A 140,043-nucleotide genomic window follows, 5' to 3' on the forward strand; every position below is an offset into this window, starting at 1 on the left:
GGCTGCTAGAATCCTGACTAGAACCCCAAAAATATATCATATTACTCCAGTGCTAGCCTCCCTACACTGGCTTCCTGTCAAGGCAAGGGCTGATTTCAAGGTTTTACTGCTAACCTACAAAGCATTACATGGGCTTGCTCGTACCTATCTCTCTGATTTGGTCCTGCCGTACATACCTACACGTACGCTACGGTCACAAGACGCAGGCCTCCTAATTGCTTCTTCCACATCTTTTGGTCCCTGTCTGTTTTGCTCTCAGTGAAGTGCTACTATCCCCTTGGACTACAGGTTATTGCCGTCATAAGGTGTGCGTCTGTCTGTTGGCCGGACACTTTCTACCGTTTAGGACCTTTGTGGGTAAAGGTAAAGATGGGGTATAGCAGCAGAAGTTCCTCTGAAGTCCAGTATCTGCTGGAAGGGAACCTGGTGGTACGAGAGGATGAGTGTGGGCCTGTTGTGCTTCCCCCTATCCCTCCCTCTTCTCTCTCACTGTCTGAAAAACGTAAAACGTGGATTTGGGTACAGTGTTTATTTCCCCCTAATATCTTTGAAGATTACACCTAAAATAATTAGGAATACTTCTTTCTACTGCTGATCTGAGACCATTAGGGTTAATCATTACAGATATAAATGCAATATATGGAGTAGAAAAGATTGCCTGCCCACCAACTTGATAAGAATCAACATATGTTCTACATGGTCTATTTCTATCTGAACGTAACAACTCAATCAAGCTTGTTAATTGATCGTTAAGCCATGTTTGTCAGGTAAACTAAGGTCATTAGTGGCCTATATAAGCCTCATACAGGCCATGGGAAGACATTACCTGTTGATAACACAGACTATTTTCATGATCATGGGAGGTGTGAGAGAATTGCTGCTCGTTGTGATGACTGTGGGGGTTGTCAAAGGTTGGTTCACTAATGTTTAAGGGATTTGTTTGGTAAATATGCTTAACTTTATAAGTTGGGTATTAATATTTGACTGTCTGTATCTTCCGCGTTGGTCATCTTTTATTCTTCACTGCTATTAATATATGTAGCTATTTTGTGTGAACTCAACTTCTGTCAACACTTTCTCCTCAGTTTCTTGTTACCCTGTTGGAAAGTCCCAGAAGCAAGATCAAGTCTCTCTGCAGAGGAGACTTGGAGGTAAGTGTTTCTTTCCGCAACCCTTCTAGCTATGTTCTTTGTCACTGTCTATGGTGCTGCTGTGTTTGACACTCATTCAACAGCATAGAGTAACTCAGTCTAAATAATGTTGTCAAACCTTAACCTACATTTTTCAGAGCTGTCATCAAATGACGTCTCCATTGTGCAGAGCTGTCATCAAATGACGTCTCCATTGTGCATGATCGGCCTTGCTCCGATCCATAGGGTCTGACGCTAAACAAGCCAGAGAAGGTACGGCCTGAAACATATACTTTGAAAACTGTAGGGTTCATGTTGCTCAAAATTCGATTAGCAATTTGGCCTAGACCGTGTAGAACAGATGTGTTGCTGTAGAATACCCAACTGTTCCTTTTGTTTTTTCTCAAGAGTATTTAGAGACCAATGAAGTAGAATCCCAAGCTTCTCCAAACCATGGTAGCTCTCCGGCAAATGATGCCCTGTCCTCTGAGGAGAAGCTGAGGCGCGTGTCCTCGGACGACGCCGCCACCTCTGAAGCTGCGACCGGCCCGTCTGGCGACGACGCCACCTCTGAAGCTGCGACCGGCCCGTATGGCGACGACGCCACCTCTGAAGCTGCGACCGGCCCGTCTGGCGACGACGCCACCTCTGAAGCTGCGACCGGCCCGTCTGGCGACGACGCCACCTCTGAAGCTGCGACCGGCCCGTCTGGCGACGACGCCACCTCTGAAGCTGCGACCGGCCCGTCTGGCGACGACGCCACCTCTGAAGCTGCGACCGGCCCGTCTGGCGACGACGCCACCTCTGAAGCTGCGACCGGCCCGTCTGGCGACGACGCCACCTCTGAAGCTGCGACCGGCCCGTCTGGCGACGACGCCACCTCTGAAGCTGCGACCGGCCCGTCTGGCGACGACGCCACCTCTGAAGCTGCGACCGGCCCGTCTGGCGACGACGCCACCTCTGAAGCTGCGACCGGCCCGTCTGGCGACGACGCCACCTCTGAAGCTGCGACCGGCCCGTCTGGCGACGACGCCACCTCTGAAGCTGCGACCGGCCCGTCTGGCGACGACGCCACCTCTGAAGCTGCGACCGGCCCGTCTGGCGACGACGCCACCTCTGAAGCTGCGACCGGCCCGTCTGGCGACGACGCCACCTCTGAAGCTGCGACCGGCCCGTCCGGCGACGACGCCACCTCTGAAGCTGCGACCGGCCCGTCCGGCGACGACGCCACCTCTGAAGCTGCGACCGGCCCGTCTGGCGACGACGCCACCTCTGAAGCTGCGACCGGCCCGTCTGGCGACGACGCCACCTCTGAAGCTGCGACCGGCCCGTCTGGCGACGACGCCACCTCTGAAGCTGCGACCGGCCCGTCTGGCGACGACGCCACCTCTGAAGCTGCGACCGGCCCGTCTGGCGACGACGCCACCTCTGAAGCTGCGACCGGCCCGTCTGGCGACGACGCCACCTCTGAAGCTGCGACCGGCCCGTCTGGCGACGACGCCACCTCTGAAGCTGCGACCGGCCCGTCTGGCGACGACGCCACCTCTGAAGCTGCGACCGGCCCGTCTGGCGACGACGCCACCTCTGAAGCTGCGACCGGCCCGTCTGGCGACGACGCCACCTCTGAAGCTGCGACCGGCCCGTCCGGCGACGACGCCACCTCTGAAGCTGCGACCGGCCCGTCCGGCGACGACGCCATGGATATCTGACGTGGGACATGCAAGAGTTCATGGGTACTCTAGTCCAGTGTGTAACTGCATTTGCTTGTTTTGGCTCAATTAAACATTAACTGTAATACTTGTGTCCTCTGTATTGTTTTGGTGGTTCCTACTTGGAGTTGAGGTGTATGACCTGACTTGAGTAACTGGGGTGATGGCAACATTTATTTTGCATTATATCCATGCGCCAGCAATATTACTCAGACCCCTGTGTTTTAAATTACCAATTGACTTAAGCTACATGTGCTCAGTGTTGGTCCATTTATGCTAGTAGCATCACATGATACCTCAACAGCATTTTGACGCCATTTCCGGTCACAACTTGCAGACTTGTTTACGTGTTTTGTTGCCTACTTTGCTACATGACAACTTTACGGTTTTTACTTTTTAATTACCGTTTATATTTTTGGTTTTTCCCTCAATTTTTTCACTTGTGTCAGGGTTGCGTCAATTCGAATCTGGTATCAGGATAAATATCACAATGAGGCTTTTATTAGCTAAGCAATAAGTGGTAAATGCAATTTTTGTATATATGGGCTCTGTCCCACCTCGCAGGGCAAAACAGAACTGACTTGTTCCTGACAAAGATATTTAATATACTCTGACAGTAGTTCCTGCTTCCGAGCCGGCCTGTCAGAGTAGACTGGGCGTGGTTTAGACTCACCCAGCCTATCGTTGATTGTTGGCGCAGAGGCTGGTCCCAGCCCCTTAAGCGCTTCAGCGGTCAGTCGTTGTAGCTGTGTAGAATATGCAGTTATCAGGCACCTGGCTCCTGTTATCTAACAAAAGACTGTTCTGAATGTGCCCCCCCCCAACTCATTGCACAGTTCTGTATTTTTCCATCATGAGAAAGGCCCATGGCCCTGAAACTGAACAATGGTTCAAGTCAGCTATGTTGCATAACACATACATACATACATCCACACAAGCCAACAGCAGATAATATTAAATCACATATGGTAACGGGCTATAGTGCATAACACAGAATCCTCATACTCCGGACGCTTTATCTGGACATGGTTCGTCAGGACCTCCAACAGCCGAAGCTAAGTAGTAACATTAACATGATGCCTTCTAATTGCAGTCGCTGTACTCATACAGGAGAACGATCGCCTTACGGTGAGGATAGCTGTGCTACAAGCCCAGCTTCAGACGCAATCGTTAGGCAAGGGTAATTTCAGTGTAGGAAAGGATGAAACAGCGTCTGTGCCACCAGTAAGTACAGATAGTAACGTTAGTATAAATCCCCTCGCACGGTCCCCGCAGCCGGACAACTTTCTCACGGTTTCTGGAGAGAAATGCTGTAGGAATGCTCAACCGGTGTCGCTCATTCAGCCGACAAACTTCAACCGGTTTTCCCCATTAAGCAGCGAGTCGGAGTCAAAGGCCGAGCCTTCTCTTGTCTCTACTCCTCCCGTTACGGGGTCAGAGACGCCGAAGCTTCCCACCATTAGCTCTGACAAATTGAAAACTCTAGTCATTGGCGACTCCATTACCCGCAGTATTAGACTTAAAACGAATAATCAGCCGACATGTCTCTGGACCTACTCACTGTCACAGTCATACTCTGGACCTAGTTTTGTCCCATGGAATAAATGTTGTGGATCTTAATGTTTTCCCTCATAATCCTGGACTATCGGACCACCATTTTATTACGTTTGCAATTGCAACAAATAATCTGCTCAGACCCCAACCAAGGAACATCAAAAGTCGTGCTATAAATTCACAGACAACACAAAGATTCCTTGATGTCCTTCCAGACTCCCTCTGTCTACCCAAGGACGCCAGAGGACAAAAATCAGTTAACCACCTAACTGAGGAACTCAATTTAACCTTGCGCAATACCCTAGATGCAGTTGCACCCCTAAAAACTAAAAACATTTCTCATAAGAAACTAGCTCCCTGGTATACAGAAAATACCCGAGCTCTGAAGCAAGCTTCCAGAAAATTGGAACGGAAATGGCGCCACACCAAACTGGAAGTCTTCCGACTAGCTTGGAAAGACAGTACCGTGCAGTATCGAAGAGCCCTTGCTGCTGCTCGATCATCCTATTTTTCCAACTTAATTGAGGAAAATAAGAACAATCCGAAATTCGTTTTTGATACTGTCGCAAAGCTAACTAAAAAGCAGCATTCCCCAAGAGAGGATGGCTTTCACCTCAGCAGTAATAAATTCATGAACTTCTTTGAGGAAAAGATGATTATTACAAAGTAAATTACGGACTCCTCTTTAAATCTGCGTATTCCTTCAAAGCTCAGTTGTCCTGAGTCTGCACAACTCTGCCAGGACCTAGGATCAAGAGAGACACTCAAGTGTTTTAGTACTATATCCCTTGACACAATGATGAAAATAATCATGGCCTCTAAACCTTCAAGCTCCATACTGGACCCTATTCCAACTAAACTACTGAAAGAGCTGTTTCCTGTGCTTGGCCCTCCTATGTTGAACATAATAAACGGCTCTCTATCCACCGGATGTGTACCAAACTCACTAAAAGTGGCAGTAATAAAGCCTCTCTTGAAAAAGCCAAACCTTGACCCAGAAAATATAAAAAACTATCGGCCTATATCGAATCTTCCATTCCTCTCAAAATGTTTAGAAAAGGCTGTTGCGCAGCCTCTGCCTTCCTCGTCAGAGGAGGAGATAGAAGAAAACTGTTACAGTCTCTGTGAATGGTTTGTCCTCTGACAAATCAACTGTAAATTTCGATGTTCCTCAAGGTTCCGTTTTAGGACCACTATTGATTTTCACTATATATTTTACCTCTTGGGGATGTCATTCGAAAACATAATGTTAACTTTCACTGCTATGCGGATGACACACAGCTGAACATTTCAATGAAACATGGTGAAGCCCCAAAATTGCCCTCGCTAGAAGCATGTGTTTCAGACATAAGGAAGTGGATGGCTGCAAACGTTCTACTTTTAAACTCGGACAAAACAGAGATGCTTGTTCTAGGTCCCAAGAAACAAAGAGATCTTCTGTTGAATCTGACAATTAATCTTAATGGCTGTACAGTCGTCTCAAATAAAACTGTGAAGGCCCTCGGCGTTACTCTGGACCCTGATCTCTCTTTTGAAGAACATATCAAGACTGTTTCAAGGAAAGCTTTTTTCCATCTACGTAACATTGCAAAAATCAAACTTTCTGTCCAAAAATGATGCAGAAAAATGTATCCATGCTTTTGTCACTTCTAGGTTAGACTACTGCAATGCTCTTACTTTCCGGCTACCCGGATAAAGCACTAAATAAACTTCAGTTAGTGCTAAATACGGCTGCTAGAATCCTGACTAGAACCCCAAAAATATATCATATTACTCCAGTGCTAGCCTCCCTACACTGGCTTCCTGTCAAGGCAAGGGCTGATTTCAAGGTTTTACTGCTAACCTACAAAGCATTACATGGGCTTGCTCGTACCTATCTCTCTGATTTGGTCCTGCCGTACATACCTACACGTACGCTACGGTCACAAGACGCAGGCCTCCTAATTGCTTCTTCCACATCTTTTGGTCCCTGTCTGTTTTGCTCTCAGTGAAGTGCTACTATCCCCTTGGACTACAGGTTATTGCCGTCATAAGGTGTGCGTCTGTCTGTTGGCCGGACACTTTCTACCGTTTAGGACCTTTGTGGGTAAAGGTAAAGATGGGGTATAGCAGCAGAAGTTCCTCTGAAGTCCAGTATCTGCTGGAAGGGAACCTGGTGGTACGAGAGGATGAGTGTGGGCCTGTTGTGCTTCCCCCTATCCCTCCCTCTTCTCTCTCACTGTCTGAAAAACGTAAAACGTGGATTTGGGTACAGTGTTTATTTCCCCCTAATATCTTTGAAGATTACACCTAAAATAATTAGGAATACTTCTTTCTACTGCTGATCTGAGACCATTAGGGTTAATCATTACAGATATAAATGCAATATATGGAGTAGAAAAGATTGCCTGCCCACCAACTTGATAAGAATCAACATATGTTCTACATGGTCTATTTCTATCTGAACGTAACAACTCAATCAAGCTTGTTAATTGATCGTTAAGCCATGTTTGTCAGGTAAACTAAGGTCATTAGTGGCCTATATAAGCCTCATACAGGCCATGGGAAGACATTACCTGTTGATAACACAGACTATTTTCATGATCATGGGAGGTGTGAGAGAATTGCTGCTCGTTGTGATGACTGTGGGGGTTGTCAAAGGTTGGTTCACTAATGTTTAAGGGATTTGTTTGGTAAATATGCTTAACTTTATAAGTTGGGTATTAATATTTGACTGTCTGTATCTTCCGCGTTGGTCATCTTTTATTCTTCACTGCTATTAATATATGTAGCTATTTTGTGTGAACTCAACTTCTGTCAACACTTTCTCCTCAGTTTCTTGTTACCCTGTTGGAAAGTCCCAGAAGCAAGATCAAGTCTCTCTGCAGAGGAGACTTGGAGGTAAGTGTTTCTTTCCGCAACCCTTCTAGCTATGTTCTTTGTCACTGTCTATGGTGCTGCTGTGTTTGACACTCATTCAACAGCATAGAGTAACTCAGTCTAAATAATGTTGTCAAACCTTAACCTACATTTTTCAGAGCTGTCATCAAATGACGTCTCCATTGTGCAGAGCTGTCATCAAATGACGTCTCCATTGTGCATGATCGGCCTTGCTCCGATCCATAGGGTCTGACGCTAAACAAGCCAGAGAAGGTACGGCCTGAAACATATACTTTGAAAACTGTAGGGTTCATGTTGCTCAAAATTCGATTAGCAATTTGGCCTAGACCGTGTAGAACAGATGTGTTGCTGTAGAATACCCAACTGTTCCTTTTGTTTTTTCTCAAGAGTATTTAGAGACCAATGAAGTAGAATCCCAAGCTTCTCCAAACCATGGTAGCTCTCCGGCAAATGATGCCCTGTCCTCTGAGGAGAAGCTGAGGCGCGTGTCCTCGGACGACGCCGCCACCTCTGAAGCTGCGACCGGCCCGTCTGGCGACGACGCCACCTCTGAAGCTGCGACCGGCCCGTATGGCGACGACGCCACCTCTGAAGCTGCGACCGGCCCGTCTGGCGACGACGCCACCTCTGAAGCTGCGACCGGCCCGTCTGGCGACGACGCCACCTCTGAAGCTGCGACCGGCCCGTCTGGCGACGACGCCACCTCTGAAGCTGCGACCGGCCCGTCTGGCGACGACGCCACCTCTGAAGCTGCGACCGGCCCGTCTGGCGACGACGCCACCTCTGAAGCTGCGACCGGCCCGTCTGGCGACGACGCCACCTCTGAAGCTGCGACCGGCCCGTCTGGCGACGACGCCACCTCTGAAGCTGCGACCGGCCCGTCTGGCGACGACGCCACCTCTGAAGCTGCGACCGGCCCGTCTGGCGACGACGCCACCTCTGAAGCTGCGACCGGCCCGTCTGGCGACGACGCCACCTCTGAAGCTGCGACCGGCCCGTCTGGCGACGACGCCACCTCTGAAGCTGCGACCGGCCCGTCTGGCGACGACGCCACCTCTGAAGCTGCGACCGGCCCGTCTGGCGACGACGCCACCTCTGAAGCTGCGACCGGCCCGTCTGGCGACGACGCCACCTCTGAAGCTGCGACCGGCCCGTCCGGCGACGACGCCACCTCTGAAGCTGCGACCGGCCCGTCTGGCGACGACGCCACCTCTGAAGCTGCGACCGGCCCGTCTGGCGACGACGCCACCTCTGAAGCTGCGACCGGCCCGTCTGGCGACGACGCCACCTCTGAAGCTGCGACCGGCCCGTCTGGCGACGACGCCACCTCTGAAGCTGCGACCGGCCCGTCTGGCGACGACGCCACCTCTGAAGCTGCGACCGGCCCGTCTGGCGACGACGCCACCTCTGAAGCTGCGACCGGCCCGTCTGGCGACGACGCCACCTCTGAAGCTGCGACCGGCCCGTCTGGCGACGACGCCACCTCTGAAGCTGCGACCGGCCCGTCTGGCGACGACGCCACCTCTGAAGCTGCGACCGGCCCGTCTGGCGACGACGCCACCTCTGAAGCTGCGACCGGCCCGTCTGGCGACGACGCCACCTCTGAAGCTGCGACCGGCCCGTCTGGCGACGACGCCACCTCTGAAGCTGCGACCGGCCCGTCTGGCGACGACGCCACCTCTGAAGCTGCGACCGGCCCGTCTGGCGACGACGCCACCTCTGAAGCTGCGACCGGCCCGTCTGGCGACGACGCCACCTCTGAAGCTGCGACCGGCCCGTCCGGCGACGACGCCACCTCTGAAGCTGCGACCGGCCCGTCCGGCGACGACGCCACCTCTGAAGCTGCGACCGGCCCGTCCGGCGACGACGCCACCTCTGAAGCTGCGACCGGCCCGTCTGGCGACGACGCCACCTCTGAAGCTGCGACCGGCCCGTCTGGCGACGACGCCACCTCTGAAGCTGCGACCGGCCCGTCTGGCGACGACGCCACCTCTGAAGCTGCGACCGGCCCGTCTGGCGACGACGCCACCTCTGAAGCTGCGACCGGCCCGTCTGGCGACGACGCCACCTCTGAAGCTGCGACCGGCCCGTCTGGCGACGACGCCACCTCTGAAGCTGCGACCGGCCCGTCTGGCGACGACGCCACCTCTGAAGCTGCGACCGGCCCGTCTGGCGACGACGCCACCTCTGAAGCTGCGACCGGCCCGTCTGGCGACGACGCCACCTCTGAAGCTGCGACCGGCCCGTCTGGCGACGACGCCACCTCTGAAGCTGCGACCGGCCCGTCTGGCGACGACGCCACCTCTGAAGCTGCGACCGGCCCGTCCGGCGACGACGCCACCTCTGAAGCTGCGACCGGCCCGTCCGGCGACGACGCCATGGATATCTGACGTGGGACATGCAAGAGTTCATGGGTACTCTAGTCCAGTGTGTAACTGCATTTGCTTGTTTTGGCTCAATTAAACATTAACTGTAATACTTGTGTCCTCTGTATTGTTTTGGTGGTTCCTACTTGGAGTTGAGGTGTATGACCTGACTTGAGTAACTGGGGTGATGGCAACATTTATTTTGCATTATATCCATGCGCCAGCAATATTACTCAGACCCCTGTGTTTTAAATTACCAATTGACTTAAGCTACATGTGCTCAGTGTTGGTCCATTTATGCTAGTAGCATCACATGATACCTCAACAGCATTTTGACGCCATTTCCGGTCACAACTTGCAGACTTGTTTACGTGTTTTGTTGCCTACTTTGCTACATGACAACTTTACGGTTTTTACTTTTTAATTACCGTTTATATTTTTGGTTTTTCCCTCAATTTTTTCACTTGTGTCAGGGTTGCGTCAATTCGAATCTGGTATCAGGATAAATATCACAATGAGGCTTTTATTAGCTAAGCAATAAGTGGTAAATGCAATTTTTGTATATATGGGCTCTGTCCCACCTCGCAGGGCAAAACAGAACTGACTTGTTCCTGACAAAGATATTTAATATACTCTGACAGTAGTTCCTGCTTCCGAGCCGGCCTGTCAGAGTAGACTGGGCGTGGTTTAGACTCACCCAGCCTATCGTTGATTGTTGGCGCAGAGGCTGGTCCCAGCCCCTTAAGCGCTTCAGCGGTCAGTCGTTGTAGCTGTGTAGAATATGCAGTTATCAGGCACCTGGCTCCTGTTATCTAACAAAAGACTGTTCTGAATGTGCCCCCCCCCCAACTCATTGCACAGTTCTGTATTTTTCCATCATGAGAAAGGCCCATGGCCCTGAAACTGAACAATGGTTCAAGTCAGCTATGTTGCATAACACATACATACATACATCCACACAAGCCAACAGCAGATAATATTAAATCACATATGGTAACGGGCTATAGTGCATAACACAGAATCCTCATACTCCGGACGCTTTATCTGGACATGGTTCGTCAGGACCTCCAACAGCCGAAGCTAAGTAGTAACATTAACATGATGCCTTCTAATTGCAGTCGCTGTACTCATACAGGAGAACGATCGCCTTACGGTGAGGATAGCTGTGCTACAAGCCCAGCTTCAGACGCAATCGTTAGGCAAGGGTAATTTCAGTGTAGGAAAGGATGAAACAGCGTCTGTGCCACCAGTAAGTACAGATAGTAACGTTAGTATAAATCCCCTCGCACGGTCCCCGCAGCCGGACAACTTTCTCACGGTTTCTGGAGAGAAATGCTGTAGGAATGCTCAACCGGTGTCGCTCATTCAGCCGACAAACTTCAACCGGTTTTCCCCATTAAGCAGCGAGTCGGAGTCAAAGGCCGAGCCTTCTCTTGTCTCTACTCCTCCCGTTACGGGGTCAGAGACGCCGAAGCTTCCCACCATTAGCTCTGACAAATTGAAAACTCTAGTCATTGGCGACTCCATTACCCGCAGTATTAGACTTAAAACGAATAATCAGCCGACATGTCTCTGGACCTACTCACTGTCACAGTCATACTCTGGACCTAGTTTTGTCCCATGGAATAAATGTTGTGGATCTTAATGTTTTCCCTCATAATCCTGGACTATCGGACCACCATTTTATTACGTTTGCAATTGCAACAAATAATCTGCTCAGACCCCAACCAAGGAACATCAAAAGTCGTGCTATAAATTCACAGACAACACAAAGATTCCTTGATGTCCTTCCAGACTCCCTCTGTCTACCCAAGGACGCCAGAGGACAAAAATCAGTTAACCACCTAACTGAGGAACTCAATTTAACCTTGCGCAATACCCTAGATGCAGTTGCACCCCTAAAAACTAAAAACATTTCTCATAAGAAACTAGCTCCCTGGTATACAGAAAATACCCGAGCTCTGAAGCAAGCTTCCAGAAAATTGGAACGGAAATGGCGCCACACCAAACTGGAAGTCTTCCGACTAGCTTGGAAAGACAGTACCGTGCAGTATCGAAGAGCCCTTGCTGCTGCTCGATCATCCTATTTTTCCAACTTAATTGAGGAAAATAAGAACAATCCGAAATTCGTTTTTGATACTGTCGCAAAGCTAACTAAAAAGCAGCATTCCCCAAGAGAGGATGGCTTTCACCTCAGCAGTAATAAATTCATGAACTTCTTTGAGGAAAAGATGATTATTACAAAGTAAATTACGGACTCCTCTTTAAATCTGCGTATTCCTTCAAAGCTCAGTTGTCCTGAGTCTGCACAACTCTGCCAGGACCTAGGATCAAGAGAGACACTCAAGTGTTTTAGTACTATATCCCTTGACACAATGATGAAAATAATCATGGCCTCTAAACCTTCAAGCTCCATACTGGACCCTATTCCAACTAAACTACTGAAAGAGCTGTTTCCTGTGCTTGGCCCTCCTATGTTGAACATAATAAACGGCTCTCTATCCACCGGATGTGTACCAAACTCACTAAAAGTGGCAGTAATAAAGCCTCTCTTGAAAAAGCCAAACCTTGACCCAGAAAATATAAAAAACTATCGGCCTATATCGAATCTTCCATTCCTCTCAAAATGTTTAGAAAAGGCTGTTGCGCAGCCTCTGCCTTCCTCGTCAGAGGAGGAGATAGAAGAAAACTGTTACAGTCTCTGTGAATGGTTTGTCCTCTGACAAATCAACTGTAAATTTCGATGTTCCTCAAGGTTCCGTTTTAGGACCACTATTGATTTTCACTATATATTTTACCTCTTGGGGATGTCATTCGAAAACATAATGTTAACTTTCACTGCTATGCGGATGACACACAGCTGAACATTTCAATGAAACATGGTGAAGCCCCAAAATTGCCCTCGCTAGAAGCATGTGTTTCAGACATAAGGAAGTGGATGGCTGCAAACGTTCTACTTTTAAACTCGGACAAAACAGAGATGCTTGTTCTAGGTCCCAAGAAACAAAGAGATCTTCTGTTGAATCTGACAATTAATCTTAATGGCTGTACAGTCGTCTCAAATAAAACTGTGAAGGCCCTCGGCGTTACTCTGGACCCTGATCTCTCTTTTGAAGAACATATCAAGACTGTTTCAAGGAAAGCTTTTTTCCATCTACGTAACATTGCAAAAATCAAACTTTCTGTCCAAAAATGATGCAGAAAAATGTATCCATGCTTTTGTCACTTCTAGGTTAGACTACTGCAATGCTCTTACTTTCCGGCTACCCGGATAAAGCACTAAATAAACTTCAGTTAGTGCTAAATACGGCTGCTAGAATCCTGACTAGAACCCCAAAAATATATCATATTACTCCAGTGCTAGCCTCCCTACACTGGCTTCCTGTCAAGGCAAGGGCTGATTTCAAGGTTTTACTGCTAACCTACAAAGCATTACATGGGCTTGCTCGTACCTATCTCTCTGATTTGGTCCTGCCGTACATACCTACACGTACGCTACGGTCACAAGACGCAGGCCTCCTAATTGCTTCTTCCACATCTTTTGGTCCCTGTCTGTTTTGCTCTCAGTGAAGTGCTACTATCCCCTTGGACTACAGGTTATTGCCGTCATAAGGTGTGCGTCTGTCTGTTGGCCGGACACTTTCTACCGTTTAGGACCTTTGTGGGTAAAGGTAAAGATGGGGTATAGCAGCAGAAGTTCCTCTGAAGTCCAGTATCTGCTGGAAGGGAACCTGGTGGTACGAGAGGATGAGTGTGGGCCTGTTGTGCTTCCCCCTATCCCTCCCTCTTCTCTCTCACTGTCTGAAAAACGTAAAACGTGGATTTGGGTACAGTGTTTATTTCCCCCTAATATCTTTGAAGATTACACCTAAAATAATTAGGAATACTTCTTTCTACTGCTGATCTGAGACCATTAGGGTTAATCATTACAGATATAAATGCAATATATGGAGTAGAAAAGATTGCCTGCCCACCAACTTGATAAGAATCAACATATGTTCTACATGGTCTATTTCTATCTGAACGTAACAACTCAATCAAGCTTGTTAATTGATCGTTAAGCCATGTTTGTCAGGTAAACTAAGGTCATTAGTGGCCTATATAAGCCTCATACAGGCCATGGGAAGACATTACCTGTTGATAACACAGACTATTTTCATGATCATGGGAGGTGTGAGAGAATTGCTGCTCGTTGTGATGACTGTGGGGGTTGTCAAAGGTTGGTTCACTAATGTTTAAGGGATTTGTTTGGTAAATATGCTTAACTTTATAAGTTGGGTATTAATATTTGACTGTCTGTATCTTCCGCGTTGGTCATCTTTTATTCTTCACTGCTATTAATATATGTAGCTATTTTGTGTGAACTCAACTTCTGTCAACACTTTCTCCTCAGTTTCTTGTTACCCTGTTGGAAAGTCCCAGAAGCAAGATCAAGTCTCTCTGCAGAGGAGACTTGGAGGTAAGTGTTTCTTTCCGCAACCCTTCTAGCTATGTTCTTTGTCACTGTCTATGGTGCTGCTGTGTTTGACACTCATTCAACAGCATAGAGTAACTCAGTCTAAATAATGTTGTCAAACCTTAACCTACATTTTTCAGAGCTGTCATCAAATGACGTCTCCATTGTGTAGAGCTGTCATCAAATGACGTCTCCATTGTGCATGATCGGCCTTGCTCCGATCCATAGGGTCTGACGCTAAACAAGCCAGAGAAGGTACGGCCTGAAACATATACTTTGAAAACTGTAGGGTTCATGTTGCTCAAAATTCGATTAGCAATTTGGCCTAGACCGTGTAGAACAGATGTGTTGCTGTAGAATACCCAACTGTTCCTTTTGTTTTTTCTCAAGAGTATTTAGAGACCAATGAAGTAGAATCCCAAGCTTCTCCAAACCATGGTAGCTCTCCGGCAAATGATGCCCTGTCCTCTGAGGAGAAGCTGAGGCGCATGTCCTCGGACGACGCCACCTCTGACGCTGCGACCGGCCCGTCTGGCGACGACGCCACCTCTGAAGCTGCGACCGGCCCGTCTGGCGACGACGCCACCTCTGAAGCTGCGACCGGCCCGTCTGGCGACGACGCCACCTCTGAAGCTGCGACCGGCCCGTCTGGCGACGACGCCACCTCTGAAGCTGCGACCGGCCCGTCTGGCGACGACGCCACCTCTGAAGCTGCGACCGGCCCGTCTGGCGACGACGCCACCTCTGAAGCTGCGACCGGCCCGTCTGGCGACGACGCCACCTCTGAAGCTGCGACCGGCCCGTCTGGCGACGACGCCACCTCTGAAGCTGCGACCGGCCCGTCTGGCGACGACGCCACCTCTGAAGCTGCGACCGGCCCGTCTGGCGACGACGCCACCTCTGAAGCTGCGACCGGCCCGTCTGGCGACGACGCCACCTCTGAAGCTGCGACCGGCCCGTCTGGCGACGACGCCACCTCTGAAGCTGCGACCGGCCCGTCTGGCGACGACGCCACCTCTGAAGCTGCGACCGGCCCGTCTGGCGACGACGCCACCTCTGAAGCTGCGACCGGCCCGTCTGGCGACGACGCCACCTCTGAAGCTGCGACCGGCCCGTCTGGCGACGACGCCACCTCTGAAGCTGCGACCGGCCCGTCTGGCGACGACGCCACCTCTGAAGCTGCGACCGGCCCGTCTGGCGACGACGCCACCTCTGAAGCTGCGACCGGCCCGTCTGGCGACGACGCCACCTCTGAAGCTGCGACCGGCCCGTCTGGCGACGACGCCACCTCTGAAGCTGCGACCGGCCCGTCTGGCGACGACGCCACCTCTGAAGCTGCGACCGGCCCGTCTGGCGACGACGCCACCTCTGAAGCTGCGACCGGCCCGTCTGGCGACGACGCCACCTCTGAAGCTGCGACCGGCCCGTCTGGCGACGACGCCACCTCTGAAGCTGCGACCGGCCCGTCTGGCGACGACGCCACCTCTGAAGCTGCGACCGGCCCGTCTGGCGACGACGCCACCTCTGAAGCTGCGACCGGCCCGTCTGGCGACGACGCCACCTCTGAAGCTGCGACCGGCCCGTCTGGCGACGACGCCACCTCTGAAGCTGCGACCGGCCCGTCTGGCGACGACGCCACCTCTGAAGCTGCGACCGGCCCGTCTGGCGACGACGCCACCTCTGAAGCTGCGACCGGCCCGTCTGGCGACGACGCCACCTCTGAAGCTGCGACCGGCCCGTCTGGCGACGACGCCACCTCTGAAGCTGCGACCGGCCCGTCTGGCGACGACGCCACCTCTGAAGCTGCGACCGGCCCGTCTGGCGACGACGCCACCTCTGAAGCTGCGACCGGCCCGTCTGGCGACGACGCCACCTCTGAAGCTGCGACCGGCCCGTCTGGCGACGACGCCACCTCTGAAGCTGCGACCGGCCCGTCTGGCGACGACGCCACCTCTGAAGCTGCGACCGGCCCGTCTGGCGACGACGCCACCTCTGAAGCTGCGACCGGCCCGTCTGGCGACGACGCCACCTCTGAAGCTGCGACCGGCCCGTCTGGCGACGACGCCACCTCTGAAGCTGCGACCGGCCCGTCTGGCGACGACGCCACCTCTGAAGCTGCGACCGGCCCGTCTGGCGACGACGCCACCTCTGAAGCTGCGACCGGCCCGTCTGGCGACGACGCCACCTCTGAAGCTGCGACCGGCCCGTCTGGCGACGACGCCACCTCTGAAGCTGCGACCGGCCCGTCTGGCGACGACGCCACCTCTGAAGCTGCGACCGGCCCGTCTGGCGACGACGCCACCTCTGAAGCTGCGACCGGCCCGTCTGGCGACGACGCCACCTCTGAAGCTGCGACCGGCCCGTCTGGCGACGACGCCACCTCTGAAGCTGCGACCGGCCCGTCTGGCGACGACGCCACCTCTGAAGCTGCGACCGGCCCGTCTGGCGACGACGCCACCTCTGAAGCTGCGACCGGCCCGTCTGGCGACGACGCCACCTCTGAAGCTGCGACCGGCCCGTCTGGCGACGACGCCACCTCTGAAGCTGCGACCGGCCCGTCTGGCGACGACGCCACCTCTGAAGCTGCGACCGGCCCGTCTGGCGACGACGCCACCTCTGAAGCTGCGACCGGCCCGTCTGGCGACGACGCCACCTCTGAAGCTGCGACCGGCCCGTCTGGCGACGACGCCACCTCTGAAGCTGCGACCGGCCCGTCTGGCGACGACGCCACCTCTGAAGCTGCGACCGGCCCGTCTGGCGACGACGCCACCTCTGAAGCTGCGACCGGCCCGTCTGGCGACGACGCCACCTCTGAAGCTGCGACCGGCCCGTCTGGCGACGACGCCACCTCTGAAGCTGCGACCGGCCCGTCTGGCGACGACGCCACCTCTGAAGCTGCGACCGGCCCGTCTGGCGACGACGCCACCTCTGAAGCTGCGACCGGCCCGTCTGGCGACGACGCCACCTCTGAAGCTGCGACCGGCCCGTCTGGCGACGACGCCACCTCTGAAGCTGCGACCGGCCCGTCTGGCGACGACGCCACCTCTGAAGCTGCGACCGGCCCGTCTGGCGACGACGCCACCTCTGAAGCTGCGACCGGCCCGTCTGGCGACGACGCCACCTCTGAAGCTGCGACCGGCCCGTCTGGCGACGACGCCACCTCTGAAGCTGCGACCGGCCCGTCTGGCGACGACGCCACCTCTGAAGCTGCGACCGGCCCGTCTGGCGACGACGCCACCTCTGAAGCTGCGACCGGCCCGTCTGGCGACGACGCCACCTCTGAAGCTGCGACCGGCCCGTCTGGCGACGACGCCACCTCTGAAGCTGCGACCGGCCCGTCTGGCGACGACGCCACCTCTGAAGCTGCGACCGGCCCGTCTGGCGACGACGCCACCTCTGAAGCTGCGACCGGCCCGTCCGGCGACGACGCCATGGATATCTGACGTGGGACATGCAAGAGTTCATGGGTACTCTAGTCCAGTGTGTAACTGCATTTGCTTGTTTTGGCTCAATTAAACATTAACTGTAATACTTGTGTCCTCTGTATTGTTTTGGTGGTTCCTACTTGGAGTTGAGGTGTATGACCTGACTTGAGTAACTGGGGTGATGGCAACATTTATTTTGCATTATATCCATGCGCCAGCAATATTACTCAGACCCCTGTGTTTTAAATTACCAATTGACTTAAGCTACATGTGCTCAGTGTTGGTCCATTTATGCTAGTAGCATCACATGATACCTCAACAGCATTTTGACGCCATTTCCGGTCACAACTTGCAGACTTGTTTACGTGTTTTGTTGCCTACTTTGCTACCTGACAACTTTACGGTTTTTACTTTTTAATTACCGTTTATATTTTTGGTTTTTCCCTCAATTTTTTCACTCGTGTCAGGGTTGCGTCAATTCGAATCTGGTATCAGGATAAATATCACAATGAGGCTTTTATTAGCTAAGCAATAAGTGGTAAATGCAATTTTCGTATATATGGGCTCTGTCCCACCTCGCAGGGCAAAACAGAACTGACTTGTTCCTGACAAAGATATTTAATATACTCTGACAGTAGTTCCTGCTTCCGAGCCGGCCTGTCAGAGTAGACTGGGCGTGGTTTAGACTCACCCAGCCTATCGTTGATTGTTGGCGCAGAGGCTGGTCCCAGCCCCTTAAGCGCTTCAGCGGTCAGTCGTTGTAGCTGTGTAGAATATGCAGTTATCAGGCACCTGGCTCCTGTTATCTAACAAAAGACTGTTCTGAATGTGCCCCCCCCCCCAACTCATTGCACAGTTCTGTATTTTTCCATCATGAGAAAGGCCCATGGCCCTGAAACTGAACAATGGTTCAAGTCAGCTATGTTGCATAACACATACATACATCCACACAAGCCAACAGCAGATAATATTAAATCACATATGGTAACGGGCTATAGTGCATAACACAGAATCCTCATACTCCGGACGCTTTATCTGGACATGGTTCGTCAGGACCTCCAACAGCCGAAGCTAAGTAGTAACATTAACATGATGCCTTCTAATTGCAGTCGCTGTACTCATACAGGAGAACGATCGCCTTACGGTGAGGATAGCTGTGCTACAAGCCCAGCTTCAGACGCAATCGTTAGGCAAGGGTAATTTCAGTGTAGGAAAGGATGAAACAGCGTCTGTGCCACCAGTAAGTACAGATAGTAACGTTAGTATAAATCCCCTCGCACGGTCCCCGCAGCCGGACAACTTTCTCACGGTTTCTGGAGAGAAATGCTGTAGGAATGCTCAACCGGTGTCGCTCATTCAGCCGACAAACTTCAACCGGTTTTCCCCATTAAGCAGCGAGTCGGAGTCAAAGGCCGAGCCTTCTCTTGTCTCTACTCCTCCCGTTACGGGGTCAGAGACGCCGAAGCTTCCCACCATTAGCTCTGACAAATTGAAAACTCTAGTCATTGGCGACTCCATTACCCGCAGTATTAGACTTAAAACGAATAATCAGCCGACATGTCTCTGGACCTACTCACTGTCACAGTCATACTCTGGACCTAGTTTTGTCCCATGGAATAAATGTTGTGGATCTTAATGTTTTCCCTCATAATCCTGGACTATCGGACCACCATTTTATTACGTTTGCAATTGCAACAAATAATCTGCTCAGACCCCAACCAAGGAACATCAAAAGTCGTGCTATAAATTCACAGACAACACAAAGATTCCTTGATGTCCTTCCAGACTCCCTCTGTCTACCCAAGGACGCCAGAGGACAAAAATCAGTTAACCACCTAACTGAGGAACTCAATTTAACCTTGCGCAATACCCTAGATGCAGTTGCACCCCTAAATACTAAAAACATTTCTCATAAGAAACTAGCTCCCTGGTATACAGAAAATACCCGAGCTCTGAAGCAAGCTTCCAGAAAATTGGAACGGAAATGGCGCCACACCAAACTGGAAGTCTTCCGACTAGCTTGGAAAGACAGTACCGTGCAGTATCGAAGAGCCCTTGCTGCTGCTCGATCATCCTATTTTTCCAACTTAATTGAGGAAAATAAGAACAATCCGAAATTCGTTTTTGATACTGTCGCAAAGCTAACTAAAAAGCAGCATTCCCCAAGAGAGGATGGCTTTCACCTCAGCAGTAATAAATTCATGAACTTCTTTGAGGAAAAGATGATTATTACAAAGTAAATTACGGACTCCTCTTTAAATCTGCGTATTCCTTCAAAGCTCAGTTGTCCTGAGTCTGCACAACTCTGCCAGGACCTAGGATCAAGAGAGACACTCAAGTGTTTTAGTACTATATCCCTTGACACAATGATGAAAATAATCATGGCCTCTAAACCTTCAAGCTCCATACTGGACCCTATTCCAACTAAACTACTGAAAGAGCTGTTTCCTGTGCTTGGCCCTCCTATGTTGAACATAATAAACGGCTCTCTATCCACCGGATGTGTACCAAACTCACTAAAAGTGGCAGTAATAAAGCCTCTCTTGAAAAAGCCAAACCTTGACCCAGAAAATATAAAAAACTATCGGCCTATATCGAATCTTCCATTCCTCTCAAAATGTTTAGAAAAGGCTGTTGCGCAGCCTCTGCCTTCCTCGTCAGAGGAGGAGATAGAAGAAAACTGTTACAGTCTCTGTGAATGGTTTGTCCTCTGACAAATCAACTGTAAATTTCGATGTTCCTCAAGGTTCCGTTTTAGGACCACTATTGATTTTCACTATATATTTTACCTCTTGGGGATGTCATTCGAAAACATAATGTTAACTTTCACTGCTATGCGGATGACACACAGCTGAACATTTCAATGAAACATGGTGAAGCCCCAAAATTGCCCTCGCTAGAAGCATGTGTTTCAGACATAAGGAAGTGGATGGCTGCAAACGTTCTACTTTTAAACTCGGACAAAACAGAGATGCTTGTTCTAGGTCCCAAGAAACAAAGAGATCTTCTGTTGAATCTGACAATTAATCTTAATGGCTGTACAGTCGTCTCAAATAAAACTGTGAAGGCCCTCGGCGTTACTCTGGACCCTGATCTCTCTTTTGAAGAACATATCAAGACTGTTTCAAGGACAGCTTTTTTCCATCTACGTAACATTGCAAAAATCAAACTTTCTGTCCAAAAATGATGCAGAAAAATGTATCCATGCTTTTGTCACTTCTAGGTTAGACTACTGCAATGCTCTTACTTTCCGGCTACCCGGATAAAGCACTAAATAAACTTCAGTTAGTGCTAAATACGGCTGCTAGAATCCTGACTAGAACCCCAAAAATATATCATATTACTCCAGTGCTAGCCTCCCTACACTGGCTTCCTGTCAAGGCAAGGGCTGATTTCAAGGTTTTACTGCTAACCTACAAAGCATTACATGGGCTTGCTCGTACCTATCTCTCTGATTTGGTCCTGCCGTACATACCTACACGTACGCTACGGTCACAAGACGCAGGCCTCCTAATTGCTTCTTCCACATCTTTTGGTCCCTGTCTGTTTTGCTCTCAGTGAAGTGCTACTATCCCCTTGGACTACAGGTTATTGCCGTCATAAGGTGTGCGTCTGTCTGTTGGCCGGACACTTTCTACCGTTTAGGACCTTTGTGGGTAAAGGTAAAGATGGGGTATAGCAGCAGAAGTTCCTCTGAAGTCCAGTATCTGCTGGAAGGGAACCTGGTGGTACGAGAGGATGAGTGTGGGCCTGTTGTGCTTCCCCCTATCCCTCCCTCTTCTCTCTCACTGTCTGAAAAACGTAAAACGTGGATTTGGGTACAGTGTTTATTTCCCCCTAATATCTTTGAAGATTACACCTAAAATAATTAGGAATACTTCTTTCTACTGCTGATCTGAGACCATTAGGGTTAATCATTACAGATATAAATGCAATATATGGAGTAGAAAAGATTGCCTGCCCACCAACTTGATAAGAATCAACATATGTTCTACATGGTCTATTTCTATCTGAACGTAACAACTCAATCAAGCTTGTTAATTGATCGTTAAGCCATGTTTGTCAGGTAAACTAAGGTCATTAGTGGCCTATATAAGCCTCATACAGGCCATGGGAAGACATTACCTGTTGATAACACAGACTATTTTCATGATCATGGGAGGTGTGAGAGAATTGCTGCTCGTTGTGATGACTGTGGGGGTTGTCAAAGGTTGGTTCACTAATGTTTAAGGGATTTGTTTGGTAAATATGCTTAACTTTATAAGTTGGGTATTAATATTTGACTGTCTGTATCTTCCGCGTTGGTCATCTTTTATTCTTCACTGCTATTAATATATGTAGCTATTTTGTGTGAACTCAACTTCTGTCAACACTTTCTCCTCAGTTTCTTGTTACCCTGTTGGAAAGTCCCAGAAGCAAGATCAAGTCTCTCTGCAGAGGAGACTTGGAGGTAAGTGTTTCTTTCCGCAACCCTTCTAGCTATGTTCTTTGTCACTGTCTATGGTGCTGCTGTGTTTGACACTCATTCAACAGCATAGAGTAACTCAGTCTAAATAATGTTGTCAAACCTTAACCTACATTTTTCAGAGCTGTCATCAAATGACGTCTCCATTGTGCATGCCCTGGCCTTGCTCCGATCCATAGGGTCTGACGCTAAACAAGCCAGAGAAGGTACGGCCTGAAACATATACTTTGAAAACTGTAGGGTTCATGTTGCTCAAAATTCGATTAGCAATTTGGCCTAGACCGTGTAGAACAGATGTGTTGCTGTAGAATACCCAACTGTTCCTTTTGTTTTTTCTCAAGAGTATTTAGAGACCAATGAAGTAGAATCCCAAGCTTCTCCAAACCATGGTAGCTCTCCGGCAAATGATGCCCTGTCCTCTGAGGAGAAGCTGAGGCGCATGTCCTCGGACGACGCCGCCACCTCTGAAGCTGCGACCGGCCCGTCTGGCGACGCCGCCACCTCTGAAGCTGCGACCGGCCCGTCTGGCGACGCCGCCACCTCTGAAGCTGCGACCGGCCCGTCTGGCGACGCCGCCACCTCTGAAGCTGCGACCGGCCCGTCTGGCGACGCCGCCACCTCTGAAGCTGCGACCGGCCCGTCTGGCGACGCCGCCACCTCTGAAGCTGCGACCGGCCCGTCTGGCGACGCCGCCACCTCTGAAGCTGCGACCGGCCCGTCTGGCGACGACGCCACCTCTGAAGCTGATTGCAGTCGCTGTACTCATACAGGAGAACGATCGCCTTACGGTGAGGATAGCTGTGCTACAAGCCCAGCTTCAGACGCAATCGTTAGGCAAGGGTAATTTCAGTGTAGGAAAGGATGAAACAGCGTCTGTGCCACCAGTAAGTACAGATAGTAACGTTAGTATAAATCCCCTCGCACGGTCCCCGCAGCCGGACAACTTTCTCACGGTTTCTGGAGAGAAATGCTGTAGGAATGCTCAACCGGTGTCGCTCATTCAGCCGACAAACTTCAACCGGTTTTCCCCATTAAGCAGCGAGTCGGAGTCAAAGGCCGAGCCTTCTCTTGTCTCTACTCCTCCCGTTACGGGGTCAGAGACGCCGAAGCTTCCCACCATTAGCTCTGACAAATTGAAAACTCTAGTCATTGGCGACTCCATTACCCGCAGTATTAGACTTAAAACGAATAATCAGCCGACATGTCTCTGGACCTACTCACTGTCACAGTCATACTCTGGACCTAGTTTTGTCCCATGGAATAAATGTTGTGGATCTTAATGTTTTCCCTCATAATCCTGGACTATCGGACCACCATTTTATTACGTTTGCAATTGCAACAAATAATCTGCTCAGACCCCAACCAAGGAACATCAAAAGTCGTGCTATAAATTCACAGACAACACAAAGATTCCTTGATGTCCTTCCAGACTCCCTCTGTCTACCCAAGGACGCCAGAGGACAAAAATCAGTTAACCACCTAACTGAGGAACTCAATTTAACCTTGCGCAATACCCTAGATGCAGTTGCACCCCTAAATACTAAAAACATTTCTCATAAGAAACTAGCTCCCTGGTATACAGAAAATACCCGAGCTCTGAAGCAAGCTTCCAGAAAATTGGAACGGAAATGGCGCCACACCAAACTGGAAGTCTTCCGACTAGCTTGGAAAGACAGTACCGTGCAGTATCGAAGAGCCCTTGCTGCTGCTCGATCATCCTATTTTTCCAACTTAATTGAGGAAAATAAGAACAATCCGAAATTCGTTTTTGATACTGTCGCAAAGCTAACTAAAAAGCAGCATTCCCCAAGAGAGGATGGCTTTCACCTCAGCAGTAATAAATTCATGAACTTCTTTGAGGAAAAGATGATTATTACAAAGTAAATTACGGACTCCTCTTTAAATCTGCGTATTCCTTCAAAGCTCAGTTGTCCTGAGTCTGCACAACTCTGCCAGGACCTAGGATCAAGAGAGACACTCAAGTGTTTTAGTACTATATCCCTTGACACAATGATGAAAATAATCATGGCCTCTAAACCTTCAAGCTCCATACTGGACCCTATTCCAACTAAACTACTGAAAGAGCTGTTTCCTGTGCTTGGCCCTCCTATGTTGAACATAATAAACGGCTCTCTATCCACCGGATGTGTACCAAACTCACTAAAAGTGGCAGTAATAAAGCCTCTCTTGAAAAAGCCAAACCTTGACCCAGAAAATATAAAAAACTATCGGCCTATATCGAATCTTCCATTCCTCTCAAAATGTTTAGAAAAGGCTGTTGCGCAGCCTCTGCCTTCCTCGTCAGAGGAGGAGATAGAAGAAAACTGTTACAGTCTCTGTGAATGGTTTGTCCTCTGACAAATCAACTGTAAATTTCGATGTTCCTCAAGGTTCCGTTTTAGGACCACTATTGATTTTCACTATATATTTTACCTCTTGGGGATGTCATTCGAAAACATAATGTTAACTTTCACTGCTATGCGGATGACACACAGCTGAACATTTCAATGAAACATGGTGAAGCCCCAAAATTGCCCTCGCTAGAAGCATGTGTTTCAGACATAAGGAAGTGGATGGCTGCAAACGTTCTACTTTTAAACTCGGACAAAACAGAGATGCTTGTTCTAGGTCCCAAGAAACAAAGAGATCTTCTGTTGAATCTGACAATTAATCTTAATGGCTGTACAGTCGTCTCAAATAAAACTGTGAAGGCCCTCGGCGTTACTCTGGACCCTGATCTCTCTTTTGAAGAACATATCAAGACTGTTTCAAGGACAGCTTTTTTCCATCTACGTAACATTGCAAAAATCAAACTTTCTGTCCAAAAATGATGCAGAAAAATGTATCCATGCTTTTGTCACTTCTAGGTTAGACTACTGCAATGCTCTTACTTTCCGGCTACCCGGATAAAGCACTAAATAAACTTCAGTTAGTGCTAAATACGGCTGCTAGAATCCTGACTAGAACCCCAAAAATATATCATATTACTCCAGTGCTAGCCTCCCTACACTGGCTTCCTGTCAAGGCAAGGGCTGATTTCAAGGTTTTACTGCTAACCTACAAAGCATTACATGGGCTTGCTCGTACCTATCTCTCTGATTTGGTCCTGCCGTACATACCTACACGTACGCTACGGTCACAAGACGCAGGCCTCCTAATTGCTTCTTCCACATCTTTTGGTCCCTGTCTGTTTTGCTCTCAGTGAAGTGCTACTATCCCCTTGGACTACAGGTTATTGCCGTCATAAGGTGTGCGTCTGTCTGTTGGCCGGACACTTTCTACCGTTTAGGACCTTTGTGGGTAAAGGTAAAGATGGGGTATAGCAGCAGAAGTTCCTCTGAAGTCCAGTATCTGCTGGAAGGAAACCTGGTGGTACGAGAGGATGAGTGTGGGCCTGTTGTGCTTCCCCCTATCCCTCCCTCTTCTCTCTCACTGTCTGAAAAACGTAAAACGTGGATTTGGGTACAGTGTTTATTTCCCCCTAATATCTTTGAAGATTACACCTAAAATAATTAGGAAAACTTCTTTCTACTGCTGATCTGAGACCATTAGGGTTAATCATTACAGATATAAATGCAATATATGGAGTAGAAAAGATTGCCTGCCCACCAACTTGATAAGAATCAACATATGTTCTACATGGTCTATTTCTATCTGAACGTAACAACTCAATCAAGCTTGTTAATTGATCGTTAAGCCATGTTTGTCAGGTAAACTAAGGTCATTAGTGGCCTATATAAGCCTCATACAGGCCATGGGAAGACATTACCTGTTGATAACACAGACTATTTTCATGATCATGGGAGGTGTGAGAGAATTGCTGCTCGTTGTGATGACTGTGGGGGTTGTCAAAGGTTGGTTCACTAATGTTTAAGGGATTTGTTTGGTAAATATGCTTAACTTTATAAGTTGGGTATTAATATTTGACTGTCTGTATCTTCCGCGTTGGTCATCTTTTATTCTTCACTGCTATTAATATATGTAGCTATTTTGTGTGAACTCAACTTCTGTCAACACTTTCTCCTCAGTTTCTTGTTACCCTGTTGGAAAGTCCCAGAAGCAAGATCAAGTCTCTCTGCAGAGGAGACTTGGAGGTAAGTGTTTCTTTCCGCAACCCTTCTAGCTATGTTCTTTGTCACTGTCTATGGTGCTGCTGTGTTTGACACTCATTCAACAGCATAGAGTAACTCAGTCTAAATAATGTTGTCAAACCTTAACCTACATTTTTCAGAGCTGTCATCAAATGACGTCTCCATTGTGCATGCCCTGGCCTTGCTCCGATCCATAGGGTCTGACGCTAAACAAGCCAGAGAAGGTACGGCCTGAAACATATACTTTGAAAACTGTAGGGTTCATGTTGCTCAAAATTCGATTAGCAATTTGGCCTAGACCGTGTAGAACAGATGTGTTGCTGTAGAATACCCAACTGTTCCTTTTGTTTTTTCTCAAGAGTATTTAGAGACCAATGAAGTAGAATCCCAAGCTTCTCCAAACCATGGTAGCTCTCCGGCAAATGATGCCCTGTCCTCTGAGGAGAAGCTGAGGCGCATGTCCTCGGACGACGCCGCCACCTCTGAAGCTGCGACCGGCCCGTCTGGCGACGCCGCCACCTCTGAAGCTGCGACCGGCCCGTCTGGCGACGCCGCCACCTCTGAAGCTGCGACCGGCCCGTCTGGCGACGCCGCCACCTCTGAAGCTGCGACCGGCCCGTCTGGCGACGCCGCCACCTCTGAAGCTGCGACCGGCCCGTCTGGCGACGCCGCCACCTCTGAAGCTGCGACCGGCCCGTCTGGCGACGACGCCACCTCTGAAGCTGATTGCAGTCGCTGTACTCATACAGGAGAACGATCGCCTTACGGTGAGGATAGCTGTGCTACAAGCCCAGCTTCAGACGCAATCGTTAGGCAAGGGTAATTTCAGTGTAGGAAAGGATGAAACAGCGTCTGTGCCACCAGTAAGTACAGATAGTAACGTTAGTATAAATCCCCTCGCACGGTCCCCGCAGCCGGACAACTTTCTCACGGTTTCTGGAGAGAAATGCTGTAGGAATGCTCAACCGGTGTCGCTCATTCAGCCGACAAACTTCAACCGGTTTTCCCCATTAAGCAGCGAGTCGGAGTCAAAGGCCGAGCCTTCTCTTGTCTCTACTCCTCCCGTTACGGGGTCAGAGACGCCGAAGCTTCCCACCATTAGCTCTGACAAATTGAAAACTCTAGTCATTGGCGACTCCATTACCCGCAGTATTAGACTTAAAACGAATAATCAGCCGACATGTCTCTGGACCTACTCACTGTCACAGTCATACTCTGGACCTAGTTTTGTCCCATGGAATAAATGTTGTGGATCTTAATGTTTTCCCTCATAATCCTGGACTATCGGACCACCATTTTATTACGTTTGCAATTGCAACAAATAATCTGCTCAGACCCCAACCAAGGAACATCAAAAGTCGTGCTATAAATTCACAGACAACACAAAGATTCCTTGATGTCCTTCCAGACTCCCTCTGTCTACCCAAGGACGCCAGAGGACAAAAATCAGTTAACCACCTAACTGAGGAACTCAATTTAACCTTGCGCAATACCCTAGATGCAGTTGCACCCCTAAAAACTAAAAACATTTCTCATAAGAAACTAGCTCCCTGGTATACAGAAAATACCCGAGCTCTGAAGCAAGCTTCCAGAAAATTGGAACGGAAATGGCGCCACACCAAACTGGAAGTCTTCCGACTAGCTTGGAAAGACAGTACCGTGCAGTATCGAAGAGCCCTTGCTGCTGCTCGATCATCCTATTTTTCCAACTTAATTGAGGAAAATAAGAACAATCCGAAATTCGTTTTTGATACTGTCGCAAAGCTAACTAAAAAGCAGCATTCCCCAAGAGAGGATGGCTTTCACCTCAGCAGTAATAAATTCATGAACTTCTTTGAGGAAAAGATGATTATTACAAAGTAAATTACGGACTCCTCTTTAAATCTGCGTATTCCTTCAAAGCTCAGTTGTCCTGAGTCTGCACAACTCTGCCAGGACCTAGGATCAAGAGAGACACTCAAGTGTTTTAGTACTATATCCCTTGACACAATGATGAAAATAATCATGGCCTCTAAACCTTCAAGCTCCATACTGGACCCTATTCCAACTAAACTACTGAAAGAGCTGTTTCCTGTGCTTGGCCCTCCTATGTTGAACATAATAAACGGCTCTCTATCCACCGGATGTGTACCAAACTCACTAAAAGTGGCAGTAATAAAGCCTCTCTTGAAAAAGCCAAACCTTGACCCAGAAAATATAAAAAACTATCGGCCTATATCGAATCTTCCATTCCTCTCAAAATGTTTAGAAAAGGCTGTTGCGCAGCCTCTGCCTTCCTCGTCAGAGGAGGAGATAGAAGAAAACTGTTACAGTCTCTGTGAATGGTTTGTCCTCTGACAAATCAACTGTAAATTTCGATGTTCCTCAAGGTTCCGTTTTAGGACCACTATTGATTTTCACTATATATTTTACCTCTTGGGGATGTCATTCGAAAACATAATGTTAACTTTCACTGCTATGCGGATGACACACAGCTGAACATTTCAATGAAACATGGTGAAGCCCCAAAATTGCCCTCGCTAGAAGCATGTGTTTCAGACATAAGGAAGTGGATGGCTGCAAACGTTCTACTTTTAAACTCGGACAAAACAGAGATGCTTGTTCTAGGTCCCAAGAAACAAAGAGATCTTCTGTTGAATCTGACAATTAATCTTAATGGCTGTACAGTCGTCTCAAATAAAACTGTGAAGGCCCTCGGCGTTACTCTGGACCCTGATCTCTCTTTTGAAGAACATATCAAGACTGTTTCAAGGACAGCTTTTTTCCATCTACGTAACATTGCAAAAATCAAACTTTCTGTCCAAAAATGATGCAGAAAAATGTATCCATGCTTTTGTCACTTCTAGGTTAGACTACTGCAATGCTCTTACTTTCCGGCTACCCGGATAAAGCACTAAATAAACTTCAGTTAGTGCTAAATACGGCTGCTAGAATCCTGACTAGAACCCCAAAAATATATCATATTACTCCAGTGCTAGCCTCCCTACACTGGCTTCCTGTCAAGGCAAGGGCTGATTTCAAGGTTTTACTGCTAACCTACAAAGCATTACATGGGCTTGCTCGTACCTATCTCTCTGATTTGGTCCTGCCGTACATACCTACACGTACGCTACGGTCACAAGACGCAGGCCTCCTAATTGCTTCTTCCACATCTTTTGGTCCCTGTCTGTTTTGCTCTCAGTGAAGTGCTACTATCCCCTTGGACTACAGGTTATTGCCGTCATAAGGTGTGCGTCTGTCTGTTGGCCGGACACTTTCTACCGTTTAGGACCTTTGTGGGTAAAGGTAAAGATGGGGTATAGCAGCAGAAGTTCCTCTGAAGTCCAGTATCTGCTGGAAGGGAACCTGGTGGTACGAGAGGATGAGTGTGGGCCTGTTGTGCTTCCCCCTATCCCTCCCTCTTCTCTCTCACTGTCTGAAAAACGTAAAACGTGGATTTGGGTACAGTGTTTATTTCCCCCTAATATCTTTGAAGATTACACCTAAAATAATTAGGAATACTTCTTTCTACTGCTGATCTGAGACCATTAGGGTTAATCATTACAGATATAAATGCAATATATGGAGTAGAAAAGATTGCCTGCCCACCAACTTGATAAGAATCAACATATGTTCTACATGGTCTATTTCTATCTGAACGTAACAACTCAATCAAGCTTGTTAATTGATCGTTAAGCCATGTTTGTCATATATAAGCCTCATACAGGCCATGGGAAGACATTACCTGTTGATAACACAGACTACTTTCATCATCATGGGAGGTGTGAGAGAATTGCTGCTCGTTGTGATGACTGTGGGGGTTGTCAAAGGTTGGTTCACTAATGTTTAAGGGATTAGTTTGGTAAATATGCTTAACTTTATAAATTGGGTATTAATATTTGACTGTCTGTATCTTCCGCGTTGGTCATCTTTTATTCTTCACTGCTATTAATATATGTAGCTATTTTGTGTGAACTCAACTTCTGTCAACACTTTCTCCTCAGTTTCTTGTTACCCTGTTGGAAAGTCCCAGAAGCAAGATCAAGTCTCTCTGCAGAGGAGACTTGGAGGTAAGTGTTTCTTTCCGCAACCCTTCTAGCTATGTTCTTTGTCACTGTCTATGGTGCTGCTGTGTTTGACACTCATTCAACAGCATAGAGTAACTCAGTCTAAATAATGTTGTCAAACCTTAACCTACATTTTTCAGAGCTGTCATCAAATGACGTCTCCATTGTGCATGCCCTGGCCTTGCTCCGATCCATAGGGTCTGACGCTAAACATGCCAGAGACGATAAGGCCTGAAACATACTTTTAGAACTGCATGGCGTGCATGTTGGTCAACATAAATGGCAATTTGGCCTAGACCGTGTAGAACAGACAGGTATTCTACAGCAACACATCTGTCCCTTTTAGTTTTTTCTCGAGAGTATTTGGAGACTAATGATGTAGAATCCCACGCCTCTCCAAATCATGGTAGCACTCCTGCAAATGATGACCTGTAATCTGAGGCGCATGTCGTCTGACTATGAGTACTCTACTGATGCTGCAACTGGGTCGTCTGATGACGTTGCTGCTGAAGCTACATGTTAGTACAATTGTAAACCTACATCTTATCAACATACTTTGTCCATCATTCTGACATAATAAAACACTAGTGGTGGACCATACAGCTGAGCTGTGAGGCTAACACACAGCCCATTCACTCACTGGGATAAGGACATTCAGAATGTAAATGTGGTCAACTCATTACCCATGTAAGCAGCCCAGTGGATTGCTTGGCGGTCCTTGTCAAAAGCATTAATGTTGGCTTCTCTGGAGAGAAGCCGCCTCACCATCTAACAGGAAAAGGAGAGAGAAACAAAACACAGGCTGAGGAAAACTAAAGCAAAATCTGGCGTTGACGCCGCTCTTGAACAAATTCAAGCCTACAACTAGAGCTGTGACGGTCATGGGACTTCCGGTGTCGGTGATTGGCGTGCTGTATGTACACAGTCATCGACATAACTGACAGCCGACGGGCGTAACATTAGCGTGTTTACGCTTAGCTTACTGGCCCCTAAGCAAGACCGTTAAGGGGAAGCAATTTTTTTTTTTAAAGCATTCCATGAATCACATTTACGGACTTATGTAAGATAGCTGACTATTACTAATTTGAGTAGTCATCATTTAGACTAACTCTCACTATTCAATGCAGCGTGTGGTGGAGTTAGGCTATGTCAGATGTTTCTCTTTTTTGGGGGGGGGGGGCTTTTTTTTCATTATCATGCAATTCTACTATACTGTATGACTACAGAGATTAGCAGAATATTTTTCAAGTGGCACTGACCCAGGGATAGACAGTGAATATGCACTTTTTTTTTTTTTTTGTTGCAATGAGAGCCGACTTTTCCACCTCACTCCTCCGACCTACTGGAACAATGAAAAAGGTCCGCGGTGAAGGGCAGAGGCTAACCACCCACCCCCAGCCTGTAGGCTATAGATACTATAGTTACCCCCCAGTCCCCACATTTCACCTCACCCTCTCCCCAATGAACTGACCTTCATAGATTCTCTCCTATCAGCACATACAGTTGAAGTCGGAAGTTTACACCTTAGCCAAATACATTTAAACTCAGTTTCACAATTCCTGACATTTAATCCTAATAAAAATTCCTTGACGTAGGTCAGTTAGGATCACTTTATTTTAAGAATAAAACAAAAAAATAGTTTTTTCTTTCACCACATTCCCAGCAGGTCAAAAGTTTACATACTCTTAATTAGTATTTTGGGTAGCCTTCCACAAGCTTCCCACAATAAGTAGAGTGAATTTTGGCCCATTCCTTCCTGACAGAGCTGCTGTAACTGAGTCAGACCTCCTTGCTTGCAAATGCTTTTTCAGTTCTGCCCACATTTTCTATGGGATTGAGGTCAGGGCTTTGTGATGGCCACTCCAATACCTTGACTTTGTTGTCCTTAAGCCATTTTGCCACAACTTTGTTAGTATGCTTGGGGGGTCATTGTCCATTTGGAAGACCCATTTGCGACCAAGCTTTAACTTCCTGACTTTTGATGTTGCTTCAATACATCCACATAATTTTCCTTTCTCATGATGCCATCTATTTATGAAGTGCACCAGTCCCTCCTGCAGCAAAGCACCCCACAACATGATGCTGCCACCCCCGTGCTTCACGGTTGGGATGGTGTTCTTTAGCTTGCAAGCCTCCCCCTTTTTCCTCCAAACATAACGATGGTCATTATGGCCAAAAACAGTTCTGTTTTTGTTTCATCAAACCAGAGGACATTTCTCAAAAGTACAATCTTTGTCCCCATGTGCAGTTGCAAACCGTAGTCTGGCTTTTTATGGCGGTTTTGGAGCAGTGGCTTCTTCCTTGCTGAGCGGCCTTTCAGGTTATGTCTATATAGAACTCGTTTTACTGTGGATATAGATACTTTTGTACCTGTTCCCTCCACCTTCACAAGGTACTTTGCTGATTTTCTGGGATTGATTTGCACTTTTCGCACCAAGTATGTTCATCTCTAAGAGACAGAATGCGTCTCCTTTCTGAGCGGTATGACGGCTGCATGGTCCCATGGTGTTTATACTTGCGTACTATTGTTTGTACAGATGAACGTGGTAACTTCAGGCATTTGGAAATTGCTCCCAAGGATGAACCAGACTTGTGGAGGTCTACATTTTTTTCCGCCTGAGATCTTGGCTGATTTCTTTTGATTTTCCCACTGAGTTTGAAGGTAGGTCATGAAATACATCCACAGGTACACCTCTAATTGACTCAAATTATGTAAATTAGCCTGTCAGAAGCTTCTAAAGCCATGACATCATTTTCTGGAATTTTCCAAGCTGTTTAAAGGCACAGTCAACTTAGTGAATGTAACCTTCTGACCCACTGGAATTGTAATACAGTGAAATAATCTGTAAACAATTGTTGGAAAAATTACTTGTCATGCACAAAGTAAATGTCCTAAATGACTTGCCAAAACTATAGTTAACAAGAAATTTGTGGAATGGTTGCACAACGAGTTTTAATGACTCCAACCTATAAACTTCTGATTTCAACTGTATAGCAGATCTGCTGATTGTGGCGCATCAAAATATAATTGGAGAAGAGATGTATACAGTTTAATAGATGGACTAAGTCAGCAAAACAATAATAAATAGTTACCACTGCTGCTATGGGTAAAGTATATCTCCATCAAAATAAAGTTAATTAAAAGTGTTTTTTTGTTGGTTTTGACAGTTTATTTTCATGGCAGTCTTCATCCAAAACAGTCACAGCCCTACATACAACCAATGTAGGTAATCGGATGCATCGTGAACTCAACCTTGGGATAGGACAGGTATAAAGTGTAATCTACAGTGTGTAATCATGTCCCTGCTAATTGCTAACCTCTTGGTGTCCGCTGCATGGTGCAGCGTCGTGAACATGTCGGACCGGGCGCACATTGCTGAGGGACCAGCGCCTCGGCACAGCGGACCGCCTTATTGGCCGCAGCGATGTGGAGCGGCGTTTGCCAGTTCTTGTCCCTGGCGTTCACATCGGCAGAGTGTTTCAATAGCACCTGGACTGCCTCCTACAGGAGCACAGTTCAAATCATGTTCAACTTTGTTTAAAGTGTCTTTAAAAATCACAACACACTTAATAGTAAAACGCATATGCACAGGTGTGTCTATCAGTACACGTACCTCACTGCAGGAAGCCACAGCCCGGTGCAGAGTATTGAGACACTTGTCTTTGGCATTTACTCTGACTCCTGGGACACAAAGACGGGGGGACACAGACTCTGGGGTTGACAAGGCAACATCTTAAATGGCTGGAGTACAGAAAAAATGTGTCAAACAACCTAATACCTTTTATAGTGCACTACTTCTGACCAGGGCACATAGGGATTTCCTTAGGGTTCAGGTCAAAAGTAGTGCACTATATAGGGAGCTATTTAGAAAGCAACCAAAACCTCTTGTAGAGAGCTATTCTGGGAATTGGACTTTCATTACACAGCAACACTGAAGAAAATGTCATGTCACAGAGTAGTAGAAGGAGCTCCGCCAAAAGAGACGAGGTGCAACCCAAAATCATGAGGACATTTGGGAGGAACCGGTGCGACTCCCTCACAATTAATATCTTCATGCTTCACTAATCAAGTTAAAATCGGGACGTTTCAGCTGTCAATGACCTTCATTAGAATGATTTTTATTTTTTAAATACATTGGGTGCACATAAGATCTTAATGGTAAGTATGAGGGAAACGGTCACATGCAAACACAACAAGCACCAAAACAGAAGTCAAAGTCCGATGGACATGAGTCAGAGCGTAATCCTTCTCTTCAATGATAACCGTACCTGATAGTATGAGTAGCTCTAGAATTTCTTCATCTCCTAGATCAGTGGTTCTTAACCTTGTTGGAGGTACTGAACCCCACCAGTTTCATATGCGCATTCACCGAACCCTTCTTAAATTGGAAAAATAAAATATGATTTTTTTCAAATTCAAAACATAGGTATATATTTTACTGGTGCACAAAATGAACCGTGCATCAACATCACTGTGTTCAAAGAACAAAATCATCAAAACATGATTTTCACACAACATAATAATGAATATTTACTGCAAATCAGTGTGACTTCTGCTGTTGCCTTTCAGAGACCAGTTCAGAAATGCGCGGCTTCACCTTGGCAAGTGCCACTCATGTCATTTTCGTAACAAAGTCTGTTCCTTTTCTTCGCTTTTATGTCCAGCATCCTCAAAGGATTGCTCGCAAAGATATGTTGTAACAAACGGTATGAAAATCTCCAGAGCTTTCTTAGCAATAACAGGGTACGTTACCATTTGTTGACACCAAAATGTTGAAAGCGTTGTTGTTCTGAAGAGTTGCTGTTGAACCTGGCTCTGCTGAATTTCAATGATTTCATCGAGGTATTCATCATTGACATCTGTTGTCTCAACACTAAACGTGAACGGCTGTCTCACCCATGCTGGATATGACTCTCTTGTAGGGAAGTATCCGTCGAGACTTTGCAAGCTCATCTGTGTGGCAATTGCTTGCTTCAGTTCCGCAGGTACAGAAATGTCTCCGATTCCAGATACATCTTCGATCTTACTTACACAGTCGTCCACACAGCTCACTGAAGATGCGGTGCCTCAGAGCACTAGTTGGCACATAGTTCACACATTCCACTACAATATTTAATACTTCTGCCAGTTTTGGAGGCAAGGTTTTTGTTGCCAACGCATGCCTGTGCAGAATACAATGCGTAACAATGATGTGTGGTGCATCGGCTTTCACTAGCGCAACAAAACCAGTCTTTCTTCCCAGCAATACTGGAGCTCCGTCCGAACAAACTGCAGAAACCATATCCCACGAAAGATTGTTGTCTTTGGAGAAGTCATCCACAAGTTTCTTCACATCGGCTGCCTTAGTTGTTGTTGTAAGAGGCTTACAAAATAAAAATCTTCCTTTATCACGTCGTCTTTCACATAGTGCCCAAATACAGCAAGCTGGCTTAGATTGGAAACGTCTGTGGTCTCGTCGAGTTGAAGGCTGAATTTTGCCGGGCTTGAAATCAGATCTGCAACTACTTGAGCCAAGATGTCTTTGCTCATGTCCTCTATTCTGTCGCTGATGGTGTCATTTGAAAGATGAATTTGGGATAACTTAACTTCAGCCTCTTTTCCCAGCATGATATTCGCCATCTTCAACACAGCTGGTTTTATGAGTGTTTCACCAATGGTGTGTGGTTTGCCCTGCTTTGTGATCAGGTAAGCAACTTCGTACGATGCTGTGAGGATCAGTTTGTTGATGGGTACAAAGCCGAGAACAGGCAGAGTAGCCTTTTCATCGAATCTGGCTCTCTTCACCTTGAATTCAGCGAGCGTTGTCTTCTTGTATTTTCCATCTCCATGCAGCTTAAGGAAGTGTTCTTAGTTTTGCTGGTGCTAGACTAGAATTACTCAATTTGGCATTGCAAATCATGCAGTTAGGACGCTGACTCCCATCACGTTCCGTTATGCATGTGAATCCATATTGTACATATTCGTCCGACCACTTTCTGATTTTGCTCGACATAGTAAGTATGAAGGGATTAAAATATTAAGAAAGAAATCACAAGACATACCATCACGACAGTCACAAGTCGACTACTGGGCGCACCAAATTCCCTGCAGCACAGATAGGCCAAGCGATGTAGCGTGATCACCTGCAGCCAATGATGGCCAAGCGGGGCGTGTCATCACGAATCATATGAGTCGGATGTGTGTCTTGACCTCCGCCGAACCCCTGAGACTGACTCACCGAACCCAGGTTAAGAACCACTGTCCTAGATAGGCAGCGGCATGCAACGTTGACCGCTTCTCATTGTCCTGTAGGGAAGAGCCAAGAAGCGTTATAGCTGTTTCATATTCAGCTAGTATTGATACAGGGAAACATTTGATTTTAATCGTACTCATTTATACATTGTCATGGCTTGCATACTTCAGATGACCGCTGGATATTTATGGCTCCAACTAGGCTACACACTGTAACTAGCCTACACACTAAAGTTATTCAATTGTTTCCTTTGAAAGGGTGCAGATGGACTCCGCTTGGAACAAGCTATTTAGAATCCACTGTCATCTTCGTGATGTTAATGCTTTATATTGTTGAGTTTTTCTTTAGTTATTGTAAAAACAACCTGCTTCCCTTAACCAGGGATGCAACAGATTGGCGATGAGGTATCGGAGTTTTTGTCCGAAGGGGAACAGAGCGAGAAAGAAAGTGCTACCTCCATCGAGACAGTCTGTAGAAAAGCTAGCACGGAAGAGGTCGCTGGGCGAGGCCGAAAATTTCCACTTCGAGGAATGTTTTGAAGCTAACGTTAATGGGCTCAAGTACGAGGATATGTCTAAAACATTTTTTTCTGACGATTGTTGGCAGAAAGACTTACAATGTGTTAATGGACTGTAGCGACCCGCACAGACAGCTGTGTGTTATGTGTTAGGCTAGTAGGGGGTTGTGTTGTACTTACCCAGTGTTCGCGGGGTCCGACATGCCAATCCACCTGCTATCTGCCAATCACAGTAATGCCTGGAATGTTCTGATTCCGGGCCTCCTGGCGGTTGGCGGAGTGGCGTGGAGGGGGGTTGGGCAGGGGGATGGGCATTGGAAGTTAAGTCCAGGTTTAGGCTTTCTTCACTCTCTTACGTCTGGCTTTCACAAGAGAAGGTCACGGTCGGCTTGTGGGTTATCTTTAATTTATTTGGTGTGGGCTACGGCCAAACAGTAGTCTGCGTAAAGTTGGGTTAATACACCGTCAATTCGTAAACTCAAGCCTCTGTCTGGACAATTGTTCCTTTATGATCTAGTCAGGTCATTACAGGACTTCAATGCGCCACAGAAACCAAGTGAAACAACGTTGACAGTTGGTTGCGCTGTTGAAAGGTCACTACATACCGATGACAAATTGTATTGCTGAAAGATGTAAGTATCATGCAAGGAGTCAACTCGAGGGAGAGTCGATTGAGTATTTCGCTAGTTTAAGAAAATTCAGTCTGTCAGTACGTGATATTTGTGTGTGGCGTTAAAAGACCGCTGAGAGACCGTTTACTGAATGTAGCTCACACAAGATTTAACATTAGCACTGGCTGTGGATATGGGATTTTCTTTTGAAGTAACAAGGAAAAGCACACTGCAGTCTTCACAAAATACTTTCAAAGCAAATGCAGTTGAGAAGAAAAGCGTTGCCAAGAAAACGGAGGCAACCTGTAAACCATGTTACCGTTGTGTGGGAAAAGGGCACAAGCCAGATGAGTGGCGCTACGTGGATTTTGAGCTTCTGGAGTGCAAGAAGAAAGGACACGTAGCCATGACTTGCCGCTCGCGTCATGTGGGAAACAATTAAACGAGGCAAAAGACGAGTGGAGCAACGATGATCAGGGCAACGCACACCAGCGAGAGAGAGGACAAGAACGTCATTTCAACACAGGAGCATTGCATCGCACTCAAGTGCCAGAGTTTGGAACATTACATCTCAAATGAGAGTGAGAACTCTGATAAAGGGACCTCAGCCGTTTTCACCACTGACTATGAGTTGGGTAACGTAAAAGGAACTGAACTGTTTGCAGTAGACGTAAAGACTTTGTATGTAAGGATAGATGATGTGAGACTCAACATGAAAGTTGATACAGGTGCAGCAGTTTGCTATCAGAGAGGTTGTACACCCGCAAGTTCAAAAGGGTAAAATTGAGCCCTGCAAACTGGGTGTTAAAAACATACAGTAATTAGTTCTAAGTGGGAAAATCTCAGTCAAGTGTAATGGGAGTACAACTTTTTGAAACTTGATGGTGGTAGAAGGAAATGGTCCTGCCCTGCTGGGTAGAGACTGGATCAGTCAGTTGAAGCTAGACTGGTCACATGTACACAGTAACAGCTGTAGAGACAGTAGATGGTTTGTGTGAAAAATATTTGTTTCAGCCAGAGCTAGGGATGCTAAAAGGTATCACAGCCAAGCTACATGTAACTAATAGGGCTGCACATAAGTTCTGCAGTCCTTGCCCAGTACGTATGCACTTAGAGAAGCGGTTGAAAAACAGCTAGTTACGTTGGAGTTAGAAGGGGTCCTTCCTCCAACTACAGTCAATGGGCTGCTCCAATTGTGTGTATCCTGAAAACAGACAGTACTGTAAGAATATGTGGAGATTACAAGGTAACTATCAATCCGTGGCTGGAAGTAGATCAGTATCCCTTACCAAAAACACAGGACTTGTTCAAAAAGCTGACCGGGGGTGAGACGTTAACAAAGCTGGATTTGTCACAGGCATACGAGCAAGTACAGTTAGAGGAGCGGTCTAAGCACTATCTCACCATGAATACACATAAGGGGTTGTTTTAAGGTCAACAGGCTTCCTTATGGTGTTGCCTGTGCGTCATATTTTTCAGAAAATGATGGTTCAGATCCTACAAGGGGTAAGAAGGGGTAATCTGTTATATTGATGATATGCGTGACACATGCGAAATCTTGAAGAAGTCCCAAAAAGACAAAGTCTGCAATCTGAAAGTTAAAAGAGAGATGTTCTTTCTTCCAGAACAGCATAGCCTATTTAGGTCATGTGATAGATGCAGAGGGGATACACCCCATGAAACAGAAAACTGAAGCTATTGAGAAGGCTCCCATTCCTAGAAACACCACTGAGTTCAGGTCTTACCTTTCCTTCCTTAACTATTATGGCAAATTCATTCCAAATCTAACTACCATAGTTAAGCCTATAGTTAAGGACATTCGAATGGATATATCACACACCTTTTGAAATGCTCCACTGCAGAAAGATGTCAAATGGGAATGGTCCCAGAAAAGCCTATGTGCCTTGGCTTCCTGAAAAGCACATCTACTTAGTAGCCAGGTGTTAGTTCACAACAACCCAGAGCTAACGCTCATATTAGCCTGTGGTGCTTCACTGGTAGGTGTGGGGATGCAACAACCCTGACTATGAGAGGGCGTTTACGGGACTGGGACTCCTGGGGAGCAGGGGCCAGTGTGGTTGTCAGGGCCTCCTTGGGTGGGGAAGTGGATGGAACCTCACACTCAGCATCTGTGATAAGAGTATTTCATAATCAGAAAATTAATGTGTGTATCTGTCTGTCCGCCTGTATCTGTAGTCACCGTTTTAACAAGCTGGCCATAGGATGATACATCAATATGACATTATCGATGCTTATCACTTACCCTGTGAAATACGAGTCTCTCTGAGACGTTTGGTAGGCAGAGTATCCTGTTCAGGGTGGCTCTTCGGTTCCCCTTTTGTCTTGTACAGCTGTTGACAAAACACATCAGGACAACTGAGCCTGTGTAAAATAACTGTCGTGCACCCAAAAAGACAGGCTACGTAAGGCACTACTTTTGACAAGGGTCCATAGAGCTCTGGTCAAAAGTAGTGCACTATATAGGGAATAGGGTGCAATTTGGGACACATCCATTGTCTCTCTCTCTCTCCCATGTGTATTAGGATTGTATTACAGCGGCCTCACTCAACCTCCTAAAGACAATGACAACAGCATTGTTCTAATGCAGAGACAATAGGGGTTTAGTGAATCTGTAGGGTACATTTCAGCCCTGCCTTACAGAGGTAATCTAAAGACACTGAGCCCTCTACCTTAATCCTGATCTTTGGAATCTTGACAATTTTGGGTAGGAAATGCCACTTCCTGTTCTTCTTAGTCTCTTCCCCCCTGGCAGAGGGAAGGTGGGCCATGCCGTCAGCCTTTACATCAGCTGGGCTAAGGCCACTGGCAGGGAATTCCTCAGTAGCATTAAGGTCAGCCACAATACCATGAGTGATGTCACTTGCGGCATTGCTGGTGTCTGAGTAAGAAGAGCAAGCTGGTGTGACCGAGCTGGGTACAATAACTGGGAGAAGAGAACGCAACCACGGAAGTCAGTCACTGCGTCCCAAAAGCCATTCTCTTCCATTTATAGTGCACTACTTTTGAACAGGGCCCATAGGGTCAAAAGTAGTGCACTAAACATGGAAGGTGCCATTTTGGACACAACCAGTGAAGTTTACATCATAAAACGCAATGTAATGAGCATCATGTTACAATGAAGTCCTATGCAGATGAAGAGGTACTTTCACTTACCATCCTCCATTGCAGACTTGGACAGATCAGTCAGGCTGTCCATCACCATGTCTGTCATCAACTTGATGACCTGATCCAAAACCCTGTCAGCGGTGGGTGGCATAGGCCTAACCAAACACTGCCCCAGGAGTCTGCTAACAGAAGTCTGGGCAAAGCTGTAAACGAGCTCTGACGCATCGTCCTTTGACAGCTTCCTCAGTGCTGGCTTTGGCAGCGCTGGTTGAGAGAGGCTTCTGTGGCCAGTCGTGGATTGAAGCTGGCGGCTTATGGTTATCTCCTGAATGAGACCATGGACCTTTGCGATCAGGTTGCCAGACGCATCTTGAAGGGCTTCAATTGACAGGAGTCTATCCAGATTTTCTTCTGCTGAAGTCATCTCTGGGTCGTCTGTCTTCAATGTGTCCATTATAGTTTTCACTATGAGACTGGTGTCAGATATGTTTATTTCTTGTTGACTCACAAGCGCTGACTGTGAACCTGTCTTGTCCATTGCGTTAGAGGTATGGCATTCTGTCCTTGTGATCTCATTGGCAGCACTCATGTCAGGCAACAGGTCAAGGCTCTCCAGTAGAGAGTCTAACATGTTAGTGGCTATCAAACACTCCTCACTTGCATTCTGCCCAACAGATGAACTCTCAGTTGGCCAATCCTTTGCAGTTTTGCTAAAGCCTTCTTGGCTGACTGCCACTGTTCTGTCTTGTAGAGCCACAAGAGGTTCACAACTTGCACTCAATCCACTACCATGGAGAGGAGAGGTTCTCTTCAAACTGGTGTCGCTCACAACCGACATACTCCTGGGGGGCAGAGTGACATCCTCACTGCATGTGTCAATTACATGGTGGTCTGTGGAGGAGCCACTCGAAGACACAAGGGCTTTAGACCTTTTAGTCAAACTGACTTTTGAAAATGGCTTCTCACTTCTCACAGACGGAGGGCGGTTCCTGTCCTTAACAAGAGCAGTGTCAGGGGACTTTGAGCATCTGAGTGTCTCCACAGGGGTGGAGTCCAGCACATCTTTGGCTATGGTGACTGACATGGTCTAACCTTTACTCTGTGGTACAAGGTTTGAGCAGCATCCAATAAGGTGTCAAAGACAACTCTGGGACTGCAGCTTTTTCTCTCCTAGTGGGAAGGAGTCTGCGTCATCCTCTATGTACTGGGATAGACTTTCAAGGTCTTGCATGATCATATTCACTATATCTTTAGTTGTAGAAACCACATGGTGTGAGAAGGTGCTGCTAGGCATGCACTGTGGCAAAGAACAGTTGGCTTCGCTAGCAGCTCTGATAATGGCCTCACGCACAATCTGTTTGGCCGTAGCTTGGAACTCAGCACTGTGAAAGCTCTGGATGGAAATGTTAGAGGTTCTGCTGGCTGCACTACGAGATCGCGTGAGCTTGGCAATCTCGGCTGAGGCTCTCCAATTTCGAAATTGAGTCCATCTTCTGGTTGAAGTCTCCACCCTCCGCACGAGAATACCTTTTTGATGATCCCTTTAGTGCAGGTGTCGAGGGTGAGCTGGTGGGCTGAGGACATTTTAAGAGGTATTACTGTCCGTCTTCTGTACAGGAGATACCTCCACAGTGGTCTCAGTTACAAGTAGTCTAATGTCATAGAGCTCGATTTGGATAATTTTTGCCTCAGAAGGTGAGGGGCGAAAAGCTTCCTCAGTTTGTCCAGGGTTTTGGTATAAATCTTCTGGGAACCTGAACTCACTTCCACCCAGAACATTTTGCGACCGGATTTTGTACGCATGGAGGCCTTATTGACCTGAGATACCTTATGCAGGTCGGAAATAATTCCACCAAATAGATCAGAAGATGCCTCCTCAATATTCTCAGCGGAAACACAGACAGAACTTCCGACAGTTTCCCACAAGTGTCAGTTTCATCCAGCACGCCAGTATATGTCACAGCTGCATCCTGAATGACCTGAGTGATGCATTGCTCAGCTTTGACGATATACCCCTCCACTGGTTGACCATGGAGGATGTCAACTTTATCAACAGGGAGCACATTCTGAATACTCACATTCTCCTCTGATGGGGGTGGGCTGTTGAAGATAATGCTCTCAGTGACCATGTTAGAGGAGGCGAGAGATGAGTCGAGAAGCAGAGACCTGTAATGTTGAGGTGGAGATCTCTGGGTGCTTTATCATAGCAGCCTCCTCCAAAATGGCTATCCATGTCCTCAAAGGTCTCTACCAGAGACGATAGTAGGTCTCTGGCTGACAGGTCGGTTGGTCTCTGGTTCTCAAGCTCCATTTTGATTGATTGGCAGACAGTTGCAACAGCAGCGCCACAACACAACTGCTTCAAGGTGGAGTCAGAAATAGATGATGACAGATCTGTCATGGACATGGTGGAGAGTTGACTCTCAGAGACAAAGGGTCTGAGTTTGACAGACACCTGTCTGACCAAGTCCCTAGCAAGAGCTCTCATATCTATTGCTCCACTAGCTGAGTTGTAGGAGCAGGCACTCTGGCCTTGACGGGCTCCTGCTATCCAAAAATCCTGTTATCCCAAAAACCTCAAGTACAAGATCCACAACTCTGTTGTCGGACAGAAATTTACTTGGATGAGACTTTTGGCCGTGCGCAATATGCTCTGTGGCATGGGAATACATCTTAGCAGACACCATGCTTAGCATTTATTGGGCAAACTGCTGACTTGCTGAGATACTACCAGACAGCGGACCTAGAGTTCCCTGACAAACTTTGCATTAGCTCAGCCAATCTGGAGTTGAGAAGGTTCATTACCAACTCTACAATACCCATCATAAACCTGGTGTCCGTTGGTATTTTGACAGGTCTGTATTTCTCCCGTCTACTCCAACTGGATGACAGTACGATGTCACTCTGCGACTGGCCTCTCTGGACCATGTTGAAGACAGAATCCTCAGAGATTCCAAACACAGAACTCAGTGGTGCCGAGTGGGGTCTGTGTCTCATCTCTCTATCACCACCCTCAGTTGAGGAGACATATCGCTCTTCGTCATCACTCAGCAAAGAGGTCATGGACCTGCAGAATGCACAACAGAAATGAAATAGTACATGGTAACAAAATAAAAAACATGATCCAAGAATTTGGGACACACACTCAACCTTGTTATTGTTATTCAAAGGAAGCATTGTGAACCATCTCAAATGACACTCACGACCAAATATTAACATTTAGAGTAAACCTTTTAGAGTGGTTGTGTAGTATTTCTCACTAAGTGGATCTGGAATGGATATTTGTACTAATAAAAAGGGACATGGGAATAATGTTTTTAGAAAGACCTACAGGAGGGGATAGGGGTAGGTACCCGTGAGAGGAGGGGATAGGGGTAGGTACCTGTGAGAGGAGGGGAAAGGCGTGGGAGTTTGTGTGCTGCAAGTAGTTCTTGAACTGATGCGTCTACTGGGTCCACCACGAAAGCTGAATCTGACGCTGCGGCCAAGAGAGCTCACTTCTCTAGCCTCATTACTTCCTGATCCAGAAGAGCTTGACCTGCATGGTGAGGTCAAGGGCGGGAACGACCACAGTGGATGTAGACTCCATCACCCAATTTGTAATATCCATGCACCTAGCACTAAACTCATCTCTGCTCATCTGAAATGTTAAAAGACCGTACAGAGTTAGTTTGTTAATAACGGGGCTGCACTGCTGCACCATGTGTTTACTCAAGCTAGTCAATTAAAGCAGTGGTTTATTTACTTTTCTGCTCTTTTGCACACCAGTATCTCTACTTGCACATCATCATCTGCTCATTTATCACTCCAGTGTTAATCTGCTAAATTGTAATTCTTTGCTACTATGGCCTATTTTTTTTGCCTACCTCCTCATGCCGTTTGCACACACTGTATATAGACTTTCTTTTTTTCCTACTCTGTCATTGACTTGTTTATTGTGTTATTGGCATGTTTATTGTTTATTCCATGTGTAACTGTGTTGTTGTCTGTGTCACACTGCTTTGCTCTATCTTGGCCAGGTCGCAGTTGTAAATGAGAACTTGTTCTCAACTAGCCCACCTGGTTAAATAAAAGTGAAATAAATAAAAAATGCATGGGGAAGCCAAAGAGCAACTAACTCATCCTTCATGTCCTGCACAAAGGTGTGTAGGTCTGGGTAGCTTCTCTTTCCCCTGCTGAGGGTGAGGCTGGTCTGGGAGGCTGCAGCCTTGCGGGTCATGGTAGTGAAGGTCACCACTGCAGCCTGATGGGGAAGACAGAAAGCAGAGTTAGGCTGGAATTGAATCAAATTCGCCATGCAGTGTTAACGCAATGTCTGTTTACGAACTACTGTCTGCGTGCACAAACAGACATGTACACACACACACACACACTGTTATCTGGAAGCATTTACCTTTGCCACTCGTTCAGTCTCCTGGTATTGAGATGGCCCGGCTGTTTCTACATCATCACTCTCCTGCATCACACTCTCTCCTTCGACCTCCAGTGTCAGTTGATGTGGCTGTCTTCAGATCAACCTGATTTAACTCACTCTCTCCTTTGGCCTCCTAGATTAGAAGATCTTTATAAGCTAAAGCTTGGGAAATTCATTTGGCATTTTAATCTTCACTGCGTAATTAAAACGCAATGCATCATACCTCCTGTGACTGGGATGGGATGACAATGGCCTCGTCCAACTCACTCTCTCCTTCAACCTTCTATGACTGAGACGTGCCATCTGTCTTCAGATCAGCCTCCTGCATCTCAATCTCTCCATCAGCTTCTAGTGACAGAGTTGGGATATGTCTCTAGAACAGCCTCTTCCAACTTGGTCTGTCTCTCAGCCTCTCTGATCTGTGTCTAGATACAGAAAAAGGAATCTATCTAAGGTCACATGTTATAACATGCTATAATGTGAGTGTGAGGATGTGTTCCAATTATAGAATTCGAATCATAGAAGTAAAATGAATCATTCTAGAATTTGAATAGATTCACTCAAATTCTATGGTTCCAATACTCTGAGATGACTCGGCCTATCCAGAGTCATATATTTAGAGAATTCTGCCAACTTTTAGGCAGGACTCCATGTTAGCGCCTTTGAGCCTTTCATTTAACATTTTTAAATATGTCAATTATTAAATAATGTTCAGTTACATAGCATTGTTAAAAATGTCAATATTGCCCATGGGGAGCCAGCTCTCATATGGATATGTTTGATTATACTGTGTCGTGTAATGTATACATATTGATGTAAATGCAACATAATGCAGATATTTGAATGTCCCAACTTTCCAAATACATGGCTCTGGGCCTACCTCTCCATAGGTGGTGATCTTTGACCTACTACAGAATCTGTATTTGTAGGCCTATGTGATCCTGTAACCAGTCATTAAGGTACATCACTTACCTGACTTCCTTAACAACATCACTGTCATTGATGGGGTTATCCAGGTCCATGAGGGTGAGGTTATTCCCACTGATTCCTGAAAGACAGCACTTATTTTGGCCAGATAGAGTACCACAGTATGAGTCATAATACCCATAAAACCTAGCGGTCAAACAGTGAAATGGTTCCAATTGTTTTTCCACCATTCCATTTTCACATAGGGGATTTTTAGAAACACTTAAAATAAGGGCTGTGGTTCAGGTAGGCTTACCCTGGTGTGACAGTTTGATATCTGTGTAAATCTCTAGGTCAAGGTGACTTTTATCAATATATTTGCCTGTATTTACCAAAACATGAAATGCTAATTAGCTGCTAATGTGGTTATAAAGAACTACAAATGTCATTACAATCATGCTGATGGAGGCAAAAGTAAGAATCTCTTAACTATGTTAGCTAAATGTAATGAATAAATTGGCTGCATTTCTTTAAAAATGGACAACTCTGGACTGTTAAGTGCAAGTTTTAAATAGATACAAAACCTGTTAGCAAAGGTGTCAGCTAGAGATGAAGTTTAGGAGCTTGCAGGGATTTGTAGTTTTGCATGTCTACTTTGATGCTAATTAGCATTTTCTAATCTGAGAGGAAATGGAGCCGAAATATATTGATAAAAGTCACCTTGTCCGTGAGAGATTTACATGGTTATAAAAACGTAAAAAATGACTCCACCATTTCCCGGTTTGACCGCTAGGTTTTATGGGTATTATGACAACTTTACTGTGGGGCTCTTTTCACTGGTTGGTCGTTTTGTCTCGATGTTTATTGCAAACAAATACATTTGCACAATGAGCCCTTGTCTGAAATACATTGTTTCAGATGCTGTTGGTTAGCTAGGTAGTGACTTTTAACCATTGTGTAGCAGTGTGATGTTGTTCCCCTAGATTATGCACCAAGTTGCACACAAGGACCAATTCAAATAGGTCAGGTCAAGAGGGGATGTTAATAATTTGATAATAATTCAGTGTATTTCTTTATTTAATTACAGCTGCATAGCTAATGTTTTTCTTTAGTGTACAAACACTTTCACGTCTATTGTACATGTGATTGTAAAAGTTTTGTATATTTTGGTTTGGCCATCGTGGGTTATATGTATTTCCTTACCCCCTTATTGTTATTTTGCCTGAGAGCTAGGACTGAGCCATAATGTGTGTTGTCTCTTCGTGTGCAGGGCAAATAAAAATAATTCAACTAGCAGACCTTCAGTTGTGGCAGCGTCCTTTTAATAAGTAGTGCACTAGCCTACATAGGGAATAGCGTGCTATTTACGACGTAAATATGAGGGTGGTGTTATAACCCTTGACCCACAGCAGATTCTAACGTACCTTTAACCAACTGTCAAGACTCCCCGGCCATAGACTTTGTAGTTTGATATTAAACATTTAATCCACAGTAATATAATTGAGAATTAAAAAATAACATGCCTACCTTGAACACTTTCTTCTCCATGTCGTTGCAAAAAATGAACGCTCCTACAGCACGAGACTAACAATGCTGTACAGATTTGGGTTGAAAGCTCACCCATGGAAATCCTGCCAGTTTTAAATAAATGTAGGCTATTATTGCAATGTTGAGGATGCAATGCAAAATAAAATACATAACCCACACCGTTAGGCCAATTTATCACTTTGCCAATAAGAGACCATTCTTGTTCCTTGTAGCCTTTCTTTTGGGTTATTGGCACCAGTCATTGCCTGATACCTAGAAATGGACTTATACTGCGGTTGTCACATAAAACAGAAACCATAGTTCATTATTAAATAACATAACTCATTTCTTTTATTACTCATAAAATATACAGCAATCTTCAGATAGTGAAATAATTCATGGAAGTTTCAAATTGTCACTATTTCATATGTACATGCTAGTTTCATCCTTTTAGAAGATAGATAAGGAAACAACAACCTGTGAACCTCCTGTTCCTGATTTGATGAACATAGCAAATGTATTGTACATATTTCCAGTTAAAATGATCTTCAAAAAGAGACAAACGGGGATTTGAACAAGCAATCACATAAAAGGATTGAGTGGTTTCATTTTTTGAAGTTAAAGCAAGCAAAACCTGTCAAAAACATTGATTATAAGATCAAAGACAAATAAGATATTTATTTTCCAACAGAAGAAAATCTAAATGCTGCTGTCCTACCATTGGTGTACAGTGTTTCTCCTCTCCAAGGGAGACATGTTTTCCACCTCACATGCCTCGGAATAGTATCAGTGCTTTTCACGAACGTTGTAGTACTTAGTGTGCATCATTGTTTTCGCTCATACAGCTGCCCTTACTCTCCTAACCTCCCCTCAGTAACTAACGAAGGCACAAAATGACATATCACAAGAAAGAATACATGAATGAATAATTTACTTTCTAGAGGGCAAAGGACAGGTAGGTTTAATAACACATGTAATATTTCTCAATTTAAAAAAGTCCTGTTGCTCACATACCGGTATGCAAAACTACATCCCAAATGGCACCCTATTTCCTTTAGAGTGCACTGCTTTTGACCAGAACCCTATGGGCCCTGTTCAACAGTAGTGTACTATTCAGTATAGGGAATAGGGTTCCATTTAATCTTTGAAATTACTCATGAGAGCAAATACTACAATTTGTTGTTTCCCACAGAGCTTAAGACATAAATGATTTTATTAAAATGTGTTCATATAAAATGTATGATTTCCCCTCCTCCCACATGGATTACAGACAAGAGGCTAGTGGCGTTCTGACTGTCTTAGTGTGCGGATAAACATGACAATCACTCTCATGAAACATCACTCCTTATGTTTTTTCTCAGCCCAATTTCTAGTAAAAACAAGTTTTAAAAAGGCTTCTTCCACATCTTTTGGTCCCTGTCTGTTTTGCTCTCAGTGAAGTGCTACTATCCCCTTGGACTACAGGTTATTGCCATCATAAGGTTTGCCAGACAGTTTCTACCGTTTAGGACCTTTGTGGGTAAAGGTAAAGATGGGGTATAGCAGCAGCAGTTCCTCTGAAGTCCAGTATCTGCTGGAAGGGAACCTGGTGGTACGAGAGAATGAGTGTGGGCCAGCCAGCCTGTTGCACCTCCTACTTTTCTCTATTTGCGGGACTCTTAAGGCTCCTGTGCGGACTGTCTTGGCTCGTGCCCTCCCAAAGCTGGCTATGGTGATTTAAGACACGGTGTGTGTATTTGTTTGTGGCCTCTGCCCCACTTCGCTGTCCATCCGCCTGCACTTGCCTCCCTTCTTCCTGGGCAGCGACCACCACCACTCTCAGTACGTCTCCGAGTCTGAGTCGTTGAGTTCCTCATCCTTGTAGAAGCCTTCGTCGTGGCCGCGGTGTCCGATGTTGTTGAAGCTGCAGTAGGAGCTGTGTTCGCTGCGCAGCACAGGCAGGCTGTCGAAGGTAACACTCTTGGAGGGGCTGGTGGTGTAGTGGTTAATGGCACTGAAGGTCAGGCTGGGTGCCGGGGTGCAGGGGGACACGGGCATCATGGTGGCCAGGATCAGCGCCAGGCAGTCCGCCACGTCTTTGTTGGGTGCGCAGGCCAAGGCAGGCGTGTAACCTGAGGGGTACAAACAACCACAGAGGATAACTTCAGGAGCATCACTGTTTACTACAACAGTTTTGGTGAAAAACATGAAATAACTTGGCATCTCCTAGCCTGGTGTTAAGACAAGTGGGAAGCTGGGAGGTGCTCTTATTCTCCATGGACTTTAGTGTCCCAGAACTTTCCAAGCAGTGGATTAGAGAGAAACATTTGTGGACACATTGAGAAGAAAAGTCCCAAAGAAAATGGTGTTAGCCTTACAGATCTTACCATTCTCATCGACTGCGAGCACGCTAGCACCCTTCGCTAGCAGCTCTTGCACCACCACGGTCAGACCATTTCTGGCTGCAACGTGTAACGGCCTGAGGGGAAAGTACCATCAGATTAGCCAGCAGAAAATGAGGATACCTCCCAAATGCCAGACTATTCCCTATATAGTGCACTTCTTCTGACCAAGGACCCTATGGCCCAATTAATGCAGCTGAACCATACGTACGTCTGTAAGGCTGCGTTAGTCGAGTTGATGAGGTTCCTGTCTGTAATCTTCTCCAATATCAACAAGGCACTGGTTTCATGCCCCTTTAAAAACAGAGTCAAACATGTCAGACAAAATTCAAACCAGAGAGAACATCCTCTTCATGTGGGGTTGCTCACCTTACTGCAGGCCAGATGAAGAGCAGTGTTCTTGACTGCATCCTGCAGGGTGAGCTCTGCTTTGGCACTGCTCACCAACAGCTCTGAGACAGAGAAACATAAAAGGAATTACATTAGGAAATTAAGCTACTTATTCAAATTGTTGAACTTAAGCCGTCTGGCGAGGCAAAGCGGAGGAGAGGGGACTGCATACCGACAGCGTTGGTTTGTCCGTTCTCAGCAGCCATCATGAGGGAGGTCTTCCCGGAGGCGTCGGGGGAGTTGACCTGGGCATTGTGACCTAGCAGCAGCTGAAGACACTCCACGTGGTCCGTGAAGGCTGCCGCATGCAGGGGGGTCCTGGAGAGAGGAAACTGTTTTCATTGATATGGAGTAGGAGTGTTATTATCAAGTATTAGTTTCTACAATCCCTCATCCAACCCCAGAGGTCGTTTTCACAACATTATTCTCCAGAAGAAAAGAACGTTGTCGTGTGCTGTAGTTACCGGTTCTTGGTGTCAGTGGCGTTGACAATGGCCGGCCCCAGAGTGTCAATCAACATCTCTGCAGCCCCCTCGTTGTCGTTGATCACAGCACAGTGGAGGGGGCTGAAGGAGTTGCCCTCGGTCTTGTGGAAAACCTCCTGTTCCAGCAGCACCTCGACACACGTGTCATGGCCTAGTGGAAGATTACTTTTAATTCTAAATTAAATGAATCAATACGTTGCTCTAGCGGGAAACATTACATACAGCAGAAAGATGACGTCACTGTAGACCACAACAATACCCTCAGAAAGCCAAGGATCTGACAATGGTGAAGTCACAACAAAAACGTTTTAGCTACAACATATACTATGTCAATCCCTGACAAAGTCCTTTCAATGTAAGCTCCACCACTGAGAGTCATAACCCTACTTCTCACACAGTGTTGTAGTCTTGTTCATTGCCCCACATTGCTCCATCAAGACCAATCTAATGCTTTTCAATCCACAAGAGGGAGTGAATGAGTGCACACTTCTTGGAGAAGAGAATAGAGCTCCAGTCCAGTTAGTATCGTTGTAAGGCCTGCCTAATTCAGGGACATGTTTACAGTGTTGGAGAGGGAATCAGAATAGAGCTTCAGTCCAGTTAGTACCGTTGTAGCAGGCCCAGTGTAGTGGCGTGTAGCCTTGGTTGTCTGTGATGACGGGAAGGGTCTCCACTGACTGGGCTGCATGTAGGAGCCCCCCCAGCACCCCGATGTGTCCAGACGCCGCCGCCAGGTGAACAGGGGTCCGCCCCTTACAGTCCCGAACTAGGAAGCTGGCGCTGTGCTGCAGCAGGGCCTCCACACACTCCTCATGACCAGTCACCGCCTGGTAGGGTGGCGAGACAAGAATGGAATTGATTAAATCATAATCAATTATATAATAAGGAATCATAGCAATCCCTAGTAGTTCAATGGCCCCATCCCAAGATCAGAACAAGCCTCCCCCTCTCTTTCTGTGTGAGTGTGTACAACTCTCCTCCTCACCCCTCTGTGTAGAGCTGTTCTGCCCCACTTGTCTTTGGCTTCTACGCTGGCTCCCTTGTTGAGCAGCGAGTACACACAGTCTGTGTGTCCGCTCAGCACCGACAGCATCAGAGGGGTTCTGATACACAAGACAACAGGTCATATTACAAACTGGTAATAACCAGGCTGAGTCCCAAATGGCAACCTATTCCCTATATGGTACACTACTCTTGACCTGAGCCCATAGGACTTTGGTTTAAAGTACTGTACCAAGTAGGGTATAGGTTGTCATTTGGGATGCAAACCCAGTTTCAAAATCTATTTTTTTCAGGAATTGTATCCAAAACCCAATTGACTTACTGTCCATTCCCATCTTGAACATCCACTGCACTCTGGAGGTCAGCATTTCCAATCAATAAACGCAAACACTCCGAATGACCGTTGGTTGCTAGAGGAAGATAAACAGAGAGGATATAAGAATGTCAGATGATTGACCATTGGTAGCTAGAGGAGGATCAACAAGAGGATATAAGAATGAGATGATTGACCGTTGGTAGCTAAAGGATGAACAGAGAGGATATGAGCAGATTGCTGGACGACTATAACCTTCACATGAACAGACAGATTTCTAGAACAGTGGTGTTGGTAGATGACATCCTCATGATGTTAACACAGCATATAATAAAGAATTTTGGTGCGTAGGCCATCGAAGCCTGTCACCTGTTAGCGGTGTGCCTGGCTCTGGATAGAAGTCTGCCCTGTGCACTGATCTAGGATCAGCTTACCCTCCCTAGATCCTCAATAATTAGTGGAGAGCATGACAAAAAAATGACCTTAGATCAGTGTCTAGTGGGCATTTTCACACTATACCATGTAACGTCGTCCTAGCAACATGACCAAACAAATGGCCATCTTGGTCAGGAAAACTTTTTAATTACAGAAGCTCTATGTGATATCCTTATGTCTACCTGCAGCGTGGATGGGGGTCCTCTTCAGAGTGAAGTCTTTAACCAGGATGGAGGCTCCCTGGTTGATGAGGACGTCAACACACTCCACATGGCCTTTAAAGGCAGCCAGGTCCAGAGGGGTGCGCCCCTGGCTGTCCCTCACGTCTAGATCCAGCAGAGACTGAACCAGGACCTCCATAGCATGGTGGTGACCGTGGTACGCCTGAATAGAAACACAAACACAGTCGCAAGCAAAGTCCAGGGGTACGCCTGAATAGATATTCACTCTTAATATAATCAATGTCCTAGAGTAGACCCGTGGTACGCCTGAACAGAAATACAGTGCTAGACCTCTAAAGTAGACCAGAGTCTTTCAATCGGGAGCCCATTTTTGCTCCCGCCCAGCATCAACATCGGAGGTTCCTGCCAAGCGTGGGATTGAGAAACAAAAACTCTACTTCTCTTCTGAGGTTGATTAACTCAAATGGCAAAATAAGGAAATCATCCTCATCATCACTGTGTAGAATATGCATGTATTTTACACTAATCAGGAATAGATCGGAATATGGTGTGTGAGTCTGTCTGGACAGTCAACTTCCTGTGGAAAATCTACACCATGCTTGCATCCTAGATAGCCTACATAATAGATAGCACCCTATTCCCTATGTAGTGAACTACTTTTGATCAGGGCCTATAAGGATCTGGTCAAACGTAGTGTACTAAATAGGGAATAGGGTGCCATTTGTCATATGGAGACCACTACAGGAGCAGGTAGGCTTTACTCACAGCGAGGTGTAGAGGGCTGATGGGAGCTCTGACATCAGAGTCGTTCAGGATGTCTGTCCCTGAGGTTTCCATTAGCTGAGGAAAGACATGAACGGCCAGTTCAGACTTGTAACATATTTACTTGGAAGGTTAGTCTAGTAGCATGTGTAACATGGTAAATCTCAGTGACCAGCCTCTGCAGACATACTGGGGTGTTGCATCCATACCTTAAACAAGCAAGTGTGAGGAAAAGTTACCAACTGGCACTTACCACATCTAAAGGTGTTTCACTTGCAATCTGGAAAAAGAACATCAAGAGTGACGACAAACATGCAACCACACCTTAAAACCTACTGAATATCAATGATTGTGTCCCAAATGGCAGCCTATTCCCTATATAGTGCACTACTTTTGACCAGAGCCCTATGGGCCCCACAGCCATTTGGGACGCAGTGAAAATGGTGTGGATGCAGGGCATCTAGTATCCTGTGGTTCTGACTCACCAGCTCCAGACAGAGGCGGTGTCCGTATGCAGACGCGTAATGCACTGCATTGTAGCCCTGATTGTCCCGGATCCCTGGGTTAGCATCGTTTCGCAGCAAATACTCCAGACACCTAGAGGTCAAGAGTTCACTAATCATTACACCAACATCAAGACAGACAGATAATCAAGCAGAGACACTTTTCCAAAGGAGACGTGGCCAAGCTTTCACACTGCCGATTGAACACTAGCGTGCATTCAAACACTCAACATACTCTCCAGACTACAGTGAAATGTGAAAGGTCACGGCACCACAACAGTAAGAGGAGTGTGAGACGTACTTTCCGTCTGTATCGGAGGCAGCAGCGTAGTGGAGCGGGGTGCAGCCCCTCTTATCCAGGTCGTTCACACTGGCCCCAGACCCCACCAAGGCAAACAGACACTGGTAGTTACAGTTGGCTGCTGCATAATGCAGAGGACTCCTAGAAGAACACAAACAGTCAACAGAAACAGCTGATTGGAGATGCAAAACAATATATCCCAATATTCCCCATTATCATAAAGAACAAATATGAAAGTTATTTGATGCCACAGACAGACCTTCCGAAGCTGTCCTTTCTGTTGAAGTCTGCCCCTGTGTTGAGCAGCAGATTCAGACAGTCCAGGTTCCTGGTAACAAGATATCAAGTTTAGAAAGGCCCTCTGAGCTATCAGGTGCATGTTAACAATGAGAGAACCTGAAAGAAAAGAGAAACCTGTACACTGCTCTTGCTAGCATCACTGTTTTTATTAAGGCTAATAAAAGCTAGGATAAAAACAGTGATACTAGCAAGAGCAGTGTGCAGGTTTCTCTTCTCTTTCAGGAAGATGAAGACATTTTAGTCAATACCACCATAACATGGAGCCACATTATACAGAAATGATACTGCAGGAGGAGATGGTTTTCCAGGTCATGAACTACATATTCCTTGGTGTAAAGCCTAGACCAGTCCACTCACCCTCCAGCTGCTGCAGCATGTAAACAGGTTCTTCCAAAGTCGTCAGGGGTGTCTATATCAAAGCCTGATGAGAGGAGCTTTCGACAGCAGTCAGAGAAACCACTGAGAGCAGCCAGGTGGAGGGGGAACATCCCATGGACGCCTCGTCTGCAACAACATTTTATACTTTGAGCACTCTTATTCAGAGCGACTTCCAGTTAATTCAGCTGAGTTTAGAAAAAGCAGCACATCACAGTCCTCATTAAACCCTACTGCATACTGCAATGCCCAGTCTATCAACCACCCACACACCACAATGGAGGCGATTTCATGTGTTGAGCAGAGAGTCTCCAAGTGGGAATTCGGTCGATGACAGAATTGCAGATGCATGTTGCAGTATTGCTGGAAACTGTGTGTTCTCTTACTTGGCTGTGTCAGCACCGTTCGTGATGAGTGTATTGATGAGTAACTCGTGGCCGTAGCGAGCAGAGATGTGCAGGGGTGTGTTTCCATTCTTATCTTCACAGTCGATCTCAGCACCTAATACACACACACAATCAACCACTTGACCCTAGAGGCATCACGTAGCTAAATGTTCAACCACGTTGCAGTAACATTGCTCTGTGCCAGTGTATCATGGTTTGAAGACAAAAGACAAGATGCTGAAGAGCCTACTGGTTCATATATACACTGCTCAAAAAAAACAAAGGGAACACTTAAACACCACAATGTAACTCCAAGTCAATCACACTTCTGTGAAATCAAACTGTCCACTTAGGAAGCAACACTGATTGACAATACATTTCACATGCTGTTGTGCAAATGGAATAGATAACAGGTGGAAATTATAGGCAATTAGGAAGACACCCCCAATAAAGGAGTGGTTCTGCAGGTGGTGACCAGACCACTTCTCAGTTCCTATGCTTCCTGGCTGATGTTTTGGTCACTTTTGAATGCTGGTGGTGCTTTCACTCTAGTGGTAGCATGAGAGTCTACAACCCACACAAGTGGCTCAGGTAGTGCAGCTCATCCAGGATGGCACGTTCGAGCTGTGGCAAGAAGGTTTGCTGTGTCTGTCAGCGTAGTGTCCAGAGCATGGAGGCGCTACCAGGAGACAGGCCAGTACATCCGGAGACGTGGAGGAGGCCGTAGGAGGGCAACAACCCAGCAGCAGGACCGCTACCTTCGCCTTTGTGCAAGGAGGAGCAGGAGGAGCACTGCCAGAGCCCTGCAAAATGACCTCTAGCAGGCCACAAATGTGCATGTGTCTGCTCAAACGGTCAGAAACAGACTCCATGAGGGTGGTATGAGGGCCTGACGTCCACAGGTGGGGGTTGTGCTTACAGCCCAACACCGTGCAGGACGTTTGGCATTTGCCAGAGAACACCAAGATTGGCAAATTCGCCACTGGCGCCCTGTGCTCTTCACAGATGAAAGCAGGTTCACACTGAGCACATGTGACAGACGTGACAGTCTGGAGACGCCATGGAGAACGTTCTGCTGCCTGCAACATCCTCCAGCATGACCGGTTTGGCGGTGGGTCAGTCATGGTGTGGGGTGGCATTTCTTGGGGGACCCCTTGTGAGACCATATGCTGGTGCGGTTGGCCCTGGGTTTCTCCTAATGCAAGACAATGCTAGACCTCATGTGGCTGGAGTGTGTCAGCAGTTCCTGCAAGAGGAAGGCATTGATGCTATGGACTGGCCCGCCCGTTCCCCAGACCTGAATCCAATTGAGCACATCTGGGACATCATGTCTCGCTCCATCCACCATTGCACCAGATTGTCCAGGAGTTGGCGGATGCTTTAGTCCAAGTCTGGGAGGAGATCCCTCAGGAGACCATCCGCCACCTCATCAGGAGCATGCCCAAGCGTTGTAGGGAGGTCATACAGGCACGTGGAGGCCACACACACTACCGAGCCTCATTTTGACTTGTTTTAAGGACATTACATCAAAGTTGGATCAGCCTGTAGTGTGGTTTTCCACTTTAATTTTGAGTGTGACTCCAAATCCAGACCTCCATGGGTTGATAAATTTGATTTCCATTGATCATTTGTGTGATTTTGTTGTCAGCACATTCAACTATGTAAAGAAGTATTTAATAAGAATATTTCATTCATTCAGATCTAGGATGTGTTATTTTAGTGTTCCCTTTATTTTTTTGAGCAGTGTATATTCTGTTGAGAGCATTCAGAGACTCACCATTCTGGATGATGGCTTGAGATCTGGAGAAGCGTCCGTGGATGGCCGTCATGTGGAGGGGGGTCTTTCCATCTTTACTCTGCAGAGAGCGAGAGACAGATGGTTCACACTGCAGTCTGTGCTGCTGACCACAGGTGGAGGTGTGCTTTATTGCATTTAGTTTGTATTGTTAAGATTAATCCATTGGTATCTGAATGTATTTGGTCCAAGTCTACTAAGCCGTGTGCTGCATCAGTGACCCAAAGTAGTGCACTATAAAAGGAATAGGGTGCCATTTGGGATGCAGTGGTGTCATCACAGCTTCTTACTCTGTGGGCCCTGGTCAAAAGTAGTGCACTATAAAGGAAATAGGGTGCCATTTGGGATGCAGTGGTGTCATCACAGCTTCTTACTCTGTGGGCCCTGGTCAATGGTAGTGCACTACATAGGGAACAGAGTGTCATTTGGTACAGACAGTTGATCATCCTGTCTCGTCACCTTGATGTTGACGTGGGCCCCGTTGCCCACCAGCAGCTCCAGGCAGAGCGCCCCGTGGCGCGAGGCGGCCGTGAAGTGGAGCGGGGCGAAACCCTTCTCGTTCACCTGGTTCACGTTGGCGCCGCACTCGATCAGCTCATTTACCACCACGTCCTGGCCGTTGTAGCACGCCACGTGGAGGGGAGTGTTACCGTACCCATTGGGCTCATTTATCTGGAGGGAGAAGAGGGAGGAGAGTGGGTAGAGAGAAGGGGGGATAGAACAAAACATTTCTGATCAGGTCACTTGGTTAGGAAAAACCCCTGACCCGACACACTGGGTCCAAAGGAAATCATTCTACAACACACTAGAGCTCTGTCTTTTCGTGGAGTTGTAATTGAACAGTGACTACACAGTTGAATGCGGGCATTGACTCACATCCACCCCAAGGTCCAGGAGGTACTTGACCACACTGATCATGCCGCTGGAGGCTGCAGAGTGGAGAGGGGTGTAGGCCTTCTTGTCTTTACAGGACACCTCTGATCCATGAGAGGCCAGCAGTTTCACCACCTCAATGTGCCCTATGGGGGGGAAGAGAGAGTGTGAGACAGAGCGAGAGAGAAAAGAGAGAAACAGAGGCGTTTACAGTGGTACACAGCACCACATGTTAGTTTAACTGAAACCATCTTATCAACATACTTAATCCATCATTCTGACATAACACACTAGAGGTGGACCATACATCTGAGCGGTGAGGCTATCACACAGCCAATTCATTCACTCACTGGGATAAGGACATTTGTATTTATTATGGATCCCCATTAGCTGCTGCCAAAGTTTATACAATTTTCAAACATTTGATTCTCAGATGTCACAACACATTGTGTGCTCTCAGGCCCCTACTCCACCACTACTACACATCTACAGTACTAAATCCATGTGTATGTACAGTCGTGGCCAAAAGTTTTGAAAATGACACAAATATTAATTTTCACCAAGTCTGCTGCCTCAGTTTGTGTGATGGCAATTTGCACATACTCCAGAATGGTATGAAGAGTGATCAGATGAATTGCAATTAATTGCAAAGTCCCTCTTTGCTATGCAAATGAACTGAATCCCCCAAAAACATTTCCACAGCATTTCAGCCCTGCCACAAAAGGACCAGCTGACATCATGTCAGTGATTCTCTCGTTAACACAGGTGTGAGTGTTGACGAGGACAAGGCTGGAGATTAGTCTGTCATACTGATTGAGTTCGAATAACAGACTGGAAGCTTCAAAAGGAGGCTGGTGCTTGGAATCATTGTTCTTCCGCTGTCAACCATGGTTACCTGCAAGGAAACACGTGCCGTCATCATTGCATTGCACAAAAAGGGCTTCACAGGCAAGGATATTGCTGCCAGTAGGATTGCACCTAAATCAACAATTTTTTGGATCATCAAGAACTTCAAGGAGAGCGGTTCAATTGTTGTAACAAAAAGGCTTCAGGGCGCCCAAGAAAGTCCAGCAAGCGCCAGGACAATCTCCTAAAGTTGATTCAGCTGCGGGATCGGGGCACCACCAGTACAGAGCTTGCTCAGGAATGGCAGCAGGCAGGTGTGAGTGCGTCTGCATGCACAGTGAGGCGAAGATTTTCAGAGGATGGCCTGGTGCCAAGAAGGGCAGCAAAGAAGACACTTCTCTCCTGGAAAAGCATCAGGTATATACTATATATACACTGATATTCTTCAAAAGGTACAGGGATTGGACTGCTGAGGACTGGGGTAAAGTCATTTTCTCTGATGAATCCCCTTTCCAATTGTTTGGGGCATCCGGAAAAAAGCTTGTCCGGAGAAGACAAGGTGAGCGCTACCACCAGTCCTGTGTCATGCCAACAGTAAAGCATCCTGAGACCATTCATGTGTGGGGTTGCTTCTCAGCAAAGGGAGTGGGCTCACTCACAATTTTGCCTAAGAACACAGCCATGAATAAAGAATGCTACCAACACATCCTCCAAGAGCAACTTCTCCCAACCATCCAGGAATAGTTTGGTAACGAACAATGCCTTTTCCAGGATGATGGGGCACCTTGCCATAAGTCAAAAGTGATAACTAAGTGGCTCAGGGAACAAAACATTGATATTTTGGGTCCATGGCCAGGAAACCCCCCAGACCTTAATCCCATTGAGAACTTGTGGTCAATCCTCAAGAGGCAGGTGGACAAACAAAAACCCACAAATTCTGACAAACTCCAAGCATTGATTATGCAAGAATGGGCTGCCATCAGTCAGGATGTGGCCCAGAAGTTAATTGACAGCATGCCAGGGCGGATTGCAGTGGTCTTGAAAAAGAAGGGTCAACACTGCAAATATTGACTCTTTGCATCAACTTCATGTAATTGTCAATAGAAGCCATTGACACTTATGAAATGCTTGTAATTATACTTCAGTATTCCATAGTAACATCTGACAAAAATATCTAAAGACACTGAAGCACCAAACTTTGTGGAAATTAATATTTGTGTCATTCTCAAAACTTTTGGCCACAACTGTATAGTGCCATATGTATGTGTGTGCGCATGCATCAGTGCCAATGTTTGTGTTGCTTCACAGTCACCGCTGTTCCATAAGGTGTTTTTTTAATCAGTTTTTTTTCAATCAAATTTTACTGCTTATGTCAGTTACTTGATGTGGAATAGAGTTCCATGTAGTCATGGCACTATGCAGTACTGTGTGCCTCCCATAGTCTGTTCTGGACTTGGGGACTGTGAAGAGACCGCTTGTGGCATGTCTTGTGGGGTATGCATAGGTGTCCGAGCTGTGTGCCAGCAGTTTAGACAAGACAGCTCAGTGCATTCAACATGTCAATACCTCTCATAACTAAAAGTAGTGATGAAGTCACTCCTCCACTTTCAGCCAGGAGAGATTGAAATGCATATTATTCATATTAGCACTCTGTGTACCTCCAAGAGCCAGCTGTGCTGCCCTGTTCTGAACCAATTGCAATTTTCCTAAGTCCTTTTTTGTGGCACCTGACCACACGACTGAATAGTAGTCAAGGTGCGACAAAACTAGGGCCTGTAGGTCCTGCCTTGTTGATAGTGTTGCTAAGGCAGAGCATCGCTTTATTAGAGACAGACTTCTCCCCATCTTAGCTACTACTGCATCAATATGTTTTGACCATGACAGTTTACAATCTAGTGTTACTCCAAGCAGTTTAGTCATCTCAACTTGCTCAATTTCCACATTATTTATTACAAGATTCAGTTTAGTTTTTTTGTTTTGTTCCAAATAAAATACTTTTAGTTAGAAATATTTAGGGCTAACTTATTCCTAGCCAACCACTGAAACTGCAGCTCTTTGTTGAGTGTTGCAGTCATTTCAGTCGCTGTAGTAGCTGACGTGTGTAGTGTTGAGTAATCCGCATATAGACACTCTGGCTTTACTCAGTCAGTGGCATGTCGTTAGTAAAAAATAAAAATAAAAATAAAAACAGCAAGGGGCCTAAACAGCTACCCTGGGGAATTCCTGATTCTAACTGGATTATATTTGATAGGCTTCCATTAAAGAACACCCTGTGTTCTGTTAAACAAGTAACTCCTTATCCACATTATAGCAGGGGGTATAAAGCCATAACACATCCGTTTCTACAGCAGCAGAATATGATCAATAATGTCAAAAGCTGAACTGAAGTCTAACAAGACAGCCCCCACAATCAACAAATTTTATTTGTCACATACACATGGTTAGTAGATGTTAATGCGAGTGGAGCGAAATGCTTGTGCATCTAGTTCCGACAATGCAGTAATAACCAACAAGTAATCTAACCTAACAATTTCACAACAACTACCTTATACACACAAGTGTAAAGGGATAAAGAATATGTACATAAAAATGTATGAATGAGTGATGGTACAGAACGGCATAGGCAAGATGCAGTAGATGGTATAGAATACAGTATATACATATGAGATGAGTAATGTAGGGTATGTAAACATTATATTAAGTGGCATTGTTTAAAGTGGCTTGTGATACATTGTTTCCATTATTAAAGTGGCTGGAGTTGATGCAGTATGTTGGTAGCAGCCACTCAATGTTCGTGGTGGCTGTTTAACAGTCTGATGTCCTTGAGATAGAAGCTGTTTTTCGGTCTCTCGGTCCCTGCTTTGATGCACAGGTCAGGTAGGGTGGAGGTGATATGGTCCTTGACTAGTCTCTCAAAGCACTTCATGATGACGGAAATCAGGTAACCTTTTGGTTACTAGTCCAACGCTCTAACCACTAGGCTACCTGTCGCCCCAAGCTTGATGATAGCCAGTCAATATTTAAATCACCCAGAAAATATACTTCTCTGTTGATATCACATACATTATCCAGATACTGACTGTTAGCACTTGGTGGTCTATAGCAGCTTCCCACAAGAATGGGCTTTAGGTGAGGCAGATTAACCTGTAGCCATATTACTTCAACAGTATTTAACATTAGATCGTCTCTAAGATTTACAGGAATATGGTTCTGAATATAGACTGCAACACCACCTCTGTTGGCATTTCTGTCTTTTCGGTAAATGTTATAACCATGTATTGCTACTACTGTATCATCAAAGGTATTATCGAAGTGAGTTCCAGAGAGTCAGAACATGAATGTCATCTATTACAAGCAAGTTATTGACTCCATGGACCTTGTTTCTTAGGCTACATATGTTAATGTGGGCTATTTATAATTTTTATTTTTTGCTTGATTGTTTTTAATGCTTATCAGAGGTAGACTTACTCATGCTATTTACATTGGAGCTGATAGTGCAGGGTGAGCTGCATAAATTGGGCTTCCTACTATTGCACACTATCTCAGTGCTAACAGTGAAACTCTGGTTTATAGGGGCTCATGATTACTGCATACAATAGCTGTAGGATAAACAGATGTAGTCGGGTGCAATTAGGGGTACATCAATTAATTTACTTACATCGTGTTTGCCAATGCCCCTAAGATCACGTACATTTGATGCAGAATTATGACGACTCATTGTCACAACGGTGGGGACTAACTGAGCTGGTCTTGGATCATTTACCAGTCATTGTTTCAACGCAGCCTTGAAATGCCTGGACAGAGTCCAGGAGCCAAGATGATTTGGATGGACTCCGTCACATTAGTCAGAATGTAAATGATGTGGTCAACTCATTACCCATGTAAGCAGCCCAGTGGATTGCTCGGCGGTCCTTCTTGTCAAAAGCATTAATGTTGGCTCCTCTGGAGAGAAGCAGCCTCACCATCTAACAGGAAAAGGAGAGAAACAAAACACAGGCTGAGGATAACTAAAGCAAAATCTACTCAAATCTGGCGTCAAAGCCTCTCTTGAACAAACTCAAGCATACAACTAGGGCTGTGACGGTCATGGGACTTCCGGTGTCGGTGATTGGTGTGCTGTATGTACACAGTCATCGATATAACTGACAGCAGACGGACGGAGGAAACATTAGCAAAAGAAAACATTAGTGTTTAGGCCTAACTGCATTGCTCATAGGCGCGCGAGTCTCAAGTTAAGGGGAAGCTAATTTTCACCATGAATATATAAAGCATTCTATGCATCATGACATTGTTGTTAATGTGATTAGTAAATTGGATAGTCATCATTTAGGCTAATAATATAACTCAATCACTGTTCGCAAAAAAAACGTCTGTTCAATGCAACGTGTGGTGGAGTAAGGCTAGGCTTTATCAGATATGTTTCTTTTCATGGGAAAAGTCATTTTTTATCATGCAATTCTACTACACTTTATACAACTAAAGAGATTAGCAGAATCTTGTTCAATATGACTTTCAAGTGGCACTGACCCAGGGATAAAGAAAGTGAATAAGCACACTCACCGGGGATATAGCCGACGCCAAAAATACTGTTTGCTCAATTAAAGTTCAGAATCTTGATAACTAAAAGACAGATTAGTCTTTTCTTTGAAGCAATAGCCAATTGCTTTCCAAACTATGTTAGCCTATGGGTTTTGCGCATATTCTGCAAACAGGCTGGTCCAAGTCATCTGGGTCTCCATCGTCATTAGGTTTGAAACTGAAATGTGCCCAAAAAGGTGATGGTATGCTTTTTTGTTGTTGCAATGAGAGCCATCTTTTTCACCTTACTCCTCCAACCTACTGTAACAATGAGAAAGGTCAGAGGTGAAGGGCAGAGGCTACCCACCCACTCCCAGCCTGTAGGTGATAGATCTATAGTTAGCCCCCGGTCCTCACGTTTCCCCATCACCACCCCCCCCAATGAACTGAATTGACCTTCAAAATATTCTCTCCTATCAGCACATAGAGCAGATCTGCTGATTGTGGCGCATCAAAATATAATTGGAGAAGAGATGTATACAGTTTAATAGATGGACTAAGTCAGCAAAACAATAATAAATAGTTACCACTGCTGCTATGGGTAAAGTACATCTCCATCAAAATAAAGTTGATAAAAACATGTTGCCGTTTTTGACGGTGATTTTATTTTCATGGTGGTCTTCATCCAAAACTGTCACGGTTATCCAATTACTGTCACAGCCCTACATACAACCAACGTAGCTAATCGGATGCACCATAAACCTGGGGATAGGACAGGTATAAAGTGTAGACTACAGTGTGTAATCATGTCCATGCTAATTGCTAACCTCCAGGTGTCCGCTGAAGGCTGCATGGTGCAGCGCCGTGCGCCCGGCCCGGTCCGACACGTTCACATTGCTGAGGAGAGGGACCAGGGCCTCGGCACAGCGGACCGCCTTATTGGCCGCAGCGATGTGGAGCGGCGTTTGCCAGTTCTTGTCCCTGGCGTTCACATCAGCAGAGTGTTTCAATAGCACCTGGACTGCCTCCTACAAGAGCACAGTTCAAATCATGTTCAACTTTGTTTAAAGTGCCTTTTAAAATCACAACACTTAACAGTAAAACACATATGCACAGGTGTGTCTATCAGTACACGTACCTCACTGCAGGAAGCCACGGCCCGGTGCAGAGGAGTGAGCCACTTGTTGTCTTTGGCATTTACTCTGGCTCCTGGGACACAGACAGAAAGACAGGTGACAGGCCGACGGGGGACACAGACCGACAAAGGGGGACGGGGGAGACGGGGACGTGGGTTAGTTAGGCCACTGGGGTTAATAAAGGCAACATCTTAAATAGCTGGAGCACAGAAAGGATGTGTCCACAACAACACCCTAATGCCTTTATAGTGCACTACTTCTGACCAGGTCCCATAGGCCTACCCATAGGGCGCAGGTCAAAAGTAGTGCACTATATAGGGAATAGTGTGCCATTTAGAACGCACACAAAGCCTCTTGTAGAGAGCTATTCTGGGAATTGGACTTTCATTACACAGTAACAGTCTGAAGAAAATGTCATGTCACTGAGTGGAGAGGAGTAGAAGGAGCTCAGCCAACGTGAGACGAGGTGCAACCAAAATCACGAGGACATTTGGGAGGAACAGGTGCGACAAATACAAATCTTGATACTTCACTAATCAAGTTAAAATTGGGACATTTCAGCTTTCAATGTCCTTCAATATAATGCCTTGATTTTTGTAAATACATCGACTGCACATAAGATCTTAATGGTAAGTATGAGGGAAACGGTCACATTCAAACACAAGCATCAAAACAGAAGTCAGCGTAATCCTTCTCTTCAATGATAACCGTACCTGATAGTATGAGTAGCTCTAGAATTTCTGCATCTCCTAGATAGGCAGCGGCATGCAACGGTGTCCGCTTCTCATTGTCCTGTAGGGAAGAGCCAAGAAGCGTTATAGCTGTTTCATACTCAGCTAGTATGGATACATTTGATTTTAATTGTACTCTTTTATACATTGTTATGGCTTGGATACTTCAGATGACAGCTGGATATTTATAACTCTAACTATTCTACACTAACTGGGCTACATACCGTAACTAGCCTACACTAACTGGGCTACATACCGTAACTAGCCTACACTAACTGGGCTACATACCGTAACTAGCCTACACTAACTGGGCTACATACCGTAACTAGCCTACACTAACTTCAACAGTGAAAAAAAGTATGCTATTGTACAAAGTACACTACCGTTCAAAAGTTTGGGGTCACTCAGAAATGTCCTTGTTTTTCGAAAGAAAAGCTACATTTTCATCCATTAAAATATCAAATTGATTTTAAAAAATACAGCGTAGATATTGTTAATGTTGGAAATGACTATTGTAGCTGGAAACGGCTGATTTTCAATGGAATATCTACATAGGCGTACAGATGCCCATTATCAGCAACCATCACTCCTGTGTTCCAATGGCACGTTGTATTAGCTAATCCAAGTTTATAATTTTAAAAAAGGCTAATTGATCATTAGAAAACCCTTTTGCAATTATGTTAGCACAGATGAAAACTATTGTCCTGATGAACTTTTTTAGGATATGGGGCAGCATTCGGAATTTTGGATGAAAAGCATGCCCAAAGTAAACTGCCTGCTACTCAGGCCCAGAAGCTAGGATATGCATATAATTGGTAAATTTGGATAGAAAACCCTCTAAAGTTTCCAAAACTGTTAAAATGTCTGAGTATAACAGAACTGAAATGGCGGGCGAAAACCTGAGGAAAATCCATCCAGGAAGTGCTATTATTTTGAAATGGCTGTTCCATTTAAAGCCTATCCAATGGTTATGACCCAGATTGCATTCCCTATGGCTTCCACTAGCTGTGAACAGTCTTTAGACATTGTTTCAGGCCTTTATTCTGAAAAATTAGGGAGAATGAGCAGTTTCAATGAGAGGCCAGTGGAAAGTCCCCAACCGGTTTGGGTGCGCAATCCCGAGAGCGCGCCTTGTTTTTTTATATTGACGACGCTATTGTTCGGTTGAAATATTATCAATTAATTTAGGCTAAAAACAACCTGAGGATTGATTATAAACATTGTTTGACATGTTTCTACGAACTTTACGGATACTATTATTTCAATTAAAAATCATAAAAAATATATATAAATAACCTTGTCAACGTCTTGACTATATTTCCTATTCATTTTGCAACTCATTTCATGTATGTCTTAATGAAAAAACAAAGGTTACGTATGTAACCACGGTTATGTGAGCTACATGGATCCCTCCGCGGCGCAGTGATACATCCGAGGTGAGGATTTACTCCCGTATACGCCTGTGTCACGGCTGGGGTCAGTCCCTATATATAGACCCCATGGCCGCCACACACATTCTCTACATAATTTGAGGTCCCTCTAGCACCGTAGAGGATTGGAGTTATCCATATAGCTCACATAACCTTGGTTATATAAGTAACCTTCGTTATATTTTACTATATTGGATCACTCCAATATATTGGTATACCCGCACCAGATTTAGTCGGTGCTAGAGGGACCTGGTCAGCCAGCGGTGAAGTCCCAGAGCGGGACCGAGACATAGGGGCCGTCAATGTGGAAGGGGGTCTCGGCACAGTCCCCGGAAGGGGAGGCGACACCAAGGACCCCTGAACCAACCGCAGAGGAAAGAGCCACATTTAACTGATAGTACAACAGGAAGCCCAGCTGGACGCAGCACAGATATCAGCGAGGGGCACTCCTCTCAGTAGAGCCCAGGACGCAACCACACCTTGTGTTAAATATGCCACCACAGATGCCAGCACTAGCCTGCCAGCCCGCTGGTATGCTGTCGTAATCGTACCCACAATCCAGTGAGAGAGCCGCTGCTTTGATAGCCTGGCCCAGAGGACTCTCTCACCATAGCAGAAAAAGAGCTGCTCTGTTGTTCTCACTGACTGTGTCCGCTCCACATAGGCAGCCAGTGCCCTGACAGGGCACAGCATACCAGAGGGAGTCCCAGACTCCCCCCGCCACTGCCAGGGGGTCGTAAGCATTCAGGATAAAAGGGATGTTCACATGCCTGTCTGACATAACCTTCAGGAGGAATGAATGGTTGGGGCGGAGAGATATACTCAACCCCGGGGGGTCCATCCAGTAGCACTCAGAACTTATTGAAAGAGCATGGAGCTCACCCACCCTCTTCTTGGAAGTAATCGCTACCAAGAAAGCCACCTTTATAGAGGAGGTGTTGCAGGGAAGCAGACGCCAACGGTTCGAAAGGCAGCTTTGCCAAACGTGCCAAGACCACATCACGATCCCAGCTCGCCATTGAGCAGGTCCTAGTTGGACGCAGGCAAACCACCTGGAGACCAAGGGATGTCACCCCACTGGCTTGTCCATCCACCCCACATGGCAGGCAGATGTAGCTGCCAAATACCCTCAGTGTAGATGCTGCTAAGCCCTCATCCAAGCGAGACTGCAGGTATTGGAGGACATACTGCACCCCCTTGACTCGGGCACCACTGGTGATCAGAACAACCGCCAGCACAACTAGTATTCTGCGGTTGTAGCCGGTGCTGTTGCGCTCTGCATGGTGTTCATTACACCCTCCTGTAGTCCTAACAGTGACCATTGGTGCCGTTCAGTGGCCAAGCCCACAGACTGAGGCGGTGCGGCCTCGGATGCCACAGAGTTCCCCTGGCCTGAGACAGCAGGTCCGGTCTCAGGGAAAGTTGCCAAGGTGTCCCAGACAACATGGACAGGAGAAGGCTGAACCAGGGTCATCTGGGCCAGTATGGGGCCACCAAAAGCAGACGATGCTCTGCCAGCCACTGCCGACCTGCCCTTGGTCACAACCGCCCCAGACGATCTGGGAGGCGTCTGTGCTGACCAGCTCCTGGTGGCACATCAACATCTCCACCCCACCTGAGAGAAAGGAGTGACAGCGCCACCTCAACAATGCCCTGAGGCACTGTGTGGTCACCCGCAGCTGGTGGTGACGCTTCGGGTGCAGCCGGTGGGAGTTTAACCACTGTTGAAGAGGCCGGAGATGGAGCAAGCACAGCGGAATCAACAACGAGGCCGGCGTTGGCAGGTTTGGGTGGATACCACCCGCCCCTGCCGAAAGTGGTCGAGGCAAGATAAGATAGCCTGAACCCTTCTGGTGGGCAGGAGTGCTCTCATGGCCAACGAAGACCACCCTCTGAGTGGGTGTCAGATGACTCTTGTCATTTACAGTAATGCCCAGCCCACCGATATGGGTAAGGAGCACATCTGTCTGACAGGACCTGGGTCCTGATCTGGGCACAAATCAGCCAATCGTCCAGGTAATGGAGGATTAACAATGCTCGGGACGCGAGAGGTGCCAGGACAGCGTCCATGCACTTTGTGAAAGTGTGGGGTGCCAAGGAGAGGCCGAAAGGAAGAACCATGAATTCGTAAGCCCTCCCTTCGAAAGCGAATCGAAGGGACTGCCAATTAGCTGGGTGAACAGGAACATGGAAGTAAGCATTACTCAGGTCCAGCATCAAAACCCACTGGTCCCTGGACAAGGCATGCAACACATGGGCTGGGGACAGCATGTGGAAACTCAGTACCTTCAAGTACCCATTGAGGTTGCAGAGGTCCAGGATCAGTCGAAACCCTCCATCTCTTTTGGGGACCACAAAATAAGTGGAGTAGAACCCCACCTAGCCGTTCTGATGTCTTGCTCCTGCGGATGGCACCTTTGTCCAGGAATGAGCTGATCTCCAGCCACGGTTTTCTTCAGGGGGTCGGCCACCGTGGTGACATGAAGGATGGGGACTGGCACTGGATTTGGAGTCAGTACTCCTCAAGCATTGTGGAAAACATCTATGGGGACTCCACAGACACCTTACACTTTCCCCTTTGAGACCAGGAGAAGAGGCAGAGGCCAGGGAAGGGTGTGTCAGGGATCCTGCCTGGGCCCGCCTCTTCTCTGGCGACCCGAGTGCCTGGGTTGCCCAGGCACATCCCTATGGCGGTGAAAGGGTGACAGGTTGTTGCTCCACCGCACGCTGTGCTCCTCCCCGCTGTCGTTCCTCAGCACGAGGCGATGGGGCAAGAGAGGGACCCCACCGTCACCGTTGTTCAGGTGCAGGTGGGTGGCAACGGTCCGTCTGCTTTGAACCGGGGGCCTGAGGAGGCGGCATGAACCGTCTGGGGGTCTCCGGTCCCTATGAACCTCATCGGTCTGCTCTAGAATTTCATTAACCCCTGGGCCAAACGTCAGCCCTGGGGTGATGGGGAGAGTAGCAAATGTGTTCTGGAGAGCAGCTGGCAGACGGGATTGGGCCAGCCAGAGATGGTGCTGGGAGGTAATCACCTGCGCCATGGCCCGTCCGTTGGAGCAGGCCACATCCCTCTGGAGCAGGGAAAGCAGGCGAGACTCCTCCATCGCGTCCCGGAGGAGCTCCTCTGTGCCCCCCTGCAGCATGGCCGCGTTAGTAAGGCGGCCAAGAGAGCAGAGGGACCCATGTGGCTTTCAAGTCCGCATCAAAGACTGAGGGGGTCCCGGCTTCAGCCGCGGGTTCCGCACTATAATCTCCCGGTCCGGGAGGACAATTGCAGCTATCATGGTGTCCATGCTTGGGTACTCCCGGAGGCAGAGTGACTCTGCACCCTGCAACATAACTCCCTGGTCCAGTCTCTGTTGTGAGTCGGGAAGCACCCCCTGGCAGAGGCCCAGCTCTCCTGCAAGGCCTCACGGAACTCAGCAGAGATGGGGACAAATGGAGAGTCATAAATGTCCACTAGTTTGATGTCCAGTGCAGAGGCTACCTGAGTGAGTAGGCCCCTCAAAGCCTCTCGAGGCGATGAAGCCTCACTGCCGGCTTCTGATGGCCCGTCAGCCTGGTAGCCCCGCTCACAGAGGTAAACAGTCCCAGCATCGTTCCACAGGAACAGCCCATCACTGGCCAACAGGGAACAGCTGTTGTTGCCATCGAAGCTATCAACCTCCTGACGCAGGGCATGCGCCCTCCGTTCAAGTTTGTCCCAGTGGTCCGACTCCTGCCCCCATCCAGGACTGGCAGCAGAAGAGCTCTGCCTGCAGTGGCTCCAGCCACGCTACTGGACTCAGTAGCGGGACTAACAGCTCGCTGGCGCACCACTCCTGAGGGAGGGAGTTCATCCTCAGCCTGTGCCTGGCCGACCCACTCGCACATGGCCTCCAATCACACCAGGTGCTCTGAGACCACCACACAAAACAGGCATCCAGTAAGGCACTCCACTGCCCTCTCCGTGTGGCTCAAACCCAGGCAATGCATTCACAAGGAATGCGGATCTCCAGGGGGATGCCACCATCACACCTATCAAAGGGAAGCCATAAGCTCAGCCAAGCCAGCAAGGCCACGGAGCAGGGGTCTGACACCCTGGGAGAGCTTATATCGTGACCCGCTTCGAGGAATAGGAACCCGGTTAGGGACGAGACAACAGTGGTAGGCCTGATAACCGACAATGACAAGACAGCCTATAGGGAGGAGGTCAGAGACCTGGCCGGGTGGTGCCAGAATAACAACCTATCCCTCAACGTAACCAAGGCTAAGGAGATGATTGTGGACTGCAGGAAAATGAGAACCGAGCACGCCCCTATTCTCATCGACGGGGCTGTAGTGGAGCAGGTTGAGAGCTTCAAGTTCCTTGGTGTCCACATGAACAACAAACTAGAATGGTCCAAACACACCAAGACAGTCGTGAAGAGGGCACGACAAAGCCTATTCCCCCTCAGGAAACTAAAAAGATTTGGCCTGGGTCCTGAGATCCTCAAAAAGGTTCTACAGTAGCAACATCGAGAGCATGCTGACTGGTTGCATCACTTCCTGCTACGGCAATCGCTTGGCCTTTGACGGCAAGGCACTACAGAGGGTAGTGCGTCCGGCCCAGTACATCACTGGGGCCAAACTGCCTGCCATCCAGGACCTCTACACCAGGCTGTGTCAGAGGAAGGCCCACAAAATTGTCAAAGACTCCAGCCATAGTCTGTTCTCTCTACTACCGCATGGCAAGCGGTACCGGAGCTAGGACAAAAAGGCTTCTCAACAGTTTTTCCCCACAAGCCATAAGACTCCTGAACAGGTAATCAAATAGCTACCTGGACTATTTGCATTGTGTACCCCCCCTCCAACCCCTCTTTTTACGCTGCTGCTACTCTCCGTTTATCATATATGCAGTCACTAACTATACATTCATGTACATACTACCTCAATTGGGCCGACCAACCAGTGCTCCCGCACATTGGCTAACCGGGCTATCTGCATTGTGTCCCACCCACCAACCCCTCTTTTACGCTACTGCTACTCTGTTCATCATATATGCATAGTAACCATATGTACATACTACCTCAAATTAGTCTGACTAACCGGTGTCTGTATGTAGCCTCGCTACTGTTATAGCCTCGCTACTGTATATAGCCAGTCTTTTTACTGTTGTTTTATTTCTTTACCTACCCATTGTTCACCTAATACCTTTTTTGCACTATTGGTTAGAGCTTGTAAATAAGCATTTCAATGTTGTATTCAGCGCACGTGACAAATAAACTTTGACTTGATAAATTACCCAGTACCTCTGCAAAAAACAGGGAAGACCCGTATGGGAAAAACAGGCTGACACAAAAACATCAACCAGGTAATAGATTTGATTTATGGGTTGTTTTGTTTTTTTACGCCAACTGCGATATTACCTAGCTGGTTTAATATCCAAGCAGAAAACAAAACAGCACCATATGGAGTAACTCTGTTAAGGAACTCCAAAGTTAATGTATCAAAGTGGAAGCCCACCACGATACTCTTACATTCTGCAGGGGAAAGAACAAGAAAAAAAACCCTGTAGGGTAATTAGCAGAGAACGGCATGTTAACCTTTTTGGGATAGGGGGCAGCATTTTCACTTTTGGATAAACAGCGTGCCCAGAGTGAACTGCCTCCTACTCTGCCCCAGATGCTAATATATGCATATTATTATTAGTATTTGATAGAAAACACTCTGAAGTTTTTAAAACTGTTTGGATGATGTCTGTAAGTATAACAGAACTCATATGGCAGGCGAAAACCTGAGAAAAATCCAACCAGGAAGTGGGACATTGAAGTTTGTAGTTTTTCAAAGCTTGGCCGACCGAATACACATTGAGATATGGATGAGGTTGCACTTCCTAGGGCTTCCACTAGATGTCAGCCGTCTTTAGAAACTGGTTTGAGGATTCTACTATAAAGGAGGGGCTCATGAGACCTCTGAGTCAGTGGTCTGGCAGAGAGCCTTGGTCTCATGACGCGCACTCCCGACAGAGAAGTCTCTTTAATTCTGTGAATAACACTTGTATATTTTATCAATGTTTATTATGAGTATTTCTGCAAAATCACCGGATGTTTTGGTATCAAAACATTACTGCACGTAATGCGCCAATGTAAACTGAGATTTTTGGATATAAATATGCACATTATCGAACAAAACATACATGTATTGTGTAACATGATGTCCTATGAGTGTCATCTGATGAAGATCATCAAAGGTTAGTGATTCATTTTATCTATATTTCTGCTTTTTGTGATTCCTATCTCTGGCTGGAAAAAAGGCTGTGTGTTTTAGTGACTTGGCTCTGACGTAGCATGTTGTTTTGTTTTTTTACGCCAACTGCGATATTACCTAGCTGGTTTAATATCCAAGCAGAAAACAAAACAGCACCATATGGAGTAACTCTGTTAAGGAACTCCAAAGTTAATGTATCAAAGTGGAAGCCCACCACGATATATGTTGTGCTTTAGCTGTAAAGCATTTTTGAAATCGGACACGATGGGTAGATTAACAAGATGTATTGGACTTCTTAATGTGTGAAAGTTACATATTTCTAAAAAATATTTTTGGAATTTCGCACGCTGCGTTTTCAGCGGAATGTTGTCGAGGGGTTCCGCTAGCGCTAGAAAGGTTAAAGCAATTCACAACACACACAGAACAAGCCAGTCAGCAAGTTGTGTAAGTAAAATACTGTTTGTGGCAGCAAGAGCAACCAATATATTAAATTGATGCACACAGTTGTAGTGTAACGCTAACAAAACACAAGCAAGACAAACCACGGGCGGAAGATACAGATCAACCACACGCAGCGAGTAGAGCACTGAAGAGGGTTCTGGCCACGTGGCCAGCTGCAAACAGCCAGTCAGTATACTTACCAGTGACTTACTAAGCGAAATTCAGAAAGTTTGTACCTCAAACCATACGGATGTCCGCCGAGAAAATGTGTATCGCGGCCATGGGGTCTATATATAGGGGCGGACCCCAGCCGTGACAAGTGTACACGGGAGTAAATCTGTAAATCCTCACCTCGGATGTATCCCTCTGCCGCGAAGTGATACCAATATATTGAAACATGACAAGGACATTTCTAAGTGACCCCAAACTTTTGAACGGTAGTGTATGTACTTGAACACAGGGTTTCCCAAACTTGGTCCTGACTCAAATAATCAAAGCTTGATGCTGAGTTGGTTATTTGAATCAGCTGCATAGTGCCTGGGCAAAAAACGACATGTGCACCCAAGGAGGGCCCCTAGACCAAGTTTAGGAAACCCTGCTAAAAGGCTACAGCCCTTTAAAAAGGTCTTATTTTGAGACAAACCAAGTCTGCTCCAGCCTATAAGAACGAGGAAGAATGTCATAAACTAAGTAGAACCAGATCATGAACTACAGTACTGTAAAGTGACAGATACTGAACAAGGTGCCTACGGCTGATGAAAGGAGTTAACCGTTCTGATCAGGCTAAAACATTCAGTAGGGTTGCAAAATTCCAGTAACTTTCCTAACATTCACAGGTTTTTCCAGAAATCCTGGTTAGACAGAGGGTTCCGGAATTCCTACTTATTCCATTCTGATTCAGGAAGTCTTCATATCGAGATTTCTGGGAAAACCTGGGCATTTAAGTTATCAGAATTTTGCAACCCTAGATTTTGGCAACAAATGACTTCAGTTATAAATGTGGGGGGGGGGGGGGGGAAAGAGTGTTACTATCCAGAGGACAGACAGGAGGGTGGGAATAATGGTAGGAAACAGCTGGGATGATTACCTGAACATTCACATCCTCTTTCTGAAATATGAGGGAGCGCACTTCATCTGGGTCCACATTGAAGATGGCTTTCAGTAGGCCAGGCTGGAAGAGACAGGGGGACAGAGAGAGACAGGGGGACAGAGAGAGACAGGGGGACAGAGAGAGACAGGGGGACAGAGAGAGACAGGGGGACAGTGTCATTCATTAATTTGAACACTCAGTGCCTCTCAAAGACCTGTTACTATTCAATCAGCTTAGCTAAAACCAACACAAAGGAACAATCCAAGAATAAAAACCAAGTAGGTTAAAATCTCAGCTCTATAGTGAGACATGGAGCCTATACAGTCACTACTAGAACCATGGCGACAACCTCATTGTGGCTGTGCAAAGGCAGCTAACCTGGAGTTCTTTGGCCCAATACCTCACTATGGTATCGAGAGAACAAGAGCTCTCATCCTCCTCAACACACACACGACTCATTCACTCACAAAAGTGTCTGGGCTCCTCTCTAAATCACAAAGGCCCAAGGCTGAGGGGGAATTGATTGACACATCAACACGCAGTGAGATATTGTACAGCTCATCCATTATGGTAAATCCTCTGATAATATAATATCCCATTGACCTCCAAGGCAGCAGCGTCACTCAATCTGCAACACAGTGTAACATAACACAGAGCCGTGTGACTGCTGGTGACCATTGGGGCTGTTTTGTTTTTCCATTGCAAACCTGGAGGGAGGGGGTACTGACTAGAGGTCGACCGATTATGTTTTTTCAACGCCGATACCGATTATTGGAGGACCAAAAAAGCTGATTAAATCGGCCAATTTTTTATTTATTTATTTGTAATAATGACAATTACAACAATACTGAATGAAAACGTATTTTAACTTAATATAATACATCAATAAAATCAATTTAGCCTCAAGTAAATAATGAAGCATGTTCAATTGTTTAAATATTGCAACAAAAAAAAGTGTTGAGAAGAAAGTAAAAGAGCACATATTGCAATGTAAGAAAGTGAACGTTTCAGTTCCTTGCTCAGAACATGAGAACATATGAAAGCTGGTGGTTCCTTTTAACATGAGTCTTCAATATTCCCAGTTAAGAAGTTTTAGGTTGTAGTTATTATAGGAATATTTCCCTCTATTCCATTTGTATTTAATTAACCTTTGACTATTGGATGTTCTTATAGGCACTTTAGTATTGCCAGTGTAAAAGTATAGCTTCCATCCCTCTCCTCGCCCCTACCTGGGCTCGAACCAGCAACACAATGACAATTAGCACGCACTAAATAGCTAGCCATTTCACTTCAGTTACACAAGCCTCATCTCGGGAGTTGATAGGCTTGAAGTCATAAACAGAGCAATGCTTGACGCACAACGAAGAGCTGCTGGCAAAACGCTTGAAAGTGCTGTTTGAATGTTTACGCTCCTGCTTCTGCCTACCACCAATCAGTCAGATACTTAGATACTTGAATGCGCAGTCAGATTATATGTAACGCAGGACACGCTACATAAACTAGTAATATCATCAACCATGTGTAGTTAACTAGTGATTATGATTGATTGTTTTTTTTATAAGATAAGTTTAATGCTAGCTAGCAACTTACTGTATTCGCGTAACACTCCTTGTGGAGTGCAACGAGAGAGAGGCAGGTCATTATTGCGTTGGACTAGTTAACTGTAAGGTTGCAAGATTGGATCCCCCGAGCTGACAAGGTGAAAATCTGTCTTTCTTTCTGCCCCTGAACGAGACAGTTAACCCACTGTTCCTAGGCCGTCATTGAAAATAAGAATGTGTTCTTAACTGACTTGCCTAGTTAAATAAAGATTAAATAAAAGGTGTAAAAAAAATTAAAAAAAATGGGTAAAATCGGCGCCCCAAAATACAGTTTTCCGATTGTTACGGAAACGTGAAATCGGCACTAATTAATCGGCCATTCCGATTAATCGGTCGACCTCTAGTACTGACTGACCTGGAGGGAGGGGGTACTGACTGACCTGGAGGATAGGGAGCACTCTGAGGGCAGGGGAGCACTTCCAGGAGATGCATCCCAAACTATGTAGTAGTGTACGTGCACTACTTTTGACCAGTGCACGACAAAAGTAGTGCCATTTGGGACGCAGAGGCTCTGAGGGCCTGATTGCCCATGAGAGCCAGAAGGTACATTCCCTGGCTTGCCACAAACCCTTTAACTCTGACTTCATCCACGCTGCCAACAAGTAAACAGACAACTCACTGGGTGAAATTAGCCTACTCAGACTGTTGTTTACTTTCCATTAAGTTTTGCTTGGATAATACTGACAAGCACTTCCCACCTCTCTGGGGACGGTTGCTAAGACAAAGGCATGGACGGTAACTGATGATATTAATAGAAAGGATATGACCAGTAGGCTCACCATTGTTTTCTAGTGTATTCTGAGTAGGACAGACAGCTAGCTTTGTGCTCCAGCCTGCATGTGTACATTCAGCACCGTTCATCTTTATTCAGATCCCCATTAGCTGACGCCATGAATTCCTGTTCCTGGGGTCAATACCTCACATCCACATCCTTTACCGCCATTAATCAGCATACCATAAAGTACCATTCATTACTATACCATAAAGTTGAAGTACCATTGTAATGGATGCAGCCTATTTGGGGCCCTTGTTTTTCTTCTTGCAGAGAGGAGGAGACGGGGCCTAAATGATGAGTAAACCACTCAGGACATCTGATGTGTTCCAGTGGCCCAGCTAATTAGCTAATGCACTTCCTCCTCCTCCATCAGCACAGCAGCCCTCTAGCGCTGCCCTGCACAGCCTTCTGAGACAGATGGCATCCCAAATGGCACCCTATTCCCTATACAGTGCACTTCTTTTGACCAAAACCCTATGGGTCCTCGTCAAAAGTAGTGCACTGTATAGGGAATAGGGTGCAATTTGGGACCGAACCCTGGGCCTACCTACACCCTGATGGACTGCTCCATCCATTCTCCCCTGTCAATACATACTTACAATGATTCAGGAACTGACATATGACAAAATACAGTAGAGCAGACCTATGGCCTTCAGATTTACATCCCTCTCATTCCAATGCCCTTGCAACGCACGTTTGTTTGAATAGGCCTACTGACTGTTGGTCTCAGTCTTTGCTTAGTCAGCGATGTTACAAATCAGATCTGAGACAAAACACCAGTCCGTCTCATTCATTCCTACATGGCAGAAAACACTGTAGGATCACATTTCTTAATCTGGTAATTGTTTGACTTGACTCACATCATTGTCCATGTTGGTGGTGGCTACTAGTGGGGCTACGTACCAATCACATCATGACAATAACGCTCTCTGTTTTCACACAAAAAGGTTGTCAACTGACTAGATCAGGGGTTCTTAAATCTTTTAGTCTGGGACCCAAATGAGACCCAAGGATCCAGCCTGGGACCCATGCTCATGAACACGTGTCCATTTTGGGGCCCCCAAGCAAGATTTGGTTGGGTTAAATTCTCTGCCCTTTTGACGGCAGAGAATTTTAAAAAAACATTTTTTTTAAAGTTAATTTCCTGCAGTTCTACACATTTTGAATGACTTATGCTATATTAGTATGATATCAGAGTGAGAGTGACTAACAAAATCAATGGGGGCCCCCTGGAGGTCAGGGCCCCTGGGCACGTGCCCTGCATGCCTGGTCGGGATTTGACCATGAATACTACAAGTTTAGATAGATATGTTAGCTGGCAAGACTAAAATAAAATGGTAGTGGACATGGGCTAATTGAGTGACTGTAAATGATTGACATAAGAGAAAGCTGCTGGTGCACAACCGCATTTAGAATTTGCACCTTAAGTATTCTACTATTCAAACACTAAACAGCAAGTTGAAACCACGACTGAGGCCCCCCCAGATTCGAAGGTTAAAAGGAACCACCAACTTTCATATGTTCTCATGTTCTGAGCTCAAACGCTCAAATGGGGAACTCAAACGTTAGCTTTTTTTACATGGCACATATTGCACTTTTACTTCTAACACTTTGTTTTTGCATTATTTAAACCAAATAGAACACGTTTCATTATTTATTTGAGGCTAAATAGATTTGTATTGATGTATTATATTAAGTTAAAATAAGTGTTCATTCAGTATTGTTGTAATTGTCATTATTACAATTTTGTAATTTAAAAAAAAAAAAATTGTCCGATTAGTCGGTATCGCCTTTTTTTGGTCCTCCAATAAATCGGTATTGGTATCGGCGTTGAAAAATCATAAAATCGGTCGACCTCTAATTTCTAGGCTTCTGAATGAGCAAGATCACAGAGCCAAGTCCTAGTTCTGGTACATTATTCTGTTGTCCTATAGCTTGGGCCTTTATCAACATGTTAATGTATCACCGTAGAGAGAATTGGAAAGACCTCTCAAAACAATACTACAGAATACACTAATTCAATGTCAACCATGTGATCAGGGGAGTTCCTGATGTATCAGGGCAGTTCCTGATGTCTATTGAAAAGAAGCGTTGAATATAATTTGCTTCAGGCACTCCCCCTCATTCTGCTATTAAAAATGCAGGCTACAATTGAGGTTAGAAGATCCACTGGATACAACCAGTGTAACAAGTAAGCACTTGTGCTACAATAAATGTTTTGTTTAAAAAGATGCCCCGTTGTCTTTCTCTCCGAAGGGCGACGGACAACTAGCCCTGATCCAGTGTAATAGGTTTTCTAAGCCTCTCCAGCAGCACAACCGACCCTGCAGTGCACCACCACCTCCTACAATCCAATCTAGTTAATACCGTCACCATGGAGACAGCTCTTTGGCAACTCCTGAGCCTCTCTCATTGGAGTCTGGTCACATGATCATCTATGACAAACACAATGAGGGGATACATGTGCATATATATATGTCGCAAGTATAGCATGTGTGCACACATAACTCAGACAGACTCTGGAACAGTCTTGAAAGCGTCAAAGACTAGCACGCAGGACCCATGTGCAAACACAAAGCCTAGCTACTAGCATTCATGCAGCATATACTGCCGGTGTGATAAAGACGGTCCAGTAATGATAAGAGCAAGCTATTCAGGCTATGATAAGTACAAGTGTGGCACAGTAGAGCCTTTCGTTATTCATTCTCCAACTGTCAATAAATCACACATCCACTTTTACCACCCCTCCACCATACCCTTTATAAAACTATTCAATAACCCATCAATGGACAAAATGACATGCCAATATTTTAGTGACCATGGTCTTCTATTCAAAACAACATGATCTAGTCTATGTAAGGCCTTGTATTATCAACAGCAATGGATGCAGTACAGCACAGTGACACTACTTTTCACATTCATTTAAAAACATTCCATATATTATACCATCTCAATGAGAGAATATTGAGATGTGTAGAGCAACAACTCAGAAAAGTTATTGTGCATGAATTAGGCCTAGATCTATAAATGAGATGAGGCTGGATAGGAGCAGGCCCAGGGCATACACTGATATAGGAGAAGAAGACTAGAGAGCTATGTCTGGATCTTTTAGGGTGCAAGTACCAGTTAACCAAAGGCTGCTTAGCCTCAACATGTCAGAGTGTGGAGTGGCCACTCTCGTCTCGACCTTTGACAATAAAAAACTAACGAATAGTCCCTTTTTACAAGTCAGAATATTGAATAAACTTCATTTGAACTTACTCTGCCTGTTGTCTGCTGGTGAATTATTCTTATTATTTTTTTAGACAGAATATCCACAGGAAAAGTATTAGTAAACCGACTACCAATCGCAGGTCTCTGTGTGGCCGTCACAATTTGTATGCTCATGACCTAAGGCACGGGTACAACATTTACGTCATTTAGCAGACGCTCTTACCCAGAACAATTAGGGCAAAGTGCCCTGCTCAAGGGCACATCAGCAGATTACATTTTACCTAGTCGGCTCAGGGGTTTGAACCAGTGATCAAACCACTAGGGTACCTGCTGCCACAAGATGGAAGTACATGCATGCAATGCATCCATACTAAGCAAACTTGGGCCAGGTGATGTAAATCTCAAAGGCAGTCCCGGCGCTCTACAGAGTCAGGGAAATAATACATTCCTGGGGATATTTTGTCTCAGGACCAACAGCAAAAAGTAGAGTAGGTTCAAATGTAATTTTATTCAACATTCTAGCTTGTAAGGAAACTTTCCAAGTTTTTCCCAGTGCTTTATTTCAGAATGTATACCAGAAAGCTGGTATCAGTCTGATTTATTAGGCAAAATGCTGCTGTGAATTCAGGATACAAAATTGGGCTATGTAAGTAACAACAATTTCGGAGAAAGTGCAGTAGGGAATGTGGGCCTTGCATGATAAGGTTGCTCACTAAGGTCTATAGCCAGCCATTTCCTGATAACGAACCATAGTCGCAAGTAACACAATGTAAGGAAACATTGTTCCAAAAAGGCCTATTTGTTTAGTGATGTTGAGGTAGGTGAAACAATACACCATACACAGTGACACTGAAAACCAGCTCCACTACCCAGCTCAACATGCTTGCATTCCTTGGCTTCAGTTCAATAGTTGTTGAAAAGTGATGGTGATGCGTGTCGTCACAGTAGTACTGTAGGCAGTTAGGTCCCTAGCTAGCTCTAGCTCTCCTTCAACACTAGTGGCAATTGGATTATTTAGCTGGTAGCTATAACTAACTAACACTAGCTATAATACATTGCCTGGGATAGCTAATATTCGCTAACCAAACTGGAACTCTGGCACACTATTAATCGTGGTTTAGCTTGGTAGCTAACCTACCAGTTTAAACCTGTGTGAAGCTAGCCATAATAGGGATTAGCCACAATAGGGGAATTTGCAGTTTGCCTTCAAAATAAAAGTCTTCCATTGAAAGTGATTCAAACAGAAATAGTTTAATCATGCCATATTTGGACCTATGGATGTTGCACGCATGAAATTGGGTATCAGCCTAATCAGTGACACTTACAGAACACAACTACGTAGAGTTTACATAAATATTAGCGTCTTAGCTCTTATTGTGGGACTCAACACCAGTGCAAAATTAGCCAAATTAAGCATTCAGCCTATTAAACGAACTGAACATTGTTACAGGCTTTGGTTTATCCATTTGTTTTGAGGTTGGACTTTAGCACGTGCATCTCCTTAGCACGTAGGGTGCACCGATTGAATAACGAGGTGACATCAGTACATGTTACACCTGTGCTGGTTTCCATCTCGTTAGTGGGAAGGTGTTTCACTTGTGCTGGCCCAGGTGCTATTTAAGAGCTGCTGGCCCAGCGCTCCAGTTGTTTTGATAAGGGTTATAAAATTGGGGGAATCATTTGGAAAGTTGCATAAACACACATTTGTGGAAAACCCTACATGGGAGATGCTAGATAAATGTATAAAGACTCATCTCCTCGTCATTTCAAAGCATTGTGGAATTCCGAGAGCAGTGGTCGAAGAGTTGATGAGTACTGCTTCGGTGTAGGAGATCCTTCCGGAGGGGAGAGGCTGATGAGGTGTGTGTGTGTGGGGGGGTAGAGTACATCCCATAGATGTGCAACTAAGGGAGTTAGAACTAAAGGTGAAGTTGGAGCAACAACAATTAGAGCTTGAACAGCAGAGACTGGAGATAGAGCACCGGAGAGACGGGATGGGCGTGCAGCCAGACTAGCACAAGGAAAGGAGAGTGAGCAGGCCATTAGATTAAGAGAGCGATCTGGAAGCACTCCGAATCCCGTCAGGCCATCCTGCTCCCTCAGCAGAGTTTGATCTTGGTCAGAACAGCTGACTTGGGCCACCTTTCAAGCAGTTAAAGATGTGCCTTCTCGAAAGGGTTGCTACCTACATGAGCGCAAGCAACGTTTGAAATGTGTTCTACCCTCGTGCTTTGAGTCTCTAGTGACTTGTCAAGGAGTGAAATGTACCTTCAAACAAAGAACCAAGTAGTTATTCCTACGCAAAAAAGAAATCCAGAGAAGTCACCTCCTACTGCAAGATTTCAGTCTTTTCTACAGTGCTCAAAGATAAAGATCGGCAGAAAACTGGTTTTTCGTATCCCCCATTGAAGGTTGTGCAATGTAACAGCAACATTTAGACTTAGGGTTGCCACCCGTTCGATAAAATACAGAACGGTTCCATATTTCACTGAAAGAATAAACGTTGTTTTCGAAATGACAGGTCATTAATATGGTAAAATCCAGGAACTAAGGCCCGTATTTCTTTTACTTCTCCAACACTTTGTTTTTGCATTATTTAAACCAAATTGAACATGTTTCATTATTTATTTGAGTCTAAAATGATTATGTATTACATTAAGTTAAAATATGTTTTCATTGTTCATTCAGTATTGTTGTAATTGTCATTATTACAATTATACATATATTAAAAATTTTAAAAAATGGCTGATTAATCGGTATCGGATTTGTTGGTCCTCCAATAATCGGTATCGAAAAATCATAATCGGGTGACCTCTACTCACAATTGTTGTATGGCAGGCCATCTTGGGGTCAACAAGACATATGACCGTATTTTGCATAACTTCTTCTGGCCTGGTCTGAAACAGGAATACTTTACACATTATACTTACATTTGGCTCCTTTCACGCCAGGTTCAAAGTCCCGCAATACGTGTAACTATGCATTTCCAATAGGTTGAAAGATTGTGGCAAATTTTGCACAGTTTTATAATCCCACAATAAGGGTTAAGACACTAATACTTGAGTTCTGTGAGTGTCACAGAGTAGACTGATAACCTATTTCATGGGTGCAACACCCATACATTAGGCTGTACAGTACATATACAGTAGGTATGCCCCCAATGCTATTCTAAACTCGAATACATCAACAGTACAATTAACATATTTTTACTTTGCTCAAATTGTCTTTTGTTGAACTTATATAACATTCCGACCTTATTTAGCATTATCCAAATATGGCATGATTCAGTTATTTGTATACATTTGCATCACTTTCAATGGGGGACATTTATTTTGAAGGCGAACAGCAAATTCCACTATTGTGGCTAGCTTCACGCAGATCCAGTTTAGCTAGCTAGCTAGTAAATTGCGTTTCCAGCTAGTTTACCATAGGCATAGCTAGCTACCATATGGCTAAGCTAGCTAAATGGGTACAGTGCGCTAATTGGCCAACGTTAGATAAGCTTGTTTACTGATTTACACGAAAACCTATGACCTCGAGTACGCACTTATAGAGTTTAGTTGAACGTTACATCTCACAAATCCCATCATTTAGCTAGTTAGTTATCCACCATTACATCAGTGTGGCCCTGCCTGCACATTCTGCTGTTGAGAACGTGCTAGCAATTTCACTAGCTTGCTAGCTAATATTAGCTACCTTCGTTTTGACAAGACGGATCACTTACCTGGTCTCGGATTTTGAGAACCACCATCTTGCTATAGTTTTACTTGTTCTCATGCAGAAGTATTAAAGGACGTTGTTCGTTATCTGAATGTTTGGCCCAACACTCCAGCTTCTTAGTTGTCAATTACTATGAGGCCTATGTTTTTCAACCTGATAGACTTGAAGGGAAAAACTCCATAACATTACCGCCACCGTGTGTGACCTCCCTAAAAGAAGCAATTTCATTGGCCAAAGAACGACTGGAACAGAGTAACAAGGTTTGTGGTTGGTCACACGATGCTCAGTTGTCGCTTAACACCAGCAGACCACTGATACAGCGAACAGTCCTAGAATAACCCGCAAATGACAGGTGGAATTAAATTAGTTGGATTGGGATTAGTAAAGCCGTGTTTACATTGGCAGTTTGAAGTGACTCAAATCCTATTTCATATCCGATTTGAATCTGTTCCTTTCCCTGCAGTTTGAACGACTAAAAAGCACATGGAATCGGATATTTCAAGTGGTTTGATGTCAGATACAAATCTGATTCCTGGCCATGTGATTTGTGTCGAATGTAATCGAATGTATTTAACCTCAAGTGGTTTTTAGACTTGGAATATATTGGTGCTTCCTAGCTACTCTGTTGACAGTTTGAAAAGAGCATGTGGGGTAGCTGGTTTGATAAATGTTTACAAACAAATGAGTGAATGTGCTAGAAAGCTAAACAACTAGCTAGTTGACTGCTGTGGCTAGCCATAATTACTCGCTTTGAAAGGCTTTAAGTGTTCTTACCCTATGATTTTGAACATTCGAAGTAAATGGGAAACGTCTATGGCAGGCATTGTTGTCACCTTAACTTCTGAGTGATAGGGAGCACAAGCACTACCACCAATCAGCCTACACCACTGCACACACACCCGTCGAAACTACAACAACTAGCGTAGCCATGTCAGCACATGAGGGTACCAAAAAGATTGCAGTTTTGAAATTGCTGTAACTGTGCAATGTTGGACGCAGTAATTGCCGAAAACACTGCTAATTACTGCCGTAAAAAAGCCGGTGTTATTTTGGACGCAGTATTTGCGGCAGTTAAACTAATCTTTTTTGAGGGTATTAGTGGCAGGCTTTTGGTAGCTGCGAAGAATATACTCCTACCTCTTACTGCTTCTAGGACCGTTTTAAATTCAGACAGTATTTTATCACCAATCATGTTTTAGCCTTCTGGTATTACTTTCATCCAAATACTGCACAATTTCCCCCCCATGTTGTGCAATATTTTGACCAGTCACCTCAAAAGCAGTGTACCACATGAGCTGGAGTGTCATTTGAGACATCATAATTGATCAATAAAATGAAATTAAATGGGGCGTTCATCGAAAAACAAAACTACATTTAGCCACTAGATGTCGATAAAGTTAAAGATTTACTCCCCAGAACTAACAGTAATTGGTGTAAAGCAGGGGTTCTCAAAGTGGGGGTCTACGGAGGTACTGCAGGTACCCCCAGGTCTTTAAAAAATATGTCATTATTTATTTTTTATGAATATTTCTATCAACAACAGATTAATCGAATTTAGGCCATGCAACCCGTTGAATAAGCGTAGACGGTGTAATAAAATACAATACAATGTAATATTTTGAATCTAAAATGTCTGTTTTTAACCCTGGGCAACATGGGCCTGGGAGGCTCACAGGGATATTGATATCCACAGTGCTCCACCAATTATACATTTTTATATGTAACACTTCTTGTATTCCCCACAAATTATTATAATTTGTTTATAAAAATACACTGTAATTTAAAGCTAGAATCCTTAATTAATACATACAAACATGTATCCAGTGATTCTTGAAGAATCTAACTTATAAATGCCTCAGGAGCTTAGTTCAACTGTAGTACCCCATCATAACCTAAAATGTAACCTTGTTTTACTCCAATGTTTGTAAACAATATAAATTATAAACAGTGTATAGCCTCAAAACATGGATTAAACTATCATTTTGATATCATGGATGGTAAGTCCTTGCATCCATAGCTCTGTCTATGAATTTGAGATTGGTTAAATTTCTCCAGGCCCATCCCTCAGCTTTTTACCAAAACAGAGGCGTGAGGAATTGCAGGAAATTAGCTTGAAACCTGCACCTTGTGAAGATGCTGGAGGAAACAGGTACAAAAGTATCTATATCCACGGTAAAACGAGTCCTATATCAACATAACCTGAAAGGCCGCTCAGCAAGGAAGTAGCCACTGCTCCAAAACCGCCATAAAAAAGGCAGACTATGTTTGCAACTGCACATGGGGACAAATATTTTAACTTTTTGGAGAAATGTCCTCTGGTCTGATGAAACAAAAATAGAATTGTTTGCCATAATGGCCATCGTTATGTTTGAAGGAAAAAGGGGGAGGCTTGTAAGCCGAAGAACACCATCCCAACAGTGAAGCACAGGGTTGGTAGCATCATGTTGTCGGGGTGCTTTGCTGCAGGAGGGCCTGGTGCACTTCACAAAATAGATGGCATCAGGAGGCAGGAAAATTATGTGGATATATTGAAACAACATCTCAAGACATCAGTCAGGAAGTCAAAGCTTGTTCGCAAATGGGTCTTCCAAATGGACAATGACCCCAAGCGTACTTCCAAAGTATGCTTGGGGACAACAACGTCAAGGTATTGGAGTGGCCATCACAAAGCCCTGACCTCAATCCTGTAGAAAATGTGTGGGCAGAACTGAAAAGGCGTGTGCGAGCAAGGAGGTCTACAAACCTGACTCATTTACACCAGCTTTGTCAGGAGGAATGGGCCAAAATTCAGCAAACTTATTGTGGGGAGCTTGTGGAAGGCCCAAAACGTTTGACCCAAGTTAAATAATTTAAAGGCAATGCTACCAAATACTAATTGAGTGTATGTAAACTTCTGACCCAGTGGGAATGTGTTGAAAGAAATTAAAGATGAAATAAATCATTCTCTCTACTATTATTCTGACATTTCACATTCTTAAAATAAAGTGGTGATCCTAACTGACCTAAGACAATAAATATTGACTAGGACTAAATGTCAGAAATTGTGAAAGACTGAGTTTAAATGTACTTGGCTAAGGTGTATGTCAACTTCCGACTTCAACTGTAGGTCTGAATAAAGTGACTAGGCAACAGGATAGACAATAAACAGTAACAGCAGCACATCTCACTCGAGTTAAGAGGGGGTACCTGATACATTTGCTCTCACAAAAAGGGTCCCCTGCCCCCAAAGGTTTGAGAAACCCTGGTGTAAAGTACTGTAAAGTGGTCCCCCCTTCTCTCCTACTCAGCTCAACTTGTTTGGAAGTGCAAGGTACAGTATGTCAGTGAAAGGTACAGTATGTCAGTGAAAGGTACAGTATGTCAGTGCAAGGTACAGTATGTCAGTGAAAGGTACAGTATGTCAGTGCAAGGTACAGTATGTCAGTGAAAGGTACAGTATGTCAGTGCAAGGTACAGTATGTCAGTGAAAGGTACAGTATGTCAGTGCAAGGTACAGTATGTCAGTGAAAGGTACAGTATGTCAGTGCAAGGTACAGTATGTCAGTGAAAGGTACAGTATGTCAGTGCAAGGTACAGTATGTCAATGAAAGGTACAGTATGTCAGTGAAAGGTACAGTATGTCAGTGCAAGGTACAGTATGTCAGTGCAAGGTACAGTATGTCAGTGAAAGGTACAGTATGTCAGTGAAAGGTACAGTATGTCAGTGAAAGGTACAGTATGTCAGTGAAAGCCATACTGAAAATGTAAGAATTTTCTTTCACCTAAATGTAGCTTTTTAATCAGCTGAAAGACACGTTGTCACTGTTTGAAAGGCAGAAGTAATAAACAGTGAGTCTCATATCCAGTGTTCAATTATTTACATTTAGATATCCAGCCCCATCCATGCTAATTATCTACACCACACAAAAATAGAAATGCAACATGCAAACAACTTCAAACATTTTACTGAATTACAGTTCATAGAACTGTTTTTACCAACACCCACAATAACATCTGCTAAACACGTGTTTCTGACCAATAACATTTGAATTGATTATAATGAAATCTGCCAATTGAAACACATTTATTAGGCCATAATCTATGGATTTCACATGACTGGAAATAGAGGTATGCATCAGTTGGTCACAGATACCTTAAAAAAAGGTAGGGGTGTGGATCAGAGAACCAGTCAGTCAGTATCTGGTGTGACCACCATTTGTCTCATGCAGCGCGACACAACTCCTTTTCATAGAGTTAATCAAGCTGTTGATTGTGGCCTGTGGAATGTTGTCCCACTCCTCTTCAATGGCTGTGCGAAGTTGTTGGATATATGAGGTGATGGCGGCGGAAGAATGGCACGACAATGGTACCTTGTCACGGTATCTCTGTGCATTCAAATTTTCATCGATAAAATACAATTGTGTTTATTGTCCATAGCTTATGCCTGTCCATACCATAAAACCCACCATCACCATGGGGCACTCTATTCACAACGAGGACATCAGCAAACCGCTCGCCCACACGACGCCATACACGCTGTTTGCCATCTGCCCGGTACAGTTGAAACCGGGATTCATCCGTGAAGCGCACACTTCTCCAGCGTCCCAGTGGCCATCGAAGGTGAGAATTTGCTCACCGAAGTCAGTTACAAAGCCAAACTGCAGTCAGGTTAAGACCCTGGTGAGGATGACGAGAACGCAGAGGAAATTCCCTGAGACGGTTTCTGACCTTTTGTGCAGAAATTCTTTGGTTGTACAAAACCACAGTTTCATCAGCTATGTGGATGGCTGGTCTCAGACCATCCCGCAGGTGAAGAAGCCGGATGTGGAGGTCCCGGGCTGGCGTGGTTACACCGTGGTCTGCTGTTGTGATACCGGTTGGTTTTACTGCCAAATTCTCTAAAATGACGTTGGAGGTGGCTTATGGTAGAGAAATGTAATATCAATGATCTGGCAACAGCTCAAGTGGACATTCCTGCAGTCAGCATGCCAATTACACGCTCCCTCAAAACTTGAGACATCTGTGGCATTTTGTGTGTGAAAAAAAGGCTAATTTTAGAATGGCCTTTTATTGTCCCCCAATGATCATGCTGTTTAGTCAGCTTCTTGATATAACACATCTGTCAGGTGGACGGATTATCTTGGCACAGAAGAAATGCTCACTAACAGGGATGTAAACAAATTTGTGCCCACATTTTTCAGTATACTTTCTCTGCCTTTGCATATTGAAAATGTCAATGACTGTAAGAGGGATGTGTCTAAAAGGAAGAACCCATAGAAGTGGAATCCATTGATTCTATTTCTATGTAAGAACCACTTGCAGATGCAGAGAGAAGCCATGAGTGTCCTCGGTAATGTTGTTTGATAATGTTTTGAGGAACATGTCTGAGTGTCCTCTGTAATGTTGTTTGATAATGTTTTGAGGAACATGTCTGAGTGTCCTCAGTAATGTTGTTTGCTCTGAAAGTGTTCTCAGTAATGGTGTTAAATCACGTTAAAGGGATATTTAAATATTTTGGCAATGAGGCTCTGAGAGTGTCCTCAGTGATGGTGTTTGTTATTGTTTGTTTGATAATGGTTGCTCTGAGAGTGTCCTCAGTGATGGTGTTTGTTATTGTTTGTTTGATAATGGTTGCTCTGAGAGTGTCCTCAGTGATGGTTTGTTCATGTTTGCTCTGAGAGTGTCCTCAGTGATGTTGTTTAATAATGTTTACTCTGAGAGCACACATCCCATCAGTCATCATGCACCTCTGGCTTCAAGACATTGAATTACATTTTCATTCAGAGAAAGAGAGGGAGAGAGAAGAGAGAGGGAGAGAGAGAGAAAGAGACACTAACACACCATAGAATCTCATACACTCACACACACACAGAGCGAGAGAAAGAGAGAGAGAAAGATAAAGAAAGAAAGAGAGCTTTCTCTCATACATGATGCTATTTATTTGTTTTTATCAATAGTACATTTGCTGTAATTTCTTGTTCATTTCCCACGCTAGACTCAGGGGGAAACAGTAGATCTGTTTAAACACGCCCCCATCACCCATCAGTAACACAACAGTTTGCTTGCTCACTGTCACATCTAAGTGAACAATTGGCTGTCCCATCCAACCCTGAGACTGATCCCAGCACAGCAGGGCTGCATAACAAGCTTATAGACAAGTTCCTTGCTCACTGTCACATCTAAGTGAACAATTGGCTGTCCCGTCCAACCCTGAGACTGATCCCAGAGGAAGACACCATGCTGCACAGCAGGGCTGCATAACAGACTTATAGACAAGTTCCCTTCTCACTGATAACATAGCAAGTGTAGACCTACAATACGTTGAAATAAATACCATCTACAGTCTACCATCTAACATAATAAGCTCTGTTGTAGATGAAATAACCACTTTTATTAAGCTCCATCTCAAAGACAATATTGTTTGGTATGTCAGTGTCATACCCAACAACGGTCCAACATACACAACCGTAAACATATAGTAGTACTGTAATGCTTAGCTCGGGGTCAAGAAGGAAGTTGACTTACTTCAGAGAGAGGTCATGACATCAAAACCGATGTCAATGTCTCGTTTACTCTGTCAATTTAAAGCATGTCCACAGCTATTTGTATATTCAAGGATATAGCCCACATGTGTTTATTTTTATGTGGCTTGACCCACTTGCTTTTAGCGTCCCAAATCCTATTGTAAACATAAGGGGATTTAGGTTTTAGCGATAGTGAATGTAGCCCCCTAAAATCCCCTCAAAATCCCCATAAAACCCCCTCACTCAATGAATACAAATACATTCACTGAATGATCTGCTGTATAGTCTTGATTCATTACATTTCTCCACTGGAAATTAATGCCACTTGATTAAATATGTTTTGCATGTTGATCAATGTAATAGACAAGCAGAATATTTTTTGTTTGTAAATTCGTGCATTCAAAAACATTAGTAATTTTCAAAGGCCAAAAGAATAGCCAATTCAAAACATGACTATAGGGACAGACAAGCCTAGGATGAGTACAGTACAGTGTCTTTGCCACAGGAGTAGATCATATAATGAATTCATTGCAGATACCATGAAACCCTATGTTTGTAAACGAATGGAGATTTGCCTAGTAGTAAACCTATTACATATCTAAATATTTTGATGTTTATTCGCTCTGACAAACACATTCAGTATGTCAACTGTCAGATTATCAAATTCCCCCAAAGCAGTCTAAAAGCCTGAAATAAACAGCATTTTACGGATTATCCTCCCAAGCTTTGACTCGGATATTCATGGGATCTGAATGTGGTGTACTGTAGTGGCCATGCTTTCCCAATATGGAATGTGGTGTACTGTATTGACCATGCTTTCCTAATATGGAATGGGGTGTCAATTATACTGTACATTGACATAGAATACTGAATACAAATTGACTTGGGGGTTGGGTCAATTCCTCCAAAAATGACTTCACAATTGTGTTAGGTAGTTGGGTAAATGTATAATGTAGTTGGGTCAAAGTCATGGGATCTTGGTGCACACATACAATATTCTGTCGATTCTCAAATCTGTAGTCTGATCTAATCCTGTCAAATATGACATTTCAGCGCGTTGTGGAGTCCAACGTAGATTTCTCGGTGTCAGAAAGAGTTCATGGCTGTCCATCCTGTCAGGCTTGGATGCCATTTACATTCCAAATGTTGACATTTCGGGAGGCACACATCACTTTATGATGAATCTGAGATGGAAAAATCCCTCATCCCTTTGATTCAAAGCAAATGTAAAATGTAAACGGCATTCCAAGTAATGTGTCAGATTAGGAGATAAAGAGCTTTGCTATCAGAGCCTGAAATAACAAGTCACTTGAATACAGTAATTCCCAAGTAATTTACCCTGAATTAGAGATCACCATTCTCCACCAAGACTGCTTCTGTATACACACTTCTTCCTAATAATGCTCTTCATTTAACTGGTGAGGTCTGCAGTATGTTCACAAACTAGGACCTATTTTGCTTTGCTGACCCAAAAATACAGTAGGCTGTTTTTAAAATCTAAGAGTTGCTATAAGGATAAATACATTTACATAATTTAGCAGAAGCTCTTATGCAAAGAAATGTACAGTAGTGAGTGCATGGGACTCGAACCCACAACCCTGGGGTTGCAAACACCATGCTCTACCAATTGACCCACACGGGACCTCATGCAAAGCATTATATTAAATCTACCTGAATTATTGAACCCTGCCTCTCCCATGTGTTCTACAATTGCAGTAGCTACAGTAATGAACTTTCAATTGGTTTTTAAGACTTCCCATCCATCTCGTCTAGACCGAAGGGTGTAAACAACGCAATGGTAGTCACTTTGCGATTGGCTGGGATAAGCGTGTGCGTACCCGGTGGGTGGAGCTAAAGGGGGTGTGAAAGAAATGACCACAAATGTCCAATTTCGGCAGTTTGCATGACGTTTGTTGTAGCTATGAAATTCTCGCGTGGCTAATGTTCGGGGAATATATTCCGATTTGATTTATAGTCCATCCGCGTTTGGCAAGGAAGCTCGCAACGGCTCAGTGTTGGCAATTTATCATCTTTCTCTTCTTTGAACTTTTCCACTTTCTCTAGCTAAATTAGGTTGTTAATATATGTAGCAAACATCTCTTTCTTTTCGCTTAATAATGCAGGTATGCATTTAACTGGCTATATCGTTTTGTAGTATGCATGAAAATGCATCTTACTGACCATGTTTTGGTTTGATTGTCAGCTAGCTAACATGATGCATGTTATTTAGCTAGCCTAGCAGAAGCAGGGATTTGACTGCGTACCCTGTCCTGTCAGCTAGCTAGTTGTCTTTCTAGTGCGCTTGGCATTCCATAGTACACATTGGAAAAAATAGCACCAACATGTATGCAAGTCGCAAGAGGAAAAAGCCCCAGAGAAGGTACAGTCACGTTAGCTAACTGATCGCCGCTACAACAGCATAGCCAGCTAGTTAGGGGTTGTAGACAACGTTTATGTCACTACTAGTCTAGTGCATGTTAAGTATACCACATCAGTGTACAGAATTAGGATGTCTTGTGAGTGACAGTTCAATTGTAGTACTGTTATTATGTTCATGGAATAGGGTTGACTGACACTCCCTAGTCTGATTTGTATGAGGTCTGAATGAGGTACAGAAAGAAGCATGTTTCAACCTTGGACAATGATACTTCTTTATGATATTTCTTTCTGTGGACTCCATGAGTTGCATTCATTCACACTTTCGTAAACATACAGTATCTACCATTTAGGCTACATAACAAGACCGAGGAATATCATCATATGAGACATTGATGGCAGACATTCTCCTCCTCGTAGTGTGAAGCCACCTCCAGAAGGAGCCAAATCAAACCCTTCCAAGAGGCACCGGGAACGCCTGAATGGGGAGTTGGACAGGCTGGCCAGTCTGCTTCCTTACCCCCAGGATGTCATCTCCAAGCTGGACAAACTGACCATCCTCAGGCTTTGTGTCAGCTACCTGCGTGCCAAGAGCTTCTTCAATGGTAAGGCATGATCATAACACACCCTATTGTCCATATTTAGGGTTGGATTATGTAAAGATATTATCGCTATGGATCTGACTGTCTGATTTATTTTAATTTTTAAAACTTTTATTTAACTAGGCAAGTCAGTTAAGAACAAATTCTTATTTATGATGACGGCCTAGGAACAGTGGGTTAACTGCCTTTTTCAGGGGCAGAACCACATATTTTTACCTTGTCAGCTCAGGGATTCGATCTAGCAGCTGGCCCAACGCTCTAACCACTAGGCTACCTGCTGCCCTGATCAACTATATCAGTCACTATCAACTACTGAGGTGTCTGGAAGGCAGTGGCTAGATCTCTCGCTCTCTCTCGCTTGTCGCTCTCTCTCTCAAGAAAGGGAGGACTCTCTGAAATAACAGGATGCCATCAGGGTGTGTGAAATCCTGTGGAAAGTAACATATAAATGTGTAATCTTGTGATCTGTCTTAGCGGAAGTGCTGCAACAATAGATAGTTTTCTAGCATTAACCACATACATTATTAAAGGGTTCTGAGGGATCTGCCAAGGGAAACCTGTGACCACATCCTCCCCCTTGCAAGACATTATGTTTGCATCTCAAATGGCACCCTATTCGGGTCAAAAGTAGTGAACTATATAGGGTAAAAGGTGCTGTTTGGGATGCAGACTAGGCTGTTTGGACTCTAAGAAAGTAGGACTGTGACGATACCCGTATTGCAGTATTTTTTTCCATGGCAAAAATGAAAACTCGAAGTAAACTCTTTGGTCCTTTTAAAACCTGCTGTATGTAAAGTATTGTGGCTATAGCTTGGAAAATAGATACATGTCACTCTGGATGACAACATAATGATGTTTGTTTCCAACATTAAGGCTTTGTTTTGTTTCCTTGCCATGATACTAACGAATATTGCGATACTGGTATCGTCCCGGTTCGAGTATCCATCCTCGGGACCCGCACTCGGCTGTTTGGCCCCCCAGTCGGCTGTTTGGACCCCCACTCGGCTGTTTGGACCCCCACTCGGCTGTTTGGACCCCCACTCGGCTGTTTGGACCTCCACTCGGCTGTTTGGACCTCCACTCGGCTGTTTGGACCTCCACTCGGCTGTTAAAAACAAACTGAAATATCACATTTACATAATTATTCAGACCTTTGTACTTTGTTGAAGCAACTTTGGCAGCCTCTAGTCTTCTTGACACTACAAGATTGGCACACTGATATTTGGGGAGTTTCACCCATTCTTCTCTATAGATTCTCTCAAGCTCTGTCAGGTTGGATGGGTAGCGTCGCTGCACAGCTATTTTCAAGTCTTTTCAGAGATGTTTGATCGTGTTCAAGTCCGGACTCTGGCTGTGCCACTCAAGGACATTCAGAGACGTGTCCCAAAGCCACTCCTGCGTTGTCTTGACTGTGTGCTTAGGGTCATTGTCCTGTTGGAAGGTACAGCTTCGCCCCAGTCTGAGATCCTGAGTGCTCTGGAGCAGGTTTTCATCAAGGATCTCTCTATACTTTGCTCCGTTCATCTTTCCCTCGATCCTGACTAGTCTGCCACTGAAAAACATCCCCACAGCATGATGCTGCCACCACCATGTTTCACCGTAGGGATGGTGCCAGGTTTCCTCCAGACGTGACGCTTGGCATTCAGGCCAGAGATTTCAATCTTGGTTTCATCAGACCAGAGAATCTTGTTTCCCATGGTCTGAGAGTCTTTAGGTGCTGTATACGGGGTATTTGGAAATAGCCACGGGATGCTTTTTCTATACCGACAATACAGATTAAACTATTTATTTGAAGTGTTTCAATACATTTTAATATTTGTAGCAAATGTTTTTTATGAAATGCCTGCAGTCAACGTGTGCAATACCTTAGGAGATGAAGCAGATTGTGTTCTTCATTTCACCTGTCACATTATTGTACATTATGATGCTTACCGTAGTTCCCCAGAACAGTTGAGACTGTCACATTATGAAGCTCACCGTAGTTCCCCAGAACAGTTGAGACAGTCACATTATGAAGCTCACCGTAGTTCCCCAGAACAGTTGAGCCTGTCACATTATGAAGCTCACCGTAGTTCCCCAGAACAGTTGAGACTGTCACATTATGAAGCTCACCGTAGTTCCCCAGAACAGTTGAGCCTGTCACATTATGAAGCTCACCGTAGTTCCCCAGAACAGTTGAGACAGTCACATTATGAAGCTCACCGTAGTTCCCCAGAACAGTTGAGCCTGTCACATTATGAAGCTCACCGTAGTTCCCCAGAACAGTTGAGACAGTCACATTATGAAGCTCACCGTAGTTCCCCAGAACAGTTGAGCCTGTCACATTATTGTACATTATGAAGCTCACTGTAGTTCCCCAGAACAGTTGAGTCAGTCACATTATGAAGCTCACCGTAGTTCCCCAGAACAGTTGAGCCTTTCACATTATGAAGCTCACCGTAGTTCCCCAGAACAGTTGAGCCTGTCACATTATGAAGCTCACCGTAGTTCCCCAGAACAGTTGAGACAGTCACATTATGAAGCTCACCGTAGTTCCCCAGAACAGTTGAGACAGTCACGTGTTTGTTTGTAAATGGCACAACAGGAGAAAACGGGAGCAGGTGAGTCCAGCTGTGTGTTGACATGAACCTGTTTTATATTGAAAGTCAATAGAGTGATCAGGGACGTGCAACTATAGCTTTCCTTCACAGGAAAAACATTAATGCAACACATTCGGCAGAAAATAGCTTCATTTTCATCAGATGGCAGCAGAAATGCCACCAAGTACATGAGCTTACAATGAAAAAGCAAGGTATTTTTTGCAAAAACTATGCATAGCCATCATATTTCTAATATTTATCATATAAAGAATGTAGCCAGCTACATTTCCTAATGTTTTGTTTAAAGTTAATCTGGCATTTTTAAGGTGGAAAATGGCTGGCTACATTGAGAAAAGTACCGGAGAACAGTAGCAACACATCAGTCCGAGTGCTGTCTGCTGATAGAATGATGGAGAACAGTAGCTACACATCAGTCAGTGCTGTCTGCTGATAGAATGCCCATTCCTGAATTCTCATCTGAGTGGAGAAGTGCAACTGAAGCACGAAATGAGTCTAATGCAGAGCAGAAATTACAATAAGATCCATTTTACATCTGCATTTACAGAACGTGGGAAGATCTTTCTAAAGACTTTTCAAAATTCTGTGTAAACGTGACCCCGAAGTTTAACTTGCTACTTAATCTAAGTGGCTGAATTAATAAGGTGAATTTTTCATCATATTGTTTTAGCTTTCTGCCATGTTTGAGAAGTCAAAGTCCTTTGAATGAGTTATCTGTACAGCTGGCACTGCTATCTTTTCATTTCCTTGCGTTTTTTTTTCTCCTCCGTTCTCAGCCTTCTTCTCCTACCCCCTATTCTCCGAGCAGAGCAGGCAGGTCCGTTGCCCTAGCGACTCCAGACTCCACACAGACACAGCATGTAGCCTACACATGCTGCTCCAGAGCCTGTACCGTTCTTCCTTCAGACAAGCATGTGTCAAAACTTTGTTCATTTGCACAATGTCTCTCGTTCACAATCACTTGGAAATGTCAAAATTCCATTCGGTAGTTCCTACCTATGTATGTGTAACTTTATGAGATGGATTGCCTGTCTTTGCAACTTTGAGTTCCCTATCCACGTTCTACTGGCACAACTCTCCTACTGTAGCTAGGCTATAGGGCCCGACCAGCACAGTTAGGGTCTGTTCTCTTAATCACACTGAAACATAAGGCATCTCACTGCACCATCTATCTGAAGATGATTTGCCGTTGCCTAGCCTATATGGCTACCACAGTACACACAAATAGAATACAATTTTTGGTTGATTTAAAATGCCCATCAAATTCTCTTCCACAGGAACAACTAGTACCATTAGCGGTGTGCACATTAGGTCTATCTCACATTATTGTGAATGGGTCTGTAGTGATGCACTGTAACTGGCTCCTCTGCATTCCTTCAGTGTGTGATGGAAATCCTCTATGGGACAGCAACCTTAATCTTGATTTTATTGTATTGTGTTGCAGTGACCCTACAATCCACAGCCTCCCAGCGCCCAGAGAGTAATGTTCTGAAGAAGAAAGAACTTCACGTTCCAGAGGGAGAGCTCTTACTACAGGTTAGTGGGGTCTATTCAGTAGCCACCCTGTCTGTTACTACAGGTTAGTGGGCTCTATTCAGTAGTTACCCTGTCTGTTACTACAGGTTAGTGGGGTCTATTCAGTAGCCACCCTGTCTGTTACTACAGGTTAGCGGGGTCTATTCAGTAGCCACCCTGTCTGTTACTACAGGTTAGTGGGGTCTATTCAGTAGTTACCCTGTCTGTTACTACAGGTTAGTGGGGTCTATTCAGTAGCCACCCTGTCTGTTACTACAGGTTAGTGGGGTCTATTCAGTAGCCACCCTGTCTGTTACTACAGGTTAGTGGGGTCTATTCAGTAGTTACCCTGTCTGTTACTACAGGTTAGTGGGGTCTATTCAGTAGTTACCCTGTCTGTTACTACAGGTTAGTGGGGTCTATTCAGTGGCCACCCTGTCTGTTACTACAGGTTAGTGGGGTCTATTCAGTAGCCACTCTGTCTGTTACTACAGGTTAGTGGGGTCTATTCAGTAGCCACCCTGTGTTACTACAGGTTAGTGGGGTATATTCAGTAGCCACCCTGTGTTACTACAGGTTAGTGGGGGTCTATTCAGTAGCCACCCTGTCTGTTACTACAGGTTAGTGGGGTCTATTCAGTAGTTACCCTGTCTGTTACTACAGGTTAGTGGGGTCTATTCAGTAGTTACCCTGTCTGTTACTACAGGTTAGTGGGGTCTATTCAGTAGCCACCCTGTCTGTTACTACAGGTTAGTGGGGTCTATTCAGTAGCCACCCTGTCTGTTACTACAGGTTAGTGGGGTCTATTCAGTAGCCACCCTGTCTGTTACTACAGGTTAGTGGGGTCTATTCAGTAGCCACCCTGTCTGTTACTACAGGTTAGTGGGGTCTATTCAGTAGCCACCCTGTCTGTTACTACAGGTTAGTGGGGTCTATTCAGTAGTTACCCTGTCTGTTACTACAGGTTAGTGGGGTCTATTCAGTAGTTACCCTGTCTGTTACTACAGGTTAGTGGGGTCTATTCAGTGGCCACCCTGTCTGTTACTACAGGTTAGTGGGGTCTATTCAGTAGCCACTCTGTCTGTTACTACAGGTTAGTGGGGTCTATTCAGTAGCCACCCTGTGTTACTACAGGTTAGTGGGGTATATTCAGTAGCCACCCTGTGTTACTACAGGTTAGTGGGGGTCTATTCAGTAGCCACCCTGTCTGTTACTACAGGTTAGTGGGGTCTATTCAGTAGTTACCCTGTCTGTTACTACAGGTTAGTGGGGTCTATTCAGTAGCCACCCTGTCTGTTACTACAGGTTAGTGGGGTCTATTCAGTAGCCACCCTGTCTGTTACTACAGGTTAGTGGGGTCTATTCAGTAGCCACCCTGTCTGTTACTACAGGTTAGTGGGGTCTATTCAGTAGCCACCCTGTCTGTTACTACAGGTTAGTGGGGTCTATTCAGTAGCCACCCTGTCTGTTACTACAGGTTAGTGGGGTCTATTCAGTAGCCACCCTGTCTGTTACTACAGGTTAGTGGGGTCTATTCAGTAGTTACCCTGTCTGTTACTACAGGTTAGTGGGGGTCTATTCAGTAGCCACCCTGTCTGTTACTACAGGTTAGTGGGGTCTATTCAGTAGCCACCCTGTCTGTTACTACAGGTTAGTGGGGTCTATTCAGTAGCCACCCTGTCTGTTACTACAGGTTAGTGGGGTCTATTCAGTAGCCACCCTGTCTGTTACTACAGGTTAGTGGGGTCTATTCAGTAGTTACCCTGTCTGTTACTACAGGTTAGTGGGGTCTATTCAGTAGCCACCCTGTCTGTTACTACAGGTTAGTGGGGTCTATTCAGTAGCCACCCTGTCTGTTACTACAGGTTAGTGGGGTCTATTCAGTAGCCACCCTGTCTGTTACTACAGGTTAGTGGGGTCTATTCAGTAGCCACCCTGTCTGTTACTACAGGTTAGTGGGGTCTATTCAGTAGTTACCCTGTCTGTTACTACAGGTTAGTGGGGTCTATTCAGTAGTTACCCTGTCTGTTACTACAGGTTAGTGGGGTCTATTCAGTAGCCACCCTGTCTGTTACTACAGGTTAGTGGGGTCTATTCAGTAGCCACCCTGTCTGTTACTACAGGTTAGTGGGGGTCTATTCAGTAGCCACCCTGTCTGTTACTACAGGTTAATGGGGGTCTATTCAGTAGCCACCCTGTCTGTTACTACAGGTTAGTGGGGTCTATTCAGTAGCCACTCTGTCTGTTTCTACAGGTTAGTGGGGTCTATTCAGTAGCCACCCTGTGTTACTACAGGTTAGTGGGGTCTATTCAGTAGTTACCCTGTCTGTTACTACAGGTTAGTGGGGTCTATTCAGTAGCCACTCTGTCTGTTACTACAGGTTAGTGGGGTCTATTCAGTAGCCACCCTGTGTTACTACAGGTTAGTGGGGTCTATTCAGTAGCCACCCTGTCTGTTACTACAGGTTAGTGGGGTCTATTCAGTAGCCACCCTGTCTGTTACTACAGGTTAGTGGGGTCTGTTCAGGATCCACCCTGTCTGTTACTACAGGTTAGTGGGGTCTATTCAGTAGCCACCCTGTCTGTTACTACAGGTTAGTGGGGTCTATTCAGTAGCCACCCTGTCTGTTACTACAGGTTAGTGGGGTCTATTCAGTAGCCACCCTGTCTGTTACTACAGGTTAGTGGGGTCTATTCAGTAGCCACCCTGTCTGTTACTACAGGTTAGTGGGGTCTATTCAGTAGCCACCCTGTCTGTTACTACTGGTTAGTGGGGTCTATTCAGTAGCCACCCTGTCTGTTACTACAGGTTAGTGGGGTCTATTCAGTAGCCACCCTGTCTGTTACTACAGGTTAGTGGGGTCTATTCAGTAGCCACCCTGTCTGTTACTACAGGTTAGTGGGGTCTATTCAGTAGCCACCCTGTCTGTTACTACAGGTTAGTGGGGTCTATTCAGTAGCCACCCTGTCTGTTACTACTGGTTAGTGGGGTCTATTCAGTAGCCACCCTGTCTGTTACTACTGGTTAGTGGGGTCTATTCAGTAGCCACCCTGTCTGTTACTACAGGTTAGTGGGGTCTATTCAGTAGCCACCCTGTCTGTTACTACAGGTTAGTGGGGTCTATTCAGTAGCCACCCTGTCTGTTACTACAGGTTAGTGGGGTCTATTCAGTAGCCACCCTGTCTGTTACTACAGGTTAGTGGGGTCTATTCAGTAGCCACCCTGTCTGTTACTACAGGTTAGTGGGGGTCTATTCAGTAGCCACCCTGTCTGTTACTACAGGTTAGTGGGGGTCTATTCAGTAGCCACCCTGTCTGTTACTACAGGTTAGTGGGGGTCTATTCAGTAGCCACCCTGTCTGTTACTACAGGTTAGTGGGGGTCTATTCAGTAGCCACCCTGTCTGTTACTACAGGTTAGTGGGGGTCTATTCAGTAGCCACCCTGTCTGTTACTACAGGTTAGTGGGGGTCTATTCAGTAGCCACCCTGTCTGTTACTACAGGTTAGTGGGGTCTATTCAGTAGCCACCCTGTCTGTTACTACAGGTTGGTGGGGGTCTATTCAGTAGCCACCCTGTCTGTTACCATAGCACTCCAGGGCCTGTATTCATAAGGTAAGTACTTTATTAATCCCACACAGGGTACATTTGATTGCACCAGCCAATACATACCCTAATAAAACACAACAAAGGACAAACCGATATTAAAAGCAGCTCATATTTTTGTCGTCTCAGAGTAGGAGTGCTGATCTAGGATCAGTTTGTCCTTTTTTTTTTTAGATCTTAATGAGTAAGCTTACATTAACAGTTCGGACCTGATCCTTTACATTGGAAAGTTATTGGTTTAAGTTGAGATGAACTGCAGTTGAACCACACCATGCAGGGCCATGTGGCATGTTAGCTTTTTCTGTCCAAATAATTCCAGAGTTAATCATATACTGTTGCGTGTCTGATCCTTGAACTGTCTGATCTTTGAACTGACTCTACATGGAATAGGGTAGATACAAACACAATGCCTGCTTCCCAAATGGAACCTGTATAGTGCACTACTTTTGACCAAATGCACCCTATTCCTTAAAACAATATTTTTAAATGTTGATTTTATTTTTTCAAACAATACAAAACATACCCATACAAACGACAACATCACACAAACATGGACTATAACACACCTGCCGAGACAGACCCACACACCCCCATCTCCAGCGCCCGCATCACTATCCGCCACGTGGCCTCAAACTGCACCATTTTGTTTCTCTGAGTCGCCCACACACTTTCAACATTTAGATAATAAATAATTTGACCTTTCCATTGTGTTAACAACAGAGGATTGGTTGATTTTCCTGCTTTTAAGCATGTTTTTTTCCAGATGAATGGTGAGGGTGCAGTGTGAGAACCCATGGGTTCTCACTGCACCCTCATATGCCATGACAGACAGGCATATTAAAATACATTTACATTGTTATTCTTCTGACAGACAACATTCTAACTCCGCCCATAACTTTAGTCTTTAGAACATTCCCAGAAAGCAGGGATTATTGAGTCATACTTTTTGACCAAATGTATTGCAATACATAGGGAATAGGGTGCCATTTGGGACACATACAAAACTCTATAGGCCTTTCAGTTCCTTTGACATTTTGCTGTTTGCTGTTTATAGCTGTAGGCCTACTTCATATGACCACATGTAGTCTAGATGTGTGTAAACATGTATACTAAACACATATATAAAGGCAACAATTTCAAAGATTTTACTGAGTTACAGTTCATATAAGGAAATCGGTCAACGGAAATAAATTCATTAGGCCCTAATCTATGGATTTCACATGACTGGACAGGGGTGGAGCTGTGGGTGGGCCTGGGATCGTCCAAGTGGGTGGGACTTACTGCCAAATTCTCTAAAACGACGTTGCAGGCAGCTTATGGTAGAGAAATGAACATTCAATGATCTGGCAACAGCTCAAGTGGACATTCCTGCAGTCAGCATGCCAATTACACGCTCCCTCAACTTGATACATCTGTGGCATTGTGTTGTGTGACAAAACTGCACCTTTTTAAAGTGGACTTTTATTGTCCCCAGCAGAAGGTGCACCTGTGTAATGATGCTGTTTAATCTGCTTCTTGATATGCCACACTTGTCAGGTGGATGGATTATCTTGGCACAGGAGAAATGCTCACTAACAGGGATGATTTTATTTCAGCTCATGAAACATAGGATCATCACTTTACATGTTGCGTTTATATTTTTGTTCAGTGTATAACGATATACTAATCCGTTCTATTCCACTCTCCTCTCAGGTGTTGAATGGCTTTGTTCTGGTTATCACGGCTGGTGGCACAATCTTCTATGCATCCTCCACCATCCAGGACTACCTGGGCTTTCACCAGGTAAAGGCTCTTTAACCTCTCTACAACTGGGCTTTCACCAGGTAAAGGCTCTCTTAACCTCTCTACAACTGGGCTTTCACCAGGTAAAGGCTCTTTAACCTCTCTACAACTGGGCTTTCACCAGGTAAAGGGCCTCTTTTTAGTCTGGTTGACACCAGCTCTGAGTCTTCCTGAGACTGGAATGGCTGCTTTGATGTGTCGGCACGAAGGATCAATAGTGAAGGGTTGGATATCCCCATTTCAAATTGAATGAATCATGATCTGTTATTTTTTACATAGGACCACCTTCAGCTTCCAGCCAGCCCTTCCGGGATAAGCAAAAACACACTGTAGCTAGCACAAACCTTCGTAGTTTGGACATCGTTTGCCGCTAACATGATGAATAGGGTGCATAAAACATCACACACATTTTCCAAACGTTATTAAAACCCTTCTACACTAAAATGAGTGACATATAGAGAACTGCAACTTGTTAAACGTTACGATCTTGTAGCTAGCAAGCAGCAACTAACGTTAGCTAGCATTGTTCAGCCCATAGAAACACAGACAGCTAATAAGTTTAGCTTGCTGGCTATCAAATCAAAATCTGCCAGCTAATCAAATGTATGTTTTATTTCAAATGTAACTAATTCGCTAATTATAGGCTGAACATTTCCTTAACCCACTAAAGTTATTAATTTTCCTTCTTGGATGTCTTCGATTTACTTAGAATGCATGTAAGATTCACATTGCCCTACTATCTAGCTAGCTAACTACTACTGTACTACCCATGTTCAGTTCTGGCAAGTTTCCTCCCTGCCTCCTAATTTTGCATGAACATGAACTACCCTAAACATTAATAGATTACCAAGATCAGACTACAGCAAGTATGACCAGGAAAACCAAAAGAGAGATTAATCCTCTTTCATCAAGTCAGCCTAGAATGTCTAATGTAACAATTACTACTGTAAAGATAAAACAGAGAGCATGTACAACATTTACTACTGTAAAATGAATGCATGTGCAACATTTACTACTGTAAAAACGATTGCATGTGCAACATTTACTACTGTAAAAATAAACCAGAGTGCATGTACACTTCCCTTTATTTGACAGGGTTATATAATGCATGAAGCAAACATGGAATGAATTTGAAATGTGAAGGTGTAAACTCAGTGAAAATGTAGAGTGAAGGTGTATTTCATTCCTCTCTGTACTCTGGTGCAGTGGAACAATTCTTGTTCAGGCTGATTCTGAGGGAAACACAGAAACCAACTGCAATTGGACCATAGAACAAATATGGCTCAGCTTGCTTTATGAAGGGTGCTTCATCTAGTATGCACCTGTAATTAAAAAATTATTCACACCTTATATGTCATCACTTTGTTGATAGTTTGTCATCACTTTCAGTCAATCATTTGGAATGAAAAGGTCTAGGTAGCCTAGCCAGCCAGTGCATTTGTGGCACACCTCATATGTCAGTGTTAGTTCTGACTGTGATAAAAAGTAGGCTATAGATTCTTAATTCTCATCCTCATTCAAAATAAATAGTTATTGAAGCACATTTGATTACTATGCTAGTAGTTCTTGCATTAAACAATGTTATGTATGGAGTTTCCATAGTTTAATCTAGTAAAAGTACTTTCTGTAATGCCTCTGTCGTAGAAATTCTACACAGGGTCACCCAAAGTCAATCTTAAATTAATAATTTGTTATTATTAGCACTGGTTCCAACCAACTCAATGCATCAAGTACACATGTCGATCAGGAGCTCTTCCGGGACAGTCCCGTTAGTTCTCTTATATACTGCTGACAAGTTATATTTGCATGATTTAGCTTATTCATCATTCATAATTAATTAATCATTAACGTTTGCTTCATTCATGTGACCGAACAATACCTCATGAGGCTTCTTCTCTCTAGGCTGAGACTTTGAAACTGAGATATTGGGGCGAACTGCCAAATTGCACATTTGTAGATCCTGATATTGAGGATTTGTTCAATCATTCACTAGCATGAACACAGAAATTGGTTATTAGAAGAGCACAAACATAAAATGCTCCATCACATTCCCTCTTACCTGTCAATCTTTGATGATTATCATTATATTTTAAGGTAAGCATTATATTATAGCTTCTCTCAAAAGGTACTGTACTTCTGTTAAAGGGAAATGCACACAAAACCAGACACTTTATCATTTAAAACCCTTCATTCTGGGTTATACAATCTAATTAGTATGGTAATACTATCATCATAATAGAGGTTATACTGCTATTAACAGGAGTGAATTTATATAAAATACACACACATGCACAGCAAGTTAAATAACACAATTAGGCAAACTAAGAAAAAAAACATATGAAGCAGCCCATTTGGTCATTTGGGATCCACAACTTCCCAACAGGGATTCCAACCAAGTTGCAGGCGTCCACTCTGTGGGGAATTATTCTTAGCAACAGTGGCAATGTATTTGGTGAGATCAGTCATATTAGAAGAGTGATCTGGGACAAAAGTACAACTTTCATCATCAATGATTACACATGTGCCCCCTTTACCTGCCAAAAGATAGTCAAAAGCCTCTCTGTTTGGCAGAGCCAATTTACACAATTCTTTTAGCATCTATGTTTCTAGAGATCTCCAGAATTTGGTCTAGGGCACATCCATATTGAATTTCACAGGGAAGAGAGAGCACACGTTATAACAATTTCACACCAACCTTGATATGAATGAGATTAGGGCAAGATTAGCCCAAACTACAATCTAGTGGCTCATCACATTTTCTGGGCATAGCTTTGTCTCTAGAAGCCTTTCCAAATCATAATTAGAACTATTGATAAATTATCCAGCACACATTTATAATGACAGTCCCCCCTTAGTGCTTCACGTTGGTTCTCTCACTCAAATTTGAAGAACCTCAATTCAGCACACACCTATACAGGTAGAATTTACATTGACACAGTATATTCATCTTATATTTCTAGCATTAACTTTTTTTCATCACAGCCTTCATTTGTGGTAATGACAGATTATCTCAATGCAGTTCTAGTGTAAAGTACTATACATTTGCCGTGTGCAGACCTCCACAATCAACCTGATACCCCAAATAAACAATTTAGGATAACCCTAAATTAATTACGGGCACGGTTGACTCCACCCCCTCCCCCTCGACACTCATTCTTGTGGCGTTTCCGTTTGTCCTCCCAATGGCACATGTTCAAAATGGATGGCCCTTGATAATGTCCCCATTTCTCTCACCTGAGCCGCCACTGTTCTTTCCAGTCCATTATGTCTTGTCCATTTTCCTACCAGTACTCCTGCAGCATGAGAGAAGTTTGGACGGGATCTCTCCATGATCACTCCACGTGGACACATGTTGCACTCCTGAGAAAATTGCATGAGAGAAAAGGCAGTTGATAGTTTTTACTGGATGCTGGGTACAGGTTGCTGGCTCGGACTCAGGTTTCAGGTGGTGAAGGACCATAGTGAACGCCATTGTTGCCATTACTTCAGCCGGTTAGTGGGGGTGAGATTCACTTTGTTCTCGGCCTAATTATACCTTCTATGCATCTAGATACCATCTGTGGTCACCTTCACCATAACCTCGAGAGAGGACCGACCAGAACAACAGTTTAGTTTAGGGCATATCTGATTCCGGAAATCCAGACAAATTACTCACTGTATGACAAATTAATACTACTACCAATATTCTTATTAATTTTTATTTTTTTCACCTTTATTTAACCAGGTAGGCCAGTTGAGAACAAGTTCTCATTTACAACTGCGACCTGGCCAAGATAAAGCAAAGCAGTGCGACAAAAACAGTTACACATGGGATAAACAAACGTACAGTCAATAACACAATAGCAAAATCTGTATACAGTATGTGCAGATGAAGTAGGCAGGTAAGACAATAAATAGGCCAATAGTGGCGAAGTAATTACAATTTGGCATATTTACACTGGAGTGATATGTGCAGATGAGGAATAAAAATCAATGTGCAGTCATGTGAATCACATGTGCAGTCATGTGAATTAAATATATTTGCATATTTACCAAAGGGCCCCAGGGGACTGGTAATTCCCCCTTTGGACACATGACTCACATCATGATTCATGCAGCAAAAAAAAATGACAACACTGCATGTTAAATACAAATTAAATTATAATTACAACCCTTGATAACTCCACAAGGAAATAATTGTATCCCATAAGGTAATGGTCAAATAGACTAGAGAAAGGTGTCCCTCATTCAGGGGCAGCGCTCTCTCTCTCTCCTTCTCGTGTTCCGAATCGCACACAGGAATGTTGATAAATTATAAACCTCTTCCTAATTCTCTAGTGTTTACGTAGCCCATTTTAAATCTCAACCAATGTCTCTAGTCTTTCTAATGAGGGTGATCAGGCCTCACCAGAAAGTCAGAACAGAGAACAGAGGTCAGAGGTCAGAGGTCAATCAACCCCATTAAGTGAGTGTTTCTTTCCCTGTACCTCAGACATTACTTCAAGATATTTCAATCATTTCAAACATTTTGTGTGTCAGGTTTACAATGGGATTTACATTTATTGTATTGTCTAGCAACATTAATGTCCATGTTTGCATTGTTTTCTTGTAGTTTACTAGACTTGTATTTTGATGATGGTGGATGTTTTTGCTTCTCAGTCAGACGTCGTCCATCAGAGTGTTTATGACGTCATTCATATGGAGGACCGAGCAGAGTTACAGAGACAGCTCCACTGGGCCCTGAACACCCCTAACACCGGACAGCTGGTCTCAGGTAACCTCCAACCCCACTCTCACCCCTGACACCGGACAGCTGGTCTCAGGTAACCTCCAACCCCACTCTCACCCCTGACACCGGACAGCTGGTCTCAGGTAACCTCCAACCCCACTCTCACCCCTGACACTGGACAGCTGGTCTCAGGTAACCTCCAACCCCACTCTCACGCCTGACCCTGGACAGCTGGTCTCAGGTAACCTCCAACCCCACTCTCACCCCTGACACTGGACATCTGGTCTCAGGTAACCTCCAACCCCACTCTCACCCCTGACACTGGACAGCTGGTCTCAGGTAACCTCCAACCCCACCCTCATCCCTGACACTGGACAGCTGGTCTCAGGTAACCCCACCTTCATCCCTGACACTGGACAGCTGGTCTCAGGTAACCTCCAACCCCACTCTCACGCCTGACACTGGACAGCTGGTCTCAGGTAACCTCCAATCCCACCCTCATCCCTGACACTGGACAGCTGGTCTCAGGTAACCCCACCCTCATCCCTGACACTGGACAGCTGGTCTCAGGTAACCTCCAACCCCACTCTCACGCCTGACACTGGATAGCTGGTCTCAGGTAACCTCCAACCCCACCCTCATCCCTGACACTGGACAGTGGTCTCAGGTAACCTCCAACCCCCGTCTCATCCCTGACACTGGACAGTGGTCTCAGGTAACCTCCAACCCCCCTCTCATCCCTGACACTGGACAGCTGGTCTCAGGTAACCTCCAACCCCACCCTCATCCCTGACACTGGACAGCTGGTCTCAGCTATCCTCCAACCCCACCCTCACACTGGACAGCTGGTCTCAGGTAACCTCCAACCCCACTCTCACCCCTGACACTGGACAGCTGGTCTCAGGTAACCTCCAACCCCACCCTCATCCCTGACACTGGACAGCTGGTCTCAGGTAACCTCCAACCCCACCTTCACACTGGACAGCTGGTCTCAGGTAACCTCCAACCGCACTCTCACCCCTGACACTGGACAGCTGGTCTCAGGTAACCTCCAACCCCACCCTCATCCCTGACACTGGACAGCTGGTCTCAGGTAACCTCCAACCCCACCCTCACACTGGACAGCTGGTCTCAGGTAACCTCCAATCCCACCCTCACACTGGACAGCTGGTCTCAGGTAAAGCTGCATTTTTCCCCTGCGCTGGAATGAGTTTTTCACCACACAGACAGCCGACATGCAATTTGTACCAGCACGTCTGTTTTTTATAGGCTATCACTCTCCAATCCACACTGTCTAATCTATCTTGCCCCAGATCTTATATTAATTGAGCTCCCCCTGCGTTGGCAGGTTCCTTCATTATATATATTAGTCCTAGGGTGTCTGCTACCTAATGTTCTAATATGACATGAAGTCCAGCAGCTCCATGTATGCTGGTGAAGCACAGGGAAACATGGTATCTACTAGGAAGTGAAGAGCGCCACAAAAGGAAATAACCTCCTTGAATGTACAGTATCTCTGCTGTGTCAGCCAGGAATGAAGGCCTAGATGTTCTAGTCCATCCAACTGGTCTATTGCAGTCGACTGGTCGATCTAGAAACCTGTCCAAGTAGATCGCCAAACATTTCTGTATAAAGCCCAACAATAAAGCCTTGCATTCCTATTTTTGTATTACTTTTACAATGATTGTTTTAGGTGCACTTGATTCAGCTGTCCTGCACGCCGGGTCGTTGAAGTGTTCCCATTTTGTCCCATTTCATGTGTCTGAAGGTACAAACTCCACCTACCTGGCAGGTCCGGATAGCAAATCAAGTGCATCTATAGGCCTACCGCTGGCCAATCAGATATCTCAGATCACTGTGTCACAGCTTCCACGAGCCCACAGTGAAGTTGATCGTCGACTACTGTGAGATTTCAAAACTACTGCGAGAAACAAACTCATGACTAGAGAGACTGTCAACAAATACAGTGAAGAGATGCTGTTTTTATGAGAGTTCATGTTTAAGATTTTATTCAGCATCGTCAACACTTTTTTTCAACACTTTTATAAAGCCATAAAACACCCTCTACCTATCCACTCGGCTTGTGTCTTTCTAAAATCGAGGAGTATTTCACATTCTCTGGTCATACGAGTAACAACGTTGTTTCCATGGGGAGAACCATATTTTTTTTGTACGGGTCCTTTGCCCTACTCGTGTTACACTGATCATAGAGGACTGGTGGTTTACTATCTTTGATATTATCCAGTCTGTCACTGTATTCTCTCTCCATATCGTATTGTGGAGCAGTGTTTCACCTTGCATCCTGAGAGGCGGTTTAGCACCTTGGACCAGAAGTGGCACCTGGCTGGGGTGAGCCTGACCTAGGCCCAGCCCTGGATAAGAAACTCTTACCTAGCATTATGTCTTTCCTCAGTAGGAAATGGCTAATGACATGTGGCATAACATTCTGGTTTGTAGTGTGGGGACGAGACTGTTAACAGTCCCCTCCGGGTGAGGTTTGCAGCTCGGGGTGAGGGCTGCTGCGAAGAGTTAGTCTACTATATGAAGATACTATTTTCTCTAGACATCCTGTAATTCACTATTATAGATATAGTATGCTGTATTTGTAATTTTATGACCCCCCCCCCCCACCCCTCTGGCCTTTGAAGATTCAGCCTCGCCACAGGCTGTCACAGCCTACAAGCCAGAGGCACTCCCACCAGAGAATTCCACCTTCCTGGAACGCAACTTTGTCTGCAGGTTAAGATGTCTCCTGGACAACTCCACTGGCTTCCTAGTAAGTTCGTGGAGGAAATCTCTGCCATTTCTGGAAAATCTAGGGAATTTTAGGGAAGGATTTTTCAACCCTAATCATTTAAAATAATTATTTTAAAAGATTACTTGTGAACAGTGTGTACTAGAGCGCAATGGAAATCAACTCTTATCTCCCGCTGATACTCTTGAGATTGTAATTGCATTATGACAGCCACTGAAGTCACTTTCTTTGAGGATGAGTGGTGTGTCAGGAAGGGGTTAAATATGTGTTGTCCTGAAGTGGGGGAATCAGTGTGAGGCTTCTCCAATTCCCCTTTGAGTTCAGGAAAGGGTGGGGCCAAAGACTGCTTATCCAGACCAGGAAGTTTTCCTACAGATAGCGTTTGCAGTCGAGCTTTGAGAACACAAAAATATTCTCTACTTTTTTGGATTGTTTTTGCATTTCTCTACAGTTTTGTGAATGTCAAGTTATAATCACTGAATAATTAGATTTAGCTGGAATTGGAAATTGTTTTCTTATTACATAAACTCAGTATTGTAGCTCCAGCACCACCTCAACATCAATATATGTGAAAACGGCGTGTTTCTATGTTCTGTAGTAAAAAAGTCAGGAAGATGTGTTTCCAATGACAACCAATTCATAGACAATTAGGAGGCAATTAGTAGGTAATGCCTCCTCATAATTGGTTAAAATCACATGATGTGCACCGATGATGTCATTGGAAACACTTATCTTCCTCCATATTTTTTACTACAGTACATAGAAAGATGCCATTTTCACATATGTTGATGATGAATAGGAAGTTGAACATTTGTGAAATGTCCCTTTAAGGTGCTACCAGTTGCATGGAGAAAAGTGTACTCAATAAAAAGAGCTCCAGCTCATTGATAATCTTGACGCTCCTTCCAACAGTTTAATGGGATCTTATTTAACCAATGTTCCTGTCTGAATCGACCGTCATCAGGATGGAATAGGGGGCCATTTGGGACACAGCCCTGACTATGTTTAATGGCTATTCTGCGTTCTCCAGGCCCTGAACATCCAGGGGCGTCTAAAGTTCCTCCATGGCCAGAGCGATAGGACAAAGGAGGGCAAGGCCATCCCGCCTCAGCTGGCTCTGTTCGCCCTGGCCTCTCCCTTACAGCCCCCCACCATCCTGGAGATCCGCACCAAGAACTTCATCTTCAAGACCAAGCACAAGCTGGACTTCACCCCCATTGCCTGCGACGCCAAGTGAGTGACGATAACAGTAGTGGGCCTGTCTAGTGGACCTGTCTAGTGGGCCTGTCTAGTGGGCCTGCCTAGTGGGGCTTACTGCTGCTAAGCACCAACAATACACAGGGAACATGACCACTTCACTACAATATTTTACATTGAATTCAAAGCTTGCCGTCTGAATGGTAAATCATTTTATTGTTCACCTGCCCAGGTACTGGAGTTGTGAACGAGCTATTGAGCTAAATCTAGTACAATGCATCACGTGTCTTGTGAGATGTATGTTTTAATTGTATGTGGTCCCTGTCAAATAAACCTAATAATTCAAATCATTTATACATTTTAAGAGGAACCATCAGCGCAATCTCATCATATTTGAGATTATAAACTGGGTGGTTCGAGCCTTGAATGCTGATTGGCTGAAAGCCGTGGTATATCAGTATACCGTATACCACGGGTGTGACGAAACATATATTTTTAATGCTCTAATTACATTGGTAACCACTTTATAATAGCAATAAGGCACATTGGAGGTTTGTGGTATATGGCCAATATACCACGGCTACACTCCGCTTTGCGTTGTGCTTAAGAACAGCCCTTAGACGTGGTATATTGGCCACATACCACACCCTCTTGTGCCTTAATGATTAATTATGCTTTTAGATCACAAGTGTGATCTATTCAGAAGTAGGGAGGAGACATGTTTTGATCATGTTTTCATTGTGCTTCCTGTGTTTTTCCTGTCCTCCTGTACAGAGGGAAGATGGTGCTGGGTTACACTGAGGCTGAGCTGTGCAACCATGGCTCAGGATACCAGTTCATCCATGCTGCTGACATGCTGCACTGTGCTGAGAACCACATGAGGAGTAAGACTGCTCTCCTGCTGCACACAGTCCTATCATGTAGTGTAGTTCATGGAGACTGACAGACCGAGATCAAAAACGTGCGGGTCACATTTCAAACGCACAGTGTACTGCATGTTGAGTTGCACATTCTACATGTTGAGTAGTTCATTCTACATGTTGAGTTGCACATTCTACATGTTGAGTTGCACATTCTACAGCCAGTGTCCCTGAGGGGACTTTCTGAACAGATTCATTCCTGCAACTTCTAAAAAATGAATGGTGTTTTAAGATATGACAAGACAAGACCACACTTTATTAATCCCTGAAGGCAATTTTGATTGAAATTAGATTTAGACTTTTAGTGACACGCAGAGGTGTGAACGTTTAAACATTCAAACTTTTATACAAAGTTGGGATCCTTAATGTTATGAAAAATCCTAGGTTTTTTTTGCTAAAATCGGTGCAGTTAAAATGATATTTTCAGTTTTATAGCCTAACTAAACGATATGCTATAAATGCCTGTGGAAAGTTGTGTAATTTTAAATAAAACCTTAGGCTACTTTGGTGAATTTGCGAAACATGCAAGACAAGACATCATTTTTGCCTGCCCCCTCCCCTTCGTGCTGGCTCGTCTGCTCTTTATTAATGATGGGAGTGTGTGTTCAGTCTTCGGTCTGTTGTGTGTAATATATCCTAGCCTATTCATTGGTGATAGGTACGGCTGGGTGATATGGCCAAAATATCATATCAGGCAAAAAACTATTATATTGACGATAATTTGTTTTTGAATAATACCCTAGGGTGGCAACACATACATTCTAAGTGATTTCAATGGGTCTCCATTCTGATTGTTCAATGCTGATACTGTTCAATTCAACTTCAACCAAAACAATTATTGAACTGTTGGAATCATGGAAATAGAAGGATTATTCTAATTCTATAGTTGGAATATAATAGTGGGCCATTTGACTTCAGTGTTTGACATAACTACGAATGAAAATGCCAGGGAAGAGTTATTGTGACAGGGTAGGAACTGTTGATAAGTGTTTCCTAGGGGACTATAATCCTATAATCTTTGGCTACATTGAATGTTCTCTCTTAGCTACTTCATGTAGCTAACATATTCTTGCTTCGTGTATTCCTCTGATTTAGACAGCATGTTGATTTAGGTCTACACCATCACTGGTATTATCAGGCTGTATAGCTAATTACGTTTGCTCTGACTCAGTACATGTATTAGCTAGCTAGCGATTAGCATTAGCGGCTAACAGGATTTAGGCCCAACTTGCTAAGAAAAGACAACCAGCTGTTTTCAGATGTAAGAAACACAAATCAATAGTGTAATTGTAGAACGCTAGTAAAATTATATTAAGAAGCAAGGTGAAAACAGCATCATTTTCATTAACATTGTTGCATGTGCTGCATTGCCCATGCAATGCATGGTGCAGGCCTAGGTCTGTCTGGAAAGCAGCATGGAAAGAGTGGATAGAGATGACTCAAGTAGCGAAGTAAACTATAAAAACGGACGTTACACAAGGTGTACCACATTTAACAAACCAAACATTCAAATACCGTTATAGAAGGTAAAGTAAAAACCCAAACCGGTCCCTGCATCAATGCCTGTGTATCGTCAAATACGGTATAGCGCCCAGCCCTAGTGATATGCCCTGCTTTGCTGAAGTTACGAAACATTGCAAGCCAAGAAATGGCAAGATACAGCATTCCATTAACGTAAACTCACCCCATTCCGTACAAATGTGCGCAACCGCAACATTCAAACGAGGCTACAAAGAAAACTAATGGGACTGTGTTTGACGTCAAAATCAGGGATGTGAACTAAGTTTCTATTCAAGCGTTGATCGACATGGTAATGGCTCTACTATTGGGAGAAAAGTTGAAAAAACAGACGTCTAGACGTGTCATGTCATAACGTACAGCACTCTTAAAGCTACTATTTCGGTCTTATAGTCTCTCTCCACCAGGTGTAGCACTTCTATCATCCTTTAAAAACAAGAAATGGACAGTGACGGGATAAGGGGGGGTACCTAGTCATTTTTTGAGTCTTCACTGCAAGCGATCACGTCTCTCAAAAAACTGTTTACTTCTGAACATCACTTTAGCACTGCCCTAAACTTGATTCAAATTCGACACAAACCTTCAAATAGGTATGTAATGACACATGATATAAACTCTTTATAGTGTTTTTTTTTGTTTGTTTTTTTTAGATTTTAGAGGCGATAAGGTGATAAGTTGATAAAGTAAAAAAAAGCAATTTTCCCACACGACATCTCTCCTTCTCACTATCACGCATTAGTTTCGCTTCCCCACCCTCTATTTTTTAAAAGACCCAACGGGGCTCATTGCCTGCTTGAATTATGCAGAAACGGGCAATGTTTAGGTCATGTAATTGATTCTGTTGGAAAGGGAGAAATTGTGCTTTACAATGGTATTGACATTACAGTTGATCTGGAAGTATTACCTTTATTGGGGCGCTAAAATAAGGGCAATTGTACGGACCAAGGCGATGTACGAGTTTACGTTACGAGATACAGCTTTTGATTACAGATAGATAGGCCTAGTGCGTGTTTCTGACTGTTTGCCTGGTGGCCGACCTGCCTATAATGTGCGCCTCCTCTCTCTTTGCCCTCGCTAGCTCTCTATGAAAGATGCCAGTGTTTGTGTTCTCAGAAGTTTGGCAACTAATAATTCTCCTCCGTTCCAAAAATACTGAATCTTAGGGGTCGATTCTTAGTGCAATCTAATCTTAACACTCAGAAACAGGAGTCGGCAGCGGGAGTCGTTGTGCAAGGAGTCGAGGAATCTATTATTTTGTAGTCGACTCTCCACCACTACTTCATTGTCGTTAACTTTTGAAAAATGGCTGAGAAAGGCAAGCGACAGCAGCGAAGTCCCGTTAAATGAGAAGTAAATGGCAACTTTGGAATTGAGGTACAGGAATTGTAGTACCGGTGCAATGCTACAGCATCTGAAAGGGATGCACCGTGAGACCCAAACCGTTGCTGGCAGCTGCATTGTCAATTCACATGAAACGTTATGAATTTTCTGTATCTTTGTTACAGAAACAGCAAGGAGAAAATTCTGTTTAAATGTCAGCTTTTTTTTTCACCGTATGCCACATCCCTAGTGACTTTTGGTGATGTTTTTAGTTAATTAGTTAAACTGCATGAATGTGTCCTATACACATTTCTGCTGTGTAACCTGGTCAATGTGTGTGTTTCCATGCCCAGTGATAAAGACCGGAGAGAGTGGGATGACAGTATTCAGGCTGCTGACCAAGCTGACAGGCTGGGTGTGGGTGCAGGCTAACGCCAGACTGGTCTACAAGAACGGACGGCCTCAGTGTATCATCGCATCCCAAAGAGTCCTCACGTACGTCTCGGCACGCACACACACAACCTCATTGTTTAATGTCATTCCATTGGGGCGGCAAGTAGCCTAGTGGTTAAGAGCGTTGGGCCAGTAACCAAAAGGTTGCTGGTTGGAATCCTTAAGTGCAAAGCACTTAACCCTAATTTCTCCTGTAAGTCACTCTGGATAAGAGCGTCTGCTAAATGACTAAAATGTACTTGTTTTTAGTGATGAAGAGGGAGAGGACAACCTAAGGAAGCGGAGCCTCCAGCTGCCTTTCAGTTACACCACTGGGGAGGCTCTTCTCTACAACACCAGCTTCCCCAAGACTCTGGTAACAGGGGACTCCTTAGCAGGCGACACCACCAGCCCTGCAGGAAATATCACCAACAACAACCAGGATGGAACCCTGGACCCTGACTCACTGCTGGGCTCTCTGCTGAAACAGGACAAGTCCATCTACTGCTGCTCCCCTCACACTCAGAACGAGCTCCAACTCCCTCTCCAACTCCAGGAGGAGGTGGCAGGGGTTCCACAGGGGGATTGTGGGGGCATCTTCTCCAGCAGCTGGCAGGAGGGCAGCATCCGCTCTCTGTCGGAGAGTGTCCTCTTCAAGCAGGAGCCGTTGGGGGTCGGGGGTGGCGGGGGGATGGACGGCTTCTCATCGGAGGACAGGTAACTGATCACTTAATATTTATCTTATGTGTATCTGTGTGGTTGCTACTGTTTATGTAACCTTGACTGCACTACACATTTCCCAATTGTGACTATAAAGATATTGATTTGATTGACAGAGACAGGGATTTGTGGAGCTTCATGATGAACCTGGGCATCAGTAGGGAGGATCTGGAGCTGTTCCAGCAGGATGAGATGTTCCTTGATGTGGATCTGGACACTGGCCGAGACGACCTCCTTCCTGACCTGACAGACGAGATTCTCTCCTACGTACAGGAGTCTCTGAGGAAGAGGTCGGACTGGGGTCAGACTGTATTCTCTTGCAGGGGGGCTAAGTTAGGGGAACAGGACTATAGCTGCCCTACCACGCTGTTACACCAACCATCTATGGAACAATCACAAACCCCACATCTACATTCTACTACAGTTCCGTTACACCAACCATCAACCTCACGACCACATTCTTCTACAGTGCCTCAGTGTCAGTCACAGATACAGCCACCACAGCTGCCTGTAGTCCATCCCCTATCAGTTCACCACTATCGGCCTCCTCCCCACTACCCACAGCAGCCAATACCGCAGCAGTGTTTACACACACAGCCCCACCCACAGGCAACACAGCAGCAGCAACAGAGCCATCTAAATGGACAGGTATTGCCAAACCAACAGCAGCAGCAGCTGTGTAACAGACTGAAGCACATGCAGGTGACTGGGACGGGTTCAATAACACAAAGACAGAACGACATCACCAAGCAGCAGCAGCAGATTCCTCCATTGTTCAATGTGGAGCAGCCAGGGGGGCTCCAGACTCACCACGGCCACCCCCAGCATGGGCACCTCTGCCTGGGGGAAGCTTCCCTGGGCCTCCCCTACAGGAACCAGCTGAACACTTTGTCTGTTAGCAGCTCTTCAGTGCTCTCCTCCTATGTACCCACCACGGGCCTCCAGAGCCAGGGGGTGGACGGAGACCTCATGCCCCAGAATTTTGAGGAGTTGCTGGGCAGCCTGGAGTCCAGTGGTCCCCGAGGGACAGAGGATGGTAGGGGAGCGCTCCAGTGGAGTGTGGTGGAGGCCCTGGGTGTGTTCCAGCAGCAGAGGCACCTCCCTGACGGCCTGGCTCAGTCTCAGGCCACCAGCCAGGGCTGCGCTCAGCATGCCTATCCCCTGGCTATGGGGCTCAGCCAGGTCAATAGAGCAGAGTGGCCATTCACCACACAGGTAAGAAAGGTGACACTAACCTGGGTAGTGTTCATTAGGCGTCAAACAGGTAAAGGGGGTCCTACCTGAACTTGTCTAATAAAAATGATAATAAATACAAAATTGTGCCCCATGGAACAAGATCAAATGTATTTATAAAGTCCTTTTTTTACATCAGCAGATGTCACAAAGTGCTTATTCAGAAACCCAGCCTTAAACCACAGACAGCAAGCAATGCAGATGTAGCAGCACCGGGACTAGGGCCCTGAACTAATTATGTAAAATGTTAGACCTATGCGCTTTACTTCCTCTAGCTATATGCTCATCATATGAACGTTGAATACCAATGGCACATACTTACCTGCGTATCAGATTTACCAAGGGAATGAGACTTTAGAAACAGAAGGTCATTATCATTTGATCATTGAAAGCCAGTGGGTATTTACACATCAAGGCAATTTAGACCAGAAAAGGGAGGCTTAGCTAAGTCGGCCATTTTCCTCTGTTCCAGTTCCAGAACGGGAGCCTGAAGGAGGCTGGTCCAGCCCCTGGCCCTGTACCCAACCCTGGGTCCTCCAGGGGGGCAGACCATGGACATGCAGCAGCGAAGCAGCCAATTCACCAGCCCCCTCCTCCCTCTGCTGACCTCCCTCTGAGTGGATTTATGTGAGACTGAAGGCCCTCCTCCCTGGAGGCTCCAGAGCCAGACATTCCAAGGCCAGCCAGCTGCCCCGGTCCCCCGGAGGGAGCAGAGCCCTGACTGACGACAGCGCCACACAACAGAGGCTAGAGGGATAAGGATCCTCCTGTCTGGCACCCAGCTGCACATGGCTCCCCTGCGACCACTGACTGTTTCCCAAATCGGCCCTTGTCAAAAGTAGTGCACTATATAGGGGATAGGGTGCAATTTGGGCTGCTGTCTTAAACAGGAACCAGGGCATGTCTGGGAGTATGGAGGACTTGGACTGGAGGGGTCCCGTGTGGATCATTTTGTTAGAGCTTGGCACTTGCAACGCCGGGGTTGTGGGTTTGATTCCCATGGGGGACCAGTATGAAAATGTATGCACTCACAACTATAAGTCGCTCTGGATCAGAGCATTTGCTAAAATAATCGAATGTAAAAGTGAGATTCAGATCCAGAGAGACGTGTCTGAACGTCAGACAGCAGGCAGAGGGACAGTCCGAGACAGAGAGATTGTGACAGACAGACGGAGGGAGACCAGAGGAAGTGGATAATCAATCAAATTTATTTATATAGCCCTTCTTACATCAGCTGATGTCACAAAGTGCTGTACAGAAACCCAGCCTAAAACCCCAAACAGCAAGCAATGCAGGTGTAGAAGCACGGTGGCTAGGAAAAACTCCCTAGAAAGGAACCAGGCTATGTGGGGGGGCCAGTCCTCTTCTGGCTGTGCCGGGTGGAGATTATAACAGAACATGGGCAAGATGTTCAAATGTTCATAGATGACCAGCAGGGTCAGACAATAATGATCACAGTGGTTGTAGAGGGTGAAACAGGTCAGCACCTCAGGAGTAAATGTCAGTTGGCTTTTCATAGCCGATCATTCAGAGTATCTCTACCGCTCCTGCTGTTTCTAGAGAGTTGAAAACAGAAGGTCTGGGACAGGTAGTACGTCCGGTGAACAGGTCAGGGTTCCATAGCTGCAGGCAGAACAGTTGAAACTGGAGCAGCAGCACGACCAGGTGGACTGGGGACAGCAAGGAGTCATCATACCAGGTAGTGTATAGAAATGTAATGGACTAATGACATGTTTGAATGTGGACTTGCTTTAAAAAGAAAACTCTTGTCAGCCATTTAGTTTGTCCAGAAAAACATCCTGTTGGTTGCAGTCATGGTTTACTGGTCAGTGTGTCAGCATGCCAGGTCATGAACCTGATGTAATACTGAACAAGCAGTTCTTCCATTGGTCAATGAGTAAGATGAGATGATGCAGAACTCAAATGTTACCAATCCGAAGAGCCCATAGTCACAAAGTATCTCTGAGTAGGACTGCTGAACTAGGATCAGTGTTTTCTTTTAGATCATAATAAATATGATTATATGGAGAAGGGGGGTGGATCTGATCCTAGATCAGCACTCCTACCTTGAGACACTTTATGAATACGGAGCCTTGCTTTTAAATATATAAAAGCCATTGATTGCTTAGAAATAATCACTTGCATTTAAAAGTGTAGTTGAATGAAACAAACCATAAGCTATTTGAGCTATCCATGAGATGGAGTATCTGTCTACACTCTGCTTCATATTTTTGTACAGAATGCATTGACAATCCTACTAAATCATGAAGTAATATTATGAGCAATTTGATCGCTTTATGGATCCTGTCTATCTGTTCTTCAGCCCACTCACTTGCATTGCAAGACAGGCAAAGTAATAATGATTTATAGATGAGTTAGTAGTCCAAGACCCAATGACATTTTCTACATCTCAAATAGCACTCTATGCCCTATGTCGTGCACTACTTTTGACCAGGACCCATAGGGCTCTTGTCAAAGTAGTGACCTATATTGTGAATAGGGTGCCATCTATAGGGAATAGGGTGCCATCTGGGTCTTTGCCATCGAGTTCAAGTGGCAGATCAATGTGTTTGATCTACATATCTAACTTGAAGAAAATGTATGCACTTATTTATGGCAAAATAACCTATTGCACTCTTAGTGAAAGTAGAAGACTGTTGTATGTAGCACTATAAATAATGTACCTTGTTTAACTGAGCCAATCATGTTCATGTTGCTATGCAGAATAGTGCAGTGGAACATTATACCCCTTGTTGTTTGGAGGTCTGTCACTTCATTGACATAATTCAGTGAAAGTCAGGGTTTATTTAATTTATTTTGTCAAAAGACAAATCAAACTTTGAATATGTTCAAATTCAATCAATGAAAATGTTCAGTTTTGCATTTGTTTGTATTTTGTATGAAATTGTGTACAATTTGTGTAATGAGCAATCATGACACTGCAGGAAGAGAAAGTTTACCGTTATTCTGTTCTTTCACACGCTGATAAATGTTGATCAAGTACTGTTGAAGGGTTTTATTTACACTAGCCCTTGACCAAGTACAGTCGAAGGGTTTTATTTATACTGCTGTACAGAGTAGGTTTTCTGTCATAAATAAGCTACCGGTAATTTACCAAAGCTACTGGAATCTTCTATAATTTTGGTAATTAGCATAGACTGCAATAAACTCCGTTAAGTTCAGTCATTTATACTTTTTTTATTATACTTTTTTTTGTTGTACTTTGGATCCCTTTTTCTCCACAATTTTTGTGATATCCAATTTGTAGTTCGTCTTGTCCCATCGCTGCAACTCCCATACGGACTCAGGAGAGGCGATGGTCGAGAGCCCTCCGAAACACAACCCTGCCAAGCCACACTTCTTCTTGACACACTGCTCACTTACCCCGGGGGCCAGACGCACCAATGTTTCTGGAGGAAAATCTGGTGACCGTGTCAGCGTGCATGCGCCCGGCCCGTCACAGGAGTCGCTAGAGCGCGATGTGACGAGGACATCCCGGGACAATGCTTGGCCAATTGTGCGTTGCCTCATGGGTCTCCTGGTCAAGGCCGTCTGCGACACAGATGGGGATCAAACCCAGATCTGTAGTGACGCGTATTTAGAGAAATTAGCCTAACTAAGGAAAAAAGCATCAAACCCAGATCTGTAGTGACGCCTCAAGCGTATTTAGAGAAATTAGCCTAACTAAGGAAAAAAGCATCTAATCAACAATGGCGTTATTATCATTTGACTCTCCAACTCTTTCAACTATTGACTTTTATCACAGCTGCCACTAGTTTGATGGCAAAACGTTGATAACAAATACATATTGACATAGTAGCAAAATATATAAAGGATGTTTTATGCTGAAACCCTCATATTTAACACTGATGGTATTTGCTAAGTTTGGTTGATATTTAGGAAAATGTTTTACAGTGTTGTCATCTTTAATTATTTCATATTTTACATGTGATAAGGCCACACAGTGGGCCAGAGACGATTAGACACCTGTAATAATCTGAAGTACCAAACATGGCCACTAGATGTGCTAAATGACAAAAAATTATTGAAAGTTACAAAACTTTTTAGAGTGCCGCTAGGTAAAACCCCAACACCCTGGACAGACAGGAACACAGTAGAGCTGATGCAGCTTTATAACACTCTGGACAGACAGGAACACAGTAGAGCTGATGCAGCTTTATAACACCCTGGACAGACAGGAGCACAGTAGAGCTGATGCAGCTTTATAACACCCTGGACAGACAGGAACACAGTAGAGCTGATGCAGCTTTATAACACCCTGGACAGACAGGAACACAGTAGAGCTGATGCAGCTTTATAACACCCTGGACAGACAGGAACACAGTAGAGCTGATGCAGCTTTATAACACTCTGGACAGACAGGAACACAGTAGAGCTGATGCAGCTTTATAACACCCTGGACAGACAGGAACACAGTAGAGCTGATGCAGCTTTATAACACCCTGGACAGACAGGAACACAGTAGAGCTGATGCAGCTTTATAACACCCTGAAGAAGGATGAAATGCACCATTCAATAATAAACATCTTCAATGCAACTTCCACTGTCCTAGAGTGACTCACATCTAGCTTGCTCCAAATCCTCAATGAACCTTAATTAGACTGCAAGCCAAGGCGCTTCTTCCTTTGCACTGTAGCTTTGACAGTCAGAGCAGTACCCATGGACTGCTGCACTGCAGAGCATGTTGAGTCCTATCTTCCTTCAAGCCCATTCATCCTCAGCTTTATAAATATTCTCTACGACTCTGGTCAAAAGTAGTGCACAATTAAGGGAATTGGGTGCCGTTCGGTATTAGACTGTGAGGGATGAGGCCAGCAACATGACATGTAGTCAGTATCAGACTTAGGGATGAGGCCAGCAACATGACATGTAGTCAGTATCAGACTGAGAGATGAGGCCAGCAACATGACATGTAGTCAGTATCAGACTGAGGGATGAGGCCAGCAACATGACATGTAGTCAGTATCAGACTGAGGGATGAGGCCAGCAACATGACATGTAGTCAGTATCAGACTGAGGGATGAGGCCAGAAACATGACATGTAGTCAGTATCAGACTGAGAGATGAGGCCAGCAACATGACATGTAGTCAGTATTAGACTGAGAGATGAGGCCAGCAACATGACATGTAGTCAGTATCAGACTGAGGGATGAGGCCAGCAACATGACATGTAGTCAGTATCAGACTGAGGGATGAGGCCAGAAACATGACATGTAGTCAGTATCAGACTGAGGGATGAGGCCAGAAACATGACATGTAGTCAGTATCAGACTGAGAGATGAGGCCAGCAACATGACATGTAGTCAGTATTAGACTGAGAGATGAGGCCAGCAACATGACATGTAGTCAGTATCAGACTGAGGGATGAGGCCAGCAACATGACATGTAGTCAGTATCAGACTGAGGGATGAGGCCAGAAACATGACATGTAGTCAGTATCAGACTGAGAGATGAGGCCAGAAACATGACATGTAGTCAGTATCAGACTGAGGGATGAGGCCAGCAACATGACATGTAGTCAGTATCAGACTGAGGGATGAGGCCAGCAACATGACATGTAGTCAGTATCAGACTTAGGGATGAGGCCAGCAACATGACATGTAGTCAGTATCAGACTGAGGGATGAGGCCAGCAACATGACATGTAGTCAGTATCAGACTTAGGGATGAGGCCAGCAACATGACATGTAGTCAGTATCAGACTTATGGATGAGGCCAGCAACATGACATGTAGTCAGTATCAGACTGAGGGATGAGGCCAGAAACATGACATGTAGTCAGTAACAGACTGAGGGATGAGGCCAGAAACATGACATGTAGTCAATATCAGACTGAGGGATGAGGCCAGCAACATGACATGTAGTCAGTATCAGACTGAGGGATGAGGCCAGAAACATGACATGTAGTCAGTATCAGACTGAGAGATGAGGCCAGCAACATGACATGTAGTCAGTATTAGACTGAGAGATGAGGCCAGCAACATGACATGTAGTCAGTATCAGACTGAGGGATGAGGCCAGAAACATGACATGTAGTCAGTATCAGACTGAGGGATGAGGCCAGCAACATGACATGTAGTCAGTATCAGACTGAGGGATGAGGCCAGCAACATGACATGTAGTCAGTATCAGACTTAGGGATGAGGCCAGCAACATGACATGTAGTCAGTATTAGACTGAGAGATGAGGCCAGCAACATGACATGTAGTCAGTATCAGACTGAGGGATGAGGCCAGAAACATGACATGTTGTCAGTATTAGACTGAGGGATGAGGCCAGCAACATGACATGTAGTCAGTATCAGACTGAGGGATGAGGCCAGAAACATGACATGTTGTCAGTATTAGACTGAGAGATGAGGCCAGCAACATGACATGTAGTCAGTATTAGACTGAGGGATGAGGCCAGAAACATGACATGTAGTCAGTATCAGACTGAGGGATGAGGCCAGAAACATGACATGTAGTCAGTATTAGACTGAGAGATGAGGCCAGACAGAAGTCAGTCTGAAGGAGGAGGATTGATTCTGACAGAGGTCTAAAGTCATAGTATGCATTCCAAATGGCACCCTATGGGCCCTAGTCAAAAGTAGTGCAGTAGTGTAACTAACCTATATACAGTAGAACACCACTATGATGGTAACTAACCCATATACAGTAGATCACCACTATGATGGTAACTAACCTAAATAGATCACCACTATGATGGTAACTAACCTATATAGACCACCACTATGATGGTAACTAACCTATATAGACCACCACTATGATGGTAACTAACCTATATAGACCACCACTATGATGGTAACTAACCTATATAGATCACCACTATGATGGTAACTAACCTATATAGACCACCACTATGATGGTAACTAACCTATATAGATCACCACTATGATGGTAACTAACCTATATAGATCACCACTATGATGGTAACTAACCTATATAGATCACCACTATGCTGGTAACTAACCTGTATACAGTAGAACACCACTATGATGGTAACTAACCTATATACAGTAGAACACCACTATGATGGCAACTAACCTATATAGATAACCACTATGATGGTAACTAACCTATATAGATCACCACTATGATGGTAACTAACCTATATAGACCACCACTATGATGGTAACTAACCTATATAGATAACCACTATGATGGTAACTAACCTATATAGATCACCACTATGATGGTAACTAACCTATATAGACCACCACTATGATGGTAACTAACCTATATAGATCACCACTATGATGGTAACTAACCTATATAGATAACCACTATGATGGTAACTAACCTATATAGATCACCACTATGCTGGTAACTAACCTATATATATCACCACTATGATGGTAACTAACCTATATATACCACCGCTATGATGGTAACTAACCTATATAGAACACCACTATGATGGTAACTAACCTATATAGATCACCAATATGATGGTAACTAACCTATATAGATCACCACTATGATGGTAACTAACCTATATAGACCACCACTATGATGGTAACTAACCTATATAGATCACCACTATGATGGTAACTAACCTATATAGATCACCACTATGATGGTAACTAACCTATATAGATCACCACTATGATGGTAACTAACCTATATAGACCACCACTATGATGGTAACTAACCTATATATACCACCACTATGATGGTAACTAACCTATATAGATAACCACTATGATGGTAACTAACCTATATAGATCACCACTATGATGGTAACTAACCTATATAGACCACCACTATGATGGTAACTAACCTATATAGATCACCACTATGATGGTAACTAACCTATATAGATAACCACTATGATGGTAACTAACCTATATAGACCACCACTATGATGGTAACTAACCTATATAGATCACCACTATGATGGTAACTAACCTATATAGACCACCACTATGATGGTAACTAACCTATATAGACCACCACTATGATGGTAACTAACCTATATAGATAACCACTATGATGGTAACTAACCTATATAGACCACCACTATGATGGTAACTAACCTATATAGATCACCACTATGATGGTAACTAACCTATATAGATAACCACTATGATGGTAACTAACCTATATACAGTAGAACACCACTATGATGGTAACTAACCCATATACAGTAGATCACCACTATGATGGTAACTAACCTAAATAGATCACCACTATGATGGTAACTAACCTATATAGACCACCACTATGATGGTAACTAACCTATATAGACCACCACTATGATGGTAACTAACCTATATAGACCACCACTATGATGGTAACTAACCTATATAGATCACCACTATGATGGTAACTAACCTATATAGACCACCACTATGATGGTAACTAACCTATATAGATCACCACTATGATGGTAACTAACCTATATAGATCACCACTATGATGGTAACTAACCTATATAGATCACCACTATGCTGGTAACTAACCTATATATATCACCACTATGATGGTAACTAACCTATATATATCACCACTATGATGGTAACTAACCTATATATATCACCACTATGATGGTAACTAACCTATATAGATCACCACTACTGTGCTCCTCACGGAATGTTTACATCTTGGCTCCTGGAATCTCATGATGATACTTAACATAAGTCACCAGGGATGTCCCAGTTCTGAGGGTGTTTTTACACTAATACAATATGTGAAGTAGGTAGGCAGAAAGGATAGCCGTTCCACAACTTTCTATCGACTGGTAGTAACAACCTGTTAACCCCAATGGTAATGTGTTATGTCATGTTGAAACACACATGAGGCCTGTTGTCTATGGGAGAATAAAATGTGACATGTTTTATTTGTGGCTAAACTGACATGTCTAATTCGGTTGATTGTTGAGGAATGTGAATCGTCTAGTTTGGTGGCATTCGGTTCTCACAGCTTTTTTCTGTGAAAATCTGTAGATACAGAAAATTATTTGTTTTTGTAGACCAACATTGTATATATTTTATTTTAGACTAGCTGAGTGTATTTTTCTCATTTTAGACAGATATAATAGGTCTTAGTATTGTCTTGTAATTTCCTGGGTTTGATCTCTCTGAAATGTGGTATAACACCGCCCCCTGCTGTCTACTCTCCCTGAAACCACGACAGCACCAGAGCCATGAGAGAATGTGCAATATTTAGGTCTAAATTCCACATCAGGTTGACAGAGTGAGGCATCTCTTTCCAGACAGGGGAACAACTGCAAATTTCTTTCCCCCAAAAATATTCTAAAATGCCAAGCTATCAATGACAGGGATTTTGGCCATGCTAGGAATGTGACATGTTCATTGGAATCATTGGAGTCAGGATGGATTTGGTTTGTGGGAACTGGTCTATTGTGCTCCACACACTGCCTGTCTTGTGTCCAAGCCTCTGGCGCTGTGCCACACTGGTGCCCCGCTAGTCCTGTCTGGCTCTAAGCCACAATGGCATTCCATTCCTTGCCAGTTCTGTCTGGCTCTAAGCCACGCTGGCATTCCATTCCCGGCCAGTCCTGTCGGAGCTGTTTCCACTGTCCATCCAGAGGAGATTATTGTCCTGTATCATCAGCTGCTGTGGCTAACATTCCATGTTAGGAGACTTTCACACTGATCTGTTAACTTAAATATGACCTTTTCACTCGCTCAAGAGTGCTAATGAATCCTTGACAGAAAAATGATTGATACAAAAATGTCCCATATTCCTTAACATTGAAGCAATATTAGAATAGTTGAAGTAACTCATGATAGCATGAATAGTATTATAATTCAGTTACCACGCTCAACTGTACCACGCTCAACTGTAACTGTATCAACCAGCCATTACAAAAAAAGTGGTATTGGAGGGCCCTTTTCCTCTGGTCTAAAAAAATATCCCAATTTCCCAGGGCAGTGATTGGGGACATTGCCCTGTGTAGGGTGCTGTCTTTTGGATGGGACGTTAAACTGGTGTCCTGACTCTGTGGTCACTAAAGATCCCATGGTACTTATTGTTAGAGTAGGGGTGTTAACCCTGGTGTCCTGGCTAAATTCCCAATCTGGCCCACAATCCATCACGGTCACCTAATTGTCATGTACTGTCATGTTGTGTCTTGTCTCTGTCCTTTCCCTTCACCCTGTCTCCCTCTGCTGGTCGTTGTTAGGTTACCTTTTCTCCCCCGCTTTCCCCCAGCTGTTCCTTGTCTCCTCTAACTACCCATTCACCCCTTTTCCCACCTGTTCCCTTTTTCCCTCTGATTAGGTCCCTATATCTCTCTCTGTTTCTGCTCCTGTCCTTGTCGGATTCTTGTTTGTTGTGTTTCATGCCTGAGCCAGACTATCGTCATGTTTGCTGTAACCTTGTCCTGTCCTGTCGGAATCTGCCGGTCTATCTGAGCCTACCTATGTTTGGTTATTAAAGAAGCTCTGTTTAAGTTAGTTCGCTTTTGGGTCCTCATTCACTCACCATAACAGAAGAATCCGACCAAGAATGGACCCAGCGACTTCGGATCCTCTCCGCTCAGCCGTCGGGATCCAGGGAGCGATGCTAGGCAGACACGAGCAGGAAGTGTCTGCTGCTCGACATGCCGTTGAGACCCTGGCCACCCAAGTCTCCAACCTCACAGAACAGGTTCACCATCTCCGCCTCGATCCACCGGCCACTTCCAGGGCTGTCGAATCTCCGGAGCCCAGAATCAATAACCCGCCGTGTTACTCTGGGGAGCCCACTGAATGCCGCTCGTTCCTCACCCAGTGTGATATTGTGTTTTCTCTCCAGCCCAACACTTACTCCAGGAGCACTGCTCGTGTCGCCTACGTCATATCTCTCCTTATTGGACGGGCTCGTGAGTGGGGCACGGCAATCTGGGAGGCAAGGGCTGAGTGTACTAACCAGTATCAAGACTTTAAGGAGGAGATGATACGGGTTTTTGATCGATCTGTTTTTGGGGAGGAGGCTTCCAGGGCCCTGTCTTCCCTATGTCAAGGCAATCGATCCATAACAGACTACTCTATTGAGTTTCGCACTCTTGCTGTCTCCAGTGGCTGGAACGAGCCGGCCTTGCTCGCTCGTCTTCTGGAGGGTTTCCGCGCAGAGGTAAAGGATGAGATTCTCTCCCGGGAGGTTCCTTCCAGCGTGGATTCCTTGATTGAACTCGCTATTCGCATTGAGCGACGGGTTGATCTTCGTCACCGAGCTCGTGGAAAGGAGCTCGCGCTCTCCGTCGCCTCCCTCTCCGCATCACTACCATCTTCCTCTGCCGGCTCGGGTGCTGAGCCCATGCAGCTGGGAGGTATCCGCATCTCGACTAAGGAGAGGGAACGGAGAATCACCAACCGCCTCTGTCTCTATTGCGGTTCCGCTGGTCATTTTGTCACTTCATGTCCAGTAAAAGGCCAGAGCTCGTCAGTAAGCGGAGGGCTACTGGTGAGCGCTACTACTCCTGTCTCTCCTTCAAGATCCTGCACTACCTTGTCGGTCCATCTACGCTGGACCGGTTCGTCAGCTTCCTGCAGTGCCTTAATAGACTCTGGGGCGGAGGGCTGTTTTATGGACGAGACCTGGGCTCGGGAACATGACATTCCTCTCAGACAGTTAAAGGAGCCCACGGCCTTGTTCGCCCTGGATGGTAGTCCTCTCCCCAGGATTCAGCGTGAGACGCTACCTTTAACCCTCACTGTTTCTGGTAATCATAGTGAAACCATTTCTTTTTTAATTTTTCGTTCACCTTTTACACCTGTTGTTTTGGGCCATCCCTGGCTAGTTTGTCATAATCCTTCCATTAATTGGTCTAGTAATTCTATCCTCTCCTGGAACGTCTCTTGTCATGTGAAATGTTTAATGTCTGCTATCCCTCCTGTTTCCTCTGTCTCTTCTTCACAGGAGGAACCTGGTGATTTGACAGGGGTGCCGGAGGAATATCACGATCTGCGCACGGTGTTCAGTCGGTCCAGGGCCACCTCTCTTCCTCCACACCGGTCGTATGATTGTAGTATTGATCTCCTTCCGGGAACCACCCCCCCCCGGGGTAGACTATACTCTCTGTCGGCTCCCGAACGTAAGGCTCTCGAAGATTATTTGTCTGTAGCTCTTGACGCCGGTACCATAGTCCCCTCCTCCTCTCCCGCCGGAGCGGGGGGTTTTTTTGTCAAGAAGAAGGACGGGTCTCTGCGCCCCTGCATAGATTATCGAGGGCTGAATGACATAACAGTGAAGAATCGTTATCCGCTTCCTCTTATGTCTTCAGCCTTCGAGATCCTGCAGGGAGCCAGGTTTTTCACTAAGTTGGACCTTCGTAACGCTTACCATCTCGTGCGCATCAGGGAGGGGGACGAGTGGAAGACGGCGTTTAACACTCCGTTAGGGCACTTTGAATACCGGGTTCTTCCTTTCGGCCTCGCTAACGCTCCAGCTGTCTTTCAGGCATTAGTCAATGATGTCCTGAGAGACATGCTGAACATCTTTGTTTTCGTTTACCTTGACGATATCCTGATTTTTTCACCGTCACTCCAGATTCATGTTCAGCACGTTCGACGTGTCCTCCAGCGCCTTTTAGAGAATTGTCTTTTTGTGAAGGCTGAGAAGTGCACTTTTCATGCCTCCTCCGTCACATTTCTCGGTTCTGTTATTTCCGCTGAAGGCATTAAGATGGATCCCGCTAAGGTCCAAGCTGTCATTGATTGGCCCGTCCCTAAGTCACGCGTCGAGCTGCAGCGCTTTCTCGGCTTCGCGAACTTCTATCGTCGTTTCATCCGTAATTTCGGTCAGGTGGCAGCTCCTCTCACAGCCCTTACTTCTGTCAAGACGTGCTTTAAGTGGTCCGTTTCCGCCCAGGGAGCTTTTGATCTCCTCAAGAATCGTTTTACATCCGCTCCTATCCTTGTTACACCTGACGTCTCTAGACAGTTCGTTGTCGAGGTTGACGCGTCAGAGGTGGGCGTGGGAGCCATCCTTTCTCAGCGCTCCCTCTCTGACGACAAGGTCCACCCATGCGCGTATTTTTCTCATCGCCTGTCGCCGTCGGAACGTAACTATGATGTGGGTAACCGCGAACTGCTCGCCATCCGGTTAGCCCTAGGCGAATGGCGACAGTGGTTGGAGGGGGCGACCGTTCCTTTTGTCGTTTGGACTGACCATAGGAACCTTGAGTACATCCGTTCTGCCAAACGACTTAATGCGCGTCAGGCGCGTTGGGCGCTGTTTTTCGCTCGTTTCGAGTTCGTGATTTCTTATCGTCCGGGCTCTAAGAACACCAAGCCTGATGCTTTGTCTCGTCTCTTCAGTTCTTCAGTAGCCTCCACTGACCCCGAGGGGATTCTCCCTGAGGGGCGTGTTGTCGGGTTGACTGTCTGGGGAATTGAGAGGCAGGTAAAACAAGCGCTCACTCACACTCCGTCGCCGCGCGCTTGTCCTAGGAACCTTCTTTTCGTTCCCGTTCCTACTCATCTGGCCGTTCTTCAGTGGGCTCACTCTGCCAAGTTAGCCGGCCACCCTGGCGTTCGGGGTACGCTTGCTTCCATTCGCCAGCGTTTTTGGTGGCCCACCCGGGAGCATGACACGCGTCGTTTCGTGGCTGCTTGTTCGGTCTGCGCGCAGACTAAGTCCGGTAACTCTCCTCCTGCCGGCCGTCTCAGGCCGCTTCCTATTCCCTCTCGACCGTGGTCTCACATCGCCTTAGATTTTGTCACCGGACTGCCTTCGTCAGCGGGGAAGACTGTTATTCTTACGGTTGTCAATAGGTTCTCTAAGGCGGCTCATTTCATTCCCCTTGCTAAGCTTCCTTCTGCTAAAGAGACGGCACAAATCATCATCGAGAATGTTTTCAGAATTCATGGCCTTCCGTCAGACGTCGTTTCGGACAGAGGTCCGCAATTCACGTCTCAATTTTGGAGGGAGTTTTGCCGTTTGATTGGGGCTTCCGTCAGTCTCTCTTCCGGCTTTCACCCCCAGTCTAACGGTCAAGCAGAACGGGCCAATCAGACTATTGGTCGCATCTTACGCAGTCTTTCTTTTCGTAACCCTGCGTCTTGGTCAGAACAGCTCCCCTGGGCAGAATACGCCCACAACTCGCTTCCTTCGTCTGCGACCGGGCTATCTCCTTTTCAGAGTAGCCTCGGGTACCAGCCTCCGCTGTTCTCATCTCAGTTCGCCGAGTCCAGCGTCCCCTCCGCTCAGGCTTTTGTCCAACGTTGCGAGCGCACCTGGAAGAGGGTCAGGTCTGCACTTTGCCGTTATAGGACGCAGACTGTGAGGGCTGCTAATAAGCGTAGAACTAAGAGTCCTAGATATTGTCGCGGTCAGAGAGTTTGGCTCTCCACTCAGAACCTTCCCCTTAAGACGGCTTCTCGCAAGTTGACCCCGCGGTTCATTGGTCCGTTCCGTATTTCTCGGGTCATTAATCCTGTCGCAGTTCGACTTCTTCTTCCGCGATACCTTCGTCGCGTCCACCCGGTCTTCCATGTCTCCTGCATCAAGCCCGTCCTTCGCGCCCCCGCTCGTCTTCCCCCCCCCCCCCCCCATCCTTGTCGAGGGCGCACCCATCTACAGGGTCCGTAGAATTTTGGACATGCGTCCTCGGGGCCGTGGTCACCAGTACCTCGTAGATTGGGAGGGGTACGGTCCTGAGGAGAGGAGTTGGGTTCCCTCTCGGGACGTGCTGGACCGTGCGCTGATCGAGGATTTCCTCCGTTGCCGCCAGGTTTCCTCCTCGAGTGCGCCAGGAGGCGCTCGGTGAGTGGGGGGGTACTGTCATGTACTGTCATGTTGTGTCTTGTCTCTGTCCTTTCCCTTCACCCTGTCTCCCTCTGCTGGTCGTTGTTAGGTTACCTTTTCTCCCCCGCTTTCCCCCAGCTGTTCCTTGTCTCCTCTAACTACCCATTCACCCCTTTTCCCACCTGTTCCCTTTTTCCCTCTGATTAGGTCCCTATATCTCTCTCTGTTTCTGCTCCTGTCCTTGTCGGATTCTTGTTTGTTGTGTTTCATGCCTGAGCCAGACTATCGTCATGTTTGCTGTAACCTTGTCCTGTCCTGTCGGAATCTGCCGGTCTATCTGAGCCTACCTATGTTTGGTTATTAAAGAAGCTCTGTTTAAGTTAGTTCGCTTTTGGGTCCTCATTCACTCACCATAACACTAATCATCTCTGGCTTCCAATTGGCTCATTCATCCCCCTTACCTCTCCCCTGTAACTATTCCTCAGGTCGTTGCTGTAAGTGAGAATGTGTTTTCAGTCAACTGACCTGGTAAAATAAGAGTTAAATAACCGCACAGCAAATACAGACATATTGTGAACCAAACAGCCATTCTGTTGATGAGACTTTTTTATTTATTTAACCTTTACGACCCTGGGCCAATTGTGCGCCGCCCTTTGGGACTCCAAATCACGACCGATTATGATACAGCCTGTATAGTTGTCCCATTGGGTGGCCATTACATCACAGATCAAGTCTAGCCTCTTCCTTCCACAGTTGAGCTATGAGCAGCCAGGTCAGGATGTGGTGTCAACTCTCATCTATCTGGGGAGACTGAAAACTGAACACACTCATTATCACTCTCTGGTGAATGTCCTACTGTTCTAGTAGTAGGCAGAGAGAGAGAATGAGAGAGAGAGAGAGAGAGAATGAGAGAAAAAGACAGAGCTCCTTGTGGGTTATGCTCACCAGTTATGCCTGGCAGTCTCACATTTCAAGGAAAGGAGAGAAAGAGAGGGGAGAGAGGAAAGGTGGTGGGTATGGCAGCCATGGTGTGCAGTTCCACCACTGAATTGATGGTTTTGGGTGGGTTGGTCCCTTTTAGCCAGAGGTAATCCTCCAGGATCTGTCCCTAAGCCCCCCTAAGGCCCTAGAAACCCCAGCTGGAATGCACTCTCACGGGGGACAGCTGGATGGGAGGGAGGGGAGAGTGGAGGGATGGGGGTTCCCACAAATTGAATTAAGAGAGGAGCAGAAAGGAGGGTGAGAGGGAGAAGGGGAGTAAACACATGGAGATGGAGAAAACAGATGCCCTTCGCTCTCACATGCCTCACCCTGATCTTAACCCCCTTTCTCCTGAACAGCAGCCTAACCCCCTCCCCCTTCCACCCCATCCCTGGACTCTGTAATGTGTGTACACTGACCTGTAGCACCTGTGCTCTACCCTCTCTCCCCTGACTACTGAGGAAGCCCAGGCCAGCTTGTATATTCTGCTAATGCAGGGATCTATGGCACTAGGACCTGATGCGTGATGTTGATCTGATGATTGGGCTACTCAGTCCAGGTGTGGTTGTATCCTGTGCTGCAGTGGGCCACAGTGGCGTGTGTGTGTCTGTGTGTGTGTTAGTGATGTGCGGGTTGACTAATAACCTGCAGTTACCGAGGTTATATCCGCATGGTGGGCGGGTTTCAGGTGATCATGAGAGATTGTGTGGATGAAAGGCAGTTTGGTGGGGGGTGAATTGAATAAAGAGAAAACAATACCTTAAGAAATGCATGTATAATTTTTGTGAAATATGTATCTCTAGGCTACATTGAGGTTTTTCTGTAATTATTTTATCAGTGGCATTAGTGCATACACCTAATCTTTATGGCCCTTTTTGGGAAAGGGGTCGATACACAGAAGGAAAAAGGACAATGTCAGAGTTGAATTCAATAAGAGAAAAGCTGTAAAATGGAGAGTTGAGAGTAAAGACAATGAAGGGCCAGAAACGTCATGTTTAGGAAAGATTTGGTGAAGTGGTGAAAGAGGATGATAGCAGTGCCGGATGTGTTGTGTGTGATGATTGTGAGGTGCTATGAATTCAACAGTCACAAGACAGTGACTTAAATTGGCCTGTGGCACGTCAAGGGAACTGAATCCTACTGTTCAGATGGGTTAAATAGATACTGATATCTGGACACTGACTGTCGGTCTATAACCTCTCACATAGCCTTAATATTAACTCCTGTAGAATCAAGCATTTCTTACAGTTTAATGACAGGACTACACCGAATATAGGCTACATTTTTACTCAGGAACAGGAGTGGAGAAATGTTGATCTTGAGCCAATGTGAATGTGCAGATAGCGCCTCTATGAATGTGCAGATACCGCCTCTACAGACAGTATCTATATTTATCAGCGTCATAAAAGCCGATAGTATTTCAACCACATAAAATGTGCATCCAAGCCGAACTGAAATGTTATTAGAAATATGTTGGGTTGTTTTCACAGCTTTATATTTCCTTACAACCGGTCAAACTTTTCCCTTTATTTTTTGTTATTGGACTTTCTCCCCGGTCCCTAGACGTCTTTTCTCCATGAAAGAAGCAGAGATCACAGAGAAAACTGTACCAATGTCAACTAGATTGAATCATTCATTCTATCAATGCATGACATTGTTCTGGTGAGCAAGGTTAGTCTTCTAGGGCAACGTATAATGACAGAAGAGAGGCTGCATGTATCTAATTACAGACAAGTTGACTAACAAATAGCCTACCAAAATGTTGAAAATTCTAAGCAGAAACATATCTAAATCAAGCAATAAAAATCCTGCAAAAATCGTTCTGGCGTCTCTGACTACAGCACATTTTCTTTATTAGCGGGTCTGGTGCTGGATTTTCACTTCATCACATTATAGTCGGGCGGTCGCTAATAGTTATTAGCAACTGCAGATGGTTGCAGGTGAGAAAACTGCTGACCCGCGCAGTGCTAGTGTGTGTGTGAGTGTGTGTGAGTGTGAGAGATTCTGCATGGAAGCATTGGTCCTCTGTCTCAGGCTGTCAGAATGAGGAATAGCAAACAGCTGGCCAGTGGAGAGGAGAACCTCAGATGAAAGAGTTGTCACCCACCAGGTCACTCAGCTGTTACTGCTGCTGCTGCATGGTGAGGAGGAGGAGTAAGAGAGGAGAGGAGGAGGAGAAGAGGAAGAGAGGAGAGGAGAGGAGGAGGAGAGGAAGAGGAAGAGGAGAGGAGGGGAGTAGGAGGTATGGGATGAGGAGGAGGGGAGCAAGAGGAGTAGGAGGAGGAAAGGAGGAGGAGGAGGGGAGTAGGGGGGAGAGCAGGAGGAGGGTAAGCAGGAGGGGAGAAGGGGGAGGAGAGGAGGAGGGGAGTAGGGGGAGGAGTGGAGTAGGGGGAGGAGAGGAGGAGGAGGGGAGTATGGGGAGGAGCGGAGGAGGAGGGGAGTAGGGGGAGGAGTGGAGGAGGAGAGGAGGGTAAGCAGGAGGAGGGGAGCAGGCGGAGGAGGAGTAGGAGGAGGGGAGCAGGAGGAGGAGAGGAGGAGGAGGGGAGTAGGGGGAGGAGTGGAGGAGGAGGGGACCAGGAGGAGGAGATGAGGAGGAGGAGTAGGGGGAGGAGAGGAGGAGGAGGGGAGTAGGGGGAGGAGAAGAGGAGGAGGGGAGTAGGGGGAGGAGAGGAGGAGGAGGGGAGTAGGGGAGGAGGAGGGGAGTAGGGGGAGGAGTGGAGGAGGAGGGGAGCAGGAGGAGAAGAGGAGGGTAAGCAGGAGGAGGGGAGCAGGTGGAGGAGGAGTAGGAGGAGGGGAGCAGGAGGAGGAGAGGAGTAGGAGGGGAGTAGGAGGAGGAGATGAGGAGGAGGGGAGCAGGAGGGGAGGAGGCTAAGCAGGAGGAGGAGGAGGAGGGGGAGGAGGAGGAGGGGAGCAGGAGGAGGAGGGGTGCAGGAGGAAGAGGAGGGGAGCAGGAGGAGGAGGGGATCAGGAGAGGGGAGCAGGAAGATGAGAGGAGGGTGAGGAGGGGAGCAGGCGGAGGAGGCGTAGGAGGAGGGGAGTAGGAGGAGGAGATGAGGAGGAGGGGAGCAGGAGGGGAGGAGGCTAAGCAGGAGGAGGGGAGCAGGCGGAGGAGGAGGAGAAGGAGGGGGAGGAGGAGGAGAGGAGGAGGAGGGGAGCAGGAGGAGGAGGGGTGCAGGAGGAAGAGGAGGGGAGCAGGAGGAGGAGGGAAGCAGGAGGAAGAGGGGAAGAACAAAAACAAAAACAAGAACAAGAACAAGAAGAACAGGAACTGCATCAGCTCACCAGTCATTTCCCATCGCTACAGGGGTGTAATGGTTATGGGCCACACGGCCTTTCTGCATAATCAAGACTGATAATGTCTTGCCATGACTGCTACTGGTGCTTCAGGTGGTCACTGGAGACATGCTAGTGTGGTCTTGGAACGTCTTACATTCTCCTCTTTAGTTTTGGGTCATCAGCCAGTCACTCAGCAGAGGGAATTGAATGGACAGCTCTGTAGTCACCATCCACCATGGACATCCAAATCATTGGCCCCTACAGAACACTACTTTTATGTCAGAAAAACAGTTTCAATATGCATTGTTGAAAAACAACTTTCACACTGACTGACTGAAAATGCATTTGTCCACCGGCAGCCCATGCCCAAAACAATGAACCAAAGAGAGACAGTGAAGAATGCCTTTGAAGTGACAAATAAAAATGTGAGGCCCTGGACAGCTGTGGATTTATGACGATGACAAATCTGCATATAATCTGCCCTAATCGTGCATGCCTTTGCTCCTGGTTAAGATAAAAGCATCTCTCTTCTCCCTACATTCCCAGCAATGACCGGTGATGTCACCAGAGGAGTGGGAAAGTGTCAGGTCTGAGGGCCCACAGCTTCTGGTTCACTGACTGGCTTTGAAGTGAGCAACCGGCTGCTGTGACACACCGTGACACACCGTGACATAACCCACCCTACCCCATACTTCGATGGGGAACAAGAGAAGACCCTGGTTGTGTACCAAATGGGCCCCTATTTCATATATAGGGCACTACTTTTGACCAGGGCCCACATACACTAATTTCACCCCTCAGGGCTCTGGTCAAAAGTAGTTGAGTACATAGGGAATAGGGTGCCATTTGGGACGTAGACCCTCACCATTGATACCTGTCCCTAAACACATTAGGGGAGGGCAAACACATCCACATATGCTATTGCATGACTTCAAGATGTTTACTGGACAATATAAATGTATGACCTGTGATTTGAAGCACACACCTACCACTTCAGTTATATGTGTAGTACATCACTCATAAATATGCAGGGGTATCCCTAGTGCAGAATGGGCTACATCAGAGAATCATAAATATGTAGGGGTATCCCTAGTGCAGAATGGGCTACAGTAGAGAATCATAAATATGTACGGGTATCCCTAGTGCAGAATGGGCTACCTCAGAGAATCATAAATATGTAGGGCTGTCCCTAGTGCAGAATGGGCTACAGTAGAGAATCATAAATATGTAGGGGTATCCCTAGTGCAGAATGGGCTACAGTAGAGAATCATAAATATGTAGGGGTATCCCTAGTACAGAATGGGCTACAGTAGAGAATCATAAATATGTAGAGGTATCCCTAGTGCAGAATGGGCTACAGTAGAGAATCATAAATATGTAGAGGTATCCCTAGTGCAGAAGGGGCTACAGTAGAGGATCATAAATATGCCACTAGTGCAGCATAGGCTTAGCTGGTGGTGATAGATTATTGGTTGGTAGATAGCCACAACTGTTGGAAGTGGTACAGACGTGCTATAAGACAGTTGTTGGACCTCCATGCAACTTCAGACGTAGGCAGCAGGGGAAGCTGTTTCCTAGAAGGTGAAGAGTGAACACCAGTGTTTTATCTGCTCCTTCCTGCTGCACCCAGCTGCAGCTAGACAGACAGCAACACTGTTTATTTGTTCAAGTGCTTCTCTGTGTAACCCTTCCTTCCTCACATAACGATATAAATGATATAGGTTGCATATTTTTGTGGTCAAAATTAGGCAAACAGTATTACTGAAATATTCAGGTACACTTTAGGTACACTCCCATGACGATTCTGACAAATACCTCAACACATTGGTTGTGTACCAAATGACACCCCTATTCCATACAAAGTGCACTACTTTTGACCAGAGCTCTATGGGGAAAAGGGTGCCATTTAGGAGACAGGCAGTATTACTGAAATCCTCAGGTAAGTTTTTGTCCTGACACTCCCATGACAATTGATTCTGACAAATACCTCACATACTTTACACTACAGCCATAAATCATATAAATCCTCCGTAAATCAGAGTTCATCCCTCATCGTGGCTCCCCTCCTCTAACAGGGGAGCAACCTGGTCTCAGAGTACTTCGTATTATTCTGTACGTAAATCTGAGACACTTCATTTAGTATGCTATACAAAAGGATGGTGGTTGGATGGGCTTTTAACGCGAATGTCTAGCAACCGAAAGGCTGCAAGTTCAAATCTCATCGCAGACAACTTTAGCATTTTACCTAAGTAGCAACCTTTCAACTACTTCCTACGTTTGAGCTACTTTGCAACTACTTATCACGTTAAATTTCCACCCAACCACCCTCCTTCCGGTTTTTTGTCTTAAGTAACCATCTGTCTTATGTAACCATACTAAACATAACATATCATACTAAATGGAGTGTTTTTTTTAATATATTTTTTATTTCACCTTTATTTAACCAGGTAGGCTAGTTGAGAACAAGTTCTCATTTACAATTACAACCTGGACAAGATAAAGCAAGGCAGTGTGACACAAACAACAACACAGAGTTACACATGGAATAAACAAGCGTACAGTCAATAATAACACAATAGAAAAAAATAAAGTCTATATGCAATGTGTGCAAATGGCGTGAGGAGGTAAGGCAATAAATAGGCCATAGAGCAGCAAAGTAATTACAATTTAGCAAATTAACACTGGAGTGATAGATGTGCAGATGATGTGCAAGTAGAAATACTGGTGTGCAAAATTGCAGAAAAGTAAATAAAAACAATATGGGGATGATGTAGGTAGATTGGATGGGCTATTTACAGATGGGCTATGTGTAGCAGCAGCGATCGGTTAGCTGCTCAGATAGCTGATGTTTAAAGATAGTGAGGGAGATATAAGTCTTCAACTTCAGTGATTTTTGCAATTCGTTCCAGTCATTGGCAGCAGAGAACTGGAACGAAAGGCGACCAAAGGAGGTGTTGGCTTTGGGGATGACCAGTGAGATATACCTGCTGGAGGGCGTGCTACGGGTGGGTGTTGTTATCGTGACCAGTGAGCTGAGATAAGGTGGAGCTTTACCTAGCATAGACTTATAGATGACCTAGAGCCAGTGGGTCTGGCCACGAATATGTAGCGAGGGCCAGTCGACGAGAGGCCACAGGTCGCAGTGGTGGTGGTATATGGGGCTTTGATGACAAAACGGATGGCACTGTGATAGACTGCATCCAGTTTGCTGAGGAGAGTGTTTGGGGCTATTTTGTAAATGACATCGCTGAAGTCAAGGATCGGTAGGATCGTCAGTTTTATGAGGGTATGTTTGGCGGCGTGAGTGAAGGAGGCTTTGTTGCGAATTAGGAAGCCGATTCTAGATTTAATTTTGGATTGGAGATGTTTAATATGAGTCTGGAAGGAGAGTTTACAGTCTAGCCAGATACCTAAGCATTTGTAGTTGTCCACACATTGTCAGAACCATCCAGAGTAGTGATGCTAGTCGGGCGAACGGGTGCGGGCAGCAGAGAAGGTACGGTGGGATTCGAAATGGCCAGTGATCTGTTTGTTAACTTGGCTTTCGAAGACTTTAGAAAGGCAGGGCAGGATGGATATAGGTCTATAACAATTTGGGTCTAGAGTGTCACCCCCTT

The 140,043-nt window shown here is 45.5% G+C and overlaps 3 protein-coding genes and 2 pseudogenes across 5 annotated transcripts; 3 read left to right on the plus strand and 2 right to left on the minus strand.

The window, feature by feature from the left end:
- Window positions 1–6,972: 6,972 nt before the first annotated feature.
- On the plus strand, window positions 6,973–9,297 carry LOC118944757 (annotated as a pseudogene).
- A 4,500-nt stretch (window positions 9,298–13,797) lies between these two features.
- Window positions 13,798–16,119, plus strand: LOC118944758 (annotated as a pseudogene).
- A 21,230-nt stretch (window positions 16,120–37,349) lies between these two features.
- Window positions 37,350–42,116, minus strand: LOC110515047. The gene is made up of 2 exons (XM_036965548.1): window positions 39,747–42,116; window positions 37,350–39,612 (listed from the first exon to the last, which is right to left on the minus strand). Exon 1 carries the CDS (start codon window positions 41,691–41,693, stop codon window positions 40,650–40,652), a length of 1,044 nt encoding a protein of 347 aa, XP_036821443.1. The 5' UTR covers window positions 41,694–42,116; the 3' UTR covers window positions 37,350–39,612; window positions 39,747–40,649.
- Window positions 42,117–47,783: 5,667 nt separating this feature from the next.
- LOC110516567 (serine/threonine-protein phosphatase 6 regulatory ankyrin repeat subunit A) lies at window positions 47,784–84,576 on the minus strand. 3 transcript variants are annotated; one of them, XM_036965532.1, is made up of 26 exons: window positions 84,446–84,576; window positions 74,360–74,443; window positions 65,153–65,231; window positions 64,442–64,512; window positions 64,131–64,331; window positions 62,663–62,750; window positions 57,943–58,085; window positions 57,526–57,738; window positions 57,049–57,127; window positions 55,272–55,386; window positions 54,868–55,014; window positions 54,470–54,538; window positions 54,211–54,351; window positions 53,892–54,003; window positions 53,660–53,686; window positions 53,410–53,484; window positions 52,645–52,846; window positions 52,037–52,124; window positions 51,698–51,815; window positions 51,320–51,539; window positions 50,692–50,863; window positions 50,400–50,545; window positions 50,207–50,289; window positions 50,049–50,131; window positions 49,823–49,914; window positions 47,784–49,567 (listed from the first exon to the last, which is right to left on the minus strand). In XM_036965532.1, exons 6-26 carry the CDS (start codon window positions 62,748–62,750, stop codon window positions 49,275–49,277), a joined length of 2,706 nt encoding a protein of 901 aa, XP_036821427.1. In that variant the 5' UTR covers window positions 64,131–64,331; window positions 64,442–64,512; window positions 65,153–65,231; window positions 74,360–74,443; window positions 84,446–84,576; the 3' UTR covers window positions 47,784–49,274. The 3 variants fall into 3 exon arrangements, with proteins under 3 accessions (XP_036821427.1, XP_036821420.1, XP_036821423.1); XM_036965525.1 differs by lacking the exon at window positions 84,446–84,576 and adding an exon at window positions 83,676–83,996; XM_036965528.1 differs by lacking the exons at window positions 53,660–53,686; window positions 84,446–84,576 and adding an exon at window positions 83,676–83,996.
- A 7,417-nt stretch (window positions 84,577–91,993) lies between these two features.
- On the plus strand, window positions 91,994–118,693 carry ahr1a (aryl hydrocarbon receptor 1a). Its single transcript, XM_036965551.1, has 12 exons — window positions 91,994–92,554; window positions 92,971–93,155; window positions 97,194–97,285; window positions 102,562–102,651; window positions 107,290–107,404; window positions 110,008–110,135; window positions 111,145–111,347; window positions 112,086–112,195; window positions 115,423–115,564; window positions 115,772–116,218; window positions 116,338–117,436; window positions 117,927–118,693. Exons 1-12 carry the CDS (start codon window positions 92,517–92,519, stop codon window positions 118,083–118,085), a joined length of 2,808 nt encoding a protein of 935 aa, XP_036821446.1. The 5' UTR covers window positions 91,994–92,516; the 3' UTR covers window positions 118,086–118,693.
- The last annotated feature ends 21,350 nt before the right edge of the window (window positions 118,694–140,043 follow it).

This window comes from Oncorhynchus mykiss, chromosome 3 (assembly GCF_013265735.2).
Source record: "Oncorhynchus mykiss isolate Arlee chromosome 3, USDA_OmykA_1.1, whole genome shotgun sequence".
In the NCBI taxonomy this organism is placed as follows: domain Eukaryota; kingdom Metazoa; phylum Chordata; class Actinopteri; order Salmoniformes; family Salmonidae; genus Oncorhynchus; species Oncorhynchus mykiss.

Excerpts from the sequence above, each read along its gene's own strand:
- LOC110515047 (XM_036965548.1), bottom strand. The coding sequence starts at position 41,693 with ATGTCAGTCACCATAGCCAAAGATGTGCTGGACTCCACCCCTGTGGAG.
- LOC110516567 (XM_036965525.1), bottom strand. The coding sequence starts at position 83,702 with ATGGTGGTTCTCAAAATCCGAGACCAG. Across the intron at positions 74,444-83,675 it reads TTCTCAAAATCCGAGACCAG|CCTGGCCTACTGAAAGCCAT; the intron begins GTAAGTGATCCG and ends TGTCTCTTCCAG. Across the intron at positions 64,513-65,152 it reads AGAGCTACTCATACTATCAG|GAGCCAGAGTAAATGCCAAA; the intron begins GTACGGTTATCA and ends TCTGTGTCCCAG.
- ahr1a (XM_036965551.1), top strand. The coding sequence starts at position 92,517 with ATGTATGCAAGTCGCAAGAGGAAAAAGCCCCAGAGAAG. Across the intron at positions 92,555-92,970 it reads AGGAAAAAGCCCCAGAGAAG|TGTGAAGCCACCTCCAGAAG; the intron begins GTACAGTCACGT and ends TCCTCCTCGTAG. Across the intron at positions 102,652-107,289 it reads ACTACCTGGGCTTTCACCAG|TCAGACGTCGTCCATCAGAG; the intron begins GTAAAGGCTCTT and ends TTTGCTTCTCAG.